Source organism: Terrapene carolina, unplaced genomic scaffold (assembly GCF_002925995.2).
Source record: "Terrapene carolina triunguis isolate 2854851 unplaced genomic scaffold, T_m_triunguis-2.0 Scaffold148, whole genome shotgun sequence".
Lineage (NCBI taxonomy): Eukaryota > Metazoa > Chordata > Testudines > Emydidae > Terrapene > Terrapene triunguis.
Window position 1 is genome coordinate 6,531,328 of NW_020664499.1, and position 144,179 is coordinate 6,675,506.

Below are 144,179 nucleotides of genomic sequence, written 5' to 3' on the forward strand. Positions count from 1 at the left end.
CGATTTTAAGTGCCCTTTAATTCGAATTAACTGGCTCTGTAGTGTGGACGGGTGAAGGGTTAATTCGGATTAACGCAGCTAAATCCGAATTAAAGTCGTAGTGTAGACCAGGCCTAAGTCTCGCTCTGCCTCAGTTCTCCAACCATACAATGGGAATAATACTACTTACTGTGTCACCAGAGAGTTATGGCTAAACACAGTAAAAGTTTGTGAGGCACTGAGGTACTGTAGACTAGCAGTTCTCAAACTTCATTGCACTGCAACCCCCTTCAGTCAACGAAAATTACTTCACGACTTCAGGAGGGGGGACTGAAGCCTGAGCCCCCACCGCCCGGGGGGGGGGGGGGGCAAAGCCCAAGCTCCACTGCCATGGGTGGGGGCCAAAGCCCAATGGCTTCAGCCCTAGGTGGGGGGCCTGTAACCCGAGCCCCACCACCCAGCGCTGAAGCCCTCGGGCTTCGGCCCCGGGTGGTGGGGCTCGGGGTTCGGCCCTGGATCCCAGCAAGTCTAAATGCACAGTTTGAGAACTGCTGCCATAGACAGACAAAATGCTTATGTAGACATGGCCCTGTAGTACATACTAACTGTTTGGGAAATGAACTAGAGCCTGGCTCTCTAATTTGATACTTCCCACCTCAGCAAGCGACAGGCACTGAGTCAGTTGGAGTCTGGAATAAAATTAGAGGTGCTGAACCACTTGCAGGATACCTACCATGGGGGCGGGGCTTTGCCTTTGGGGATAGGGTGGCTCCATAATGACTGCAGAGTGGAACCTGAGGCTTCCGGAATCAAATATCACTGCTCTGCAGACACAGGGCCCAGCCAAAGCCTGGCCAGTTAGGGCTCAGTGCTTTGTGCATTTGTAAACTGATGCTTAATAACATCATATATATATTTGAGGGTACAAGCTTCTTAAAAAAAAATCCATGCAGTAATAAACTCCTAAAATGTTCCCAAGCTACAGCCTAGTTTTGGAATTAAAAATAATCCTCCCTAATGTATGTGGACTAGATCTTTGCAAAAAAAGTTTCCTATTTAAAGTCCTTGTAACACTGAGCAGCTACATTTTTCTCTCCAGAACTTATTTTCTAATTACAAGGGACCATACCTTCCTACAGTTGCTGATTGTCACCAAAATGGATCCGTTTCAATTAGCCATGCAGGATGGTTTACAAAAACCCAATCAGCAGCAGCACTTTTTGCCAGCTTTACAGCTCGGTCTTTAAGTATCTTTAAAAAAAAAACCCAAACCATCTCAACAAAGTCCCAGGTCTTCAATTAAAATTTTCATATAATTTTCCTCATTAGTCCAATCATCTGGTGTAATTATTTCGGAGTTTACCCTAAAGACCGCACAGACGAATTCATCTCAAGGTCAATGCAGCACAAAAACAGAGTTGAATGGTTAGGAGTTACACTCCATGATGATATGAGGAACTTGTTTGTTTGGTATTAGTCATGTGGAGCAAATGATGTTGCACACTTCCTGGGAACAGAAGAGCTGTATGAAAGGGCACTTTGTTACAGAATGCATGACAGGGCATGAAATGGTGAAGCAACCATTCAGTACCAAGGGCTCAATCCCGCAAGGTGCAGAGAGCTCCTCTGACATCAGTCCCTGAACCACGACCATGGGAGAGGGGAGAAAAATGTAAAAGGCTCACGGACTATAGCAGAAGTCTAAAATCATACGAGAGAGATAGGACAAAAAGAGACCCCTTTTAGATCCCATCTCATTTGTGCCTAGCTGTCTCTGCTGGACACCTCCCTACAGTATGTTCCTCAGTGTCAATCCAATCTACTTTTAAATATCTAAAGTAATTGAGGTTCAAGCACTTTCCTTGGAAAGTCTAATGAATCAACAGACCTTACTGTTAGGGAATTTCTCCTAACCTACATTTCCCTTTGCTTAATTTCATCTTATTGCATATTAAACGGTCACCCCAATGAGAGATCCTTTCCTGAGGACAGTTGTCAGTGCTCTTGAAATTAGCATGAGAAACAAAAAAAATTGTGTGTAGGCTAAAATCTCACAAAGGAATATATCTGGAGTATTCAAAACCCTGATATAGTGTCTGCATTGTTCCCCCCCACAGGTGAAAATGAGCTTTTTTCAAAATAAATCCTTTCTGCTAATTTTTTTGTGTATGCCCCAAAGCTGTCTCTGCTGTTGAAGAAAAGAGCATGGTGCTAAACTGGGAAAATTATAGAGATGAGTGTAAACCCGAACCCTGGGTTCAGGTGTCCCGATACTACAAAAATGAGCAAGGTATAAGAATTTATGAAGAATAGAATAGAGTCAAAGCACTCCCAGATTTAGCTCTGGCTTTCTAGTGTATCTAAACCACCTTGATCCACATAGACTCCTCGATCCAAATTGCTCTGCGCTTTGGGAAAAGTTTGGATCTGAATCAGAATGGCAAGTTGATCACTGGTAAAAGTGCAATGTTCTTTGGAGGCGAGAATTGCAATAGTTCCGTTTAAAGATATTTTATTAGCATGACAAGCTATGCAACTGTTGCCAAAGTATATAATAAAAGAGACAGACCTTTCAGGTATCTTTCAGAGGTAGGTAAGAGCCAGCCATGGTAGGGCCACACACTGCCTGGGGTTTGATCCCAGTGTCCATTTGCCATTACTGATCTGGCAACAGGTTGTTGAATAGCATGGTGCCACCTCTGCCATCTCTCCCCCTTCTCGCCGATCCTCCTTTATAATGTGCATTGCTGTGGCACCCACCACATGCTAGGAGCTTTCCAAACAGAGAGAAAGACGTGGTCCCTGTTCAGAACAACTCACAATCTAAGCAACTAAATTATCACAACCTTTATCAAGGGTAATAGAAATGAATGAGTTTTGCAGTGGGCAAAAATGAATGTATTTAAATGAATGCATTTCTGCACTCCAGACTTGAAGGCATCAGATGGATGTGTTCTGAAATGTTAGTTTAACCTGTCACTAGCATCATTGGGCTGATGGAATCATCACCCCTGACCAAGATGACCTCATTATCCCAGAAATTATTTAAGATGTAGCAAAGGCAATTGGGAATGAAATTTGCTCAATCTTAATGGTCGATATAAAACTCCAGTTTAGTGCAGTGTTAACTAATAAAGGTTTCAGCTGAGCATGCAAGAGAAATCTCACAGTAGGTGGGACATCCAGACCTACTGAAGAGGCTTATTTACTGAGGAATCAACAAATGGGTTTTTACACTACCACAGCAGCAAATGTCATTGCAAAAGAGATGTAGATACGCTACCCCGCTATAACGCGACCCGATATAACACTGGTTCGCATATAGCGCGGTAGCAGCGGGACTCCGGCGGCGCTTTACAGGGTCCGGGGCTCCGGCTGCTGCAGGGAGCCCCGGCCCTTTAAATCACCGCTGGAACCTTGCCGCCGCTACCCCGGGGCTGTGGCAGTGGGGCTTGGGCAGCACTTTACAGGGTCCAGGGCTCCAGCTGCTGTGGGGAGCCCCGGGCCCTTTAAATCACCGCTGGAGCCCTGCCACCACTATCCCGGGGCTGCGGCAGCGGGGCTGCGCCGGCGATTTAAAGGGCCTGGGGCTCCCTGTGGCTGGAGCCCCGGGCTCTTTAAATCACCGCTGGGTAGGGATTTTTGGCTCCCGACGACCGTGTTATATCAGGGTAGAGGTGTACTCAATTTCTTCTTCCAGGTGTATCAAGGAAGATGTGACAGGGTGTACAAACCCCATGCCAGGCAAGAAGGGGTTAAAGAGCAGGTTTGGCCTCAGGCAGTCCCGTCCCCATCCTCTCATCCCCCACACCTGCAAGGCATGCCAGTCTTGGAGGAGGAGCCTTAAAAAGGGAGAAGGTCAATTCAGAAGGACTCAGCCTGGGAAGGTGGACAGACCTCTCACCCTCAGCTCATAGAGCCTTTGGTTGCCTGTGAGCACAAAGCCACAGGACAGATGGCTGGAGGATCCGGACAGGACAGAGAAGTTGGAGCCATCTATCTTTGTTAACTTATTTTCTTTGTTATCTTGAGGGCTGAGACTAGGGGCCAGGCCCCAGGGCAGACTCCTGCTGAGAATACAACCTCCCCTGAGGAGAAGATGGAGACATTGTAGGAAGTAGCCCAGGTAAAAATCAAGAAGTCTGACCAGACAGATCTTAATCACTTGCTCCAGGGTCCCTGGGCTGGAATCCAGGGTACAGATAAGGACTGAGTTCCCGTCTACAGCCTCAACAGGAGGACTAGTGGGCCTGGACCAGGGCCATCAAGGTTCACAAGCCTCTTCAACTTGAGGAGAGCTTTCCTTCAGCTTGGATGATGTTTCTCCTTAGTACAGAACACAGTGAGATGTCCCTGGGCCACAGTATTTCAGGGACCTGGGACGGAATAGACATGGAGACTGAACTACTCCCTTGTTTCTAAAAATGGCATCTCCAGTGTAGTGTTGAGAACCATTGTTGCTGCCCATACTGTACCTGTTCTGTGGATACATTCTCATTAAATGCATTTCAAGCCCCCCTTTCTCACTCCACGTGGCAATGCACCACGTTGACACTTTTCACCACAGCTGAATTCATTTTCAAAACTATAAAATGCAGTGCAGTGGAATGCCAATACCCTAAAGTATCAAGCAGGGAATTAGAAGTTTACTTGGAGCCTTTGGACATGTGTGGTGGTGGTGGCAGCTTTATCATTATACCTGTGTTCGTCAGAGTGAATGATGTACTAAGGCAGGATGCTGTTGCTGAGGATTATGTGGAGGGGGTTGGGGGGTGTTAATCACCAATGCATTTGGAAGGGGCTGGGCTTTTCTTCTCCGCAGCATGATTTGACAAGAAATTACTATACTGTCTTATGATGCTGCTTTCCTGAGGGACAAATTCCATATCTGTATAGTGACAGTGCAGAGGCAACCCTCATGGCTGGCTGCCTTTAGCAACACCTTCAGGCTCAACTGTACACACTTCTAATAAAAATGCAATATTATTTGGAGAGCAAAGAACAGGACTAATTTACAGAGAATGTTAGTTATGTATGAAAAGCTTCTCTTGGTTTATTTCAGAAAGGCTCTTTGCGATACCACCTGAGTGTGTGAAACAGAACAGCAGGCATGCTTCACACCAAGAGCTATTCCTCTGAAACCAGCAGCCAGGCACCATATGAAACACCAGCACTATCTGACCTTCAGAAGCTGTTCTGGTCCAGAGGAGGGTCTGACAATCATTTGGACCAAGTCTGGCCAAACCTATTCCTGGGAGACGTGTAAGAGGATATTGTATATTATGTTGTTACTAGCACACTAGAGAGAGATGGAGGGGTGTAAAGGTGGTTAACAGTGAGATGTAAAGCTATGCTCACATCAAAGGGTTCCAAAGCCAAACACCATGACAGTCAGCCTCAAGTGGTTTGGATGTCATGAAAAGCTTGAAATGTACACGTATAACTTACTCCTAGTCTGCCTGAGCTGTGCTTTCTACATTCCATGGATCACAATGGATTTTAGCAAGATAAACGTATTTATTATTTTTATCATGGACATTGACAACTGGGTCTTGGGGGGCTTTCTCTCCTCCAAATATTTAGAGTTTGCATTTATAAAGGAAACAGTTTAAAACACAAGCTCATTTATCTCACTGTATTAGAAGTGGACTCATTTAGTTATGGCACAAAGCTACTCCAAGTGATATTCAACAGCTCTTATTTTATTATCTTTTAACTCTAGGTACTCCAAATAAAAAAAAGGTGTCTATTCCCCTCTGTATATAATAGTGCCTAGAAGGCCCCAACTGAGATCGCTATCTCATTGTGCTAAGCACTGTACATATACATGCTAAGAGAGAGTCCCTGCCCTTAAGACCTTATTCTCTAAATAAGACGGACAATGGGTGAGAAAGGAAGTATTATTATGCCCATTTTACAGACAGGTAACTGAGGTACAAGAGGTTCAGCCTCAGGAGTCAGAATGAAGAGAGGACAAAGACCCATAATTATATGGTAGGGGGCCCCACAGATGCAAACACAGAATTTCTTTTACCAGCTTATAACTAAATATCAAAACATATTGCACAATTACTTTGTACTTGTGGCAAAAGACACATTGCTGAGCTACTTTGTCTCTCTCTATCAATCACCAGACAGACACTTCTGTCTATTTGTCTAAATCGCTTTTCATCCGAGGATCTTAAAGTGCTTTAAAAACATCATACAAACATCACCACTTCCTTGTGCAATAACTTTATCCCCATTTTACAGATGGGAAATCAGGGAGGCCTGCAGAGAGGAAATTACTTGTTCAAGGTCACACAGTGAGTCAGTGTCAGAAACAGGAATGGAACCCAAGAAAGAATGGCTATTTTCAATAACTGCAGGGCTTTGAGATGTTTTGTTCACATGGAGCCCACTTCATGGGGCACGTGCGTACCAGAAGTGGGATCGGCGTGGACAGTCAAAGGAGAATCCTAACTACTATCCTTTGCTCTAACCACTGAACAACATTCCCAGTGATTAACTACAAGGAGGGAGTTACCTGAACAACTGGTATCTCACAGGCTGGTCTGTACTCATGTAGCCCCTTCCCTGAAGTGTGGCTCAAACCTTCTCCCTTCTCTCTCCATGCTGCTTGCCATCATCAATATTAGGAGCTGCTTCTTCCTTCTCCTTGCACAGGTTGGGTCCTGGGTATTTTCTGGAGTGTGGTGCCTCTACCCGAGGTGACTCCTCACTGCCCCATGCACAGGGGTGCTTCCCTTTGAGAAAAATCAATACAACTAGCTGGCAAGGAGTGTGAAGCCCAGTACATGAGGGACAATGAAGTACATAAACAGAAACCCCAGAAAAGGAAGAACACACCTAAAAGAGCAGCATAACAAAGGGGGGCTTTACTGGAACAGGAAAATAGAATTGAGGGAAGGAAAGGGTTAAGGTTAACTAATAAGTACTAAACATTAATAAACAAACAAATCCCTCACCTCCCAACACTCACAATTTATCCCAACCTCCAGCTCCCATCCTGGCATCTTCCCAGGCACATGGCATCCTGAGGTTGAATCCTGAGAAGGAGTGTTGCAGCACTGTGATATGGGCAGGTTTAGATAGAAGTCAGCTTACTTTAATTCTTCATGCCTGGCTGGGCCAGGATCTTCTCTGGACTCATACCAGGCTTGCTGTTTCCATGGTCTAGAATCCGGGGTGGGGGGAGGGGGAGGAGGGGGTCTTGGCTGGCTCTCAGTAGCTGGCGCCAGGTCGTATCTCTCTCTGGCTGGGTGCTGGAATGGCCCAATCCATGCAGCTAGATCTCACAGCAGAGCAAACACTTGCTTTGGGGGCAGTGGGCGCTGTGCTGTTTCTTTCCCACTTTCCAAACTCAAAACTGAAATTAAACCTATCTGTGTGGGGTCAGGCTGTCCCCGGCTGGGGGCGTGCAGCCCTGGCTTGTCACTGGTCCAGTGGACTGCCTCCGTATTAGCCTCACCAGTAATTTCTAGTTCTTTCTGTCCCCACCCCTGACTCCATGCGTGCTGGGAAATGGTGTCAAAGGGCTCTGGTAGTTGCTTTAGTTGTAGTCCTTTTGGTAGCACCCCCTAGGGGAGAGGCTCTCAAACTGGGGGGTGGGACTCCCTGGGGGGGCATGGAATGTATTTGTGGGGGAGGGTGAGAAGCTTTAGGAAAAAGAAAACTTACTGCACACATTTTATCCACAGCAATGTGTAACTAGAAAAGCTGTTTCCTCCAGACATATCAGGTCCTCAGATGGCGCTGTGCATTTGACTCTAGATGGCGCTGTGCATTTTGATGGATTTCTGTTAAGCTTGTATAGCATTATACAAAGTTGTTGCCACCTGTACCTTAATCGGTTTGCTGTCATTTAATTGTAAGCATTTAATTGTAAGCATCGACCATTACAGTTTGAATCAATGCCTTACTGTTTTTAATATTCAGTGAGAGTTGCATGTTGGTTTTTTTTAAATCAATATATGTACTTGTGTGGTGGGAAGGAGGGTGTAAACTACTACAGACACAAAGAAGGGGGCGCAATCAAATTAAAGACCCACTGCCCTAGCGGCTCAGTCCGGTGATCCAGCAGCGGGCAAACTCCAAGTGGTGGTTACAATACCATCTCACATTCTTCAGTAGCCATCTCTCTAAGACCAAGGCACTATGGACTAACACAGCTGTCTGTTAGCCATTCACTGCCCTGTAAAGCGAGCTGCAGTGCTTGCATTCTCCCCCAGGGGGAGTGGGCACTCACATTAAACGGCGCTATTTGAATGCAGAAAGTCAGCAATGATCTCAGTGAAACCTTCATGATCTTTCAACAGCTGGGCTGCTAGAAGTAAAGCAACTCTTCAAAATCTCAACATTACTCACATCCTTAATGCAGCAGATGGGCCATACAGTATCAACACAGGAGCCAGATATTACAAAGATCTGCAAGTAGCGTACCACGGAGTAGAAGCGTTCGATGACCCTTCCTTTGATTTAAGTATCTTTTTCTATGATGCGGCTAATTTCATACACAAAGCCTTACACACACCAGGAGGTAAGAAAGGTGTTTGATATTATGGGGAGCACGTGCGTAAATGCTTTGCTGAATGGAACCTATTGCTCTAATTCAGACTATTTCAGTCAATTAAGCCAGAGAGGCAACATGAACTAGTGGACTGAGCCAAGGATGGAGGGCCTGATCCAATGCCCACTGAAGTCACTGGGATTCTTTCCAATCACTATCAGCATCATGGCCTAGTTGCTAGGAACTTTTAGGTCTAGTTGTTCCCTCTGATCCTGACTGGCTGTGTGGTCTTTGGCAACTAGTCAATGAGGATCTTATCCTAGGATGTACTGATCAACCTCCACTTCCTCCTCAGCGCCTCACAGGTCTGGGCCATCAACCGCTTTGCATCTCAGATTCTCCACAAGTAAAATGGGGAGAATAGTCATTTACCCCCTTGCAAAGGTGCTGCAAGGGTTCATGTTCATACAGTACTTCGGAAAGGTAACGTGCTCTCTAAGTGTAAGTATAATTAGAAAAAAGAAGCCACCTGGTGTAGCAACAAAAGGGGAAATAGAAGTTTGCGCCTGACTGATGCTTGGAAATAACATTTCATAATCCCAATAATGACTAAGGTGTTAACATTTTATGTTCTGTGGGGTGCAATATTTTTCATCTTTCCCCCATTTCAAGAGAGGAAGAGTTAAAGAGTTTTTGTTTGCAGCAACCGTTGGGGGCACAAATTTCAATCATGAGCCAGGGGGTCTGATCTTTAATAGCTTGGCTAAGGGCCCCAAAGCACCATGGGAAAAGAAAGTCCTCCTCTGTATACCTCTGGTGAGGTCATACCTAGATTACTGTGTTCAGTTCTGAGGCACCTCAATACCAGGAAGATTATCAGAGGAGTTTCAGAGCAGAGCAACAAAATACATAAAGGGACAGGAGGGTTTGACTTGCGAGGAAAGATTAATAAATAGTTTGGCTGAACAAAAGCTAGGAGAGTGGACATGATAGAATCCTACAAGTGCATGAAGCTTGCAAACCCTAAGAGGAGTGAAATTGCCTTAGAGTACAACCTAGGAGTAATGAGGTGACAGTAAGAGAGAAAAAGGTTAAGCAGTATTAGGAAAAACTTCTTGTCCTGAGAGCTATTAGTCTGTGGAATAGTCTCCCACAGAAATTGACGGACTCTCCCCTGATTTGAGATAATTAAAGCTATTCTGGAGAAAGCTATAGACTAAACCTGCTGGATTATAAGTCTTTTTTCTATGTCTAACTGCCTTGGTTTGAGGAACATCTGAACCACTTGGCCTACAAAATGAAGTCAGAGACTTTTATTGTGAGATTTGAGGTACTTCCAAGTTTAAAAGTTTCATATCCCATTACCAACCTCCTGATGGTTTTGCCTAACAAGGTGCCAGGCAAGGATAACATGGAGGTCAAAATCACCTATCAAGAGGATACTTCCTTTAAGACCAGTGTGGAAACCACAGATGTGGGAAGAGTTCAGCACTTGGGTCACAGAAAAAAATAACGGTGATAACACTGCACTTCTCACTGGAACGTTTTTAAAATATTCAGTAGTTAAGCCTCACTTCACAATTGTTGATGTACAGTAGGTAACGTACACATTTTACAGCCAGATGATACATTGATATGCAGAACAATTATATAACTTGCTGAAGGTCACCATTAGGGCCGGTTGAAAATTTTCTGATAAAATTGTTTTCATGGAAAACAACATTTTTCACAAAAAGCATCCACCTTCTGCAGAAAGTTTCAATTTTTTGTCAAAAAACCAAATACCTGAAAACAAAATATTTTGATTTGGAAATGGGAGTTGTAATTTGGTTTCTTCATGTCCCCATTGTCCTCTGTAGGTCATGCTTCCAGCTGGACTATATCTCCCATGATGCAACATAGCCAGGGACTCCCATGATGCACCACCTCTCTCCTCCAAGATGGGTGACCATGATGGGAGATGTAGTCCAACCAGGGAGAAATGGGAGTACAAGGCATTTAAACTACAACCCCCCTGAGATGCTTTGGTAGCTTTCCAAATTGAAATATTTTATTTTGGGGGCAAAATATTTCTGTTTCTGGCCAAAACATTTCAGCATTCAAATTTTATCCAAAATGTATCATAGAAGAAAAACACCATTTTTCAACTACCTCCAGTCATAGTGAGTTCATAGCAGAACCAAGATTATCATCAAGGACTCCTGATGGCCAAGCCCTTGCTGTAAGATCTAGATCCCACTCCCTTCCGGCATACGTTTAGTAGTATACCTATTGCTGTTACTCATATATGGATGATCAGAGAGCTTCAGTGTCCCAAACCAACAGCACCTCAGGATGCGCTAACAATCAGGGAAAATCTGGCTATTTATTGTATTTATTGATTCTGGCTGTTTTGACCCGTCTGGGTCTTTCTTACCTTGCAAGTTCTAAAGCCCACTGGGCACATGTTGTCTCATTTATTTGCAGGTAAAGTGTTCGTTCACTGTGCCATGGGGATAAGCCGCTCTGCATCTTTAGTGCTCGCTTTTTTAATGATCCATGAAAACATGACGCTTGTGGAGGCTTTAAAAATGGTGAATTCTCACAGAGAGATCTGCCCAAATACAGGATTCCTGAGCCAGCTCCGAGACCTGGACATCAAATTAAATGAAAAGAGGAAAGGAGTTAGAGAATCTGCCAGCAAAGAACCATAATACAGAACTGCACAGAAAGTGGATGCAACACCATCAGTATTTTCTGGATCTCTTTTAAAATGAATTATGTTTTCCAAACCAAGGGCGTAAACTGAAAATGCAGCGTAACACATATTCTATATGTAAATGCTTATTTGACTTTATTATCTTTACATTGTATAAAGCCTATCTAAATTCTACCTGCAGCTCAATTGGCTTTGGTATTCTTCACTCCCTGCCCTCAACTGTTGTGAGAAATAGCTGTAAACTGTTAAGCAGCTGCCAAGCTCCACCCCAGAGGTGGCTGCATTTCAGTGATGCATGACACTTATATTAGCCTGTGAAGTGTTAGGATTCTTTGGGGGTGAAAAGTGCTTTGTTATTATATTATTTGTACTTCAGTGTGCCTACAGGCCCCAATCAGGGCTCCTATGGTGCAATATATGTTTAAGATTGTTAATGTTTTGAGGTTTTAATGTTGGCATCTGTTTGTTATAGGTTATAACAATTTGTGCAGCAATCTGAGCCCCTTGGCTGGGCCATGGAGGCTCTTTAGATATAGAACAGCTGGGAAATGTTGAAGCCACTCTCTTAAGAAACAATTCCCGTCTGTTTTCCATATTCCTCCCCCTGGGTCTTCATCAGTAGGGGATTTTCATGAAAAGATCTTAACTTGAATGGATTTTCATCTGCTCTGGCTGCTCCCCACCAAAAGTCAAGCAGTTGCTGTAGAAAATGATTATGCTGTCATGAAGGAGGCGGCTTGGAAATGGTCTCACAGCTGAGGGTCTAAAACTATTGCATTGGCAGCAGAGGTAGAGGTGTGTGTGTGTGTGTGTGTGTGTGTGTGTGTAAGGCAAAACTCACAGCCATCGAGAATCAAGGGTCTTTCATTAGATCTGAAAAGATGATCCAACTTTGCAACTTTAATTTTTATTTATTTACAGTTTCCCCTCTCAAAATCAAGACTACGTTCACAGAAAGATCATGTTTTGTAGTATTTGCCCATCTGCAATGAGAAAACACAAAGAGAAGCCAGTGGGGCACTGGATTGTTAAGGGGAGTGCTAATAGGTGCAGCACCTTTTATCTCTAGGTCACTGGAGCAAGTCTGGGCCAGTGTAGCAGTGACCCACAGTCACTGTCATCTGATGGCTCTATGCTGGCTTGTAATTATGTGAAATGAATCTTGCCGTCCCAGTCCCATCCCCAGTAGACAGGCATCCCCATCACAAAGCCAGCTTCAGAACTGCCACTGATGTGCCCATCCTTGCTGCCAGTTTCAGGAATGAATAGTATGGATACCAGACTACCCTGAGCTGGTTGCTCAGGAACAGGGCAGAGGCAGATGAGTAGGGCAGCATGAAAAAGCATGCATTGCCCTTCCCTGTGCTGTCCATAAGACAGATTTCAGCCTCCCAGGCAGTCAAGTGCAGAACTATCCACAATTACAGGATTTTCTCCGATTACCAGCAGATCCCATCTGCCTTAGCCTACCAAATGAACATGGAACTTTGAAGTAGACCAGACGTCTTTGAGTACTCAAGCATGATCCTGTTACCATTAAAGTCTACAGCAAAGCTCTCGTTGACTTCAGTGGAGGGAGGACTGAGCCCTTCAGGCAATGTTTTCCTCCCAGGGGAACACTGCCATTGAACCCTGAAGGAATTTGCTGAACAGCAATATTTGCCATTTGCACAGGACATCCCCAAGCACCAAAACCTAAGGAGATTAATTTGTGTACAACATTTAATATCTTTATTGTTGCCTGTTTACACAACAGTACAACAGATGAATTGTAAAGAGGAGAGAACCAATATTTTAATACCATTAAAATTAACCCACAATTCCAAAGGAGCTGGTTGGCGTGACAGACATATGGGTGTGTCAGAGCTGCTGTGGTTATTCATTGTTATGATGGAAAAATTCTATATGGACTTTAAAGTGTCATTGATACTACGGCTGTGATGGTTTACTATAGTGCTGTTCATTTGGTTCCATGGAAGAAACTCTAGTGCATTTTCCCAGAATTGCTGATTGGTTGGGGGGGAAAAATCACTAGAATGGTGTTTGCACCGTCTCTCTAATAGCAAATTCCAACCCAAGGATTTGCAGACTGTTTCTGCAATAAGTATTCTCTGTGGGAGCAGGATGAGAAAACATGCTAGGAGCTATGATCCCCTCTCACCAGTAGATGGCAGTATACACCTGAGGCTGAGCTGAGGAACCCAGCAAACTAAACCCTGGGTAATATGTACACAGCACATTTAAAATCCTACATACAATCCACAAGTTTTCCCATCACCCTTTCAAGAAAGCAAATCAGCACACCATGCTGAATGTGTTCCATTAGAGCCAGAATTACCACATCTCAGATCATTAGGAAAGCTCTCTGTCTCCACCCTGAAATTCTTAACATAAACTCCTCCTTTGTACAGTAATAAGCTGTAAACACTTATTCTCTCTCTCTCTTATATATATGTATATATATATGTATATAGCAAGCAATGATACAACCAGATTGGGACAAATTTGTTGCACATCAAACACAGAGAAAAATAATAAATTAATAACTTGTATTCCCTATGCGAAATGTGTTTTACTCCATGTTGAGGTAGAGGTCCTGTCCCAGGATTAATGAGCAGCGAGGAGGAACAGATTGGCCCAGTCTGCACCTCTGGCTATTAATTCCATCTGGTCATTAATCCTCAGGAAATTCCCTGCATTGAACGCTTTATTGCTATTTTTATTTAGGATTCTTTGAAAAAACCCTAGGTGGATGGGATATTTTATGGCGCTTTCAATTGATAGGTTTACTCAACAGCACAAGGAGCTCAGATTCTTAGGTGGTGTAAATCAGTGTAGCTCCATTGACATTGGCAGAGCTACACCAATTTGCACCAGCTGAGAATCTGATCCCATTTAGATCTCAGTTTCTGTCTGTTGTTGTCTCAGCTGCCCTTTACTGGATGATGCTTTAGGTTTATAATTAACTCATTAAAAATAGAAGTTGAATACACCTGAAAGTAGCAGGCAGTCTGGAAATCTGCTGCATAACTAACATCTTAGGAAGAAGCTAAACGGCATCATTTAAACAAAATTAATCCAAAACAGCACAGTGAGGGAGCTGCAACTTAAAGGCAAGTACTTTTAAGCTTGTTTACAAACCAATAACACTAAACTTAATACATGCACTGGGCAGCATGAAATTAATCATAGGCAACTATGTGAGTGGTGGAACAACTGCAGCTCTACGCCATGTTATGATCTGCATTGTCGTTCTCAAAAACTGAAACATTTGTGAAGCTTTAGATTGCTTTCTCCAGTTGGATTATCAGGAGAAGCAACTTGCATTGAAAAGGACAATTAAAACAATGTTGCTTTTAATTCCAGTCCAGACAGGGCATTCCTAATTTAAAGAGTATATTCTATAATAACGTACTTCACAACATTTTGTAAGGTTTTCCTGATCCCCTGTTGATGTTTATAAGAGTCTTTTCAATAATTGACTAATATACAGGGAAAACGTGAAACTGATTATACACAAATGCTGTCAAATGCACGAAGCAAACTGAAAAAATAGAGAAAGATTTTTTTTTGGTAACTCCTTTCAATTATAGTGATCTTAGGGGTTACTTAAAACCAAAGCAGAATGTAAGAAATGTGATTTTTGAATGACATTCCCGTGTAAATTGCAATTATTGAGGCAATGCATACTATAGGGCTGGGAAGGCAATGAGTAGGAACATGCAATTGGTCAATCTCGGAGAGCAAAGAGCACAGACCTAAGAAATTCATTTAAATTAATTCCTGCTAAATATGGACCAGCAGACATTACTGTCTGCATGGGAAATAATACACAGAGCTATCCCAGGGCTAAGGAGACACTGTTTATCTAAATATTTATAGCATGGTCCTCACTATGTAAGAATTTAAAGGAAAACTCCAACTCAGCACACAGGGCTCATCATCTGCTTCTGTCAAGATAAAATCATGGGGGAAGATCATCCCTCTTGCTCCCAATCTATGCATGGCAGGCTACTTTATATAGAGATCTACCCCCTTCATGTAGAAGGGAACTCTATCACGTCTGTGGTATTGGCCACCCTGCGCCACTCAGGCCTTGCAGAGCTCTCTCCATGCAGTCCACACAGGGGTAGGAGGAGGAGACTAAGCCAAGGGCAGAACCAGGGCGATACAAATCATTCCCCTTCTAGCTCCATGCAATTTACTCTTAGAACCTGAAGCTGTTTTACCTTTATGTTACCCCTCCCTTTACCCCCACCAGGTTTCCCAGGGCACCCACAGATGAGGGAGTGCCTGGTAGCACAGTCCAATGCAGCCGGACTGCCAGGGGCCACAGCAGGCAAAGAGGAACTGGGTCTTGTTGTGGATAGCTTTGGCCTCAGTCCTCACCTTCTGCTCCTGTGGCTTTTTCCATGGAGGCCACACACCCAACCTGACCAGTCATCATGGGGCAATCGCAGAGAGGAAAATGGGTCCTAACAGATTTGTAGAGCATGTTTGTTTCTGTTTTTAATAATCTATGAGGTTATTAATGTAAAAAGGGCAGTCTTTAAAACGTGTGTGTAAAAAACATGATTGTCCCTTTAAAAATAGAGCTGGCTGCTGAGGCTCCAATGCTACACTCCTCCCCTCTTCTCTTAGCTTCATGCTGTCTCTGATCTTTCTTTCACATCTTCCACCTTAAGGTTTCTCTTTAGTGTGGCTGCTCTCCTGTCTTTCAGGAGCAATATCCACTCTACTTACTCAATGCCCCTGTTTTGTGATTCCATTCTCCTGCTGTCTGCTAGGCAGGGAGCAGAAGTTGCAGGACCTGGAGCTGCCTTTGAGGTGCACGTAATTATTATGTGCATCTGTTGTATTGTGATCTCTGCCTCAACAGGTGGAAAACATGCTGTTGCTCTGATAGATTTGCAGTGCTCTGCGTTCTTGGCTTCTCCTTACTGTGAAGCTAGTCATGTGCTGTTTCTACAATAATAAACACAGCCTTACCACTGCCACAACACCCCTTCCCCCCAGTAAATATCTTTTATCGGAATGAAATATTATTAAGGATTTGAAGAGTTATTCACTGAAAGCAAAATATGAGCAGTAAGGTTGGGGAAAGAATGAAAGACTAGTTTGCTTCCTCTCCCTGGGGCCTATAAAGGCAGCAGTGCCTGCACTTTAGAGTTGGATAGTGGGGAATTACTTAACTCGAAATAATGGAAACAATTCAGACCATCATAGTATAGCATGAAAGTTGCTCACATTACATCTGTTTTCCATTCTACAGGCTATATTCTGCCCTCAGATACACATGCACAACTCTCATCAACTTCAGGGCAAATTGTATCTGAGACCAAGATATGTCATGCTGTCTTTCTAAAGCATCTCTATAGTTTCATTGATGAGCACTCTCACCTGCGGGCAAAAGGACTGTGCACAGAGCTTGTCTGATTCCCAGTGGTTTAGTTCTCAGGGGTCCATACAAACATTTTGTTTTCTGGTGTCAGTTTGTGAGAGACCCACATTTGCTGAGTTTCATCTTCCTAGTAGCCCCAAGCTATAGGCCAATATCTCTACTATGTACAACCTATAAACTTCTTGAATGTATCATCCTCAAAAGAATACGCCCTTTTACTGAGCCAATTATCCCTGTCGAACAGGCAGGCTTCCAGCCAAAACGTAGTTGTTGTGACCAAGTTCTGGCACTCACAACTCACATTGAGGCTGGCTATAAAAAAAACCTAAAGATTGGTGCAGTATTGTTTGACCTGTCATCTGCATATGATACTGTATGGATTAAGGGCCCCATGCTGAAACTTGCTAAAATTATACCTTGCTACCAAACACTTCACCTGCTGTGGACCATGCTGAGTAACAGACGCCTATAGATGTACCTGGGTAATAAGACCAGCTCACCCCATATCAAACAATGGGCTACCACAAGGCTCTGTACTTGCACCAACCCTTTTAAATATTTACATAAGTGACATGCCTCCAACTAAATCATGAAAATTTGGATATGCAGATGATCTTGCCATGACAATCCAAGCATCAAACCTCCATGACATTGAGAAAGCATTAACTTAGGACCTCCAAAATATGGAACAATATTTCCGGAAATGGAGGCTCAAACCAAATCCTGGAAAAACAATAGTAAGCACATTTCATCTTGATAATAGGAGTGCCAAAAACACACTGAAAGTAGCTTTCTGTGGTAAAAATGTGCAACACGATTACACTCCAACATATCTTGGAGTGAAACTCGACCGCACCCTCTTCTTCCATGATCATTTTGAGAAGGTAGCTGCAAAGATAAAAACAAGAGCCAGCATAATCCAGAAACTAGCAGGTACAACCTGGGGTGCACCAGCATTAGTTCTGAGAACATCTGCAAAAGCACTTGTATATTCAGTAGCTGAACATTGTGAACCAGTATGGAGCAGATGCAGCCACACACAATTTGTGAATACCCAGCTGAATAGAGTGATCTGGTGCATCACGGGAACCCTTAAGTCGACTTCAACACTAGGGCTACCTGTCCTATCTAACATTGCTCCCCCACCAATACGCCGAACTGCTGCAACATTCCGCGAAGCTCAGCGAATCCAGGAAAACAGATGTCTTCCTATTCACCAAGACCTTACAATGCCCCCCTGCAACATCTTAAGTCCTGCAAGCCTTTGTGGGAACATTCATTTAGCCTCATGCAATCAGGGTATGATCAGGAGGAGGCTTGGAAAGCAGATTGGGCTAAGCAAGACTTAAAAAATAAGCACCTCGTGCCAGATCCCACACAGAAGGTTCCTGGGTTTGACCTTCCACGGTCATCTTGGTCAACTCTGAACTGAATTCAAACCAACCATAGTAGATTCAGATATCTAATGCTCAAATGGAAAATCAAGGACTCCCCAGTGTCTGAGTGTGGTTCCCCACGACAGATCATCGAACATATCATTACCTACTGCCCAATTTATAAATATGAAGGAGGTGTCACTGCAAAAAATTCTGCTACTCCTGATGTAGCCATTTGGCTTGATCAACTTCAGGTGAAATTGTAGTTGCTGCTCTACACCAGCCATACGAAAGAAAAAAAAGTAGCCCCCAAACTCAGAACAAAACACAGCCAAAACTGCCAATTTTCATGTAGTTCGGGGGTCATAAGCCACTGAGTTTCCTATGAGTTGATCTAGAGCTAGTCCAGAATTTTCAGACACAACATTTTTTCATCAGAAAATGTTGATTTGTCTGGCAAACAGTTTTTGTTTAGAAAGGGTCAGTTTCAATGAATCTCCTGATTTGGAAAAAAAATTGAAAAGAGAAGTTTGAAACTGTTAGAATATCCTGTGTTGACATTTTTTTAAAAGAAATTTTTCATTTGCTGGTTTAAAATAGCTTTTTGTTTAGAAATTTTAATTATTTATAGTAAAAAAAAGTAAAAATAAAAAAGGCTCAATCAAAATGTAATTTTTACGGGTTATTGAAATGAAAAGTGTCAGTTGGCCCACTTAAATTTTTGGATTATCCATTTACAAAAATGTTCAAGATTTTGACTTCTTCTGATTTGGTCCTGGAAAGTTTTTTGATATCTTGAAAACTCTTGTGGGTCAGGAAAGTTGTTTCCCATCCAGCAGTAGTTTGTTCTAGATATCATAACATTGACCCAAGCTTGTCTAAAAATGCTTTTTTTGGGGGGAGAGGGGCAAATCAGGTCCAAGATTCAGACTGTTAAGGAAATCCCTAATATTCCATTGTCTGTCTCCTGGAGATTTCATGTGGCTTTGGGATTCATTATGAAAGATTCACACTACTCTAATCCTGGCTGTAGATTCTCTGCAAGACTTCAGTTCATCCCCAATGCTCACACTACAGAGTACTAGCTGGGGGACAAGGGCAATTTGACCAGGGAGGTTCAAATTCTTCCTTATTTTATTCACCACAAAGATACACAACCACACAGCCAAAAAAGGCGATCCTTTGTCCTGTGAGCAAATTAAGTTGGTCTGAATATCACTGTTGACCTATGGATCTACATGAAGTCCCCAAACGAGGCTGTGCTACAACTCTACCTCTAGCATATATTGACGAATGAGATAATTGACTTTCCTTTCTCATTCCAATATTTTCCCCAGTTTAAAAACCAATCCAAATCAAGTGATGATTGTATGCTTTAGTTGGAAATTAAATACATCTTTTATCAACTTTGTTCCATTTAAGATATTGATATATCTATTTATACATATGTATAGCTGTTACACCCTAGCAGTGCAACCTCATTGGCTTCAGTAGGATTACATTCGTGTCACTGAGAGCCAGATTTTCCCAGCAAGTACAGAACTATACCTTGATTGTCCCAGGAGTTTAGAACAAGTCCAGTCCTAACTTTAGACCCTTTGGCCTCCACGTGGGCAGACCCACCAGGACCTTCTCTTTCTCACCAGATTAATAACCTAGTTCTTACTTGATTTATTATTAATTGCTAACATTTCATGATTACTTTTTTCACTGCTTTGCAATGGAAGCAATAGGCTTGGTCTAGTGACCCTGTTGTTCAGTGCTGTGCTCTGCTGTGAAAAAGATCCTGGGCCAATTCCTCGGACCTCTCTCTGGTGCCTCAAGTTGGGAGCCTTGAGAAGGCACAATGGTGAGATCCAAGATTGGATAAATTCATGGTTTACCCAAAGAGTTAGAAACAAAAAACAATACTCAAATACTCTCCCTGAAAGATTGCAATGACACTACTTAATTTCTTAAAATGCAAAACCCTAGCACACAAGAACCAACAAACAGTCAGAGATAAATCAGGCTGCTCCCTAAGGCACAACTCAAGCCACCTTGCTCTAGCCTGGCTCTTTGCAGACTGCCTGCTGAAGAACCAGATCACACACTTCCCTATAGAGCCCCCTAGGCTGTAAGCAGGACCAGGAAGCCCCTGACTCTTAAAGTGATAGTGTCATTTTAACACAGTTTTCAATACACCACAATAAGCAGCTGACATGTCTTTGCTATAATGCCTGTAGCCAGTCCAACAGCAGTCTCAGTAGGCTCAGAACAGAGTTGCACCCAGTCCTCTGTGACTGAAGGGTGGTTGTTGCAAAGGAAGCCACAGGGATAGATGGCACAAATAGAACTGAAGCTTGAGGAGAACCCACGCAGAGCACCACTAAAAGGATAACACTGGGGGGAAAAAAACAGGAGAGGATTCTCTGTGCCCAACTGTTTTTTAAATACAGTTTTAAAACCCTGCCTCCTCCAAATGTTAGAGTGTCACATGGGATGAAGGGGATCCAGTTATTATTATTCATTATACGTATTGCTAGGCACTGTATTTAATGGTCCTTGCCCCCAAGAACTTATTACCCAAATATAAAGTCAAGAGAAAACAACAAGTGGATACAGACAGATGGGAGCACAACAGTTAGAAGTTAGTCTTTGGGATCATTCTGTAACCACATAAACCTCGCTGTCAGTCAAACCACACACTAAGGTCACTTAGACTATTTATATCCCATAACATTCACTCTCATACAATGCTGTAAGTGTAGATGGAATTCAGATCCTTTTGCTCCAAAAAAAAGAGGTCCCTACCATTTGAGTTTAAGGAGCATCTCCTTCAGCTAAAGCAGCATTAGTGATTATAGCCTCCTTAGGCCTCCAGCCACTAGAGGGAGACATGCCCTTCATAAAGTTGGCCATTGCATCCAATAGAATACAGTGGAACACAATCACAGTAGCCAATACATTGCCCTCTAATTGTGCCTCTCTTTTTTTTTTAAATGGTTAACTATTTCCTCATACGTCTCTTTGTATAGATACCATTCCTTTCCAGGGTAAATCTTGTTCTTTTCTCTTTTTTGCTTGCAACGTGTGTTATGTTTTGGATCGTTTTTATCTTGAATGGTTAGTTATTTTAGAAATGTGGTAAGAATTAATCTATACTCAGGCTGATCCAAAACAACAGACATATTTTGAATCCAGAAAACTAGCACAAATGCTGGGATGAAAGTCACCCACGAGGCAAAATCTGATCAGTTCCTGTTTGTCTTCACTACAGCTGGCTTAACAGTGAGATTTTACAATGATGGCTTACGTGATTGTGATTTCATTTATTTCCACTGTATTTTTTAGACTGTGAGAGGATGAGCCGGCAAATCCCAGTCTGTTCAAGCTCAGTTTGACCTTTGTACTAATTTACTTTATTATTTTTAGTTCTCAAATGGTGCATTACTCTGTACCCAGGGGTCTGATTATAACAGGCCAGTATTTTAATGATTTATGAGGGGCACCTGGGATTGCATGGGTAGCACATGCATTTTGTCACTGTTATCGGAGAAGCCTTTATTGATCCATACCCGAGCACCAAGACTGAAGCGTCTCAAATTCCAATAAGCTTTAGCTCACAAACCTGATTTAACAGGTGGCTTGTGGCCTTACTGTGGGAATAAAACAAAACAGCTGAATTGCTTCTGTCTGTTGTAAGTCTCCCATCGTGAGAGGATTTCCATTCCTCTCTCCTGTTCTGTGTCTACTTCGCAATGGGCAGGGAGGTGTCAACCTTTGCCTATTATCCAGCCGGAAACCTAAAAGACAGGATGTTGTTACAAGTGGCACGGCTCATCTCTTTGCCAAAAGAGACTGGTGGAAGGAACATGCTGCTGAAGCCACACTTCTGAAGGCTCTGATATGCTGAATCTTGGCCTTTGCAAGGGGCAGTCATGCTGTTTGGATTAGTGGGTAAAGAGGTGAAGAGCCACTGAGAAAGCAAAATTCAGAGGCAGGCACGGTATTTAATGCAGGCACATGCCTGCTATATGATGGGGGTCCCATAGCAGCAACATCAGGGAATGTACAAGTTTCCCCAGTTTTGTCTCGGAAGGAGCCAGGAGTCCTGGAGAGCAGCATTTGGAGCTGTGATGTTTCAGTACTCAAGGGGTCACATCTTCCTTGGTTTGGGTTTGCACATCCTGAATTTCTTTCTGAACTTCAGGTCAAGTGAACCCCAAAACTCAAAGCAACACTCAGCCCAAAGCATCATTTTGGAGTGGGGATCATGCAGAAACACTAATTTTTCCCCACTTTGTGCCTCAGACCCTAGACTGGCCCAGGTTCCCTGGGAGACAGATGTAGCTTTGGGCAAATCTGTCCCAAGTTTTGGACTTTGCCTGGATTCGGGTTTCACTACCAACATTTTGCATAGCTCTGCCCCTGGCTAAGCTAATAACCTGCGGTCACATAACTGCTCATTGCCTCAGTTTTCCCATCTGTAAAATGGGGATACTAATGCTTGCGTCACAGGCTAAATTTAGTAATGACTCAGACTGCCATAAAATGCCAGTTCTTAATATACTCACTGTCAACCTCCTGCCATTTCCCTTCATTCCTCCTACTCCTTCACTAAATGTAAAAGCCTCCCTTCTGTGTAAATATAGAGATACCCAAGTCATCGCTCTCCTGAAGCTCGTAGCACAGAGCTACTGGTACACCACAACTTACAGCAAAGGCTATGGGTCAGGAACAGAGGCAGCAACACTACAGCTAGCCCTAAAGAAACAGACATGGCAGGAAGCAACCTGCTAGCAATGACCTTTATAGACAGGAAAGTTAACCCCTTCTTTTTCGGCAGTTTAAATGGGGAAGCACTTTGGAGCTAATACAGGAGAGAAGAGCCTCACTTTATATCTGCTAAATAAGTACTTTGTCAGTAAACTCTTTGGGGCAAGCGTTGTCTCTTTACAAGTAATGGGATTGAACCTGGGACCTCTGGCTCTTAAACCACAAACCTTTACAGCCTGAGCTAAAAGATGTAAGGCTCATCAACCTCTATATATGGCCCGGCCACCACTAGAGGGGAACAGAGCCCCACACGGAGTAGGTGTGGATTATAGTTGTGGTTTTGTACAATGCCTAGCACGATAAGGCTCTGGCAATAAAAGTAATAAACGTCATTTTGTTTCAGACTATTTGGGACAGAGATCAGCTGAGCCAATCTGGAAAAGTGGGTAGACTGAGAAAAGGAACAAGGGTGTAAACCTAGAAATGGGTGAGAGGAGTGGATGAGGGACAGGAAGCAGCCGCATTTAGTCCTTCTGTCATCTAGCTAACTGTAGTCGGACCTGCTCGCTGTGGTGACAAGATGTCCAGGTTGACAGCTCTCGAAAAGAAGCCTGTATGTTAAATAGCAGAAGGCTTATGCCTGGTGGGTCAGCATGACATGCTTTTAGAAGTTGCTTTGGGTACGACAGTCATCCCAAACGCCAGCAGCGGCTGCTAAAGAGAGAATGTTTTTTAGCTATGAGAATTTACCTTGTGGAGATAAGGTCCTAACAAACCCCTTTCCTGCACAGCCATCACACTGGCATTTAACTCACATCACCATCAGTTACCTTTTCATTTCTGTACCTGTACCTGCTTGGAAGAAATCAGCCCAAATCAGCTGTGCAGATAATCCAAATAATCCAAAATTAATCCAAAATTTGTGCTTCTCTGCAAGAGTACCCGAAACAAACACTGTCTGCTAATAAGATGGTGTAAATCATGGGTTCTCCAACTGAGGGCCACAACCCCCAGCGGGGATGCAAATAAACATCATGTGAGCAAACAACCAGTGGTCACAACACTTGCTAACTGGGACAGTGGGAGGTCCCAGTTAGATGAGAGTGAGACACCCAGGGGCAGTCCTGATATGAAAAAGGTTGAGAGAACTATTGATAAAAGTGAAATGAAGCCATCTGGTCACTTACAGTCCAAAACAAAATCAAAGTGACACATATTTCTTCTACCAGGCAAGGGCAGTTGTATTCCCTATAGGAGGCCAATGGAGATTTATTCTGGCATCGTGCTCATTAGACTGTAACCCACAGGATGAGAGAATCACTTTGGAATGTAGCAAGGGCCTGATTTTGCCCCTGCTCATAGAATCATAGAAGATTAAGTTTGGAAGAGACCTCAGGAGGTCATCCAGTCCAACTCCCTGTTCAAAGCAGGACCAACCCCAACTAAATCATCCCAGCCAGGGCTTTGTCAAGCTGGGCCTTAAAAAAATCTAAGGATGGAGATTCCACCACCTCCCTAGGTAACGCATTCCAGTGCTTCACCACCCTCCTAGTTTTTTCTAATATCCAGCCTAGACCTCCCCCACTGCAACTTGAGACCATTGCTCCTCGTTCTGTCATCTGCCACCACTGAGAACAGCCTAGCTCCATCCTCTTTGGAACCTCCCTTCAGGTAGTTGAAGGCTGCTATCAAATCCCCCCTCACTCTTCTCTTCTGCAGACTAAATAACCCCAGTTCCCTCAGCCTCTCCTCGTAAGTCATGTGCCCCAGCCCCCTAATCATTTTTGTGGCCCTCTGCTGGACTCTCTCCAATTTGTCCACATCCTTTCTGTAGTGGGGGCACAAAACTGGATGCAATACTCCAGATGTGGCCTCACAGTGCCGAATAGAGGGGAATTATCACTTCACTCGATCTGCTGGCAATGCTCCTACTAATGCATCCTGTAGTGGTGTCCCTGCTGGGCCCACCTGGCTCCTGCCCCTGCTGGGCTGAGAAAGTCACTCAGAGTCTTTTGTTGCAGTGCTCACCTGGTGCTTTATTTTACAAGTAGCGTTCCCACCACCTTTTCACCACAATACACACAATCCCTTTCTGCTTGTCTGCCAGCAGGAGAGAGGGGACAAGCTACTCTTCCCTGCTTTCCCCTAGTGCAGCTTCCCCTCTTCCCAGCTCCTCCCTGGCTTCCTTCCCCTGGGGCTTTTATCCAGCCCCAGCCTGATGAGGCAGCAGCTGTTCCAGCTTCCCCAATCAGGGCCAGGTGATCTACCCAGCTCCAATTCACCTCCCTTAATTGGAGCTGGAGTGACAGAGGGTTGGCTAAGCAGCTTTCTGCTTTGCACCCTGTCACACAGCCCAATATGCCATTAGCCTTCTTGGCAACAAGGGCACACTGTTAACTCATATCTAGCTTCTCATCCACTGTAATCCCCAGGTCCTTTTCTGCTGAACTGCCGCTTAGCCAGTCAGTCCCTAGCCTGTAGCACTGCATGGGATTCTTCCTTCCTAAGTGCAGGACTCTGCACTTGTCCTTGTTGAACCTCATCAGATTTCTTTGGCCCAATCCTCCAATTTGTCAAGGTCACTCTGGACCCTATCCCTGTCCGCCAGCGTATCTACCTTTCCCCTCAGCTTAGTGTCATTGCAAACTTGCTGAGGGTGCAATTCATCCCACCATCCAGATCATTAATGCTTGTGCAAATCAGGAATAATGCCACCAGAGTCACTATAGTTACACCCGCGTAAAACCTGCATACAGGAGGCAGGTTCAGAATCCTACTTCCAAAATTTACCCCTATCTACAGGAAGAGCCAAATTTGATGCAAGCATCACTTCAAGTAGAAGTCTTGAAGTGGGAAGAGAAAATGTTCTAAATTAATTGTATAGTCTCAAATAATTTGGCTCAATGAGATAAGCATCCTATGTTTGGGGGACTATCTAAATTAGAGGTGAGCCTCAATGAACTGAGATCCAAATCTTCTCCAAGTTTGGGAACGTTTGGATGGTTGGAGTCCGTACTAGGAGGATGTACTAGCCATGACATTTGGATCTGGATGCAAATTTCCCAAAGTTCAAGGGGATGGAATTGGAGCTGGAATTCCAAACCAAAACTCTCAACCTTTCCAGGCTCCAGCCACTCTAGCCCCAATGCATAAAATGTCACCTGGGGCAAGGGATGATTTGTCTTATCAAACAGTGAAAACTGAGGCTCCCCCCACTTCTAACAGAGCTTGAGTATTCCTCAGGCTTCACCTCAATAAGGCTATTGCACATAATTCACCATTGGCATCAATCCAATTGTAGAAGAAGTTGTAGGGTAGGCAGAACTCAGGCAGGCATTTACCATCATGACCTCCTACAGATTTAAAGAAACAGTGCACATATCCTCACAGCACCCAGGCATTTTTCCTGAAAGAGAAGTCAATAGTCCTATGAAATTCTCAGAGATTACTTAGGCCTGGTCTACACTGGGGGGGGGGGTGTCGATCTAAGTTACGCAACTTCAGCTACGTGAATAACATAGCTGAAGTCTACGTACTTAGACCTACTCACCGCGGTGTCTTCACTGCGGTGAGTCAACAGCTGCCACTCCCGTTGACTCTGCCTGTGCCTCTTGCGGTGGTGGAGTACGGGAGTCGATGGGAGAGCACTCGGGGGTCAATTTATCGCGTCTAGACTAGACGCAATAAATTGACCCCCGCTTGATCGATCACTGCCCGCCGATCCAGCGGGTAGCGTAGACATACCTTAGTTGTAGTCTAGAAATCTAATGCAACAATGTGGCAGCCCACAGAGGGGCCGTATTATCATTTTTATCACAATCCAAAACAGAGAGCGACAGAAAACTTGGAGCAGAGCAACAAAGCAAGCAAATCTCTGGGTTTTAAACTTAAAATGGCAGCATATACCTCTCCTGACCCCACAAGCCAAACCTCCCACTGAAGTCTGCCTTCCTAAATACCACTTAAAGTTTGTCTGTAAGGCCAGTTTGGGTGAAGGGCATGAACTATAGACTATAGCTGTAAGCAAACCTATGAAAAGCACCTCTCCATTTTTCTTCATTTGAAATACCAGCATCTGAGCTGGGCAGGGCAGTTGTTGTTCATGGTCACACTTTTAATGCAGACTGAAGTGCTTCACAGAGAAAATGTTTGAGATCCCTGAATCACTAACAGTTTCTATCTTGCAGTTTTGTGCTGCTGCCCATGACTACAGTATCTGATCACCATCCATGTAAAGTAGACTTCAAGGAGTGTCTGGTTCCTCTCCTTTTTCAGGTAATGGAAAGCTCCACTGGGGTAGGATTTGAAGTTGTGACTGTTGTTCTGGTTATGGTGGGAAAGGTTTATTAAAGAGGAAGCAATTGCAGCATTTCCTAAAGGTGGGCAGACTGGATTCATCTCCTCTCCTCCAGACATTCGTTCCTCAGCCAGATCCCCTGGAGCAAGAATGCATTTTCACCTGGTTCTCACATGCTTCAACCTGGGCATTGTCCCGGAGGGGTGCAACTGTCCTGGTGGTTGGTGGAAAGAAAGGCAGTGTGTAACACAGCTGATCCATCCCTGGCTTTGAAGACTGTGACCAAGGCATTAAACTTGGGAGTAGAAGCTGACTGGGAGCCTGTGGAGTGTCTGTGGCATGGGTTTTATTACAGAAGAAATGGCAGATGCATTTTGGACCAGCTAGAGCCTTTGGATTGTTTCACATTCATAATCACCGTATCTGAAGTTGTACCAGAGCCTAAGTGTTTCACTTTGCTGCTCAGGTTGATGGGAATGGAGGGAGCTCAGCCAGCTCCTAGAAGCAGGGCTCTGTTGGGATGCACGTGCAGTCATTACAGTTTCTGTTCCAGGCCGCCATCCTGCAGCCATTCTCCTGTACTTGCTCTGCCAAAAATCCAACCGTCTTCAATGGGCTGAAGGGGGACTGACTGCAGGATTTGGCCCATGCTGCTTCCTTCACTCCTCTGCCAAGAGCTAAGTTCAGGCCCTCAGGGCTCTGTTTCTCTCATGCTCCAGCTGATGACCTCATGAACACCTAGCACAGGGGAGGAACACAGCTCCCTGCACAGCTTTAAATGTTTGTGTTTCCTTGCAAATGCCAATGGCATCATTGACACCTAAGGGCCTGACCTCCGGTCTTGGCAGGTAAAAGCCTTTCGGGTCACTTTACCCTGGGGTTCCTGCTCTTGATGAATATTTATTTAATGATAGCTAGATGGCTGTAATTAAAGTTACTGTAAAGCACAGTCTAAAATGCACTAGTAATAAATTCTTAATAGCTGATGCTATAACAAGCAGTTACAAAAAATACATCGTAATGTGCAGATTGTTAACACAATGTCTGGGCCTGTTTAATGCAGGTCTTTAAATAGTTACAATGCACGCTATTAAAGTGGCACATAAAATTCGTAACTAGTAAATAAAGGGCCCAATTCAGCAACAAAATATTTCCAGGCAGCAGGGGTGCAGAAGCCATGGAAAATTGATTTCTGTGTGTTCACTGTCTGCCATGCTCCCCATAGCTATATGTTGCGGTCCATATTGGGCCCAAAATACCTACTCATACAATAAAGGGAAATTTTCCTCCCACAGTTGAGTAACAGATTAGACTCCTGATTCTGCAAACCCTTGCTCATGAGTCAGCTTTGCACAAGTCAGTGGGAATGCTCACAAGAGTAAGGGCCCAGTCCTGCAAATCCTGTTAACCTCACCGTAGCCATATAAATTATCTTAATTCAATGTCTTAGCAAAGAGGGTCTGGTGTCCTTTTCTAACCCAACTCACTCAGGACACAAGCCCAAGCAGAGCCACTTCAGTATCTTGCTTTTCTTGGTCAGCTACTTTCTATACTTTACAGAAGCTACAGCTCCTTTTGTTCTGGTCTTTCACATCCTCTTTCAGCTACATTCAGACAGGTGCCCTCAGGTTACTTACTGGGGAATGGCAGAGCTGGCTTCGGATCAGGCCTTAAATCTTCCTCTTCCAGCATGGAAGTGGTGAGATCTTCCCACTCAGCACACATACACACCCATTCTCAGGGCTCTGACACCCATCCTCTTCTGGACAGGAATTCCATAGCCAGACTCCCTGCTAATACTGGGGAGGGGTGTATGTGTATATGGAGTGTACCTTCACAGTTTGGAGACATCATTGCAATCCAACCTACATTACTTGACGAAGCCATGTTTTAACAGCCATTTTGTAACCCTGCCAGTAGACTGAGTCCTCACCATGGCAACCAAGAAGGAAGGGGCGCTATAGTTGTGTAACCCTTCTGCCAGGTGGAGCTGGCAGCAACCAGGGCCGGGTTCAATATCTAGGGGTTCCTTTTCAACAATACTACACAGAACCAGCTCGATCCCCCACCCGGTAACCTGGGACAATTACACACGACCCTTGGGCACCTCTGAGAGGCAATACTTCCCCACTCGCAAGCACAGAGTCTGAGTGTAGAAAAGAAACTTTTAATGAAAGGAGGGAAGTCACCCAACATTAATTAGGGGAAATGCCAGAAGCAGGATTCATAATCATAAAACTGTGAGCAGGACACTCACCCCAGAGTGCATGGGGCAGTGCCTTCCACCTCATGTTCTTGAGTTCTACAACCAAAAGTTCCTTTTCTGTGTCCCTCTCTGCTCCCTCACCATACCCCACTCACAGTGGTTGTCCTTGGTCAGTGAGGACCCAGGATTCAGAGGTGTATCTGTGTGAGTTCACCTCCCACCTGGGGACGAAGGCACCTTGCTTGCGCTTCCTCGCTGCCTGGCCGCCCCACCAGCCACTCATTCTGCTCGTTGCCCTGCCAGCCACTAGTTCGCCAGCTGTCAGTCACCTTCTGTTGCAACCTCTGCACATCAGTCTCTTAGTAATTTTCAATTCTTTGCAGGCTGGGCAGAAACACTGCCCCATTTCAAGTGATTTCAGCTCTCATTTGAGCACTTTAACATAACAAAGAGGCTCCTAATGAAGCCTATTTAGCTCTTTCTTTGAAGAGTGGGAAGGAACAGGTTAAACCAGACCAGGGACCCTTAGAGAGAGTCCACACCTCCTGGCTGGGACACCTGTCCCCACCCCCTTAGTTTCACAGGGCTCTGGCATTCAAGCCCCTGGCTAAACCAGGTCCTTTCAGCTGAGGATGACCCCCTCATTTGTGACAGGTTAAGCACAGTTCTGCTCCCCTTTATTCATATAATAATGACAACAACATTGGTAACAGCATTTCACTACCCCTGCATTCAGTACTCAAGTGATTTGTAACCCAACACCTGCCAAAGTTGATTATTTTGAACCACGCTGCTCTATCTGATGGATATCTAAGCAGAGTAGGTGTGTTCATGTAAATACAGTTTGCTCCTGAAGTCTCTCCCACTCCCAGCTAGCTGTCAGGGGAGAATTCATTCAGACCCTGCTTACAGTTGGAAAAATGGTCTCCCAAGCCAAGAGGAAGAGGGGGAACTCCCATGTACTTTTAGCAGGGGAGCAAGGGCTGTGTTCCCCTGAACTTTAACCCCTGACCGTGACCTTCAATGCAGTGTAGGTAACTTCTTTGGTGAGCCCATTTTCCACTTTAAAGAACAGCGACATCAGCAGCTGTAACCAGACTTTGCAATTAACCACAATATTACTGCGCAATAGAGAGAATCCTCTCCATGCTCTCCCCTTCAGTGACCACACGCACACACATAATACTCATCAACAGAGATACAGCAAGTAGCTGATGTCACAAGAACATCTGATACTCTATAGAGCAATATAGACCCATCTGGAGGGACCATGTGCTGTTTTACTTCCTGCAGCATTCAAGATCAGCAGGTATGATCCCAGCTGACCAGCCCACAGAATCACTGAGAGAGGAAAAGAGAGAGATCAGGGAGACATATCTGAGACATGGTTTACAGAAGAGCTGTCTCTCCACAATTCCAGCTGAAGTCCATGTGAGCTGGGGCAGGCTCAGCACCTCTGAAAATCAGGCCAGATAGTGATGCCCTTATTGATGTTGTACACCTTACTCCATGAATACTTCCACTGCATTCAGTGGGACTTACACTGAGTAGACCTTATTCCATGTGGAGTAAGGGCATCCCAATCTAGCCCTATATTGGGAGAGGATAGTATCCAGCTACCAGCATAGTATCCAAGGAGAAGACGGGCAGATGTTTCATTCTCATCCGTGCAGCTCTATGTTGTGTGAAGAGTGATCTAGCTCACATTCCTCCAGACATTGACACCACATGGTATAGAGAAGAGCAGGCCACTGAAATGGATTCTGCAAAGTCAGACTAGGGCATGTGGTCATCACCTTACACAAAATGCACAGCTGGTGCTAAACTTGTCCCTACTAAATTTGGAAATGCTATTCGGATTACATCCTCCAGCTGCTGGAGAGATTTTCTTACAGACAGTTGGCTGCTCAAATACCTTGTGCATCCCAGGAAACAGCCAATGTCTCAGCTTTCAAACCCAGCCAGTCCTACCTCAATCATCACTGTAGTTGATTCATACTATTTCCCACAGCACTCCCAGCAATCGATAAATTATGGCTCCAGTGAGACTATCAGGTTAAACAGCAAGAAGGAAGAATGATGACTATAATATTTGCCATTTGTGTAGAGATGTAACAGATAAAGTACAAAACCTTTCCTCAAACATATGTTATCATGGAGTAATCTTTCCAATGGATAGGTTTTCTGCAAAGCATTTGTGACTTTCTAAAGCACAACTGTTAGCAGTGGTGTTGTGGCGGTGTTGGTCCCAGGATATGAGAGACACAAGGTGGGTGAGGTAATACCTTTTATGGACCAATTTCTGTTCGTGAGAGAGACAAGCTTTCAAGGTACCCAGAGCTCTTCTTCAGGTCCGAGAAAGATAGTCAGAGTGTCACAGATAAATACAAGGTGGAGCTTTTTTTTTTTTGCTTGGGGCGCAAAAAACCTGGAGCCGGCCCTGATGACTGCAGAGGTATTGGCTACCTACTTCACCTTGAATGGTCTCTTGCAACATATGCTAATTACTTATGCTAAACAATCTGTTCCACCTTGTATTTAGCTGTGACACTAAGTACCTTTCCAAGACCTAAAGAAGAGCTTTGCATGAACTCTAAAGCTTGTCTCCTGGTCCAATAAAAGCTATTACCTCACCCACCTTGTCTCTCTAAAAATACAACTGGCACAGACCTGACATGCCCTACCTTGGCCAAACCCAGAGCTTCAGTCTGGTCTTTTACAATCATCTGTCAAACATAATCCAATTGAAGTGCATTCAGGTTGACTTTTTAACTAAAATGATAGGGTTACAACATGTCACAGCCAGTCAAAAACAAATCATGAGTAATGTCTCTGCAGGGTGAACATTAAAGGCGTGTTTATTAAGTTGGGGAAAAGATGGTATTCTACAAATGCACAGACTGATAATTACTGATGGGATTAAAACACTTAATAGATTATTGAAGCAAGGATAATGATGTCATGAAATTTTCCTAAAATTCTCCTCTATCACGCCAGAAAAAAAAAAAGTATAGTGAAGTGATGAGATGACGCTGTGCTAGGGCACTGGCTTCATATCCATGCAAAGAACACAATACCACCTACTGAAGTGCCAACACTATTTTGTGCAGCACTGTGTCATCTGCTAATATGGTGCGGCAGTTTGGTTCAGTACTGACTCAAAAGGAACAGTGTCACTTAGTCACTAGTCACCCTGCCCTATTATTTCCTTCCTTCCTATTTAGCCAAGTATGTCTACAGATAAATTGGGAGGAAAGTAATATGGAGTTTCAAAGGACTGGGATTTATGTTAGGGGACCTTACCTCAAAGGTCCTCTCCATATTGTGGCATGAAACTGTGCTAGTTACACCACATGCTTCAGGGCACCCCTGAGGGTATGTTTACACTACAAAATTATGTCGACTCAAGTTATGTCAGCATACAGCCTCCGCAGTAATTAAATCACTTTTGCCTTGTGTCGGCAGTGCCCATCCTCACCAGGAGCACTTGTAGTAACTGGACTATCATTGAATCATTGAGAGGTCATCTAGTCCAGTCCCCTGCACTCATGGCAGGACTAAGTATTATCTAGAAGACCATCCCTGACAGGTGTTTGTCTAACCTGCTCTTAAAAATCTCCAATGATGGAGATTCCACAACCTCCCTAGGCAATTTATTCCAGTGCTTAATCACCCTGACAGTTAGGAAGTTTTTCCTAATATCCAACCTAAACCTCCTTTGCTGCAATTTAAGTCCAGTGTGGGGCATTGTGGAACAGCTTCTGAAAGCCAGTAACAGTCGTTGGAAGCAACACAGTGTCTACTCTGACACTGTGTCAACCTAACCACATCAACATGGACTCTACGCCTCTCCTGGAGTGGAGTTATTAAGTTGGTGTAGCAAGACAGTTACGTCGGCAAGAGCAAAATTTTAGCGTGGACACTTACATAGTTAGGTCGACATAAGCTGCCTTGCGTCAACCTAATTCAGTAGTGTAGAGCAGGCCGGAATTAATGAAAATGGCATTCTTTGTTGCTTGTCTGGGTGGGAAGAGAGAAAAGGCCTTCCCACCCACCCAAATGGTGCTGAAGAGAGAGACTCTACCTCAGCATTCCCATGAGGAGAGTAAAGGACAACATATGAAAGGACTTCAAGGCTGCCATGAGACAAATCAACTGTCTTCCTATGCATATTACTTTTGTTACCCAGTCTTCCTCCACCCCTTCATCCAGGCTCCCTTGTTTGTCTGTAAGCAATTTGGGAGCAGGGATTGTTGTTTACTACATATTTGTACAGTATCTAGCACAATGGGCCCCTGAACTGGTTGGCCTTTAGGCACTACCATAATACCAATGCTAAATAACATCAATAATTCTCCAGGAGTTGTTGGGCTAGGTGCTGGAATCACTGATGAGACACTGGCCTGTGTTCTGCAGGGGGTCAGACTAGATGATCATAATGTTTCTTTCTAACCTTCAGATCTATTAAAGGCTTGCCTGATTGCAATTCTCCAGTTAACGTATATTATATATATATTTAATTAAATTACATTACACAGTTCAGCTAAAATTACTACCTCTAGTATAAAGTGACTCAAAATTAATTTAAATATAGTGCTAAAATTTCTCTTACGTGGTTGAATAATTACTGTGATACAGTTTCAATAGGGCAAAGACCAGAAATGTCTCATATGAATATCATTAAGAGCATCCCAACTGGATGGGCATTTAAAGACAATATACATGTAAAGTAAGCCATAAAACCAAGCCCACTACAGAAATAGAGTAAAAAGATTTAAAAAAGCAATGTAAGATAAGTTAAACAAGCTAGTCATTAAATATATATTTATAAATATTTTACAATAGCTTTGGATAACCACATTATTTATATTCCATGTGTGCTTAATGTTTTTAATGTACAGCCTCATTTTAAGCAACATGCCTAGCTTATTTCAGCTAGACAAAATAACTTTATGCATTTCATCACCTTTTTTAAAGTGTGCATTTAAATAAATTGATACAAAATTAATTTGCATGTGTGTGAAAAAGTGGTAGACAAAAAAATGTAGTGTGTGAAAAAGTGGTAGACAAAGCTAGAGCTAAAATAGTTTGGAGTGAATAGTTTATTCAGTATATTTTTCTTTTTCTGTTTGTAAATTTTCTGTTGGAAGCTACTTATTTTCTTGAATGGGTTCATTATTTAAATGATTTCTACAAGGAATTTTCTATCTATAGATCATTTGTGATCAACTTGCTACGAGTATTCTGTTTTTGAAATTTGAGCAATGATAGCTAGCTTTGATTGGGCACAGAAGTCACATGACACGATTCTATTCCCTAGCTGGATAAATGTGAGTCTTAGAATCAGGCTGTAGTGGGAATATTTGTGGGTGAGAATTCAAGGTTTGATTTCCATGAATTTACTGTAATGCTTACTTTTTCAGTGAACATCCCTGCTTGTAAACTTGTTCACTGGAATACAAAATGGGTGAGACTACAGCTGGAGCTTACTTGAGGATTACTTACTTTGGAGGGATTCGCCCATTTTAGTTTCAGTCTCCAAAACTTTCAGTATATCTTCTCTTTATCCATAGGGCACGTACAGCACAAGCTTCCCTGTACTACCTGGTCAACATGCCTCTGCTCTCCTGGAACGACCACCTCTAGGGATACATCTACATCAGCGCTAATCCCAACATTTGCCTACCACTGATGCAGCTCCATCAGTCATAGCATTGGTGGAACTGCTAGGGAATGTAGGAGTGCAGGTGTTTTCACCATCAGGTCACACTCTGAACACAGTTTGACAACAGGGTGATAAATAAAAGCTCATGCATGCTCTGTTTTAGTGCTTACACCACTGGCAACTCTGGGAAGTACACCACTGGTTGACCAACAGTGCAGAAAAGCTAGTGTAGACGAGGCCCTGGGGCAGAAAAGTCTCCATGGCCCATTCAATCCTTGGTCTCTCTGCTGAGGCATTCAGTAAATTCTAACTGTGTTTGTGATATAGGTGCCTCTGCACTGTTATCCAAGAAAATACTCTCTCTATTTGTATTTTGATAAACTGCCCTCTCCTAATATAATTTAACAGTCCAATTCCTGGAGGGGCAGTATGATAAATTTTAAGCCACCCTGTTTCCCAGATCTCATTCAGCAACACAATCTACACACAGCTACCCAGAATGCTCACAAGACAGCCTATAATTCATTACTACTGTATGGCTCAGAGAGGCAAGGTTGATAGGTTTCTTTGGCTCTCAAAGACTCAGCAATATTAATTAAAGTCAACCAAGAATTTTATGCAGTAGAGAAAGAAAGCAGAGGGGATGACAGGAAGCAGTAAATAAACAGAGGCCAAAACAGCTGAAGGAAGCTTATAAGGTCATCAGCTACACTAGAGTGGTCACCAGCCACGCTGCAAGGGATGGGATATGTCAAAGGAAGGGAAGGTTAGCTGCAGCTATTATGAGATGGGAGGGACTGAGGGAGCTGCTATTTTTTAATGGAATGACGGATGGTTTGGTGGTTAAGACACAGAAAATCTGCTGCAGATTTCCTTTGTGACATCAGGCAAGTCATGTATGTGTTTGAGATCACCAGCTGGAGTTAGGGCATGAATTGACACAATTAGGTTCATTATGCACTGGAGGTGGAAGTACCTCTGAAGTAGCTGATATTGGGACTCATCAATGTCAAACTGAAGATATCAGAATAGGTGGAGCATGTCTGTTCTTATATGCAAATTCCTGTGTTCCTTCTCTTTCCTAAAGTAAGCAGAGATGGGCAATTTTGTAAAGGCTCCATATCTATGGTCAGTTTTGTTTTCTATCTGCAATTCCAACATTTATTTCAAGACTAGAAGTTTAGAGAGGAGAGAGAAAAGGAATGAAGGAGGAAAGTAAGTGAAATAAAATTAATGCTCTCAAAACGCTAACATCTACATGTCTGTGAAGTTGTTCATTAGTCAGAATTGTTCTGTCCTGCTCATACAATTCCTTCCTACTATGGCAGTTTGTCGTCAGGACATTGAGTATGACACTGGAACTGAACTGTTCAGTGCTATCACAATACGGCCCTTACAGCTTATATTATTATTATTACTACTACTATTTATATTGCAGTAATAGCTAGGAGCCCTTGTCATGGATCAGGACACAAAACACAGAACAAATAGATAGTAAGCTCTTTGGGGCAGGGATCTTGTAAGTTGTTATTGTAATCGTAGGTGAGTTTTTGAATGGGAGGGAGAATGAAACTATATAAACGGGGGGGGGGTGTCTTCTCGATTCTGTATTTCAGAATGGCTTTCAATTCGTTATGCAAAGACGACTTGCTGCGCCCCAGGATACGAAGCGCTTTGAGCCTGACCCCCAGAAGCCAGAGCAGTTACCAAACGCCACCTCTGACAGAGCTTCAACGCCTGCTGTGGACACATAAGCCTTCCACTGGCCACGTGAATGAAGTCTGGCCAAACCTCTACGTGGGAGACTTGTAAGTGAGATTCTCCTAAAGAACCTGACCTCAAAATGAGACAAGAACGAGGAGATAAATGGGGGCTCTGTCAAATGAAATCACTGGAGAATGGAAGGTTTGGGAATCATCAGCTAATGGGGGCCCAATCCTTGGGTCTGGTTGAACTATGCCTAGGGCAGGGGAGGAGAAGGCAGCTTTACACCATCTTTATGCCTCCTCTAATCCTAAGGCGTAAAGTGAGCATGGACCACATCTCCTCTGTGGTCATACAGAAGCACTGCATCAGGACTGCATCAGTACAGCAGCTAAGCATGCTGCCAGTGCTTAAATAATAACAATACTTTTTTAATGTTTGCTTTGAAAAAAATTGTTTTTTCCAATGAAAACCTGAAAGAAACATGATGGAAATGAAAAATTCACAAGAGCCAGTTTGTGCTGAAAAAAAAATATTGATGGGGAAAAATTGAGCCACGCCAGTTTGCTAGTATTTCAAAGCACCTAGCGTCTGTAACCGACAGCAGCACAATTCCATTATAGTTTGGCCCAGAGGTTTGTGGGGCAGTGGGCAGAGAAATCCTTGCACAACCCCCTGCATACCCAAGGTGTTCCTTCTTTCAGATATACAGCTCGGGACAAAGAGCAGCTGCGCCGAATGGGTATCACCCACATTGTGAATGCTGCTGCTGGCAGATTTCACATTGACACTGGAGCTAAATTCTACAGAGACCTGCCTGTAGATTATTATGGAATAGAAGCTGATGATGATCCAAATTTTGATCTCAGCATTTACTTCTATCAAGCTGCCAGATATATAAGAGCAGCGCTGAATTCTCCAAGAGGTAACAACACCGGCTATGCACGTTACGTGGCTTCAGCATAAAAACAAGCAGAGCAAGTCATCAGCTAGCATTCAGCACAAGCAGATTCCAAGTAGAGATGGGTGGGAATTGAAATACCTGGTCACACAGCCACTACCCATAATCCCACAGCTAGTCTGGTAAGCCAGTTAGCCCATTAGCCATAAAGGGAAGGTGAGTAGTTTTTCACTGAAACCTTAGCCCTGCCAAGAGAAGGAGACACAAAGCCTTGCTACAACTGAAATCTATTTCTATATCTCCCACTATGCTCAGAACTCAGCTGGAGCAGCCAGGCTGTGTGCTGGAGGAAAGTAAGCTGCACACAGTTACCGCCAGACCACAACACAGGAAGAAGGGCATCTTAAGAGCCATCTTCACAGGTCTCACAATTACAGTAACATCTCTGCCAATTCATGTGACGATTCAGTGCTCACCAGCACTCATAATTGCTCCCAGCACCTATAGAGTGGTCTGTCACTGGGGTATAGTATATAGCATGCAGAGCCATTAGACTAGCATATCTTTAAACCACAATCACACACCCCTATGCGAGTGCACTTTCTGCAGGTTACAGATCACAGCTTCTTTACATCTGGCCATTGGAAAAAATAGAGGCAAATTTAAAAGATGTGGCGCTATGGGTGGGAATAAACATCTCCAGCCCTTATGCACTAGAAAGAAAAACTCATAAACCTCTCATGAGGAAAAAGAGAGAGAAGACTTGCTTTCAAACCTGCAGTCTATTTCAATGCCAGGAAGCCAGTGGTCTGAAATATTATACGGCACAGAAGAATTAAGAGCCAGATTTTTCAAACACATGAGGTCTGCAGTTGTACACTCAGTGTTCAAAGTAGTTAGCATGATGGCAAATGAGGGGGGAAAGGTGTTGCCACTTCTTGAGCTGTGTCGGCCCCTTTGGGCCCCCTAGGGGAGAGCAGGTTGCATCTGCTTTCTGCCAGGACAATCTCTGTGAGTGGGCTCTCTCTGTGGTCAGGAGGCATAGACCCTGTGGTGAATCCAGATAGTTAAGTGCAAATCTTTATTGGGAGGGTTTTCCATAGCACCACAAAGTTAAGTGATTACAGACTTGCACAAATGGTAATTATGCACCTAAGGGCCTGTTCTGTTTCAACAGTTGCAAGTTTTTACAGCAACATTGATCCTAAACACTAATTACTAAGGTAGGATGTATCTGACACAAAGGTCCATAGCTACTACACTCCAGGGTTAGTCCTAAGCGGCAAAATTTGGACCTGGATTGTGAACACCCAGAAGTTCAGAGGCTATTTGGAAGACTTGATCTGGCCCATCATAAAGATTTACTTGGGCTTTGAAAAACTGAGGTCTATGTTTGGCATTCAAAACCACCACCATAGTTCAGGGAGTTTGGATCTGGACCCCCTTCTACTACAGTGTGTGCTATTTACGAATTAAGTCAGCCCTCTGAAGAAAGGTAGAATCCGTTGTAAATCCATGGTAAATTCTAGCGTAGAGAATGTACAAAGGAATAAAACATGAGAACCATGTTGACTTAGTGGCTCCCTTTCCCCCGGATGATGTTAGTACAACTTTGCCCACAAAGCCTTTCTGGGTACATTCCAGAATACTGAAAGTGGAACGGTTAAGAAAATAGACTATATTGCTGCCCCATGGAACTACAGTTTGGGTATAAGGTAATCACAGCTGAACTAATCGTAGCTAGAATTGAGTCCTACAGTTACGGCTATAGATATTACTTTACTGAACTCCCCGAGTCCACATGCCAGCAGGAGTGCTGGGAATGGAGAGAAGACCAAATTAAAAAAAAAAAAAAAAAACAATCCAGCTGCTGCTGACAGTCATCATTTTAAGTTTTTTTTAAAAGGGGTGACAGAGTTTGATACGTATACGAACAAGATGTTCTGGAAGCACAATTCCCTGAGCTATAGTAACTCAGCAGCTCAATATCCAGGGCCTGCACAGGAAAAAAAAAAGGAGGGATGGGTGTGTTATCCAAATAGCCGCATTTATTTAAAAGTAGTGATACACAGCAACATAGATGTACCAGGTAACACGAGGGCCATTCATTTGAAAGTCAGGATATACCATGGTATTTTTGTTTGATCGAGAAACTGTTTGGTAGAACTGCCACTTAATTATGACTAGTTCGTTCCACACAGCTTTTTAGAAGGTATTTTTATTAACTTGTTCATCCAGGAGGATACAGAGTCACATTTAAGTATATATGACGCACACACACATACTGTTTTTTTTAAGCTGTGAATCAAATATTTTATCTTTAGAATTACACTTGAGGCCAGATTCTGTTCTGTTACACCACTGTAAATCCAGAGTAATGTCACTGAAATCAGAGTTACTCCAGATTTATGCTAGTGTTACTGAGCAGCAGACATTCCCAGCGGGATAGGGTTGGTTTTGTTTGATTTCAGTGGGAGCTCTATTGTATCCTTAAAGGGGAACTGTTGTCTTAGTTATTGGACACCCTTGACCTCCTTTCCACCAATACTATTCTGGAGTATTGGTAAGTAAAGGAGCACCCATCACCCTCAATGTGCAACCTCTTAAGTCTTGACTGTCAGAGAGCAGGTGTCCAGAAGCTGCTGCTGTAGCTAGGCCATGAGAGCACTATTTAATGAGGTGCCACCATTCCAGCTTCTTTGGCTTGTGCCCTGCTTGAAAACCAGCCACTCCATACCTGCATGGCCCTATGGCACACAGTTAGTACAACCGTTGGTTTCAATTGACAATATAACTACCACAGTAGTTTGAGAATCCCCATTCATGGGTCAGCAAGTGAGATGAATCTCCTCCAAGCAAGCTAATCCATGCAGCCAGAAATGTTTCTGGCTGATCCTTTACTGAACTTGTTTGCTTCAGATAGGAGAAGGCACTAGGGGAGAGAACAACACCATGAATATCAATTTCGCTCCTTTGCATGGGAATGCGTACAATTTGCATTTTTTCAGACTATAACTAAATGCGAATGCAAATCTGCAGTTTTTGATAAAGTCTGCAGAAGGAGAAAAATAATCTGTGGACACAGATCAGAGAAGTCCATGGAAAATTATTAGACTACATGCGGAGAGAAAGGTTTGCAAATACAGGATTTTCTTTTTATTGATCTGTGCACATATTTTAAACAAGCAGATGAAAACCATCAATTAACTCATTGAAATTATGGGTGTTCAGAAAAGACCATTCTTCTAACATTGTGCTGGTGCAAATGCAAAAGTTGGTCTCCCCTTAAGGGAGGCAGAGCGGCCCAGCGACTTAACAAGGATTTTCCTCCTTGAATCTGCGGCAGGCTCATTAGGCATGTCACTTAACCTCCCACTTTCCCCACCTGATCACAATTCTTGGCCACATCTGTGAGCACTTTCAAACCCTCAGATAATAGGTACTATATAGGATAAGGGCTTGTCTACACAGCGCAGCAAAGTGCGCTAGAGGGGGGTGATTTCTAAAGCGCATCAATGTGTTGCGTACTAACTGTCCTGTGTACACCCTGCTGGCATGAACCAAAAGTTCCCTTGGGTGCATTAATATAGAAATCACATCCCTCTAGTGAGCATTGCTGTGCCGTGTAGATTAGCCCTACATTGGAAGTAGGCCTTTGCTATTGTTCAGCTGATAGTAAAGACACAATTGGTTCTGCCCATGGCTTTATGGTAGTGGGTAAAATAAAACAAGTGATGAGAAAAACAAGGGTAAGCTATCAGAGGGGTAGCCGTGTTAGTCTGAATCTGTAAAAAGCAACAGAGGGTCCTGTGGCACCTTTAAGACTAACAGAAGTATTAGGAGCATAAGCTTTCGTGGGTAAGAACCTCACTTCTTCAGATGCCTGAAGGGTAAGCTAGAAGATTCACAGATGCATAGAATAGGCCAGATCCTCAGCTGTTGTACATTGGTGTTATTCCACTGAAGTCAATGGGGCAAGGCCCATTTACACTGGCTGAAGAGCTGGTTCACAGTTTTAACCCAAATTAACTCAGTCCTATGAGGAAGCAAAGGCTAGTTCAAGGCATTTAGCTCAGTTAATGGTGGGTAACAAAAAGGACAATCAGATCTTATGTGCTGTAATGTCTAATTTGTTAAACAACATTCAATTTTCCAACTAGAATTTGGCCAACAAAGTTGAATTTGCAAAATTCATCCCTGGTGGAAACCCTGTGAAGTCAGCGGAGTTACATCAGGGATGAATCTGAGATAATAGCCATATTCCGTTGTTAGAAAGAAAGTGTTATTGTTCTATGTAAATCCCAGCCAGATGACAGATCTTCATCCATCCATGGCATGTCTGGCTTTCTGCTGACTCTACTCTGGGAATGAGGACCTGGAGCATGGATACCAGACGCCAAGGTATCTTTGCTAGCTGCTTCCCTGCTAGAGGCCTAGGTAATATTCTGCCATCAAGAGTGCTCAGGTCTGCCATCCAGAACATACCCATTTCAGGATCGATTCAGTAAAACAAGTGCAATACATCACAGTGAGTTCAGATTGCACTTGCCCCGTTTATATCAACTGCTATCAGACAAGGATCACAGCCTGTAAGAAGAGCTAAACAGCAACATGGCTTTTTTTTCCTTACTCAAGTTTAACATTCATTTGTTTGCTGCAAAACAATCACATAGTAAATTAAAATCTTCTTTCATTAGAGCAATTTCACACTAATGAAATCATTTCACGTGAATGATTTATCTGCATCAAACAGTCACTTTATTGTCAGCACGTAGAATTCATCCGAATCTCTGTGCAACAAAGGACAACAGCCAGGAATAAAGACTGAAAATATAAAGGAGGTAAATTATCTTAATCTACATGCCATGGTGATAAGTGCTTTAGAAAGCTAGGCAGATTAGCTCTAAAGCCAATCATAGGCTGGTCTAGTGTCTTGGTGGGAGACCTTCAGAAACTAATAGCTGATATGAAAAGGAGTCATTTAAAGTGAAGATCTAGTCAGAGAAGCAAATATGAAAAGGCAGCACCTTCTTACTGCCTCCATCTTCTCTTGTATTTGAGACATATCTACTCACTCACTGATAAAATCAAAGGTCTGCTGCTCCCAGTCCTGCAGAGGAGAGGCAGGAATGGGAGAGGGAGCTCTGGCTTTATCCTGCATCCCTAACAAAAAAGGGTCAGGTAAGTTCCAATGGTGGAATCTTTGGGGGTGCATAAGGAGGAAAAAACACAGCTTGGTCTCCAGATCCCAGATTAAATGTGGAGACTGACAAGGGTGCTGGAGCAATGTATATAGTGGGGGTGCTGAGAGCCATTGAACCAAACTGTAAACCTTGTATATAATGGAAACCACTTCAAGCCAGGGGGTGCGGAAACATCCCTAGTTCCAGCACCTATGGAGACTGGGCATACTTGAGATGGAAGAGTCATTGAGTGAGAATAAATATGAAACCCAACATTTAAAAAAAAAACATAGTCGCTTTGCTGATTGCAGTCTCACACTCCAAGGGCTTGTCTGTACAGCAAGCTAGTGTGTGGCAAGCGAGGGGGTGAATCTACAACTGCCGCAAGCTAATTCGCCATGTGGACCCTGCTATCATGCACAAAAAGTTCCATACAGGAAATTTTAGTCAAAGTCAAAGCACATTATGGCACTTTCAGTGCATGGTGGCAGGATCCACACAACGCAGCAAGCTAGTGCGCTTTAGATTTACACGCCTGGCTTGCCGCTCACTAATTTGCCATGTACACAAGCCCAAAGCCAACAAATGGAGTTCTGACTGACAAGTACTCAGAACAGTCTTCTATTTTAACCATGCTGAATTTCAGGGACAGTTTGGATTCAGATCCAATCTAGTCTATGGATCTAGTGCTGGGTCAGACCCATAGCAGTAGGACCTTCTTTTCTGGATGTAGCTCAAACCCTGGACATTTTTAATATTATTATATCTAGAGCTTCATAAATATGTACAGTGTTTTTCAGACACATAAAAGAAAGTGTCCCTGGCTTCTTCCAAGAACATCCTTTCTTCCAAGATTTCCACCATTTGGGGCTGGGGTATATAAGAACTTCTGGAGTCTCCCAGTGCCACTAATTGATGTTTGACCTTGTGCAAGCAACTTAGGCTTGGATTTTAAAGAAACCAGTGGGAGATAGGCACCTGATTCTATTTAATTTTAACAGGAGTTGTGTGCTTAACTCCTTTAGTCTCCTTTGAAAATCCCAGTCCAAACTTATCTGGGTCTCAACTGTCTCCTCTGTAAAACGAGGAGAGCAATGCAAAACCTATCTACTTACCAGGGGTATTGTGAGGATTAACGGTTGCATAAGACTTTGAAAATGAAGCACTCTGAAGTGCAAGGAATTATCTTTTAAAGGCCATTTCCCTTACTCACAGCACATATTGGCCTATTTTGCAAATACTCCCATTGACTTCAGTGGAACTACTCATGGTGTAAAATACAATTCAACATGAGAAAGGGGATCCTTATTTGTCTCACAATAATTTCTGAAATCTGTATATGAAAAGGAAAAATGATAACACAAGCAGCAGCTGATTTTTTTTAATTGCAAGATCAATAATAAGAGATTTTAAAAAATGTTTTAAAGCCTGGTCAATATCTGCTCTCGACAGAGGGGAGTTGGTACTACTTCCTTGTAGTCTATATTTGTCCTTTGCTTTCTATTGAAGACATGTCTATATTTAGGGGCAGGGCTCAGGTTCCTTATGCCAGGATAGTGAAAGGTGACTGTCTCATCAGATACAGGCCATTGTGGAATTAAACCTTCTCTGACCCTGCTGACAAGAAGAGGTTTTAAACCACATGCTCGCTCATTCTCTGAGCATGTGACTATAAGGTCATCATTAGTCAAAATTGCAACTGTTGCTATAAACTCCTTAAATAAAAGCAGTGTCACAAAAGCAATGAAATATGAGATGAAAACCAATGCACAGAGTACAAGGTATTAACAGCCAGGGAGACAGGCACAGCAAACAAGTTTCTTTGGCTGGACAGATTGACATCATCCACACAGGGGTATCTTTGGCCTGCTCTACACTAGAAAATTAAGTTGACTTAAATAGGTCACTTGGATACGTGACAAATCCACACCCGAGCGTTGTAATTAAGCCAACCTAACCGTCAGCGTAGACAGTGCCAGGTCGACCTACCTAGTACCTCTCTGGGAGGTGGATTTCCTACGCCAACGGGAAAACGCCTCCCGTCGGCACAGGTAGCGTCTACTCTGAAGCACTTCAGTGGTGCAGCTGTCGCATTTCAAGTGTAGACAAGTCCTTTTTTCCTGATCCCTGATAATAGAGAAGCTAACATGCTGTTAGAATGAACAAACCAAGGACAAACCCTGACAAGCTGTAGGCTCTACAATGTCCACATCATCAAACACCCCTGCATTTTAAAGGCTTACAATAACCACAATGGTTGTATTCTGCCTCCAAGGGACAACAAAATGGGATATTTTCTGCCCCTTTGGGATCAGTTGTTCTCACTTTCTTCTGGACATAAGTTGTAACGTATTCTAATAGTATCTAGCTGAGCTGGATGAATAGCATTTGGTAAGCAGGAAATTTGATGGATTAGTGGCCTTTGAAAAATGAGTTGGTCTCAGACCTGCTTCTATAAAACTCACATTCCCTATTTGGGCTGGATCCTGAATGCTGAGTGGTACTCCCACTAGTTTGAATAGAGGAGAAGAGAACTCAAGTACAGAACAGCTGTGGAAAGTGAACTACCCAATCGTACCTAGAGAGGGTCTCTCCAGGGCAGGATGGTGACACACTGCAGGATTTGCTATACTGCTCTTCTCATAGTTTGCACATTACTGAAATCAGTGGCATACTCAAGGTAGTCAATTATCCATTTTTAAAGTTACCTGCTAGTAAAGAACAAACTGGATGTCATAGGGATAGCAGCAATTGCGAAGCCCTTGTTGTAAAAGGAAAAAGCAAAGAGAATCATATTCAAATGAGTGCAGACAGCCTATTCAAATGTTAGGCTACTTTCCTCAAAGAAAAATGCCAATTAGGACTTAATTTTCACTCTCAGCTTGAAGAGATGTCAGCACCTCTGAAAAGTCTTCCCCTTTGTGTTGCAGGCAGATAAATAGAGCAGGTAGAACAATGGGGAAATTTTGCAAAAGTTTGTTCACTTTTTTGTTGGAAATTTTGAAATTCAGAGTTTTTCAGCCAGCTCTACTAGATAATGCTGCACCTTTCTATACCCGCTTTCACGGAAAGGCTCTCTGCCCACATTTTACAGGCAGACCTGTGAGCCAAAGAGCTTTGCAGAAGGATAAGTATCATTCCCACTGCTATGGATGAGGGAACCCAAACACAGAGGGACGAAGGGCTGGATTGGTACCTTGCAGTTCGTCATGAGAGCAGGGACCAAATGGTAACTCAGGCACAGATCAGTCCCTACTCCCTCGTTTCATGATAGAAGTAAGCTGTTCCAGCCCTTCTTCTGGCATGCATCCCTCCCCCCTTCATGTTAGCTTAGCTCCACTGGCTGGTTCCCTGGGGGAGGATCCACCATCACTCTGTACCCACTTGCACAGGAGGGTGAGTAGGGTCTGACAATGTGGGGTCAGGCACAGGTCCTTACACCTCCTTACTCCCCTATCTGCATGTGCATCTGGAGCGATGAATGAATTGCCAAAATAAACCACTGGCACAAAATAGAACCTCGGAGGACATGTCTACACTGCACCTGGGACCACAGACTTGCACTTGCAGGGCTTGTGCTAGCTGCTAAAAATAACCATGTTGTGGCTCAGGTTGAAACTCAGGCTCTGAAGCCTTGGCGGCTGGGGGTGACAGTCAGAGCCCAAGCCTCAATGTCAAAGTGCCATCTACTCAGGTATTTTGAGTGCACTAGTATGAGTCTGGGAACCCGGGCTGGGAGGTTTGCTCTCAGATTCAATGTAGACATACCCTGAGTTTGTCTGTCCTCAGCCATCAAACTACATTCCCTCACAGATGATGTACCATGCCTGGTCTGATCATGAAAGTCTAGATGCTCCTGTCTGCAGCAGTAGCCCGGCCAAGCTCAGGCTGGATGAACTCCATCAGCAGATACGGTGTAAAATAGTGACACCTGCTCTCTCTCTTTTATTTTCAGGCAGAGTATTAGTTCACTGTGCAATGGGGATCAGCCGATCAGCAACGCTTGTACTTGCTTTCTTAATGATCTGTGAAAACAAGACCCTTGTTGATGCAATTCAGGCTGTGTGTAAACATCGAGGGGTCTGTCCCAACTCTGGCTTCCTCAAGCAGCTTCAGGAACTAGACATGCGATTAGCGAGGGAGAAAGGAAGAGGAATAGATCCCCTCAGACTTTAGATGGGGGGACATCTTCTGATTATAGACCAAGAGATACAGGTTGCCTCCAGGAAGATTGTACCTCTGGCAAGATAGATGAACCCGGACTATGCTGTAGTTGCCATATGGAGCGAGCAGGGAGAGTTTGAAATTTCACCTCCTGCAGAAATACAAGCCAGATCCTCAGCTGGTGCCTATCAATGTCGTTCCACTGGACTTATGCCAATTCATACCAGCTGACCATCTGGCCCCTTCATTGGATCCCCTCCCTCCCCAGCAAGCCTTAGTGGACTCGTTGGAACCCCAACAAGCCCTTGTAGGTTAGTTGGGGTCCCTCACAACTACCCCACACTCTCAGACCCTTATAATGATCAACAGATATGTGAGGTCCCAGTGACGCGCTGGAAGCTGATGCACAGCTGTGCAATCACTAACACAACACAACACAGTTAGAGCCCACAGCCATGTTCTGAGCACTGCTATTTTATATAGAAACAATCATAGCTTCCATTTCCATTGGCTTTTAATCCCAGTGTCTCGAAACACTTGGCAAATAATTGGTTCAAGCCTCACAACCCCTCAGTGAGGTAGGTAAGTAATGTTAGCCCCATTTTACATATGGGGAAATTGAGGCCCGAAGATGTTAAGCAAACTGCCCCACTGACGCACTGCAAATCTGTAACAATGCCAGGAGAGGAATCCAGATCCCCTGGCGTCTAGTGCCATGTTTTATTCAGATTCCCCATCTTTCCCTTTGAAAAAGGAACGCTAACCTCATGTCAGAGCAAAATCGAACAATGCACCTACCAAATCTAATGCAGCAGCTCTGTATTCAGATTTCCCTTTTACGTCCAGTTGACCACATTCTATCTCATGAACAACTGGAAGGAGATATTTACTTCAATGCAATTACAGCCCCATACAGCGCATTGGCAAATGCAAATAATATAGAATTTCCACTCGACGGCAGATTAATTTGGTGTGATGTTTTCCCTCGAGAGTTCTTAAAGGCTTGCAGTAGTGAAAGTGTCATGCAGCTTGTATTTTTAGTACTGTAGATTCTGAGCAGGAATAGAGGGCTGTATACACTCACCCAGAACTGCTGGGTTTTTAAACCGCCACACAGTAACGTTTTTAGTGAGCGCAGCACCCTTCCGGTGTGTGTCTCAGAGTAATATGAAAACGAGACTTCCCTGCAGAGCTGGTGGCTAAATTCAGGTGATGTTTTCCTTTTCATATGCACTGGTAAGCCCTTGCCACCGATGCTAATTATTTGTATCCTCAAAGGAGTCAGGTGATAGCAAGGTTGATTTAGTCTCCACTGTTAAGATAGGACAGCTGGAAGAGGACTGATCCATTGGGGAATGGAGAAAGTGGCTGGGAGGGAGGTCACAGTTAATGATGGGGAGAAAATCACTGTTGTATTACAACTTTTCAAGGAAAAGCTCTAGGGATCATTTTAGGGATGTTTGGTAACCTGTGTTGTACAGGAGGTCAGGCTAGAGGATCACAGTGGTCCCTTCTAGCCTGGGAATCTATGACTCTAAGGTCTGAGTGGCCCGCTTATTGGCAGTCTCAGCAGAGAGGCCAAGCATTTCAACAAGCATGGCAGCTGAACTACTCTCTCACTGTTGGAGGTGGTCCCCCTCCATGTCAGGGGCAGGGCGTATTGATGGAGCAGTGTGGGGAATCTTGTGTTGTCACTGCCCGGCCTGTACCTGTTTTGTGGATAGAAGCCTTCACTCTCCACAGCTGTCAACCAGACACCTTTCCTGAGCACCGGACTCACTTTAACTCGGTCTGTACGGTACGGTAGGGCATTTCTGGGGAATCCTAGCAGAGTGCAGGTGATGTTAGAAAGGCACGAGTCCAAAGGCTCAATGCATTTATCCAGTCCAGAAATGTCATAACCCCCATAAATTCCATGCCTCTCCATGATTACACAGTGGAATTAAAACAAAACCGCCAATGATCAAATGTGTTATTGACATGTGCCTCGCATTATAACAGGGGAACTTGGACTGCGACCCAGTCAGTGCTGTGACAAGGAAACATGATCAGATTCCTCAGGGGGCTCAAATTCTTATCCCCAGACAGCTCTCCACCAACAACAGCAGCTCATGTTCAACAGCACACAGCAATGCAACACAAGCAGTAAACCTCACAATAGCAATGGCATGACTCCCATGACCGCCCCAAGTCACTGCAGGCCCAGTAGCATTAATTGAACTAGCTGATGAGGATAATAATATGTAACTTCTTCATGGTGGTGTTGTGAGGCTAAGTTCATGTGTGCAAAGCACTGAGTTGCTGGGATGAAAGGTGTCACAAAAAGTCCTGCTAGGGCAGGTGTCACCAGGTGTCACTATACCATGTAGTCTTCTAGATTCTCTCTTAGCATGCAAGCAAGTGTTGACTCATGGGCAGGCGTGCTGTGCTGTTAGCTGTTCTGGTTATGTACGGAGTTTTTGCATAGAGGCAGCTTTGGGTGAGAGGGAGCTGTGTGAGCAGCAGGAGACTGAATCTGGGGCTCTGATTAGAGTCAATTCCTGAAGCAGAGCAGGCATTGGAGTTGGGCTAAGATATCTGGAAGAAGGGGTTGCCTGTATGCTGTTTGACCATCTCAAGTCAGGACCGGTGCACGTGTGTAAATAAAGCAAGTTACACTCAGACTATAACCAGACTCTGTGTCACTGATTTAGCCTCCGTAGGGAAGCTGACCAGCAAGATCTCAGAAATCTCCAACCACTTGAGAGGTGACATCAGGGGCAGCAGCACAATTTATTATTACTAGATAACATTCAAAGTATACACACAGGGTTGATCCACCCTTCTCTTGGGAGAGGGACCCAGAGAACTAAAAGAGGCCAAACTGCAGGAGCTGAAAGTGAACCAAAAGCACCTCATTGAGAAGAGAAAGATAAGGAAAGCTTTCCCCCTCCCACAGTGGTCAGGCTGGCTCCCAGATACTCCCCTTGAGTCATCCTATTTTGCCATAACTTCCAGGTGCTGGTGAGCAGCTAGTCCCTCTCCATCCTTTCTTTGAACTTGGTTACATCTCTTCGCAGTTCCCCCTTACCTTCCCCTCCTGCAGGTATTTTTATGGATATAATAGGTGCTTGCCCGCCTATTGAACACATGCCGTAGCTATGAGAGCATCTACTAAAATAAAGGCTCTGGCACAGGTGCATCTTGGAATTAATATTTTATGAAGATTAAGTAATCATAACCCTTGACCCACATGCGTTACACACACTGGTGGCTTCTTCCCACCAAGCTTAGTTACCATGTAGGAATCTCTTAAAGCGCCCTTAGCATCAGACAAAAATCAAAGAGGCATTAGGGGGTGGTTCCATATTTATTCTCACTCAATAGCTTCCAGATCCCATGTGCAAAGCTTGCTCACTGAGATGGCTTTTCAAGCTGCCAGCTCTGCAAAACCAACTTGGGAATCTGAGAAATCCAGCTGTTATTTCTGCCACTGCAATTCTCACCAGTAACAAGGAGTCTGATACCGGAACTTAGCTGGCAATTTTGCTGATCATGCACCAGGAGAATAGAATCCCACTCACTCTGCCATAGGTGTACTGACTCTGCAGTGTCAGTTCTAGTAAAACTTGTCTGCAAGTGTACTAATTACTACTTGTGAGAAACACAGGCAGCAGATACTATAGGCTGAGTAAGGCGATAGCATTTTTCTGTCCATAATGGCAAGTGCAGAGCTAGTCATAACAGATACATGTATGTTCCCTCATAAGCATTCTCTTCTTCCCACCCATATTTTACATGGCACTATATGAGCACTAAGGATGATTTCATCAACATCTATTCATCTTAGGTGCTTATATGACCCCACTACCGTTACTGCGGTATATGAGCCTTGCAATCTGCAATGTATTTATCCTCAAAATCCCTCTGAGAAAGGGAAGTACTATTATTCCCATTGTACAGAGGGGGAACAGCAGCACAGAGAGGCTAAGTGACTTGTCCAAGGTCACACGGGTCTTGGGTAGAGCAGGGAATTGAGCACCAGTCTCCCCAGTCCTATAGCAGCTCCCCAACCATTGGACCGTCTTTTCTCCCCTTCTGAAGATATAGTAACAATCTCTCTGGCTCTCCATCCCAGACATGTGTTAATGATAGTAATTATAGAGAACATTGCAGCAGACATGTCTGTGTTGCATTATTCCTTCTTTGTTTTTGCACTTGGGGTTTTATTTGTAAAAGAAAAGAGAGACTATAAATCTGTCCTGTGAAGAGCTAAGGGAGGAGAGACTACTGACTCCAAATAGTAACATGAAAGGAGCAAAAGGAGCAAGCATAGCGGCTTTTGCACCAGCGGTGATTTCCCAAAGAACAATTAAGGGCATTGCACAGATGTACACCATCTGGGGAGATGAATATGTGAATGAGACAGCCATGACAGCTATGTATAGTGGTCTCTTCATACCCCGGGGCACTAATTTATACCATCTCTCCAGAACTACAGATGCAAAACTTGCAGACATATCTCCACTGCTACAATGATAAATACGCACCCATACACCTTTCAAGATCCAGGGGTCCTACACATGCCTATCACAGCATGTGGTGTATCTCAGCCAGTGCATCAAATGCCCCAACAAACAACTATGAGAAACCAGGCAATCACTACGCTCTCGAAAGAACTCACACAGAAAAAAGATAAAAGATATATCCATATCTGACCTGTCAGTTCTCCTCCTCAAAGGAAACCTGCACAACACCTTCAAAAAGGCAAGCCTGGGAATTAAATTCATAACTCTGCAGGACACTTAAAAAAAAAAAAAAAAAGGACTTAACAGAGACATGGATTCTCTGGCTCATTTACAACAATTTATAACTCAGTGTACATACTGCCTACTAATGCTTAACTGCCCACTTGATTTTAAGTGATTTCCTACAACATGTGTGAACCCCTTATGCTTAACGTGTCCCACCTTGTAATTAGCTTGGAGACCCCAGTAACCTTCTCCAGACTGGAGGAAGAGGTCTGTGAAGGTCGAAAGCTTGTGCCTTCTACCAACAGAAGTTGGTCCAATAAAAGATATTATCCGACCTCCCTTGTCTCTCTCACAGCCTCGGACCAACCTGGCTACAAGAACAGGGCAAACATTCATCTCTCTAGGATAGTTTCAGTGCAGTTATGGGAAGAAGAACCCCTCTATCGGGTTTTTCTTTGTACATGGTGTGGTTGCTTTTGCTGTTTCTCTTGTGCAACAGCCTGGGCCCTTGCACCAGAACATGTCATACTACTAAAACATTAAACATGACCAAGGTCTGTAATGCCTCAGCATGGGAAGGACCCACAGAGCAGGCTTAATTTGAGCACTTCCAGTGTAACTCTTTGGCATGCAACTTGCAATAAAAAGATACATTTGCTCTTTGAGTATAGTACCCTAAAAACACAACACCCATGAGCAATGATGGACTAAGATCCATTTAACAAATAGAACTCCCACCTCCGCATCTGTATCGAACTTATTGCTCTGGTTTAACAAAGGGAACCCTGCTATCAGAGTGCTATCCATATGGAGTCAGGGTGACTTTTCTTCTGTTTGACAGATCTAACAGCCTGTATCCAGATCTGAGTTGCATTGTGCTCCCACCTGCCCTTCCAGGATTTTAAAGCATGACAAAGCTCGTTTCCCTACTGTTAATTTGCCCCCGTTGTTGCTTTTCATTCCATGTGTACCAGAGATAGCTCTGCTTTTGAGGAATGCCTAGCTACCCCATGCTTTGGTATGAAGAGCTTATATGCAGGATACTTTCATGCTTTGCAAGATCACTTGAGATTTGTTCACAGTTAGGAATGTACATACATCTATTGGAATCATGTCAAGCTGGAGTCTTGGTCCCAATAGGCTTTGGACAGTAAAACTTGCTTCTAACTTCTCCGGTTTCACTGCACCTTATGGACCAGATCCTCAGCTGGTATAAATGAGTGTAGTTCCACTGAATTTGCTATTTGCAATGCACAAGAAGTTTTATTAGTTCTACAGAACCCAGAAACAATTATGCATTTTCTTGAGTACCACCTACTGACACTGTCTCATTTAATTAACTATTTTTAATTTTACACACACACACACCCCTCTATTTTATAGAGCTCTCCTGTAAAAATGCTAATTTATACTCACTGTGAAACTGGTCCTACATCTCCTTTCGCTTGTGACACCACAACACTTTTCTGCTACCATCTGTACCTAGAACAGTCACATTCCTTCAGTTTGCCAAGCAGTCTCATTCTCTTCCTTTCCCCCTATAAATCTCACTTCTTTTAGAAGATGGCCATTGGCAGAAGGGACTAGTGGCTTTAACAGACACGGGCCTGCTTCAACAAAGTTTCCACGTTACCCCAGCCTGCAGCTATGCTTAGGTATTCTCAGTTGACTGCTGGGCTCATATTTGAGTCCATACTACCCCTACCAAATCCTTGCCTGCATTTCCAGGCTCTGCTTCAGTTTTCAGGCACTAGGAAGATGTGGTTTCAGGCAGGGAAGACAGAACTATCAGAAAGAAAATAAAAACTATTGATTAAATATTTATAATCAAATTGGCATATAAAGATGACAAATTAAATGCATTCACAGATTTCAAATCTGTTCTCAGAGAAATTACTCGGGAGATGAAACACCTCTCTCCAATACAAGCCCCCAAGGAAAAATATAAATATTCCCATAATAATAAAAATTAAAAATCTGCAAAGCAAAAATCCAACCAAGATTCAATTCATATTTCTCCACAGCTGATTTAAAAGATATTTCCTAACTAGTGCCCAAAGTAGCCTGCCTCTGTAAGAGAAGTGCGAGTCTCCAGTGGACAAAATCTGCCACACATTACCCACCTTTGACAGGTCCTGATCCTGTAAGGTGCTTAGCATTCTCCATACCCACTGAAACCAAGGGATCTTCAGGTCACTCAGGAGGCACTTAGCACCATAGAGAATCAGCCCTGGGTTGGGAGCACACAAGTTCTAAGACTCCACAGAGACAGAATCTTGATTCCTGCTGGGGTTCTTAGCTATTCATGCTGTACTGTATGTAAATCAATACTTCGGTGGATAAAAGCTAGAGAGGAGTTAACACATATTCAGATTCAACATAAGTGTTTACTCAAATAAAAAGCTGAACTTGCTCCAGCTGTGTTTGCTCTCTTTTGGCACTTGCTCCCCATTAATATTTGAGCAAATGAGCTTGATTCCAAGACTGCTCACTGATGCGGCCAGTTTTAAGTAAACATTCGCAGGCAGCATTCTTTTAACTCATACATAGGAGTATTCTCACTGGAAAACTAATTATAAGAGCTACACCTATCCAGTCAGAGAACAGAGGCAGTACCATGTGACCTACATGTCCAATCCAATGAAAGCTAACCAAAATACATCTCCAATGTGTTGAATTCGAATATCTTCAACAAGCCACTAGTGAACAATCTACAGACCAAAATTATTGACCAAATTCTTTTCTATGAATATTTCCTGGATAGCAGTCATGTTCGCAATAAACCATTAGAGGAAGAAGAGGCTTGGAATTTTTAAATGAAAAATGTCAAAGTCAACAATTTTTCATAAAGTTGTTAAAAAAACCACAGCAATTTTTTGACGAAAATCACCTTAAAAAAAAAAATCCCGACCAGTTCTAGCTACAAATTATTTGTTCAGCTCTAGTGACAACTGACTGTTACTAGAATTATTCTGATACACTGTACAAGAGAACATCTGTTTCCACTCTGACTCCTTTAACTTTCAGATGTGAATAACAAAAGCTTATTGTTATGCCATGTCTTCCATCTCCAGTTGGCAACAGCCTCATGATTATGAAGTTATTGTTATGCTGGATGTTCTGTTTGTCAGTTTATATTTTCCTTTTGTATCTATTTTTAGGTGCTCATTAGCATTCTGTGGGCCCTCTCCTATAAATCTTAAACCTTTATAGCACATCTTGACAATTCATCTCATGGAGCCAACCTCCAAGGAAAGGAAACCCAAACCACTTCCCCCCACTTAACTGAATAAGATTCATACTCATGTCTTTTAAACTTCAAACTCAACATTTTCCCATCTGCTCTTTAGACACCACAGCCCTTTTGCGCTACCAATATTTTATTCTCCATTCATAACTCTTTATTTCCCTCCAGAGGTTTCCAGATGCTTTTTAGTCTGCTACACTCATGGAAGATTTGGATTTTAAGTTCACTTTTCTCCCACTGCACCCAACCTTCAGGAAAAAATTACCGAGGTGGCTGAATGGCCATTACTCCCTCACAACAGTTACCTAGCGAAGTCCAACGGCCACCAATTGTTCTTAATGCAATGTTTATCCTTCCAGAGTGACTAGCCAACACCACAGACTATCTACATTATTTTAAAAAATTTCTTTCATTTACTTTTCACTATTTACGCTGTTTGTTGACTTCCATTTCCGTCAGCTTGGAGAAGGATGGAAAAAAAGTTTCAACTGAACAATTTCAACAGCTATTGGCTGTGCATTGTTGGGGCACCAGCACTGCTGACATCACAGTACAGGGAGAATTCCAAAAGGCTTTGCTCTGTAAATGAACTCTGAACTGCTCCAGGATCATCTTGACCGGATGACCTGATGGTAATGCTATGGCTCTGCGGCAACTCATCTACAGCTACCTGTCTGTATTTGTAGTCATACATCTGGATCCCCTGTTCATAATAATGATGATCAGGATTGTGGTGCTCAGCGGTGCTTCCTCCATCCTGCCTGACAGCAATTTGAGAAAGTGCTGGTCTGCTAAAAATCAGAAGAATTATAGGATACCAGGAAAGGAATCATGGGAGTTGTTCCAGGTGGCATCCAGGGTTCCAGGTGGTATCCCACGATCCACCACAAGAAAAACCAAGCAAGCGGCAGAACATGGTATATCTGGCCAGAACACAGAGTGGTTATTTTCAAAAAACAGAGGGCTGCCTAGTCACAGTGTCTCACAAAAGAATTAGATTAAGCCAGCATAAACAACATGGTGTGGACACACTGTTTAAGTGTAGTTATACTGGTAAAGTTATAGTGGGAAAACCTATATTGGAAAAAACATTCCCATCTAGACAAATCTCAAGGCAGATGGGCAGAATCCCTTGCTGTGCCTTTGTATTAACACTTCATTTTAACTGAAGATGAGCGTGAGCCACAAAATTCAGATCCTAATCCAGATTTCAAACACCCTGAACACTGAGGTTCTTTGGACCTGGGGATTTTGATTCAGTCTACTCTGGTAACAGCAGCAAATTGAAAACATTGATCTGGAATCAAATTTGGAATTAGATAAGCACACATAATGCACCACTTAATTTTGTGAGCAAGAACTGCAATATTGTCAGCCCCAAGTGTTTAGAAATCATGAGTATAGTTTATAAGTTATGATATTTGGGGTTCTTTTTATTTGCCTTTAAGGTTCACTTAAAGGTTGGAAGATTGCCGACTGGCATGTCATGCAGATGTACTGGTGCTAACACAAATAGGAGTACAGGCTGTTGAATATACTTGGCTATGCCCTAAAATTAGAAGCTCTCAGGAAGGAATACATCTATACCACTGAGACATTTATAGTTAAGGCTACGATTTTGTCATGGAGGTTGCGGAAGTCACTGATTCTGTGACTTCCAAAAACCTCTGTGGCAGTTGGGAGCTTCAGGATCCTGCCGCCTCCCGCGGTGGCAGGGAGCAGCAGAACCCCCAAAGCTCTGAGCCACCATGGGCAGCCGGGGGATCCCCGCAGCCCCCGGGCCCAGTGGGCAGCCGGGGGATCCCCGCAGCTCCAAGCTGTGGGTGGAGGGGGACCCTGGAACTCAGAGCCCCCATGAGTGGTGGGGGCCCCCAGAGTTCCCAGCTGCCCCCACAGCTGCCCAGCAGCTTCCCATTTTGTCATGTATATTTTTAGTATTTTCTTTATTGCCCGTGACCTGTCCATGACTTTTACTAAAAATATCCGTGACAAAATCTTAGCCTTATTCATAGTCTATTCTTTAATTAGCTACCTTGAGCCTTGCAAGCTTTCACGATGGGACAGCCTTTGATAGAATATCAGTAAGGTTGAGGTTGCTAGTTGTATCCAAGATGACTCCCAGCATAAAGTGGAAATTTGACCAGCCCCCATGTCACAGCAAATAAATTGATGGAACAGATTTGTGTGTCAATTTACAAACAGAGCCATATCTAATCAAGTTTTTGACATCTGGAAAGATCATATAATAATATTTATACAAGGCTTTACTAGGGAGATTTTAATACTTTAGTTTATAAGATCTTGTGTGAATTGCCTGGTCTTGAAGTCATCTTCTCAGAAACATACACACACTTATAAATGTATCTTCAGGTGTAAAATTGGGAGAAAATGACATTTCACTTAGAACTATGTTTTGATTGTAACAAATGGATTCCTTTAAAACATACAGTGCTTAGCTTTATACACTGAACTACTGACTGTTTTTGTAAATGTCATTAATTTTTTATTTCATCAAAAAAAATCAAATTCAGAGAAATAAAAAAAAAGTATTAAAACTGTAGAATACAAGAGGCGAACTGCAAGCCACTTACTTCACAGCTGGATCTGACCTTCCGGAAGTTGGAAGGGCATGTGATCTGGTGCGCCAATTCACTTTCACCGCTAACCATTACCTTTTTTTATTTGAAACATATTCAAACCATACTACTTTACTGGTATTGCTCAGCTCTGACATTAGCACTGGTGTATGATTTGGTGGGCTAGACCTGAAGTTCTCAAACTGATTGGAGGCTCACCAGCTATCTCCCGGCTTTAAAAACAGAAGACTTTGAGGGCCAACAAGAGATGAAATGAAGAGCAGAAAGAGTCATCAATGTAAGCAACTTGTTTTTTCAAAAACACCCACCATCTCAAAGTCAGCTAAAAGCATATATATATTTATTTTAGGGAAGTTCTATATGACAAATTGTATGTGGTCATGTATGTGAGGAGAGTAGTCCCTGAGACAGCCTGCACTAGGATGTGATCCACACTATTAAAAAGTGTGAAACTCCTCCTGTAGACCATTACTCCAGAACGCAGCAGTGTCTAAAGGTTTCTAACTGTTACACAAGCCATAGTGGACTTTTGCCAAGGTCTTTATTGTCTAGCAGTGACCAGGTGGAGGCATTAAGATTCTGAGCCCCACGTTGGAGGGCCATTTATGGTCACTATAGATTACCACGGCAAGATCAGTAATAGATCAGTATCAACACTGGAATTTCTCTGAAAAATGCATTAAGATTTTTTATGTTTATTAGCTGTAAGTCAGCTTTGCACATGATGCTCTAGACTCATTATGTGGTGTCCCCTTTACAATCTTATTCCTAAATATACAGCCAAAAAAGAGACAGGTTTACTGTCCCCAAACATGGCAACTGTTGTAGCCTTTAAAATGTGGAGTATTCTGTGGCCCTTTGTCAGTCCATAAAGGACGTATTCTATAACCAGTTCTTTTGGAAGAATTCATGAAACAATTGTTAATTATTCATCTAGCTCATATTTTAAATAGTATCCATTATTACTATGATGTCTTGAGCCCCCCAAGAAGAAGGCTCAACCTCAACAACGAAACCCCTCTCCAAAGAATCTAAATAGGAGAGAGAATACATCAGATTCTTTAGGTAAGAGGAAGATAAGGAACAGGCCTTAAATTCAGTCAGAGCTGTCTGGAGTAAATATTTTTAACTCCCCTGGAATTTTTATAGCATGTTGGGCAGGGGATAAGGGGCAGGCCTCCAGGAAATACACTATAAGAATTTAAACTGGATGTCTTTTGAAAAGATGTCCTTTGGCTCAACCAAACAATACTGGGTTTGAAACAGGAATGACTGGGTGACATTCTCTGGCCTGTGTTATACAAGAGATCAGTCTAGATCGGTTGGTTCTCAACCTTTTCAGACTACTGTCCCCGTTTCAGGAGTCTGATTTGCCTTGCGTACCCCCAAGTTTCACCTCACTTAAAAACTACTTGTTTACAAAATCAGACTTAAAAATACAAAAAGTGTCACAGCACACTAGTACTGAAATATTGCTATCCTTTTTACTATATAATTATAAAATAAACCAACTGGAATATAGATATTGTACTTACATTTCAGTGTACAGTATATAGAGCAATATAAAGTGATTGTCTGTATGAAATTTTAGTTTGTACTGACTTCACTAGTGCTTTTTCTGTAGCCTGTTGTAAAATTAGGCAAATATCCGGGTGAGTTGATGTACCCCCTGGAAGACCTCTGCATACCCCCAGTGGTACACGTACCCTGGTTGACAATCACTGGTCTAGATGATAATAATGGTCCCTTCTGGCCTTAAAAATCTATGAAATATTATGAGATTTCCTCTAAATATGAATCACAAACTGGACAATCTTCTTCGCCCCCCCAGCCCACCTCCCCCTAGTCAAATTGATACATGTTCCTTCTAGTGCACAATTGGTTATGTCATAAATAATTCTCACACCTCACTCTGCAAATCCTCCCCCAGATAAGCAAACTCCTTACCGTTGTTGAAATACAGAACAAAAATAATCCTGCTGTCATTTTCAAGTTCAAATTGGTAAAGTCTCTTTATGGATACATTATAGAATAGAGCGGAGAGATCAGATATAGTTCATTTAGTATTATTATATACCATTGAGAGACAGAGGTACAAGAATAGTGAATGTGACTGTCTGCCTCCCAGGTATAATCAATCAACTACACTTATGCACTGTACAATGCTCTATCATTCTTATGCAATGTTAAAATCTTCACCTTTGTGAAGCAGGCCAGTCTCTCAAGCAGCCTTTGCAACCCTTCCAAACGAACACATTACTACTTAAGGATTTCAGGAATATCCTTCAGATGTATCATTGCTCTTCCATTAATGCTACAAAACATCTGCATTTTTCCAAAAATCTATTCAGCACATTTTATTTCAGTTGCTACATAATGATGCTAGTTTTGATATTGATTGTTTTCTTTCTTGCTCCCTGGTAACTCATCGTTTATAAAGGTAACAATAAAATGGTAATGGTGGTAATAATTTTACAAGTAGAAAGCCTTTCATTTAAAGAACTCTATGTAAATTACAAATATTAAGACTCACAATGCTCCTGTAAGATCACTCAATATTATACCAATATTACAGATGGGTAAAATGATGCAATCAGATGGGTACGCAGACAGATTAAATTACTTCCACAATATCAGTAAGAGAGAGTGGCAGAGATAAGAACAGAATCTAGAAGTTGACACACTGGACTATGCAATGATCAGTAGGCCACACTAGCTCCCACCCAAATGGCTTCCCACTCTCTTGATCAATCCCTGTAAAAGCATATTTGAGTGGAAGAAGTGCAGTAACAAACCTAACACTATTTGTCTTTAGTTTTTTTCATAAAATATTTCTGTAAGCTAAGATGCGTGATGCATTTCATGGTCTAGCAATGCAGTGTCTTAGAGATTTCCATTCTGCAAAGGAAAAGCATTATCTAGCTCATTTGTATCTCAACCAAAGTCACCCATCCCTGGTAATAAACAGATCTAGTCAGGCCTCAATGACTCAAATGCTTTATTTGATATCACCGAAACTAAGATGCAATTGCTGTTTGCTGAAGGTTGTCACAAAGCTTTTCAGTAATCACTTTCAGACAGAATAGATGCTTAATTGTTCTTATTTCCCTCCAAAAAAAAAAGTCAGCTTGCTCTTCTTTAATAATTCCCTCAGATTTCATTTTTAATCTCTTAAGCAAATTACTAGGAAAGACCTTTGATGTACGCGCCAACCAAACTCATTCATTCCTCAGTAGTGGATGGAGTTGAGAGGATCTCCCGTTCTTATGTCGGAGGATGATAATTATTACTTCAAAGCCCTGAGGCATTTTTTAGCTTTTCCTGATTTCTTTGCAGAGTATGTGTTTTGTGGGTCACCACCACTAAAATTCAGAACCAAATGTATTTGGATGCTAACTATTAAGACAGCTGTGCCATCTTTCACAGTACAGATCCTATTTCTACTTCACAGTGGAACAGCTCAGTCTGGACTGTGTATTTCCCCATGCAAGGCTGTACTCTATACCCAGTATTTATGGTGTATAGATGTTCTCGTCTAGAGCCTTAGGAAACTGTCTATACTCAGGCTTAGCCTACACTACAGAGTTTTGCCAGCATAGCTATGTTGACTAGGAGTGTGGGGGGGAAAACACACACACACCATCTCAGCAGACATAGCTATGCCAGCAAAACCCCTGGTATAGACAACTACGACAACAGAAGAGTGTTGGCTTAGCACATATCATTCAGGGTGGAGGCATAGCTATGCTGGCAGAAGAATTCCTTCCATTGGCTTATGCATCTCCACTAGGGGGCTCTGCCAGCATAGCTATACCAGCAAAGGCTCTATAGTGTAGCCAAACCCTCAGAGTGAGAAGCGATCTCACCCAAGCGTAGTGCAGCTATTACACTGTCGAGATGCAAAAGTGTCCCTGGTAAATTTTGATGCATTGTTTTGCTGTTTTCTTTTATTACATTACATATATTTTGTTAATTCTGAGCTGGTTAGCGGACCCAGCCTGACAGTGTTGCTGCAGATTATGGAACCACAGACCAGTTACAATATGAGCAGTAGCTGAGGGGAGGGGCATAGAATATTCAGTGCAAAGGTGGCAAATTCAAACCTGATAAGAGAAACTATTTTTCACACCATTAGCCTGTGGAACTCACCGTCACAATATATCATTAAGGCTTAGCAGTATCCAAGAAAGGATTGGACATTTTATAGAGATAACAAAGACCAACCAGAGACAAAAAGTAAGTGATTTAAAATAGTTTTGGAAGGAATATAATTGGCCTTGCTTTGGTCTTAAGCCACCTGCAGTTGTTGGGGATTAGGTAGACATTTCCCCTGGGGACAGATTATCCTATAACCTCACACTTCAGGATTTCTTGTACCTTCCTCTCAAGTACCTAGGACTGACCACTTTTGATGGCAGGACCCAGGACTATATAGACCAGAATGGGAATTTCCACATTCCCTTATAATGCACTGGCAAGGAGCCTGAAATCTGTACCGAAGCGATAACCGACAGCAATATAATTCCTGGCTATTTACTTTGTGTTAGACTCAGTTTTGGCATTCAGCGCATCATATGAGGTTACTTTGACATGAAATGTGCACTCAGCATGCCTGGACAAAACTTTTAAATTAGAGTTACATGCAAAATATCAACTTATTTTTATTTACGTTGTGCTGAGGGAATAGATTGGCCTGTGTTTCCGAAATGAAAACCTCCCTGCCCTCATGCACAGTGAGAGGAAACAGACTGTGGCAATCTCCCAATTTCTCCTCCAGCGGATTGATTAAGCACAGTGTTATGTGTCATGCTCTAGTATGTTAAGGATAAGGTCATCCTAATGGCGACAACGTGTATTGTACTTACAGTGCTACACAACTGTTATGGTCCCTTCATTGCTTGCAGCAGTCAGTGGTATGCAGGGCACCCTGATAGAAGTAGTTTATTCATTGGTCAATGTCCCCCCCTTTCAGGGTCCATTCAAAGCAGATCCTCTTTTGGGGCTATCCTCCTAAACACTGACTAAGAGATAGATAAGGCTGCATTATGAAGGCCACCACACTCCTCCTGTTCCTAACATGCTTTGTTAAGAGGAGGTGACAGGCAGTCCTCTTTTGCCAGTCTGCTCTATTCCATGCCCTATTCGCCAGGTAAGGACAAATCTCCCAAAGCCTGGTAACATCCGGGGGAAGGAAGGGGGGGAAAAGAGGAGCCCTAAATGGTCCTTCTCTCAGGGCTCTAGATGTGGGGCCCCACCAAACAAATGGGGGAGAATACCATAAATTCAGCTTATTAAAAGGCAAGGTCTTTTCTTCCTTGAGATGCCTTCTTAATCCCCAGCAACAGCTTGTTCTGTCTCAAAGCCCAGGTACTGCCTTACAAATGCAACCATTGTTACTAGGTTACTTGCTGTATGCTGTAGACAGATGCAATGTACAGCCTAGACACTCTAGCCACAATCATAGAATCACAGAAATGTAGGGCTGGAAGGGACCTCAAGAAGTCATCAAGTCCAGTCCTGTGCGCTGAGGCATGACCTAATAAACCTGGACCATCCCTGACAGGTGTTTGTTGAATCTGCTCTGAAAAACCTCCAATGATGGTGATTCCACAATCTCTCTTGGAAGGCTATTCCACAGCTTAATTACCCTTATAGTTAGAAAGTTTTTCCTAATATCTAACCTAAATCTCCCTTGCTGCAGATTAACCCCATTGCTTCTTGCCTTACCTTCACTGGACATGAAGAACAACTGATCATCATTCTCTTTATAACAACGGTCTTCAAATATATTAAGAGGTATCAGGTATCCACCTCCCACCCCAATCTTCTTTTCTCAAAATTAAACATGCCCATTAAAAAAAATTTCCTCATAGGTCAGGTTTTCTAACCCTTTTATCATTTTTCTTGCTCTCCTCTGGATTCTCTCCAATCTGTCCACATCTTTCTTAAAGTATGGCATTCAGAATTGGACACCATACTCCAACTGAGGCCTCACCAGGGCCAAATAGAGTGGGACAGATAAAATACCTTTACGATAATATCAGAAGTTGACAAGAAGCTCATAAAACTATATCAGCTTTCTGTCTGTTATGTTACTTGGATAAACAATACCTATAGAAATATACAAGAACATTTGGCTCATGACCGGCTAAAAAAGCAATGTAACAAGAGAAGCTTGTCCAATAAAAGATATTATCTCACCCACATTGTATCTCATGTAACAAGAGAGGGAGTGAGTACTTTTGTCCAAGGTTTCAACAATACGAAGATTATAAGCACTGTTTGCCAGTCAGGTCCCATCTGTAAGAAATGAATGCAGATTATTTATCTCTGAGGAGCCATTCAACTAACAGAAATTTGCATGCACCTCCTGCGTGGCTCAGAAAATTATTTTTTTTTGCAGGACCTTTCATTTCATGTCCCCTTTAGAATATTATGAGTTTGTTTGTTTTGTTTTTAATTTACACTTAAAAGCATGATCATAATGAAGAACTTTCCAATAAATATCCGATCAAAACATTTAACAAGCATCTAACAATGTATATATACACATGATGTTTCAACAAACACCTAGATGTATTGTCTTTTAAGGAAGATATTCACACCTGCTTTGCCTTGGTCAGTATTTTCATTTTCCTGATTTAACACAATTTTGATTTCTACCTTCATAAAAGGCATATACCTATCATGTCTCTCATGCTACCTATTTCTCATTGGGATAATGACTTGACCCTCCTTAGAGAAAGATCTTTGTACAAATTTCTATCACTGTGTTAGACTATTGTAATTATTGAGATTGCTCTGTACTCCAACCCCCTAGGGTGCCAGTAGCATGCCAGGTATACCGCAACTCACAGGCGAGCACTGTAGGACTTCAGCAGCGAGGCCTTCTTGGTGCCAACCTTAATCCTTTCTCTCTCTCTCATCAACCTTTGAAAGTAGTAACCTATTAAAGAAGACAACTAAAGGGCTGAATATTTTTTTAATAAAAATGAATTATTTGGTAGTGATTACAATGGGGGAGAGAAGGAACAAATGACAATCTAGACAGCAAGTCATGTAGAGCAGGGACTGTCTTTTTGTTATACCTATATACAGCATGTAGCATAATGACCTCTGATTGGCAATACCTCCATACAAATAATCAAAGCGTGCCCTTATACATGTACAGTATTGTCATACAAATTCTAGGCATCACTGTGCCTGCTTTAGATGACTTCAATGAGTGTCAAAGGCACTCAGTATTTTGTAGAACTGGGCCATTTGTTTTTGAATGTGACTGTCTCAATCTGCAAAAATCAAAAAAGCCGTAGCTGTGCCATAGCTATATGTCTAGTTTAAAGACTGCTTGTCTGTGCAAAAGGAGACCATCTGGATTTGCTTTATGGTTAACTTAAAAAAAAAAAAGTATGTATATATAAAGTTTCTTAACTTTTGCCAAAACAACTCAAAGCGTAGTGGTTCCTGCATGCTATTAGCATTGCAGCGCAGCTGCAAACTTTCATTAGGATAATCTTATATAATTATATATGTCGTCTTCCCATACAATTGTTCAAAACCCTACTTCTCCAAATAACAGCATATTTTGTAATAAAAGGGAAATCTTCCAGTTAGGAGGAAAGAAATCATTTCAACCGGAACCTTATTCAGAGCTTTCATTTTAAAATTAAATATTAAACTTTCAAAATGCCAGATTTTTCCAACTATACCTCCAGTGTGGTCTGGCCAAAATATCACGGTGGTTTCCCTCCCTCCTGCCTTCTTTGCCCAGTTGATTTATGGGGGGAAACTCAGTGCTTCTAAGAATTTTGTCACATTTCAGCTTTTACTAAGGTACTAAGTTAAAAAAATATGCACTAAAATTTTACATTGTTGGCTGCTATTTCAAAAGAGCCTCCTCTCCAAAGACATGACTGAAATTATGGCCAAAGAGTGGAGCAAACAGTGAGGCCCTCTGAGCTCAGAACTAGGCAATACAACACTCACTTCCAGATGTGTAAAGACACAGAGGAGAACAATACAAACCATGTCAGCTCCATTCTTCCTCTTCCAGATCTCAAAGCCTGGACACATGGGATGTAAAGCCTGAAGTAAGAGGCAAAACTCCCAGTGACTTCAATGGGGACAGAATTTCCTTCCATGAACCCTATGTTAAGCAGATCCAGAGATTACATTTACACAGATGTTAGGAACCCAAGACAAGTGAGAGTTCATAATGTAAACTGAAGCAGATATTAGTGATGGTAGCATGAAAAAAAATTATTGGCGTTGGATAGTGTAGAGGAGTGGACTCAACCCTGCGGCACCTCCTGCTGGTGACTTCCGGGAATTAGCTCATTCCAGCTCCGGAGCGCCCTCTGCAGGCCAGTGATCCGCCTGTCCTCTGGCCCCCGTGTCCCTCCCTGGACCCCGGTGCCCTTTTACCTGGGGTGCTGGCCCCTGGCAGTAACCCCTCAGTCTTAGGGTCTCCCCTCCCTGGGGAACCCCCACCCACTATCCCCACCTCACCTCCGTATAAGGCTACTGCCAGTCATCGTCTAGCCCCACGCCTGGGGCAGACTGCAGTATCAGCCTACTCATCACTGACAAGGAGGGTTTGGACCTGCTGCCTTGGCCTACCCCTGGGCTGTCCTCTGCAACCCCCAGTACCTGTTGGCCTTATACTAGGCCACGGCCTGGGGCTTTCCAGGCTGGAGCTCCCCAGCTCCTCTGCCTTTCCCCAGCCCTGCTCCACTCAGGTACCCTGTTTCTAGCTCCCTGCAGCCAGGCCCTTCTCTCTCTGAACGCAGAGAGAGACTCGAGCTCCTGGCTCACAGCCTTTTTATATAGGGCCATCTGAGAACTGATTGGGGTGTGGCCAAGCTGCAGCTGCTTCCCAATCAGCCCAGCTTAGCCCCTCTCAGCCACAACCTTCCCCCAGGGCTGTTTTAAGCCCTTCAGGGCAGGAGCGGGGTAACCACCCCGCTACAGGTAGATGTACAATGTGGCTTGTAAGAGGGAATATCATCGGTCTACTCTTTGGAGGTTAGGAAGCCAGCACAGCAGCTGTAGAAAGCAGTTCAATCTAGGACTGATGGACAGAGGATGCTATCAGTGTGTTCTCCAGTTTTCACTCTGAACATGATCTCTTTGCTGATTGCCTGTTTGCACTAATTCCTCCTTTTATCTCCCTCCCAGTCTCCAACCCCCTCTCTTCCCTAGTCTTTCCATCTAGCTAATCCCGCCTCACTTAAAGAATTTAAAATAAACAAACAAACAAAAAATGCAGAACTAACAGGACGTTTACTGCTGTTGCACCGTTCCCTCTGCTTGTATGTTCTCTCTCTTTCCCCATATCTTTTTCTGTCTTCTCTATTTAGACTGTATGCTCTTCAAGGCAAGGACGGTCTTTTATAGTAGTCTGTACAGCATCTAGCATAATAGGGCATCATTTCTTGGGTGGCTCCTAGACACTATCATAATAAAAATGATAAATACATTATGCAACACTTCCTATTATCAGTGTTTGGGGTACTAGAGCTGACCTGGTTAGGAATGTCAATGTGTCCAAGTACCAGCTTTTTCATGGAGAGAAAAAGTCTATGAAACTAGGTAAGACCAGAACGGAGCATTAGATCTAGCCTGACCTCCTGTATTACACAGGCCGTTACCCCTGTATTGAGCCCAATAACTTGTGGTTGACTAAAGCATCTCTTCCAGGAAAGCATCCAGTCTTGATCTGAAGGCATCAAGAGAAGCAGAATCCCACCATTTTCTTGGTAGTTTGTTACCCTAGTTAATCACCTTCTTGATAAAAATGTGCCTAATTTCCAGTTTGAGTTTTTTGGGCTTCAGATAACTGCATGTGACCACAAGGAAATATTGGCTATGTATAGGGCTAAATCTGTAATGATAAAGCAGGGTGTGTGGTTTAGAATGTCACTTGGAGAGTCTGGCAAAGACTAGTTCAAAAGTAACTAGTGACCTGGGGTATCTCAGCTTCTGTGTTCCTAACTGGGGATACTTTAAAAGGACCTGATTTTCAGAGAGTGAGTGCTCAGCACTTTAAAAAAAAAAAAATCAGGTTGTCCCTTTATGCTCTTTCAGTCTGAAATCACTAGTCACTTCCGAAAATATTCTCCACAAAAGTTGTTGATAAAAAATAAAAATAAGCACACACACAATTGGACCCCAAAATAGAACTTAGGTTCCTGGAAGTTAAAATCCACTTCCAAGCACTTATTTCAATTCTAGCGAATTGCAGCAAGAGCTTGTACTGTTCCGACAGCCAGGGAGACAAATAAATACATCTATTTCAGTTTAATACTCTTGACCCTAAAGAAAAAAAATTCTCTCTCAAAACTTTGTCATACCATCGCTCTGACATCGAAAGGGCAAATTTTCTGAGTGACAGTTTAAGAATGGAAACATTCCACTACCCATAGATTATACAGTACCCACATTACATAACCTATTCTAACGAGCACTGCTATATCACTTTACCTCCATTCCCCCATGCTGGGCTGGTCACCAGGATAAAAATAAAATGACCAGAGCAGCAGTTTCTGTCACATGACATATATTGCCTTCTCCCCAGAAGGGAATTAATATTTTCTACTACCTTCTGAGGTAACTTGGAAGGTCCAGCAGGATTCTAACATCTAAAATCTTTTGTATTTTAAAGCCAACTATCTGAATAATTGGACAGGAATCTTGATTGCTCTATTGTATAACAACTAAGCTTGAATAACCTGTTTAGATAAAACAGGAACAGATCCATTGCCCAGAACTCAAACAGAAACTATCTATTATTGCAATAGCACCCCAAAGGTGAGAGTCAAGATCAAGGTCCCATTGTGCTAGGCAGGATGCTATATAAAAGTATGCATTCCCTCCCCAGAGGGCTTTGGTAATCTAGAAAGAAGGCACAGGAAGGTGGAGGAGAGGGATATGGGAGAATGTTTTCGAAAGCACCTAAATTACTTCGGAATCTAAGGGTCTGTCTGAACTGCAATAAGAAGAGATAAACCTAATCGCATCTTCCTAGACATTTCCTGATCTACTTACATATCTGGGGTTTTAGATGAGTAGTTTCTAGGTATGATACTGATGTTTTTTCATACCTGGCCCAAACTTCTCACAGCATAACTCTGCCCTGTCCCCTCTCTCTGGGAGAACAACCACAGACAGACAAAGGGGGAGTCTTGTTTCAATTTTAAAAAGTTCTAGTCTTCTCATTGGCTTTTTTGGCCAGGTGCCCACTCACTTCCTTTTACCTGTGCATTGCAGTGAGACTTTTTAACCCTTTACAGGCAGAGCAATTGGAGAACAGCTACTAAGAGGATTTTATAGCTACTGGCTGGCTGGGTTTCCATAAAAGGGAGCTAATCCCCACCCCGCTTCATTTATCACAGCTCCTCACTTGGGACTTGAATGCTTTTGAAAATGGGACTTGGTTAAAATTTCCAAAAGTACCTGAATCAATTCAATACAGTTTTTAATGTAATTTGCAAGGGCGCTTTTTCCTTCAGAAGGATAAAGAGTCCACTCTTGATATTTATCTCCCTGCCGCCATGAACTACCACTATCTGGCTGATTTCTTGCAGACACTGTAGCAAAGGCGAGCCTTGAGGAGGGACAGGGAGGATAGATGTGCTCTCATCTATGGTGTAGTTCAGGGAGGACATTCCATGCATACAAGGTAACATGAGAACATTCGTGAGGGAAGATGACAAATGGGCGACTGAGCTGGCACAGTTGATAAAGAAGAGGTGGCTGGAAGCAAAGCAATACGCAAGAACAGCTATTAATTTACATAGAGCCCAGCAAAACCTGAAGCCTGAACTCCCCAGGAGCCCCATTTGTTGTCCTGGAGAACTTCATTAGCTCTAGAGCAGTGAAGGGCAAACTACAGCCCGGGGGCCACTTCCAGCTCTCCAGATGTTTTAATCCGGCCCTTGAGCTCCCGCCAGGAAGTGGGGTCTGGGTCTTGCCCTGCTCTGGCACTCCAGCTGGGGAGCGGGGTCGGGGTCTTTCCCCACTCTGCACGGCTCCTAGAAGCAAGGGCATGTCCCCCCTCTGGCTCCTAAGCATAGGGATAGCCAGGGGACTCTGCACACTGCCCCTGCCCCAAGTGCTGCCCCCACAGCTCCCATTGGCCGGGAACCACAGCCAATGGGAGCTGCAGGGGCGGCGCCTGCAGACAAGGCAGTGCGCAGATCCACCTGGCTGAATGTCCTCATAGGAGCCGGAGGGGAGACATGCCGCTGTTTCTGGGAGCTATTTGAGGTAAGCACCACCCAGAGCCTACCCCCCTGATCCTCTCCCATGCCCCAGCCCTGATCCCCCTCCCACCCTTCGAACCCCTTGGTCCCAGCGCAGAGCACCATCCTGCACTCCCAACCCCTCATCCCTAGCCTCACCCCAGAGCCCGCACCCCCAGCTGGAGCTCTCCTGCCCTTCAACCCCCAATTTCAGGAGCATTCATGGCCTGCCATACAATTTCCATATGCAGATGTGGCCCTTGGGCCACAAAGTTTGCTTGCCCCTGCTCTAGAGACAAAGGTCTATGCTTTTAGAGTTGCAGGTCCTGGGCTCACCCCTCTGCTGATCACCGTATGTGTATGCGACCCTCAGTATTGCCAACCCCAAAAGTTCAAACTCATGTGTCAGACCTCAAAAAACACTGAGATTTTTGTAAAATGTGTTTTTTGAACTCCCCCTGCCCACCCTCAGGTTGTGTGCTTGAGAGGAGAATGGCACATGAAAAGGGTTTCAGAAGGAAGCAGGGCCGGTTCTAGGATTTTTGCCGCCCAAGGCAAAAACAATTTTGCCCCCCGCCCCGTTTTTTAATTACCCCACCCCCGGCCCCGCCTCAACTCCGCCCCTTCCCTGCCTCCTCCCCCCAGGCTCTCAAGCCTAGGAGGGAGGGGGAGAAGCGGCGCCCGCGCCGCGGCCGCTCGGGATCTCCCCCTCCCTCCCAGGTTTGAGAGCCTGGGAGGGAGGGGGAGACCCCGAGCGGCCGCGGCGCGCGAAACAGCTGGAGGGAAGGCGAGTAGCGGTGCGCGAGCGGCAGCAGCAGCGGAGGTGAGCTAGGGCGGCCGGGGCACATTTTTAGGGGCGGCATTCTGGCGCCGGCCATGCCGCCCCTAAAAATGTGCCGCCCCAAGCACCAGCTTGTTTTGCTGGTGCCTAGAGCCGGCCCTGGAAGGAAGATACACAATTTGGCTTTGGCTGTGTGACATGGAAGCTGATTGTAAGAAGGAATTGTCAGACAGAAAGAAAAAGATAGGGGCTGAAGTGTGGGATTGGGCAACGAGCCAAGTTAAGTCCACAAGTCCTGCCCATCACTCCCTCTGAAATACTGACTTGTAACTATTCTGTACCTGGGTGATAAGAAGACACTGAAGTATGGGCAGGCCCTGGCTTAGTCTTGTGCTAAGTATCGTCCAATGCCATCTCTAATTATAATTTCCTGCTTGTCCCATAGCCCCCACAGCACCCTTCTCCCTTTGCCCCTGCCCGTTCAGGTTGTTTGGGAGACTTTCTGACTCCTGTCCACATGGACTGGAAAGGTAGCAAGTGGAACTGATGCTCATCTTTCCAAGCAGGGAATGGTCCTTAAGGAATTGGATAGCTGCTGTGGGTATCAGTGCTGGAGCGAGACAGAACAGCTGATGAGGAAAATCTGTTTAACAAGCCAGGAGCTCCTCACCACATGCACACACTTGAGAGCCTGGAGCCCTGTGTGGCTGCCTGGGTCTAAGGCCACCTCTGCTCCTGTGGTCCATTATCTTGAAGGCATAAAGCCTACAAATACCTGTTAATTGCTTGTAACAAAGCCATGAGTAAACTCAGCATCAGGACCAAGAGGGGAATGGGAAGGTAAAAGAAGCCTTCTTGTTTATTATTACAGCCAACGTGCAGACGTCACATTACCTTACTCATGCTGTGACTGATCACAGACTATGACTAAATGGCAGGTTTAAGGTTTCGGGTCACATCAGGGAATAGTTTTACAAGCAGATATAAAGATTCTCCCCGGGGACTGGGTAGCACACAAGGTCAGAGTCAGCAAATCCTACGCTAAAAATAGATTCTAGTTTCAAAGTTGGTAAGATTTTCTGTGTCGTCCTGCCACACTTCATAAAGCCAAGCTACCTACAGCGCCTGCCTAAACTTACAGGTAAGCCTAACCAATATCCACTTTGAATTATGTTTCCTATGCTACCACTCCTCCTTTTAAAAACTAGCTCAGCAAGTCATGGCACGAATTGAGAGCTGGCAAATCTTCCAAGGTAACTGATGGCTTCATAAAATTGTTACAAAGCAAAGGCATGAAGAAGTTTAGAATCAAATTTTGGAAGAATATTGGGCCAGTTTCTCTTATAAATCCCAGTATGAAGAGACTTATAAAAGGAAAATTAACTAAAATAAATTTGTTTATGAAGCAAATCCCCTTTAAACCTGGGTTGAAATTAGATTAAAAAGATAGCAGAGAAAATCCAGCTTCAATTTTACAGGTTAATTTTTTTGACACATTACCCTAAAATCAGAAATCCCCCCACCTGAAAATGTTGTTCATTCTCTGATGATCCCTGCTCCACCAGCTTAAATCTGACTTTTCCAATTCAGTTACAGATTCTATTAAATGAGAATGTGGTTTTAAATTTCTTGGGCACTCGCAAGATATTCAATGGAGCCCCCAACTTAACCTGTTTTAAATTAACCAACAAAGAATGAGGGCAAAATGTATTTTTTTTAAAAAGGCATCAGAGGTTTAGAGATTCATTGAAATAGCTGGTTAGTTCGGAATGTACACAGCAGGAGGGTTTGGGAAATAATTACACAGAGGCTACAACTCTGTCTGGCTTGAAATTGTTTAAAGACAACTGCATTAAATGAACTATTTTACAGCCCCCAAATCCTCTAAACGTAAGGACATCTGGGTGATACAAAGAGGCTGAATGAAATGACCATTTCTGGTGAAGGTTGGAGGGGATAATAAATATGGATCATATTCTCAGGAGTTCCTTCATTTAATATAATGGGGGTATTTTAGGATTATTAGTTATGTATTTACAACCCTTGTCTGCATTCTTTCTGGGCTCCCAGCTGAAGTAGAGGAAACCAGTTTTTATAGGGGATTCAGAGGGGTAAAAAAGTTAAGGTTTCCCCCTCCCCCAGGATAGATTTTTACTAAATTCTAAATCTCAAATATATTTTCATCAGCTGTAAAAAAAAGAATCCAAACATATCCCTCAGTTCCTTGCCTAACTGCTGCAGGGCTCGGTAGGTGCCAGACTCACACAGGACGGCATAAAGCTCTGAGGATGTTGCTCAAGCAAAGTGTCATGAGGACGATATAACCAGGAGCAGGATTTTTCAGCCCTCAATACATTTAGGGAAATAACCTAACCCAAAGGGCTTTTCTTCTTGTAATTTATGTACTGTTAGCTCTTTGTGCCAAGTACAATCTTTGAACCTAGAAAGCAAAGCGCTGCTTACGTTCTCAGCCAAAAGTAGACAGTGCACTTCACAGAGTCTGTACGCTGAATTCTGAAATGACAGCTCTCTGCCATGTAACCACCCTCTGATTAGCAAAATGAGATGTAGTGACATTGATCAAAGAGGGTAAGTGCTTGTCTGCCCAGATCAGTAGTATGGAGTGGTAACATCTCAACTACTAGTACTGCCTGGAAAGGAAAGTACAGAACAATAGCCAGGAATTCAGGGAACATACTACACTACTGTTCACTATTTCTAAAGAAAGAAACTTGGCTTATTTAGGACCATGATTTTGTTTCCTGTTAGCATTCAGAGGGTACTAGTATGTAGACAGTCATACTGCTAAATTAGATCCAGATCTGTTGCATACTCTTGAGTACACGATAACTTGTCATTCTGATCACTTGATCTCAGATATTTCTCTCTCTCTCTCCACCCCCCTCCCTTTCTCTCTCATGCAGTGTTTGCAGCAATATTTTTTTTCTTTGTGTAGATCTTATGTTAAGTGGAGTTAAATAAGAAACCTCATGTTGCACATATATGGAGCTTGATAGGGCCAGGATTTCACTCAAAGTCAATGGCAAAACTTCAGTAGTGTTTAGTGGGGCAGGATATGCAATGAACAGGAAAAAAATCAGTATTCTAACCCTCTACAGAAGAAAGTACAGACATGAATGATTTATCGTAATGTTCATTTCATGCGTGGAAATGTTTCAACAAAACTCCTGGGTTTTCACTTTGTTTTCATCATTCAGCTTAAGTACAAACAGCAGTAAATAAATTCACACCCTGGAGTCTTGGAGTGAAATCTTGATTCCATTGAAGTCAATGGGAATTTTACCACTGATTTCAATGGGGACAGTCCATGGGCATTGTCCTGGCCATGAAGTCCACTAGGGACTTTGCAATTGCTATTTGATTTTACATGGAAGTCACCCAGACACTATGGTGATGGACAGCAATATAAAATCTTAATGGACAGATGGTGCCAGTCTGCTCTCCTGAATTGTTTTGCTGTTTTCTTTCCTTCCTACAGTGCTCTGAAGATCTTTACACACTCACACATATATACATACTAGGCATTGCCAGAGAAAAAATGGACTAATACTGAGGCTGCAGAATCCTAAGAAGTCAAGCCAACACTTTCACACATGGGTGAAGTAAGTTAGGCATCAGTATCCATATTTAAGCCCCTACATAAAAGTGGCCTGGCTATCAGAGATGCTGATCAATGAAACCTGCAGGTGCTTGGAATGTCTTAAAGCACAACTGCTTTTACTAGAAACAAAACAAGTTTTAACCCAAGCTAACACTGCAGTGAAGACAAGCCCTAAGTGTCTTCACTCATGCAAGTCAATGGGGCTATCTATGTGAGGAAGGTGAACAGGCTCTCATTTGGGGAAAGCCTGACTAGTTCGCTGTGGACCTTCCCCAACCTGGCTTCACTGACTGATTATTCCCACCCCTACACTGCACATGAACTAAAAGTCACATATCTAATCACTTGCTTTCTACTTGGAGACTTTGTAAAATAACTGTCAGCATGCCAGGCCTGGTCTCAGAAAGAGAAGGACCAGCTGGAACTAGGCAGATACCATTACTTGCCTAACCCCCTGTCATGTTTCTATAGCTTGACATTTAGTCACAGAGGGTGAAATTCACCTTATGCAGAGGGCTGGTACAAGGGCTAGGTACCACTTAACACCTCCCCAAGAGGGCTGAGTTTAGCCCATGGAGTATATTTGTGGGATAAGCCATTACACCTTGAAGAAGAGGTGCTCTAATCTTATCTCTGCACCACACTCCCTCATCGATCAATTCTTCCTAAAAATGTGCCAGGCTCCCCCTCCTTCAGCATGTAGCAAGGTGGAGGAAATAAAATAATGTACTATTAGCATGCATTATTTATATCACCGGAGCACCTAGCAGCCCTAGTCATGGACCTGTTCTACAAACACAGAACAAAAGGACAATCCTAATAATCAAAGTGCCTTACAAACAATCAAGTCTCCTAACACCCTTGTGAAGTTGGCAAGACGTAACTGCATTTTACAGCTATGAAAAGAGTCAGATAGCACAGCTGCCAGTAGCAAAACCAGAATTAGAACTCAGGGGTTTCTGGTTCACAGCCCTGTGCTCTGACCACTAGACCAAGAAACATTCTTCTTTATAGGCCACAAGCATCATGTGGGAGGTTCTGGTGTCCACTACATCTATGACATGTGACTGTAAAAGTCACCTGCCTTTACTGCTTTAAGCCAATGACTCTTTAACCTTTAGAAAACTGTTGCTAATAGAGACTGGAGCTGTGTCTACACAACAGGGTTATGCCACAGCACCTTAGCTATGCTGCTATAATCACTGTAGCATAGACATGGCCTAATTGGGGACATTGGCAGGAATTCTTGCTGTTTAGCCACGGACTGGGAAGCTGAAATGGCTGCATGCCTGTGGACCCTTAAAGAGAATAAGGAACTAGTCAGAATAGACAGGCAGATGGGAAAGAAGAATTCTTTGCAGCTAGGGAGGCAGTGTGGGGTAGTAGATAAAGCATTGGAATATGAGTCAGGAGATTTGGTACTATTTTTGGCTCTGCCACTGAACTGCTGTGTGATCATAAGTAACTCATTTCCCCTCTCCATGCCTCAGTTTCCCTCCCGCCTTTTGTCTTGTTAGATTTTAAATTTCTTTGGGGCAGTGATCATCTCTCACTGTGTGTTTGTACAACACCTAGCACAATGGGTCCCTGGTCTCAGCTGGGGCCTCTAGACTCTTTCACACAGATAATACAGGCAGAACTGGCAACAAGAGATGTGTCAGACTTGGGTAGTCTTGAGAGGGCTTTGTAGCTATCTAAGGGCAAAGAAGAGGAATCAGCTGCACAGGGACAGGGTTGGTTGAGGTTCCTGCAGGGAGCAGAGGACACATTCTCTTTTTTCCTTGCATCGGTCCTTTTCTCTCTACAATAGACGTCTGGACATAAATCTCACTGAGCAAGTTGTCTGGTGGCTTGGCATGCAGCAGTAAGATTTATACAGCATGTCAAGCCAAAATATTTAGAAACAATAATACTTTGGTTTTTACAGAATGTCTTGTATCCATGGATCTCACAGTGCTTTAGAAACGTTCAGCAGGGCACATAAAACAAGGGTGGGGTATCTACATGTCATTACTGGAGATCACAAAACTACAACTTTCGCATGCAGATCTGAGCTCCAGAGTTCGGGGATGTTTTGCTCCCCTTTATACATGGGACAACTGACACGCACAGAGGTTAAGGGTATCATTTCCAAGAAAGGACCCTAATTTTGGGACACCCATGACCTATTTTCAGAAGTGCTGAGCACCCACAACTCAGTTGGAGCTGCACCTGCTCAGCACCTCTGAAAATCAGCCCACGGGTGTCTCAAATTGGATGCCCAAAGTGAATACCCAGAGTGGACACTTGTGGAAATTTTGGCCTTTGGGACTAGCCCAAGGCCACACAAGTGAGCCAGGTGCAGACACAAGACTATATTTTCTGACTCCCACTGGACAACGCTCCTTCTCTGAAACAAACACCAGACAGCCCAGCTCTAACAATACTGCAGACTTCCCTTCAACAACAACACCAGAAGATAAACCACAAACAATTCCATTTGGCAACTGTGGAGTGGATAGTGAGCATAAAGAAGAGATTCCTTTGCAGAGCCTAATGCATGCTGCTTATCCAAATTAGCTGCACAATTACTTCTATCAATGCAAAAATAGTTGAATGTTTTTTCTAGTGCACAGCACTTGAGAGAGACTTAAAATGCAGTGTAATTTGCCACAGTGTATGTCCTGAAGTGGTTTGCTAATGAAAAGAGGATTAAGTTTCCATTATTCTGAATTACCATTTTGTGAAATCACTAACAATATTTTCATTTATATACATATAACCCGTGGGGTGCGGGGGAATATTCCTTCCAACCAAATGCTTAACAAATAAAATTCATTAGATAATGTGCACTTTGCTCTTATTTATGCAAAGAAAGATTAGGGTATAAAATTGCAGATGCCGGAATTTCTATCAGCCTGTGTCTGATGATAAGTCTAAAGATCATCACATTGTCATTCAGAAGCAACAGGTTTTGAACCTAATGGTTATGTCCTGGTTTGCAGAAGGGGTGAACCCTGCAAATGACTCAGGGTGAATAGGGGAAATCATGCAAGGAGCACCAGCCTCAGCTCCCACTGAGAGTTGGCACTGAGTAAAGACTAACTACTAATTAAGAAACTCAGGGCTTGGCCCTAAGGGAATAGACAGCACTCAGCATCTCTGAGGATCAGGCCCTTCACGTACAGCCATCTGTCTGAGTCTTGCATGGCAAGGGGCCGGAGAGTAGCTCAAGAAAGTTATAATACTTGACTCTTCCATAGCACTTTTCCTCCATAGATTCCAAGGGAAGATAATGCATATCAATCTCCCCACCCATTTTCCAGTCAGGGAAACAGAGGCACAGGGAGATGACATGACTAGCCCAAAGTCACACAGTGAATCAGTGACAGAGCTGAGAACAGAACTCAAGTCTCCTGTCTCCCAGTCCAGTACACTCTCCACCCAGTAAATAGCCAGCGGGGCTCGAAGCACACTGCTCAGTGTGAAGGAACTGACTTGGTACAGTGGCATAGCAATTTCTTCTCTCTGGAGCATATCTTAGTTTCTCCTCTGTAAAATGGGGATTCCTATTATTTAATATTTCTACTGAAGGGGCATCTCAACACTCCAGTCACGGATTAGGGTCCTATTGTGCTAGACACTGTACCCACAAATGATGGCCCCACACTCCAAAGACCCTACAATCTAATAAGAGTGCTTCCCAAAAACTCTATGGAAGAAAACGGACATAGAAGTGGTAAGTATTGTTATTCACTGTCAACAGGAGAGAAAAACAAAGCTGAGACACACGTTCTAAGTCTGTCCTATAAAATAGACCGAGCCCTCTTAAAAAAAACAAAAACTGACTTTCCCTGCCATAAATTATGTCTAAGACAAATCAAGTTATCATATTTATATTTGAGGCAGTATCCAGGGGCAAGAGAAGGAAAAGAAATCCAACCAGTTTTTAACCTCTAATCTAAATTCAGGGGGTTGATTTGGGGAGCAATCCTCCCTTAGCTCTGTCTGTCATACATATAGAAGACAATGAAAGGGCAGATTAGAGTGACTTGGTTCTTTGACTGACACTAACCTTTCCTCCCAAATAAATACTTGACAGTAATTAATTCCAGAGCTTGTGCAGCAAGCCAGCTTTTTGTAACTGAAACAACATTATTTCCTACTTAAGTTTAGAATCAAATCTGAAATATATATTTTATTAGGGGAGTATCAACGAATGCTTCCTTGTATTGTAATTCAATTTAAATATCCCCGCAGCAGATAGCATTGGCAGGGGATGAAAGTGCATAGTTTGCTTGAGAGTTCAGGGGAGAATACGGCTTCCCAAGACAACCAGCAGAACTGAGCGCGTCTCAGAAGAGGTTCCATTTTCAGAGTGCTAACAAAGCTTAAAACTGAAACAGTATGTTGCAGTACCACAGATGATCATTTGCAGATGTAACTATCCAGTTTTAAGGTCTGCACTTTAAGTGCAAGACTATCGATGTTACAAATCCATGTTCTGTGGTCACCAGATATAATTACCAGGGACATCTTTCTCTCTCTCACACATAGACTCACTTAAGGAGCCAGGCCTAGAACCTTCATCAGTCCCTCAGTATCAAAATTACAGGCCTCTTCCACTTGAGCTAAGGAGAGCATTCTCCCAGCTAGCACCAGCAATAGGTCCTTTATCCTCAGAGTCTGCCACTAGCAAGGCACAACACTCCTCTCTCACCCACGCAGTTAGAACACATTATGTTGGTGTCTCTGTAAATAACGTTAGACAGCCAGTGTTAAACAGACTGCTGGCATGAGTGTGCTTTAGCCATTAGAAGAAAGAGCTCTCCTCATGAATTATTGCTGAAGGTGCAGAAATAGAACTCAATGCTTCTAAGCTCTGCAAAATACAGTGCAAGGTGGATATGCCAGAACTGTGAGCACTCACGTTTCCTTGCAAAACTCAGAAGCCCGTTTAGCCAAACAACCAGGGCCAGTCTAAGAGGTGGGTGGGCAATCAGGGCAGAAGGCCTGGGGACCAAATCAGCAGGGGTGGGGGGGGGTGCACATTGCTCAACCTTCCCCCTTTCCCTTTCCTTCTCAGCTGGTTGCCCCCGGGGGGTGGGGGGGGGGGGGACAAAAAGGTGGTCGGGGGGGGGGGGGGGGGGGGAGGAGAGAAGGGAGGGAACTCCTAGGACCAGCCCTGCAAACAATAATATATTTTAGGAAGTTTGGCTGAAAGATGGTGTCACAGTTTCCAAGGACTGTGAACCTTTGACCCCTTTGTGGCCTCCATGAGAGCACCCCACTTAAGTCTCAGGCCTGTAGCCATCAGCTTTCTCAGGTCAAGATCCCATGATCCACTCCCTCCAGCTGGGAAAATTAAGCTGCAGAGTCTTGCAGGTCACTGTGATCACCTCAGCAGTCTGACCTTAGCTCAGCACCCTGTGGTATTCTTCTCTGTTGGGCAGCAGCCACCTACCTGGTCTTGCTTCAGGCTAGCTGCTGCCTCATTTTCCTGTCTCTCCGGCTGTATCTCCCCACCTTCCCAGGAAGGGCTCACTGTCATGTCCAAGTCTCTTTCCAGGCAGCATTTTATTCTTCAAACATAGAACTCAGGCAAAAATATCAAACACAAAAAGCAATACCTCTGCCCACCTCTCCTGCTACAGCTCCCAGAGACTTCTCCCATGGCGTCTCTCGCAGCTGAAAGGAGGACACACCATTCCCTTCAGGGCCTACCACAGGAGCCAGTCTCCCTCCTGGAACTCCTCTCAGCTGAGCTCTCTCACCCCTTAATAGGGATCACCTCACACCTTCACAGCGCTGGCTGACCTCAGGTCTTTAGGGGGTGACCAGCCAGCTTCCATAAAGCAAAGTACTATTTAATCAAACAAAAGCATTACAAAAAACAAAAACTTTAAACACAATAAACAGCTTATGTACATGTCTAGCTTACCAGATGTCCCCCATCTTCTATATGGAGAACCTCTCACAGGGCCTGTCCTCCTTGGTCAGTTTCATGCCAGTTCTTGGATTGGGTGAGAGTAACCTTTTCCCCTACATCAGAGTGGGCACTTTATATGGTTTCCTGTTCTCTGGAACCAGGTCAGACCAAGCTATTCAATTTCCCCTAGTGAGATGGGCCTTGTTATCTGCCTAGGGATGTAAGGGTTTGCATTCATTATTTCCCCTCTCTCCCCACAGCGATTTTAATCCCTGCAGGAAACTCTTTAGCTCTCCAAGAACCCAGAATACAATCCTGAGCCCATAAAGATACGTATCACTTTTATAAAGCTGATGCAATAGTCTTTGGATAGTCCATGTGTCCATAATCTGTGTCACAGCTGGATCCCAGTGCTAGTGAAAATGAGCCCAGTTTCTGAACAAAGGTACACACATCCCAAGCAAAAAGGAGCTTCACAATCCTGCATGTGGTTCAATAGAAAATAGCCATTTTTGTTGAATTTTGTGGAAAAGCAACATTTCATAGGCACCATTTCCGCCCCTCCAAATATCAGTGAACAAATCCAGTAGCTAATTTAGACGAGTTTGGGGGAGCCAGTCCAGGGTACTTTGCCTGCAAGGAGTGTGGGTTTCTAGCCACTGGGAGGCAGACTGACATTTTTGGGAGGATGGAGTCCTATTCCGTCACCTCCCTCTGCTATGAACCTCCTTTTCCAACTGAACTGCCCATCACTGCTGCCTATTGCTTAGACTCATGACCAGCAGTGGGGACTGCTGGTTGTATGAGGAAAGCAGGCAGGTTTTATGATCACAGCATACACATAGAGAAGTTAGAGAAGAACAAATACTTTTGCTGGAAGGTTGCAATGTAACACTACTACAATTCTTAGAATTTAGAACAAGAAAACCAAAAACACAGAGACACTAAGCAGGCTGCTCCCAAATTCAGAGGCACAACTCACCCCACTATACTCTAGATTGGCTCAGGTTGCACACGTCTCTACAGAGCCCCCTTCATCTACAAGCAAGACCAGGAAACTCCAGAGTAATTAAAGGGAAAGCTCTACAATTTGAGTACAGGTTTCTGCAGGGAGATGGAAAAAACAATAGAGACAACAGGGGAGAGCGAGTGGGCAAGGCTAGCAGCTGGGCAAGGCATGTGGACAACATGGAGGAAGGAAAGTTGGTTTCCAGTTGATGTTTGGGAAGGAGGGGAAAAAAGGAAGGAAACATTGAAGACAAAAACAAAACAACCCTCCCCCTACCACCATTTTAATTTAGTGCTCCAAGGTGAGACTGGGAGAACCAACACATACAGGGCAACAGAATTAAACTGTATTCAGAACACTTTGGATAGAATCAGTGCAGACCTATTGCCTTTTGCCCACTCCCATATTCTAAGGATTTTGGCTCCATAGAGAGGAACACTTGCGCTGACTTCAAGCACAAAGAACAGATCAAACTTCGAGATGAACCCAGAATTCTAGCTTCTAAAGACAGGGTTTGACGTGGAGATCAGCTGCACAGAGTAACATTCCACAGGCAACTCACAGAACAAAGGCTCTCTTTGCCTTTGGTAACCTTACTGTCCATGAAAGAAGAACAAGAGAGGCATTACAATCTCTGTGTGCTTTGCAAGAACCCTCCTATGATATGCTGCCTGGATCTATGGCACGAGCATCCTTTTTGTAGTATGCAATGTCTCGGAGGCAGCATGGGTATGAAGCTAAAGTTGTGTCAATTTGGACTGAACGTGACTCAAATATACATTTACCACTTGCCATTTGCGTCCCTGCTGTCTCTGATCCTCTACTGGGGATGTACTGGGTCAATAAAGAGGTTGCTCTTTAAAACATGTTCTAACTACATTAATAGCTCCAACTCACTATAGTCCAGATTGAAATTACCGTGCCAATTCCCCTGAAATGTTTTGGTTTTTTTCTTAATGTGACTAGACTAGATTGAAAGTAGTGGGAATCTGAGAGCCAGATTCTCAGCTGGTGCAGACCAGCACTGTTGTGTTGGAAGGCTGGCTCAAGGTAATTTTCCAACAGACAGAAAGGTTTCTGTTTGGCTTTGGCTAGGTTAGGATTGAATGTTTTTAGTTAGATCACGTTAGCTAACATATGCGATGGGTGTGTCTCCACCAGGAAAAAGGTGTGTTCTTCCCAGAAGGTAAAATCCTAATGACAAAGCAGTTTGTAGTTTTCACATGTGTCAGCAGGTCAAGTTAAAGCCTAGGCTCATAGGGTACATCTACACTCCATTAAAGAAAACCAGTGGCACAGAGCAGCTGTCCAGAGTCAGCTGTTTCAGGCTTGTGGGGCTCAGGCTGCAGGGACTGTAAAATTGCCATGTGGACATTCAGGTTTGGGCTGAAGCTCAGGCTGTGAGATCGAGACTCTCATACCCTGGGCTCCAGTCTGAGTCCAATGTCTACACTGCAATTTTATAGCCCTGCGAGGCCAAGTGCTCGGGGCTCTGAGACTCACTGCCATTGGTCTTTTATCGCAGCATAGACCTTAGGCCTTAACGTGTGTGAAACCTACACATTGCCTTGTCCTCGTTAGGATTTCACCTTGAGTTAACTAACAAATGTTTCAAGTACACACCTTTTCTCCTAGTGAAGACACCGGCTTAGTGAAAAGTAGGGAAGGAGGGGGAGATTGGGATGATAAGGAAAGAGAAGAAGCCATCTTGGCATCCATCACTGGACAGACACAAGGGGCCAGAGCTCTTGCAAGCTGAGAAAGATGGGTCCTTCAACAAAAGGGGTTGGAGACTCTGGGACAAAAGATTGGTAAGAAATCTATCTTGAACCAAAGCTGTAGCTCATTAAGTCTTAGCCATTAGAAACCATCTTTTTATTTTTGTTTGTAACTCTAATTTTATTTCATCCCTTAACCTATGCTCTTTTGTTAATAAACCTGCTTTACCTTTAATCTAAACCAACCCAGTGCTGAATGGAAGTAATTGTTAACTCCAGTTAATGTGGAAAGTGACTGGGCATTGTCTGTTCAAAGGAGCAAACCAACCTGATTATCCCTCTGAATGGTCCAGAAAAGGGCTGGACTTTGCAGAGCACATGGTTTGGGGAAAATGTGGGACTGGGGGGTGTTGGGGTTATCTTGCTAGGTATAACCAAACCCAGTGGAAACTGGAGCAGGGCTGTTGTGTTGTAGGCAGGCTGCTGGGATCGGAGCGCTGAATCGGGATTGCAAAGCCCACAGACACTCGGGGAACTACACATTCGTCTGCTGGCTGTTGGTGTCTGGGCTGTTAGCCACAGCAGCAGAGCAGTTAGGGCACCCAGGGTTACAGGGCAGGCAATGACACAACCCCTCACTGGTCTGGGTCGCACCCCACAACATGGCGGTCTATGACCACAGATGAGAATTAAAACTCCTCTTTAACTGAAGATTGCTCCCTTTGTTTAGCATGCAGCCTTTCCGAGCGTGCAGATGGCAGTCACGCTTGCACTCCTGAGAGCAGGTTCAGTCGGTCACACCTGCTATTAGTGCCCTGCAGCAACAGGGCAAACTAGGAAGCCTGGAAACAGTCACTTAAATGTTCAGTATGCAGAGCCGCGTGAAAAGTTTAATAGAGTAAAACAAGGGCACGCCAAGGCCAGCCTTAGGGACAAACTCAGCCACTCTCTGATTTGCTGTATGTTAGATAAAGGTGCAGCCTGTGGAGACTAATGACTAACAACCTGGAGTCCAAGTCTTACCAGAAGAGACCATTGCGATTGTTTAGTCTGACCTCCAGAGAGGCCATAGAACTTCCCTGAATGGATTCCTGTGCGAACTAGGGCAGATCGTTTAGAAAAAATGTCCCATCTTGATTTTAAAATTTCCACTGATGGTGAAAATTCCCTTCACTGGCTCTTTGGAGGCCTGCGGGTGGGGTTTTCAGAAGCACCTGAGGTCAGCTGAACTGTAACCCCTGACTTTCCTGGGAGCAAACTACCTGTGGGAGCAGAGTTGGGCCAACGCTGAGCGCTTTGGAAAGTCTTCACTGCGAGCAAGTTTATCCAATGAGCTACTTCTAATTCCTCTCTCAAGGGAGCCAGCAGTACAAACGAATTCCGATTGTGGGGGCTGCATCTGCCAGAGAGGTGTCTATCATTATACACAGCTCCAAATCCAGGCATGTTGGCTGTGTTGCTCTCAGTGTCACAAAGGGGGGTGGGGGGGGGCTTTACCAGAGTGGACCCGGCTGCCTTTGACACTTCTCCCAGCTTTCTATTCTTTTTATGGTTGCATTTTAGTTACTGTCACGAACCAAGTATACAACGCCATATTATCCCCTGGGGACAAGATGTCTTCAGCAGATTTGAACATCATGAAGAAAAGTGCCTACGCAGCAGTGAAAGTGGACCCCGACGGAGACTATTATACCCCCGGCACATTTGAACTGGAGCGGCTCTTCTGGAAAGGCAGCCCAAAGTATACTCACGTCAATGAAGTCTGGCCTAATCTCTACATAGGAGATGAGTAAGTGATAAACGCAACCCACCAATGGAGCCACAGGGGTTCCTACCCCACATTCTGTTAGCCAGCACATAAGCTGTTGCTGGCAGCCCAAACCAGTGCTCAGTATAGGAATAAGGCAGCCTCAGCCCTTTTCAGGATACACAAAAGCAAAGATTTCCCCTTCTAGTTTTCAAGCACCACAGCCCAAAGAAAAGGTTTTAATAGCCATGTAGGCATCTCTCCTTACCAAGGATTACAGTAATGGTGCAATAGTGACAGCAGGACAGGTTGCAGCATTTGTGGGTAGTCATGTACTATTTTTAGATGGTTAATTTCAAGGAGTAATTTGTCATTTATTACCAAGTGACAGTCCCTCTGTCATGTTGAGTGAAGGGCACAGGCTGAGTGCACAGAACCATGCGTGGGAGTGGCTTTAACCTGAAATGGAATTGTTGGAAGTGATTGAAGAGTCTTCCCAAAAGCTGGAAACATTTCAGTGTTGGTAAGTCACAGCCTGGCTGGGGGCAGGGGAGTGTGTCAAGGAGGAACAGGGGGGCTCTTGTGCATTAAAACTATCCAGGCATTAAACAAATTTGTCCTTATTCATAGGGCTAGGCTACTTTGAACTCGTTCTCAGCTGCAGGGTGCATCTCACTGCTCTTAGCAAATGAACGTGAAAGCACAGGATTAATCTGGAAATGGCTATAATATTCTGTTATACAGAACTGGCTCCATACACAGACAATCAAACCTGTCTGCAGAGCAGGAGAGCTTTTCTTAACCCTTAGGCACTATTGGTCGAATTCCAATTTTCCCCCTACTCCCTTCCCTAATGGGATATTTATTTTACATCATTACTAAAAGGCAAAAGCTGCAGCCCCACCAACTCTGAAGTATTCATAATATTTTTAAAAGGTCCTAAATTCATCTCCTGCCAGATTATAAAAGTGGAAAGATAAACAGCTTTTTAAAAATGTTATTTGACTCCCAATATTGTTGACCAATTAATTCTGTGGCACCAGAAGCAATAGAAAGACCCTCCTGAGAGATCTGGGCTATAAGCATCCAGAGGCTAACACTTTACAGAAGAATTTTTTTCCCCCCAAGTGTAGCGATAGTCTGGCCAACAAGCTCAGGGACAAGGGGGGGAAGTGGGGAGTGATTTTTGTTTCATGCTAGATTTTTTTAACCCAAGATTCAGCAAAAGCAAAATGGGCTCTGTTAAATTCACCTGGCACTTTCTTTTCCCTTCCGGAATTATTTTTAAACATAATAGGTGGAAGTATTCTTCACTTGTCTTTGTGATGAGTCTTCAACTCTGCCCCTTTGAGCTGGTGCAGAGAGGCCCAAGTGGCCAATCAGAACATTCAGGGTCCCTAGACACAGGCCACCATCTACCAACGGTTATTTTTCCAACCACAATTGTTTCTGTAATTCTGCCTTGTTACACCTCGAATTTGAACATCTATAAAATAAATGCTAAGAATAAAGCACTTGTCCACTAGAGCAATTAATCAGGGAAACAAAACAGAAGCCCCACTACTTTACATGAGAATATTCAGAGATACGTTGTTCACTTAGCTGGGGTTGGCTGTTGAGAGAGTATCTTTTGGGGGGCAGAGCACACTAACTCCTAAGAAAATGGGGCAAGCTTTTAAGAATAGGTGGGAAAGGGTCACATGATGGCAGCACTGCAGGTAAAAGCCATTGGGTCAGAAGACCTTGCTAGCCCATCCCTGAAGCATGGGCTTCACAATGAAACATTTTCCCCACACTATTAGAGGCAGGGAAAGAAAGCCATATGAGAAGGAGAGATGATTGAGGATCAAGGGGGAAAGGAAAGAAATAAAGGAGGAATGGAAACAGATGAGGCCCAGCTTCACTAGGCTGATGGCCCACAAAAAATTAATTCTTTAGCTAGGGCTCCAGTTCACATAGGGTCCAGCCTCCAGTCCTCAAGGATTTGGGACAGGAACTGATCACCAGGCAGGACTCTGGCCCCATTACTGGGACAAGGTGGCAGTTAGGAAGCAGATGAAGTCCAGGATAATGGGGCCATAATAATCCATGTATACACAACTCCACATGCTGGCACATTGGCAGTGCTGCTCTCAGTGTCCAAAGTGTCTTTATTAGAGTGGACCTGATTTGCTTTGACACTTCACCCAGCTTTATTTTCCCTTTTAGTTATTTTTATGTCCTACGCCAGGGGTGGCCAACCTGTGGCTCCGGAGCCACATGCGGCTCTTCAGAAGTTAATATGCGGCTCCTTGTTTAGGCACCGGCTCCGGGACTGGAGCTACAGGCGCCAACTTTCCAGTGTGCCGGGAGGTGCTCACTGCTCAACCCCTGGCTCTGCCACTGCTCCTGCCCCCACTCCACCCCTTCCCCTGAGCCTGCCATGCCCTCACTTCTCTCCCTCCCCGCCACGAGCCTCCTGCATGCCACGAAACAGCTGTTTGCCGGGGCTGCCGGTGGGTGAGAGGCACTGGGAGCGGGGGCGGGGGGAGCTGATGGGAGGATGCTGGCATATTACTGTGGCTCTTTGGCAATGTACATTGGTAAATTCTGGCTCCTTCTCAGGCTCAGGTTGGCCACCCCTGTCCTAAGCATTGAACACAAGATAAGCCCCTTGGAACAAGATGACCTTATTTGTGACCAACAGCTTCCGCCCTCAACTCATCAGTGAGCCTCGTTTTAGGGCCTGGTTGAAGAACTGGTCACCAAATAGCTACTGTGGAAAAGGCAACAGATGTCAGGTTCATTTCGGATCCTTATCAACCAGGCTAAATTAAGGGCTGCCCTTAGAAGAATTTAGTGGCATGCTCATTACAAATCAAATGTACACACACATACTGTATGTGTGTATATATATCTCCTCGATATGTTTCACTCAATATGCATCCGAAGAAGTGGGTTGTAGCCCACGAAAGCTTATGCTCTAATAAATTTGTTAGTCTCTAAGGTGCCACAAGTACTCCTGTTCTTTTTGCGGATACAGACTAACACGGCTGCTACTCTGGAACACACATACAGAGTTTATCTTCAGAGCCTCCACATCTGGGCCTCATTCCTGCCTTCTGCATTTCTGAGGTTAACAGCCACTGCTTATGGAAATGCCAATTAATTATCCTGACTACATAACCACAGCATTATTCTAATGCAACACAGGCTATCATGGAGCCCTGTGAGGCCACTCATTCCTTTTGTTACAGGACTCCGCTGCAGCTGTTTCCCAGAGGCAATGAAATCCCCATGAGGCCTGTCAGGCCCAGAATAATCAAACCCTCAAGTTTAACATCCTGTGTTCAGCTCCAATTGAAGTTTTCCTCCAGCAAGTTCTAAAGACTTTTAAGACCAGACCTTGGAGACGATAGGAGCCTCCCAGTGACAGGAACAGAAATAGGCTTTTGGTTCATCCATGACCAGGATTAGTAACATGTAGATCATCTTCAATAGGATAGGGAGCTGCTTTGTTTTGTTTCCTTCTTTTAACAGCACTGTTTGATGTGAGGCACATGTCTTCTTCAGGTGGCCTGGTTGGCTGATCCACAGCCATAGGGTACAACCAAAGCACAAGCAAAACTGGGGCTCAGAGGGAAACCCAGCTCCTAGTGCAGAGCCAGAAAGTAGAGATGGTAGCTGCCAAATTGCCCATCACTATGGCTGTGATTCTGGCTTAGATCCAAAACTAAAAAAGGCCCATTTTCTGGTTCCAGAGTACCATTCACAAGCTTTCAGCTAAAGATGATGTTGGTCTCCTAAGATCTTGGCCTCATCTGACCTCATCCCCAGCTCTGATCAGGCCTCAAGGTCTGAACCCTAGCCAGAACCTAATCTATATCTGAACACTGTCTCATTGGCCTGTCTCTACCAAAAAGAGAAACTAATCAAGAGATCCCTCCTTACATAATACATTTTAAGACTAACTTCCAGCTGCAAAGCAGAGTCAAACTCCTGTAGGTTTGGTGAAAGGGAGCCTTCTCTATAGTTCAGCTGGTAGAGCTGACAACCATGCTTGCTACGAGGGGCGTGGTCTGAGAACTGACTCAGGCAATTAAGTGTGCAGGTAGCGCACATGGAGAGATCATCTAGAAGATAGGAGACTGTGCTAATTAAGCACACACTGAGTGTTTAGCCACCCATTGATTGACTCCCTCCCCTTCCTGAAGGATTTTGTCTGGCAAAGTGATGTGGCTACGTATCAAGAGAAATGCCATTTGGATTAGTTCAGAGGAAATCAGATGGGAATTGGCTCAGTGCAATGCACAGGTACTTCACACTGTTTAGAACATATGAACTCTTAGGACATCCACTGGTATTAATCACATAAAAATAGAAACATTCCAGGTCGTATTAGTGACCCAGGAGGTAGAAACATGTACACACAATGGAGAGGGTGTGGGATCATTTTATTTTAAAAAGAAAGAGACACACATGTTGGAAGGTTTCATTGTAATATTAGCATAGTCATCTGGCAGTCTTAGTGGAGGCTTTATGAGCTGGAAGGTAAATATGTAACTCTATACAAAACAATCTCTCAGGGACAAAAAGTGATGATATGGACTTGAGCTTTAAATGCCAAGATACAAGCAGCACTGGCAGTTTACCCTGCCAGTCCTCCTCACAAATCATTTTGGTCTCCAGCTGATTTGCAACAGTTGAAGCAATAAGGAAGAGTGTCAAAGTCTGAAATTAATTGTCTATGTCAAAAATGTTTCAAAACTCTCATGCTTTTGATGTGGGGAAGGTTAAGAGGAGTTTCCTTGCCTATCACAACATCTACAAAACCTCAGTCAGTGGATTTGCTTTGGGCACTGGATTGCTCAGTGAACCCTGGCTTTCCCCACTCAGCAACTGATGAGTTCCTCTGGTTGTGAAGAACTTGCTAGGTAGTTTGCAGAGGGGAAAAAATTGCTCCAATTCATGCATCTGTGAAGACAATGCAATGCCTTGTGGGGGACAAATGCTACATTATCTCTACTTAATCTGCAGCCAGCAGTGCTACTCTAGATGCAGGAGAAGTTGAGGAAACTTTAGGCCCAGTATTTGCGGAGATTGTCAACAGCTGCCTTAGTAATGGCAGGTTGCAGACCACTCTTAAGGAAACAGAGGTACTGTCTATATTCAGGAATTCCTCATTTGACACTGAACATCTGGCAAATTAGTGCCCTGCCCCTAGCCTTCCCTTGGTGGTTAAAAATACTTGAAAATTTATGAAAAGACAATTCCTTCCACAGTATCTCATTGCCTCAGATTTTCTTAACCCTTGTCAATCTGAGTATTAACTTGAGTATGATACAAACTAAGAAAGCAGCTGTTTGTGTTGCTCAATGATCTCCCTCAAGTGCTGGATAACAGATGAGTGTCCATAATGCTATTAGATACACCAGCCGCCTAGTGAGATAGCACTGACTATGAAATGCTGTTGACTTACCTGGGGGCTATAGGAGGAGTAAATAGTGTTGCTCTGTGCATTTCTTGTTGAGTGATCTCAGAGGGTAGACTTTGCTTCCTGCAGGGCACTCAGAGGTTTTCACAGGGCTCCATCTTGTCCCTCCCCATTTAACACTTGTGTGAGGCCATTGGGAGGGTGAATGGAGAATCATGGTGGTGTCTTCAGTATGTGGATGACACCAGGCTTGTGTTTCTGTCTCTTCTGACCAGATGGCGCAGTTGAGCATCTTCCCCAGTGTCTGGCTGAGACTAAAGCACGAATGAAGGCTGGGTTATTGGTGCTCATGAGTGAGGTGCCAATGAGAGCGGTGGCGATGGTGGGCTGGGGTAAACAAGAGAAAGGGAAGGGCAGTATTATTTTATTTTGCAATAAGGGTTAGCTAACTGTTGCTGGGATGAAATAGAATTTGTAGCAGGACTTGTCTTTTTGCTATGAACTTTTATTTTAAATGAAGATCACAAGCTTGGATGGGCACCATCTTTTTGTCCTTGTATAAATCTTAAAGAAATAAGTACTATTCTTCAAAGAAATGGCTGCAATTGAATTATATTTTTGATTGGGCCATTTCCCCCCAACTCAGTACTAGGCAACATGTTCTGAGGTGTGCATATAATCTAAAGTAAAAAGGGATTTCATCTTCTATTTTCCCCATATGAGGGTCATTCCCATCTCAAGCACCCCATTTTGTCACAGAACTTTACAAACACATTGATGGGTCCATCTGCCTCATATTCCACTATAGAGGCCCTGACTTTGTAAAGAGCTGAGCCCCTGCTTAAAGGTTTTGCTGCATAAGGATGGACTTGAGCACACGCTTGACTTTGAGCATACACTTAAGTGCTTTGCTGAATCAAGGCCACCGTACCCAGTATATCTCTTGTTATTAAAAGGCCTGGTGGGTTTTTACTCAGGGACCCAAACTTTCCTCAATGCCTCCCTTCCTAGACTGAGATGTATTGTCACTTTCCTAATTATCTCCCAATACAGTACTTCACCTTCCCTGCTCTGAAGTGCATTCAAGGCAGACATTGAAGATCATAATGGCTTATGCCATGTAAAAAGAAATCAAGCGCTAAAACCCAGATGGCCCAGAAGAGTAAAATGAAAGCGATTGGAGGATGTCAAATGCTGATAGTTTCACCTACGCTGGGCATTTAGAGCGAACTTTTCCTGGCATTGTGGCTTTATGTTCAATTATTACCAGAGAAATAGAAATATCTATCACATTTACAAGGCAATAGCATCACATAGGGAGGGAGTAAGACAGAAAACTCTTAGCTGGACTATTAAACTCAGGTGGAGAGCTAATTGCAAGAGGAAGAACTTCTGTGTCATGTGCTAGCTCAAAACAAATTAAAGATTGAATTATAAACCCTTGAACAAGGTTTATAATTCACACTAACAGCCTTTGTGTGGCCCTAGCTCACTAGCTGCCTTACCCAGTTGGTGTTGGGAGGTATTCATGTTTTACATACTCTTTCCTTTCATCTAAAATGCTATTACTACAGTAGCAGCGTAAGAAGATGGAACAAAAGGAAACACACACATCTTGTGATATACCCAAGAGTTCTAATGATGTTAAAACACAAAAGCACTAAACTATGAACTGAGATTTTCACAAGTGATTCATGATTGTCGGTGCTTCTACAGGTACATCTACACCAAAGTTTTGGGTTGTGCTGTAAATCAACCCAACTGCTTACCAATTATCTTGAGTTAATTGAGATGTTTGTAAATTCTAGTGTGTGCACTGCACAAATATTTGTTCCTGGTCATGGTTGTGTGAGCTACGACTGGGAACACTATTTGCATTCAGAAATGTGCATGAGCTTCTACATCAGAATTTACAATCATGTTAGTTATCTCAAGATCATTGACAATCAAAGCGACAAAGAGTCCCGTGGCACCTTATAGACTAACAGACATATTGGAGCATAAGCTTTCGTGGGTGAATACTCACTTCCTCAGATGCAATCAAGTCACTTCAGTTAAAGCAAGACCAAAACCTATCACTACTATTTATTATTTGTAGAACCTAGGAGCCCCAGGTACAGACCAGGATCCCATTGTACTAGGTGCTGTATAAACAGAAAAAAAATGGTTTCTGCCCCAAACAGCTTAGAAACTAAGTATAAGAAAAGAGACCACAGATGGAGACAGATGGGGGCATGCAAGGAAACAATGAGACATTATTAGTCAGTATGATCGGCAGTGGTCTCACCTTGCCAGCAGCCTACCTGTTGTAAAGGGCCTACGGTTGCCAATTTTGGTTGGACGCATTCCTGGAGCTTTCATCACACGACAATCTTTAGTTAAAAATTGATCTTTAGTTCCTGGAGACTCCAGGGCAATCCTGGAGGATTGGCAACCCTAAAAGGGACCGATTATCAAAGGGCTAATCTGCAGCACATTCTGAAAATTCTTTACGATATCTCAAGTTGGGCACTCAAAATCACTAGGCACTTTTGAAAAATCTTGGCCTGAGGACCTGATCCTTTGTTACTATGAATGGCAAAACTTCAGTTTAAGCCAATAGGAGCAGGTTATAAATACAGAACCTCTTGCTAGCGGAGGGAAGAGGTCCTGTTAAGGACCTAACACAGCTTAGTTACTGGAAAGGGAAATCACACCATTTAAGCTTGCTGGAGCTCTCTAAAGAAGAAAGCAAAACAGCATACGAGGTGGAAGCAGTGGCTGTGGAGTGATTTAACCATTTATATTTTTCACAAAGATAGTGTGCTCAATGCTGTACAGAACAAAAGCACAAAGTCCTGGCCCTGCAGAATATGCAACGTACTAGAAATCATAGGAAAAGTTCCTGGTATAAGCCTTCTACAGAAATTACAACTAACCCTTTCAGACGGAGGCAGCCAAACCCATATTGAGGCATCTAAATACATAGTCTTACCTGCAGAGGTGCAGAGAGCTCACAACTGGATCTGCAGGTGTGCATTCCACTGAAAGTCGGGCATTTATTAAGGCACCAGTTCAGTAAAGCGTATGCTTAAATTCCACTGAAGTAAGTGCAATCTAAACACGTGCTTAAGTGCTTTGCTAAACTGGCATCTTAATGCCCAGAAATGGATCTGAATGCTTAACTTTGAGCACTCACGTTTGAAAGTTTTCTAGTTTTAGCAGCTAAAGAAGGAACGGTTTGATCTGGGCCCATATTAAACAACTGGTTATGGGACAGGCACCAGTGGGAATAAATGGCCTTTTCTGTGGTAACCTTGCCTGCAAAAGGTCAGTTCTGAACTCGAGCAAGTCCATAGAAGAGCACTCAATACAGCAGAGTTTAAAGCAGTTGACCCGAGAGGCTAAGCTAAGAGGAAGGCGAGGATGACAGACAATTTAACATCAGCCTGCACAAAGCACTAAAGAGCACGATAGAGAATAATCCTTCATTGGCAGGATGATGGTCTAGACAGACCTCAGAATGTCTCTTCTGTATCTTATATCTATGATTAATTCAGAGCAAAAGAGGGACTCACAATGATAACAGATTTTGTTTATCACACCGTAAGCATTTGTAATGTTTAAGATGGATCAGTTGCTCCTCTTCATCCAATCTCAACTGACAGAATGGCTACATGAATAAATACATACCCAATATGCCTCTGCTAATATAAGGGGTTAGTCCAAACTGATCAAGAAAAATTATACTAAAGCTTCAGGACATAGTCAACAGCAGGCAACAGGAAGGAACTCATCCTCTAGCCCCAGCCTCAAAATATGCTTGCCCACGACGCCTTTGGAAAAAGGAAGGGCAAAGAGGAGTGCTTTCCACTGAAACTTCAGGTATTGTCTATTGCCAGGATACTGCAGTACGTATACCAGTGGGCAGCTCCAATAGCATAGACCCCCATGTCCGTAAATCTAAAGAGCCCTGGGAGGTTTCATTTAGGTACTGTAAGGAGAAGTAGAATGGAAGTGACTATGCAGATATAGAAATACCATGCTAATCTGGGAGTGGCTATGATAAACCCTGTGTTAACCCTTGGGCTTGCCCAGAACACACTAAATGTTTTCCGGAGCCTGAGCAGACGCTGACTTATCTGAGCACTGATGCTGTTAATAAAAAAGCACTGTGCCTTCACTCTGACAAACGAGACTCCTGTGTGCTCACTAAACATTACGGCCACTGAACACTTAAATGCGAGATCTCAGAGCCATGCAACGCACTATAACTAAGGCTCTCTACTGGTATAGTATCTGCATCTAAGTTGGTTGCAGTGTTGTTGTAGCTATGTTTGTCCCAGGATAGCAGATGCAAAAGCTTTTGAGCTACACAGATCTCTTCTTCAGGTCCTTTGTAGCTCAAAAGCTTGCCTCTCTCACCAGCAGAAGTTGGTCCACTGAAAGATATTACCTCACCACCTTGTCTAATATTTGCATTTAAGGCATTAATTTCTGACAGTCTCCTGAGAACCCAGTCAAGGAAACAGGAAAATTACATCCCAGATGAATGTTGCAGTGTCAAATGTTAATATGTCTGTCATGTGACCTATTGTTTGACTCAAGAGAGTAGGCTAAGTCACCTGCCCTGGCCTTCTCCCCAGAAAACTATTTCATCTTCTTTTTGAAGTCAGGGTCAGCTTTAGAATCATAGAATATCTGGGTTGGAAGGGACCTCAGGAGGTCATCTAGTCCAACCCCCTGCTCAAAGCAGGACCAATTCCCAACTAAATCATCCCAGCCAGGGCTTTGTCAAGCTGGGCCTTAAAAACCTCCAAAGAAGGAGAATCCACCACCTCCCTAGGTAACCCATTCCAGTGCTTCACCACCCTCCTAGTGAAAAAGTTTTTCCTAATATCCAACCTAAACCTCCCCCACTGCAACTTGAGACCATTACTCCTTGTTCTGTCATCTGGTACCACTGAGAACTGAACTCTAGGCACCGTTCCAAGCATGTGCTTGGGGCGGCACTTTTCAAGGGGCGGCACTTGGTTTGTTTGTTTGTTTTTGCTTCAGTGGCGGCACCCCCCCCCCCCCCCCCTTTTTTTTTCTTTTTTTGCTTGGGGCGGCAAAAAACCTGGAGCCAGCCCTGTTTAAAGTATCAATCTTTTTGATAGTATTGTAACGGAGTTACTCTGTGCTCGCTAGGTCTCTATGTGGGGCACATCTACATGGAGCCCCCAACGAGCGGGGCACTCAAGTTGTATGAACTGTAAATAATTTCTCAGTTCACTGGCAATTCTGAAAAAAAAATTACCATCTTGGGTTGATCCGAAAACAAATTATTTTTGAAATTTTCAGCAAATCAAGTAGTCAGAAAAAAACGGTTTTGGGTCAAATGAAACATTTTGTTCAACATCGGCTGAAATGTTTTGCTTCTGAGCGTTTTAAATGTTTTTAAATTTATAAAAATAAAACAAGTAAATTTTGAAAGTCATTCTGAATCAAAAAACGTGAAACAGTTAGTATAGAAATGAAATGTTTAGATTTGTTTGGAATTATTTTTAGTTTTATTTTCCTCTGAATCAGTTTGACATATTCTACACAAAGCCACAAAATGTTTCAGTCAACCAAAATCCGCATTTTTCCCCAAAAAATTTCAGTCGAAAAATTTCACCCAGTTCCGTGGCTCCTCCTAACCATCTCGGGAAGTAGCTCTGAGAGGAAGTTCAGGGGGGTGAGCATACTTCCTGCCTGGGGGAGTAGATGAAAGTGTGTTTGAGCAGTAGCGGCAGCAGGAGACTGCACTGACTCTGGGCTCTCCTCCAATAACAATGCTGTGTCTCTATTGTTCACTGAGCTCGCGGCTGTGTAATTGTTCTGGGGACTCTGCTAGATTGTGCTAACCCACCAAAACAAAGAGCCCACGGTAACAACAGTAGAAACTGACCGCACAGTCTTACCATGTATAAAACACACAGCTTATTAGACACTGCTGCTAAACAATGCTCTTGTGTGGGAGCAATTAGAGCTATGTGCCTTGATGCAGCAGCAGCTCTTCTGCATCCCTCAAGGAATTCTCAACCACACTTGTGTGCACTTGGGTACAGCGGAGTACAATTAGAATTTCCTTTTTGTATCTGCTAGCCAACAGGGTTAGGAAGAAAGGATAAAGGATTCATATTAAAAACATAACAACCACCATACTGGGTCCTTACAATCTTTACAGGGCCCATCTGTTTGCTGGGTGTTTGTACAGCGCCTAGCACAGTGGGGCCCTGATCCATGACTAGGGCTCCTAAGCACGAGGGCCACATTAATAATAATAAATAACAATAGGTTGTTCTTATCAACAGATTTACTGAAGGTTGGACTGCCACTAGTCCTGTCCTCAGCACGCCTGGGTGCCTGAGCATGGAAAGGGAAGCATTAGCTTTGCACATCCTGACCAGTTTAAGAAGCTTGAATATTTTCAGTTTCATTCCCACCCCCACCCAATAGATTCCCCCTCATCCCAGGCGCCAATTCCTCTTCACTCCCCTTTTACTTCTCTAAAGAGGTTACAGCTCTAAATCAATGGCTGATATGTGACCTTCGGGTATAGTGCTTTTGTCTTGAGACACCTTAATGTGATCCGTTAGTACATGGGAGCAAGGAGGAGACTGACAGAGCTTCTAGACCCTCTGGACACATGAGCATGAACAAGTTTTTTCCTCTAAGTGTAGAAGGGAAAAATCCTAGCGGTTGCATTTCTTTCAGAGGTAGTAAGAGCCATGTGAACCCTAGCTGAATTTAATCCTCATTTGTAACTGACTCTTTGATTAGTCCTGTCATATTAAATGCTGTGAGAGAATGTGTCAGATGGTTAGAGCCAAGGAGTGGGAGGAAGGATTAATGGGTTCTATTTCTAGCTCTGCCGCTCACTCAGTTTGCGACCTTGGACAAGTCAACTTAACCTCTCTGTAGCTAGCTCAAGTTTCCCCCCCTGTAAAATGGGTAGAACCAATAACAGCTCACAGCATATGGCTGCTAGGCAGCTCAGTTTGTTTGTGACATCCTGGGATGAAAGGTATTGTGTAGGCAGGGGATCAGACTGTTTTTTTGAAGTATCGTCAGTGTTGTTGTGGTTTATCACTTGCGAAATAAAAGAAATATTTCTGAGCGGATGCAGCATGAGAGAGCTCCATTCACACACCTGACAGTGACATTTGTTTAACAGGAAAACTGCATTAGATCGCTACAGCCTTGAGAAAGCCGGCTTCACCCACATCCTCAATGCAGCCCATGGCCGGTGGAATGTGGACACAGGACCAGATTACTACAGTGACATGGCCATTGAGTACCATGGGGTAGAAGCAGATGATCTCACCACCTTCAACCTCAGCCAGTTCTTTTATTCAGCTGCTGAATTCATTGAAACTGCACTCCAAGATCAGAGAAGTAAGGAGGGGGCAGAGTACGGTCAGAAAGACCTTGTTTGCTACAGTTGATCTCAGTGAACATGAGTATTCATCAAAAGTAGCCACTGCCAGGGGGTGAAACAGGCAGAGACAGTCAAGGACCACCGGCAGAGGACAAACAAGCAATGGCTAATAATGGAGCTGGTCATTTCGGGAAAGTCAATGCTGGTATAGGGTTCAGGTCATCTCACAGCCAGGTCAGCCATTCAAATCAATGGGATTTGGTAGCAATCCAAGAGTCCTTACCTCCTGATGGGCCAATGTTAAGCAGCTATCTCCCTGGCAGACAGGTGTCCCTAGCACAAGCAGCACTCATTTTACACTCCTATGAAGCAAACAATCTCAGGAGGAAAGTCGTGAACTCAATGGGCCACGGAGCTAGTCTGCCATTCCTAGAGGTGGCCCCTTTCCAGTTAGCTGTGAGGCCTATTAGCAGGGCATCTGCCCAGGCTGTACTTATCCTGCGTATGTAGGACTCCAGTCTCCAAGCCTGTCACTTCAACATTTCTTACACTAAAGCATTAGGTTTGCTATAGAGACATATCAAAGCACTTTAGTACTTTTGCCATCAGATCATCTCCAAGCTGTAACAGGGATTTATTTTTGTCATCTTCCAAGCCGTAGGAGACTGAAATCACTTTGACAGCACAGATCTGGAAACATTAGTTAAAGCCTTTGTAATTTCCCAGCTTGATTACTACACTTCATTATTTGCTGACCTCCAGCAGCGTTCTAGCTAAGGGTTTAAGCTGATGTGAAGCACCACAGCCGCGACCCCACACTGTCTTTCAACATTTACTCCGGTTCTTATTTTTAAAAAAATCTCAACAGGGTGTTTTACCAGGAGCCAGCAGAGAAACTTAAGATCCTCCTGCTGACCTACAAAGCCTTTAATATCAGAGGGCCACATATCAAGTTTCCAACCTCTTGTCAACTTGTGTTCTTGGCTGTTTAGATCAGCAGCTGCTGGTTACCTGGCATACCCCCAATAACCAGCCAGGTCTTAAGCTTTCAACAAGTACAGTCCTCAGCTACAGAATTTGCCCCTTGTTAAGGCAGAAAGACAATAAATCATCACTATTTTAAAACTGAAGTGCCAGTAGCATTATGTGTTGCTTTAAGATTTGATGTTCTTAGAAGGAAGAGAGGTCCATAGGTGAAGGAAGCTACTTAAAATTGACAAGACTCCACCCAAGTACTGCTTCTGGAAAAGGTGGGAAATAGTTAGATTTTCTGGGTGGCTGAAAGCGTCTGATCTCTAGCCTCACTTCTAATCACATTCCTAGAGAGGGACTTAGGCCTAAAGAGCTCGTCTACACAAACATGTAGTTTGTGGCAAGCTGGGGTGTGAATCTAGCCCACACTACCCTGCCACAGATTAACTATCTGCGTGCTCCCTGCTGACACGCGTTGAGTTCATTAGAATGCTTTGCTCCAGTCTTCTTTAAAATGGGACTTGTTAACAGTTCTTTAGAGCACTTTGAGCATGTGCCAGCAGGGTGCACCCGGACAACTAGTCCACAGCAGGTTTGTGTGGGGTACAGTCACACCCCAGCATGCCACGAACAAAATGTTTGTGCAGACAAGTCCTTAATAGCTTTCACTTCCCCATCCTGCAGCCTTCCCTTCCTGTTCCCGCATCACAGCATGAAAAACATGGTAAACACACAGAAGTCAAGAGAGAAGGACTGTTTCAACAGCACTACATTAAAGTGCACAAGCAGGGTCTACATGGACCTGTTAGTGCACAGCACACTAGTGCACTTTAGAAATCAAAGCCCTGTCGTGCGCATTGCTGCTCCATATAGACAAGCCCTGAGAAGTCTAGTGTGCCTTGTGTACTGATAAACGGTAGGGGGAGAGACTCAAAGCAGTTTGCAAGGCTCAAGCTTCAAAGCTTCCAGTTTAAAGGCTGTGTCAAACACTCATGAAGTCTTGAGGCTCGACCAAGCATCAATGCAGCAATGAAACAGAAGCCCGACTCAGAGAATGGAATGATTCACTTATTAAAAATACCTCTGAATTCAAGAGTAACTAAATGTGTAACGCTGACACTTCTGTATGTAGCTGTTCTTCTGGCTGCTGCATTGGTAAGGAGTTTGAATAACCAGGACAGAGAGTTGTTTTGTTCTTACATACACTAGCGATATAAAGATAACCATTGCCTGTAGTAGCCCTGGAGAAAAGAGGACAAGAATGCAAATAAATTCATGTTGGGGAAACAAGGGGCACTGAATACATGTTACTCATACTGCAGCCAAGTATGGCACCATTAAGCCTCACCTTCTTGTCCAGATGGGGATGGTCATTTTAATGCATTCAGTCAAACATACACTTGCAATAGATTTAGGGCCTTTTTTTGCTGATACAGCGGTTTCAGAAGTATTGAAGTGTTCATTTTCCCCATTCAAATAGTGGGCTACAGACATAGGACATGTGAAGAGATAAGAGGCAGTTAGCCAAGCAGCACATACTCCCATCAGTTCAAGGGATCAGCCTTAAAGAAAGCGTACACAAGAGTACATAACTACCCTGTTCGATAAAGACCAGTCTCTGTTTAGCCACCTAGCATAGCAAGCTGACACTTCTTTCACATGCTTAACTTAATTCCAGGCATCCTAGGAGTAGAACCACCCAGCATGTTTGTCTTGTTAATGCCCCTCAGGTTCCTAACCCAGACTTTGGAGTAAGTAGTAGAGAAAGGATGGTTCAGGGGCCAGGGCACTAGCTTGGGAAACCTAGGTTTGATTCTTTGCTCTGCCACAGACTTGCCGTATGACCCCAGGCAAATCACTTAGTCTTTCTTTGCCCTGGCTCCCCATCTGTATGATGGAGATAATAGCACTTCCTGACCTCCCAGAGGGGTTGTGAGGATAAATACAGTAAGATTGTGAGGCATCCAGATACTATGGCCATACAAGGAGCTTAGCAAGATAGATTAGCACTCCAAAGCATTTGAACAGCAACACACAAACAGGCATCACTTCACCCAGCCACACACTGCACAATTGGGCCCTGCAGGACAGAGAAAGTTCCCATGTTTATGGAAAGTCCTCCAGGATCTTTAATGTTCACGCACAGCAGACAAGTTCTCCATCCTTGCAATTTCCAAAGAGACATGCACATTTTTCTCCCTCCTTTACATGATATAAAATACAGGTTCTCCTCTTGCCACTGATGCACAGAAAGTTCTTCTCTGTTTCCCAGCTCCTCAAGCAAAGCGTTTATCCCTCAGCCTTCCCCTCCTGTCAGTTATTTACTCCACCATTCTGCCCCAGCCCATTTACAAACCGGAGGCTCGAGCAAGAGTGAAGGGCTGAACAAATGGGAGTTTTCATCTGTTTCAGATATTCAGAGTAATGATAGAAGGGATTATCATTCTCTGTTATCAGTGAGGCTGGAAATCTGCCATGATGCCTCTACAACTATCTGCTGGGATTAGGATGCAAGCTGTGACCATTAATCCCCTTGTGCTGGCAGTTCTTGATGTGTCCATGACACAGCAGTGCTGCTCCTGCCAGGAAATCATTCCCTCCACTCCCAGCATCAAGGAACGAATTGCTAGGAGTCGAAGCCTGGCCCCACCGGATGTAGCCGACAAAGTAAAAATGCCTCTGGCCTTGCAATGGTGTTTGTGGTGTTATTTGACCATAGGAGGTTGTGGTAGACAGAACTTCAGATGCTGCCTTTATCAGGGTACACTGATTTAAAAAAAAAAAACCAAAAACTCCATGGCAGCTAGTCTCAGAGCCCAGGTCTACGGACTTAGGCTCCTGGGGTTCACACTACGGTGCTGCAACTTGTAGTGTAGACGTTCCTGCTAGGATTGGAGCTCGGGCTCTGAGACCCACCCTCCTCGCCAGGTTTCAGAGCCTGAGCAGGATCTCTCCTGCCATACACAAGCCTGAGTCGGTCGACCCGGGCTCTGAGACTTGCAAAACTCCACCCCAGCTTTTCTCCTTCCAAGGTTTTGTAGCCCACAAGCCTTTGCATCAGTTCCTGCAGCACATGGAAGGGCCCAGTACCACTCACTCTCCTCCACCGGCCCCTGGCTGCTGCCAGTGGGGGACATCCCACTCTCATTCATTTGCCTTACAGCAGCCCCGAGAGGCTCTGGCAGAGACTGACACCTCATTGTGCTAGAGCTGCCTATACGCAGTAAGAGACAACCCCGATCCCAAGAGCTAAAATCTAACTAGACAAGACGAACAGGGTGGGATGAAAGGAATTGCCATCCCCAGATGAGACACAGGGGGATTAAGTGATTCGTCCAAGGTCACACCAAAAGTCTGAGGCAGAGCAGGGAACTAACTACTGAGTCATCCTTCCTCTCTGGCCCCTGGTATTCATAGGCTCCTAGGACTGGAAGGGATCTTGAGCGGTCATCTAGTCCAGTCCCCTGCACTCATGGCAGGACGAAGTATTATATTACTAAGTATTGGTAGGGAGCAACTGGACACATCCTTTTCATCCTCCTGGAGGGCATGAGTATCTGGTTCATCAGGACCTCGCTGGCGCTGGACCTCTGCCTCCTAATTCTGCCCCCCACCCAGAGAGCACACACTCCTTGATTCAGCAGAATGAGTGAAGCACAGTAAATCATGGATCAGTGGGAGCCCAATAAAGGGGAAGCTGTAGCTTGGCTTAGCTGGTTACCTACTGTCGCATTGCAGCCCATCCTGCCTGGCTGTAAATTGGCAATCCTCCAGTTAAAGCATTAGGAGATCCAGATTCTATAATGGGACTCACTGGGTGACCTTGAGCAAGTCACTTGACCTCTCTGTGCTTCACAGTCCCTGCCTGTACAAGAGGATGGTATTTACCTGCCCTGCAAGGAGGCTGTAAAGCATATTAATGGCTGTGAAGCACTAAGATCTCTGGGCGGAAGGCCCGAGAGAAGGGGAGAGTGTTTATTATTGGTAAATCTGAAAGCCTTCTCTGTATTTGCTCTCTTCACTTGTGCAGACAAGATCTTGGTTCATTGTGCCATGGGACGCAGCCGATCCGCCACCTTGGTCTTGGCTTACCTGATGATTTACAAGAACATGACAGTGGTTGATGCCATTGAGCAAGTGCTGAAGCACCGATGCATCCTCCCAAACCGTGGCTTCCTGAAACAGCTGAGAGAACTGGACATAAAGTTGGCTCTGGAGAGGACAAATGCCAAGAACGGCATCCAAGTCAATGGAGAGGAGCATGGCACAGAGATCTAGCATTCCTCATGCCCTGGGGTTACCGGAAAAACACCTAGCAAGAGAAAACTGGAGTTGGAAAACAATACTGTCAAAAGTCCTTTGTTATAAGTCCAGAGGGAAGAATCAATAGCATCTGAAATGCCTTAAAGGGAATCTCAGGTTGGAGACAAGATAAATGGAGAGAGGAAGCAATCTCGTTAGGGAGCGTAACACAGAATCCCCTCATTTTAGTGCTGTTCTTCAGGGCTCTGCTGTACAGAAGAGAAAAAGGAGGGACTTGTGATGGAAGGCAGTGGCTCTATAAGAACTATAAGGGTGGTGCCCAGTATGTAAAGGATCGGGTAAGCGTGCAAGTCCATGAACTGCGATTCAGGCCCAGCTGCTCCTGCTGCCCTATTACTATAAATGTTGAACGGCTGTTATTTTAATACCATTTGTGAGGGGCTAATTTATCCCACAGCAAACCCACATGTAAAGCCTGACACATTTACTTAAATATAACCACCCCATGGCACAACTACATTTATTATACATGTCATAAGGTGTTAGCTGAATAAGGAAGCATGAGCCCAGCTTCACCTGTGTTGCCTTGGGTTAGCAGAACCTTTCCACAGAGTGACGCACCCTATGATAACTGCCAGTTCAGCACTCACTAGTTTGTGAGTCCATGCTGTAGGATCTAGAGAGAGGGATAGGAGTCCTAAACAGCCTTGCAAAGCCTGAGCCAGAACCCAGAGCTGTAATCCTCCTTTAAACTAACTGGGGTGGGATACATGGGCAGTGGATGAAGCTTCCCCTGGGGGAGGCTAGCTCCTTGTCCCACCTCTTCCACCTGCAGCCCCACCCACACTCCACCCATTCCACCCTGCTCGGCCCCCCCTGCTGCCGCCCACCACATCTCTACTCACTCCCCCGCCCGCTGCGAGACACCCGCACGAACTTCCCCACACACCACTCCCTGCATCCCTCCTCATCCCCACCGCCTCTCGCCTCCTCACCCCGCCACCCACAGCCAGTCACCTCCTCACTCCACCATCCACCATGTCCCCGCTCATCCCTGCCCACCATGATACCCCCCACCCACCGCTGCTCACCTCCCCACTCCACCACCCACCGCAAGAACCCTTCCACCTGCCGCATCTCTCCTCACCCCCCGCCTACTGCCACTCACCTCACTCCACCGCATCCCTCCTCATGCCCGCCTGCCACCACTTGCCTCATTTCACTGCCCACCATGAGACCCACCTGTCCAACCATCGTTCGCCTTCTCACCCCCCACCCGTCGCATCCCTCCTCATCCCCCTGCCTGCCACGCTCACCTCCTCACTCCCCCACCCACTGCAAGACCCCCCTGCCTGCTGTGTTCCTCCTCACCCACCGCCACTTGCCTTCTCACTCCCCGACCTGCTGCTGCTTGCCTCCTCATTTCATCACCCACCATGAGACCCCTCCTGCCCGCCACCTCCTCACTCCCCCACCCACCGCAAGACCCAGCCTGCCACATCCCTCCTCACCCTCCACTCCCATGGGGGAGGGGGAGTGAGGAGGGAGGCAGCAAGCAGCGGGGACCTCCGGGGGGGATGGGGGGGGGGAAATGGAGGGAAGGAGAGGAGAGGAAGAAGACTCCCCAGGGAGCAGCAGCAGGCAGTGGGGGCCTCAGGGAAGAGGTGAGGCCACCACGGCCCAGGTGTCCAGCGGCAGGTCACCGGCAGCTGCACCAGGGGAGGCTTAGCCTTCCCTGGCGTATTATTCCCACCACCCATGGCAGGGTGGAAAAAAGAGACTTTGGGTTTAGCTCCCTGTACCCAAACACAGACTCCCTTCAAACCCCCAAAATCCTAAAGCCAGGCCTGTTGGAAATGAACCAGCGCTGTAACACTGCAGTTTCATCTATTGAGGCTATTATTCTTTGACAAGGCCAAAAGCAGACGTTTATGGGAAGGGTCAGAGATATGATTTGTATCTAATCCGGGGAAAATAAAATGCACTTTGTTTAAGTGTTTGCCATTCTCAGTCTGCTTCTTTGAAGAATGGCCAGTTTTTACTCTGTTCCCACCTTCCCTGCTACTACCACATCCCTGTCTTATTTGCCAGAATACAGTTGACGATAGTCACTAAGAACAGTTTGGGGGCTGGTCCGGAGGGGGTGTCATGCACCAAACACTCTCTCAGCGATGGGGTGCAAGTCACCTGGAAAACATAGTTATGCTCCAGCATCCTAAAGCTTGAATCTATTCTTTGAATATGCAGTACCGAACTCCAGCAGGATACGGTTTGGTTTGGTAAACCGATTCTGGGCAGCTGTTTGATGCTCATAAGGCCTCTTACCATCAACTTTCTTCCAATCGCTATTGGGGAGCGAAATTCCAGAACAGCATTACAAATGGGAACATTCAAGATGGCATCAGACCTAGCAAACTTCTCAACAGGTAGCTACTGTGAGCAGTGGCCGAGGCCATTGCCCATTGCTACAGCCCCCTGCTATAGAAAACATGACAACACAAAGAGCAAAAAATTTGTCGTAACTGAGTTTGGGAAGCCAATGAAACATCCCGAGCTCCCCCCACTGCTGCATGATCAGTGCCACCCTGCCATCCCTCTTCCAACTTCTTTACCAGTTACTGCAAGGTCCTTTTTCCTTTCCCCCATCTCTTCTCCCCAGCCCCTCATCCCCCCAGTTATGGCAGTGCTGGGGGCACATTCCCTCTGTTTGGATTTCTGGGTTTTCCTCCACCTCTATGCTAGTCTATATAGGTTCCCGTACCAAGTTCATCACCGCAGTATCTGGGCCCCTTCCAGGGGTGCATTAAGTAACATGACTAATGTCTGGCCCATTTTTTCTCTCCCCAGGGGGAGATGAGTGGGCAGAGGAGTGTTGTGTTCTGGATTTTTTTTTTTCCAATATACACACACAGTTCATAATATGTTTAGGGTAGAGAAGGCAAAGTCAAAGCAATACACTTCGTGCTGAGAGTGGAAGGCAGCGAGGTTTGGGATGGCCCTTTGCTCCTGTAGGAGCTTATTCTGCCGTCTCAGCCCAGCCCCCAAGAAGCTCTCTCTCTATCCTTATTGTAGAAAGTTCCACCGTGCCAGAGAAGAGAAGTTGCTCAACAGTTCCTGAGGTCCCCTCCATTACCTCTCTTCCTCACCAATTCCTGCATTACAGAGCATCCAATTCTCTCCTCGCTCTCCTCCAACCCTCATTCCATTACTCCAGCACTGGACACCTGTTTCCCCTGCCCATAAGGAAGTTGCACTGTCCGATGAAATAACCACAAGGCAGGAGCCAGGAACCACTGTGTTCTATCCCTAGCTCTGCCACTGGCACAGACTGTGAGCTCTTGGACACATCACCAGCCAGGGTGCACGGATGGGCTGGGGGAGAAGAGATGGTGCCAGGAGACTGCAGTAGCCATTGGGCTGGCTGTGTAGGGGAGAGGAGACATGGATGATGCCAGCCAGGAAGGAGGCACCAAAAAAGGCATTTCTGGGCAGGCCTGGGAACCTGGTCTCCCCAACCCCAGCTCCCTCAGCTTGCTGAGAGGTGTAATCAAGCTCTTAACTTGGCTGCTTGTTTCCCCCTTTTATTCCCAGGGGGATAACACCTACTTCACAAGGTGCTTGAACATTAATGTCTGCGCAGCACTTTAAACGTGGGGCAGGGAACTGCCTTGGGTACCATTAACTAGCCCTCCTCCCTCTTAACTACTGCAGTATGAGGCACCCATTTCTCCCTCACCGGGCACATCTCTTTACCCCTCCATTAACCCCCCAGCCCAGGAATGCAGCTCTAGGGTATGTTATATTCCGGGCCCCATACCCCAGGTAACCCTCCCATTTCCCGCTGAAGCGAAGCTGTTCGGCAAGGTGATACTTTGGAGAACTAGTAGGGACAGTCCCGCCTGCCCCTGGAAGGCGCACAGCCCCGTGTGTCAGAGCGACATGAAGCCTCGGGATCCTGTCTGACTCGCCAATGAGGCTGGATGCCATGCCAGCGCCAATAACTAAAATCCCTCTTCCGCCACCTGCTTGCTAGGAACCTTTGCTTCTCCCTCCGGGATGAGGACCTGGCCAGGCTGGTCCTGCAGGATTCCTGTCATTCACTATATCAGGATGTGAGGGTGAGAACAGCCCTCAGACTCCAGCTGGTATAAAATGTGGCAGTAATCACCTTCATGGCTTAGGCCACTGTGGATGTATCTAGTCTTTGCGCCAGTTCCTCCTCGGTCCCCCAGACAGCTGCTGCTCCGAGTTTAGAGCCTTGGTCATAATCATCAAAGCCAGGAATGGATCCGCACGCACCTATGTTACATACTGCATTGCCAGCCATCTGCCACCAGGACAGTCAGGAACAATGCAGCTCATAAAGCCCAGCATGAAGTATGCCAGAACCAGGGACAAAGTATTCCCAAGCAGATTTGGCTGTAGAAGGAACTTCTGGAGGACAGGAGATGACTTCAGAGTCTAAAAGCCTTTAGGAATGTTGCAATCACTTCCTCTTTAATAACGCTTTTCCTCCATAACTGACGGTCACAACTTCAAACCACCTCCTGTTCCAACCATCCACTCCCACTCAAAATCCTACCCCAGCAGAACTTTCTATAAGAAGGAGCCAGAGACTTCATGAAGTACATCAGGGATGTTACTGTTCCCAATCTATTTTACACGGAAGGTGTTCAGATGCTCCAGTGATGGGCAACAGCACAACACCGCCACCAAATAGATCAATTTAATCACACAGAAAGTGAGTGCTGGAGGGTTTCCTGACCTGGAAGCTGCTGGGCAGCTAGCTAGCCAGCCAGCCAACCATCTCATTTGTGCCACCTCCTGGCTTCTCTGTTTTTACTCTCTTCACGTGACAAGCTCTAGCAGAGCAGCACGCAGAGAACACACAGATGAAGAGAGTCGCGCTCTCATTCTGCACAGCAGCTTTTGGAACAGGGCACAAAAAACAAAACAAAATAAAAACCAACAGCAACAACCCCCTCTCCCTCCCCCCCGCACGACATCTCCTGAGCAGGTCAGGAGCACAGCAAAAAATAGGAAATAGAAATACTGCCAAAATACACAACTGTCAAAATTACACATAGCACATCTCTTGTATGTTGCACCATCTAGTTTTAACAGGCTTTTGCTAAATGTTCGAAGCGTCCAAATGTCAGAAGGCTCACTCCTAATGAGTTTAAAGGTTCTGTCTACCATACATGATTGACTGGGATACAAGACAACGAACGAAGTTAGGAGAGAAAGATGTCCCCTTATTGCTAAGGGCTTTGTTCTCCTGGAGCAGCACTCGAAACAAATTTAACTGCTCAAACAATATACGTTCTCTCTCTTGAGCAAACTGCTATTTCCTTTGGGCTGCTAAGGAGTGGTTTATGCTTAACATTATAAACAACCATGCTTCAAATAAAAACAGTTTTAATGAGGTTCTGCATGTCTGCTTTTTTAAAGAGAAAAAACACACTGAAGAGAGACAGTGTAGGTTAACCTGAGGATGGAAAATAAAACATTTACAAACCACCATATTGTTTTCATTATCCAAGACGGAGCTGTTGCTATGCTCTCATTTATAACTGTTTATATCACGAAGAAGGAGCTGGACTTGGGCCACACTACAAAACATTACCATGCTCAAACATGGCTGCCAACAATTGTGTTAACTGACACAAAAGGTGCCGATCTACTCTGCCCACCAAACCCTATTCAGCATTGTGTCACCTAATACTAGCACTGGGAACTACATTCAGACATGGTGAAAGTTTGCAGCATGGACCAGGCCTTGATGTTTTTCCGCCTAGTCAAGACAGAAGACTAAAACAAATCACATTACTTCCATACCTTATTGACACCCTCAAAGGGACACAATCAACACTCTCTCCTCAGGAGTTTGCTCGTCTAACTCAAGATCTCAATTAGAGAAAGGCTCATCTTCATGGCCCAGGGAAATAACTGCCTCACAGGAAACCAGAGCGCTTTCTTCTTCTGTACCAGGTGAACCACAAATTAGGGTACTACAGGGAGGCTGTGGAATCAAAGCAGGGAGAGCGAGCTGAAAGTGGGACAAAGCATCTCAAGCAGATGGGGCGGATTCTGTCTTTGAAGGCAGTGAGAAGCTGCTCTTTTGGGGACATCTCAGGGGAGAGGCAGAGCTATACCACATTCCCGAGGAGCCTTGTCTCGAACTGAGTTCATGTAAGCACCGCTCATGGACTTTACAAACCGACTGTCGCTAAGTGTGTTTCAAAGATGTATTTTTGGATGCCTTTTACCTGCTCTTTGTGGGACCTGAGTAGCTCTAATGCGAGATGGTGAGAAAGGGATTCCTGTTTCTTCATTCTCCTGGGGCAGCCATCATCCACCCCCCTGCAACACCCATGTCACAACACAGGCTGGTGCCACCAATCATGTAGTGTGCATATTTTGCCACTCCAAACCACCTCAGAAAGACAATTCTGGGTCTAAAGCATTCACAAAGGCTTTGTGCAGGAGATAGTTTACCCTTCCTCCCTCACAAAGACCTTCCAGGCCAATCCCTCAGTGTGCACCTCCTTTTCGACTGGAGCAATGAATTAATTTGGAACAGCTGACCCAGACCTAGTATCCTGACCATCTTTGTACTTCGAACACGCAGCTGTAGACTATCCTCTCTTCTGAGGAAGAGTTACACTCTTCTTCTTGCCAATAAGGCCTATACATCCCATCACACTTTTATAGGTCCTCGCGTCGACCATGCAGACAAATGGAATGCATCATCGTCCTCACTTCACTCTGGTAGGTGGCAGCCAGTGAGGATCAAACAAAACTCATCCTCTCCTAGCCAGGGTACCAGCTGTTTCAATTCCTGTCCTTGGCCAGTTTGGTGGCTGTCCTAGCTAGAAGTGGATTTGTAGCTGGTTTGTTAGTAGGTCCCTTATTGTGAAAAACAGACTGGAAATTATATTACAACAAAGCTCTCTTGGGTCTGAGGGACAAGCGAGTGTCTGCACAAGTCTCACTGGAAGGAGAGAGCAGATGAAAAATTCCATTTCCTGTGACCTGTTTGCTACTGATGGGGATCGATTGGGTTTGTGAGTAGTGATTTCCCCACCAGGGATAGGAAGCAAATGCTGAAATAATTAAGTGAATCCATCTGGCACAACAATGGATCATGTGCTCCTAAGACTGAAGGCCCACTGCTTGCAAGCTGCACCCAGGGACTAGATCAAGCCTATTATGCAGAGATTCTCAACTGGTCTGTGCAATACACACTGGCTCTTCCTTATTTCCAGAAGCTTGTTGCATCTTAAGAAACTTAAATATTTCCATAAGATTACTTTCCAATATAAGCAATTGCTGTACTTACCTCAGGGATGTTCTTCCATAGTCAATGGGAGGAGAAGAGTCCATGTATTAAAATGTGGCCCATGCTAGGAATATAGCTGAGTCCCCCTGCTACAGTGGTTGCTAATAGTGGGAAGGGACTGCCACATGGCAGTCTTGCAGACCAATTCTCTGTTTTCCCCTATTAGCAAACTCATCAGCTTGCAAAACACAGGATCTGAGCCATTTGCCTATTAGGAATCTGCAAGTTGCCATCGTACCATAAAGATAAAAACAAGTTCTCCTGAAAGGAACTGATTAGAGTCCAATACCTTGAGGGCTCTAAAAATATCACAGGAAGGGCCAAGTTGGTTGTTCTCCGTCTAAGAGGACTCTTCTGGGTGCTGCTCCCTAGGAAACTAGTGCTTGGTCCAGTGAGTAAAATCAATACAATGTTCGGCACAAAAAGAATGAAAAATCATCATCATCCTAACAAGGGTGTGGGAAAGGGAAGGGATTATAAAAAATGGTGCAGAGAGTAGCCAGCCAGAGTTTCCAGCTGGCAGGAGCAGGAACAGCCAACTCAAGGTACTCTGGACAGTCCAGTCAAACCTGTAGAAGTTGTCTCTGCCCTGCTGACTGGCTGTTTGCTCCAACTCCCACCCCCACAGCCTCTTCACCAGTTTTATTCCATACCTACCCTGCCTTACTCTCCCCTCTGCCCCCCCCACTCCCTTTTCTTTCCATTTAGCTCAACCCCTCCTATGTAAAGCCACCCATTTAAAAAACACCCTAACACCTGCGGAACTAACATCATGTTTGCCACCATCACACTGGTCACGCTGCTGGTGTGTTATTGCCCTTCCCCCACCTGTCTTGTCCAGTTAGACAATATTGTCTCATTGTTTCCATGTACTCCCCATCTGTCTTCCTCCATCGGCCGTCTCTTGTCTTATTCTTGGATTGTAAGCTCGTTGGATCTTTCTGTTCTGTGTTTGTACAGCACCTAGCACAATGGGCCATGACTGGGGCTCCAAGGTACTGTGAGAATACAGTAATTAAATAAAATAAATAATCATAATAAGAGGTAGGAAGCAAACTGGCTGAGAAAGAAACAAACATCCAGTATCCTGATGCAGGACAGGTGTTTTGCTGTATCATGATTGGTTGCCACCTGCCTGACAATGAAAAAGGACTATGCCAATAGTCTGCAGCAGTGGCAACCACGCAACAGAAAATACTTTTTCTATAGCACCTTCCATCAGAGTATCTCAATGTGCTTTTACAAACATGAGTTATTCAAGCTTATCGCTCATTATCCCTATTTTAGTGAGGGGGAAATGAGACACAAAGAGGCTAAGTGACTTGCCAAATTTACATACAAAGATTCTGGCACAGCCAGAAATAAAACCTCATTCTGCACATTAGCCACAAAACCCTCCTGCTTCCTGACCTTCTTGATCATTACTGATCTGGGCTTCATTTGCACTGAGAGAGGGGAAGTCTTCATCTGCCATTACAAATCCCCCAAGCCATCCAGTCCCCAATAATCACTATAATAATGGATTTACTAGACATACATATGCTCCCTATGTGTAAAAACAATCAATCAAAAGATCTTTGCTGCATCAGTTATCCATTTTTGTATCAGTAATATGTAAATTCATAGGTAAATTCATATGTAAATGCAGCAGGGTGACCCCTCCCTTAATATAGCAGTTTGCTGGATTATTCCACTGTCACCATTCTCATTATCTATATATGCATAATATACCAAATGGAGTTTTGCATCAGCCAATCTGGTTGACAGCTAGTTAATTTACTGGTAAAAACTCATTATGTGCAGATTTAGGGACAGTGAGATTATTAAAAGCTTTTGTGTCTGGGAGTGATTACACAATACCTGCTTTCTGTTGATATTACAATCCTTCCAACAGGATTAGCTCGCAGGTTGGGTCTTCCTAATTTGGTTAAACTAACCCAAACTTAATGTGCAGTGCTAATCACTTACCAGTGATTGACTGACAAAAGACTGAGCAAAACTGGCATCTTGGGGAGAGTGGTGTTTCAGTGCATTGGGATTTAATGGCTTGCACGTCAAGTGGGCTCGGTTTACAAATGAAATATTTGGCCACACTAGGAGCGTTTTGCTGTATAGCTTATTCCAGCCCCCACTCCCACAGCAAAATAAGCTATACTGGCAAAGGCAGTTTTGCCAGTATAACTGCATCTACACTATTTACAGCTCTGTCAATCAGGGATCACACCTTATACTTCTGACCAACATAACTTTTCTAGCACAAGCTGAGAGTGTAGATCTGACCTAAGTGCCAGCCATGCAAACTTGCCAGAGGTTCAGAGTCAGGCGGGTTCTTTCCATCTTTCGCACCACCAGCCATAATAAAAGGTTCTGCTATCCTAACTAGGCCCTCTTCACAATCTAGCAACCCCATGTTCTTCCAATTATTCCTACAGTAGCATTTGTGCAAAACTCATGATCTCCACAGGGAATGCAGATTACAAGTCAGCAAATAATTCTGTTGATCCACTCAATGGAAGAGAATCCAGCTGATATTCTCTTTGCTATGTTGGTTCTGCAGGGATAACAGGAGTAAAAGAAAGTGAAAACTTCTTTGTTACTAAAGTGAGCAGAGGTGAGTGATACCTAATCTACATAGGGAGCAGATCTGTTTAGGAAGATAGGAGAGTTTTACAAAGCAGAGTTGTCAGCATATAAATGTCATAAATGAAGAACTCAAAAGATGTCAAAAGCATTTGTCCTTCTGAAAGTAATTTGTTTTTGAAATTAAGTATTTGAAAAGTATTTATTGTGTGCACACAGTACACAATTTTCCATGAAACTTTCAATCATATATTACTATGCTAAGTTCTAGCAATATTCGAGACTCAGCATGCTCAGGGCCAGAGCACCACACACTAAAACAATAGATGGACCTGGCATGCCAATGAGTTACAGTGCTGTAAAGCTGGAGCCCCACAGAAGTGGGTAAGGCCCAGTTGTCTTTATTTTTGATTTCATATAAATATACAAATACAAGTCACATAATATGCTGCTTCTATTTCAATGTGCAAACATTTACCACACAGAGCTGCAGAGCTCTAGTTTAGAAATTCACACACACACAAAATCCTGCACATGTTAATCTCCCATCACACATTGAAATAAGCAGTGTTTTCTTAATTTCTCTTTCTCTTTGTTGTATTTCCCTAAAAATAAAGAGGCTATGGCAAAAACATTATGGCAGATGCTGCTCTTGCAAAGATGTAGGCAGGTGTTTAGCTTTATGAACTATTCATAGTCCCACTGGTTTCAACAGGACTATTCAGAGTGTATAAAGTTAAGCATGTGCATAAGTCTTTGCAGAATCATGCCCTTAATGCAGCATTCTGGTTGACAGTTGAAACTCCCAAGAGGCAGGGGTTCAAAGTTATGATTCTCACAACCACTGTAGCCCCTGTTCATACACACACCTACATGTGTGAAGTTACGTCACACCAGTAGCCCCATCAAATTCAAATGGGATGGCTTAAACATATAAAGATACTCACATGTGTAAGAGCCTGCAAGACCAGGGCCTTAATCTGACCACACTGGACATACGTATTAAGGTGTGTTGTTTTTGTTAAGTAATACACACATTTCTGACTTTTGAGCAGTTAGATGCCCACCTATGAAGCTTCTTTTATATATGTTTTTCAAGGATGAATTAAGATGGCTGATGCTTTTATTACGTCTACCATGTTTTAAAACTGAAATTATGAAAAAAAAGTCAATATCAGCTTTAAGTATAGAAACATTTTTAGAAATTCTCATAAGGATATTTCTTTTTGTGGTTTTGTTTCACATGGACCTGACCTAGATTTGACAGACACATTTCATGATGACTGTATTTATGAGACATTTTCAATTTTTATATATCTACAATTGCCAGGACAAAGTTGTTTAAATATGCAAAACTGTGCGGAAAGTTAAATTCTGGATGTACAAAACATCTTGGAATCTGGATAACTCTGCATTGAAGATAATAGTCAAAAGGACAAAGGGAACGCAGCGTTACTATTGAGAGACAGCTCAGCACCAACATTGTGTACACTACAATAAAAGAGCCTTTTAACAAAGTAACGACTTTTTTTTTTTTTTGAAAGGAAAGCTCTTCACATTAATTACATATTAATTTTTTGTAATGTTTTATATATGCAATTATTCAATATTTTGTTTTATTCAAGTTTTTTTAAATTATCCTAGATATTTTTATTTTCACAAAGTATACGCAGTTGTGAAGTGTAATCTACATTTAACCTTTAAAGGCCTAATCCAAAACCCATTGACTTTAAGATGCTTTGGATCAGGCCCCCTAGTCAGAGAGATCTGTAAAGAACACGGTAAGGCAAAGTGATAATTTCCCATGCAACATCAGACTATGACAAACACAAGAGGCTAAAAATGGCTCATCATAATTTATTTTATGTTAAAATGTACAGCTTGGGGTTGTTGTTGTTTTTCTTTTTTTTAAGTGACTGACTAAAAAGATAACAGATAAATACAAGAGTGTCACTGGGTCCTATTTTACACATGTATCAAGCCTCTTCTGCTCGGCCCTTACAGTCACTCTGTACAGGTACAAAGGCTACAAAAAAGGAAGCAATATAAACAGACACATAACTTTTGCCTTTTTACATGCGATCTGTAAGCTTAGTTTGAACTATTCACACGCTACTGCTCTATTTTTTTTCCCTTAAAAAATAACTTCAATATTTTATAAAGATAGAAAAATCTACAGATGGAATGAAAATGTAAAGTTAGAGGCATTTCCATAAAATAGCAACTTTACACCAAATTCACGATTTTTTAAAATCCTGCCAAGTATTTGGACATATGTGAAAATGTTTCAAAACATGACAAATAAACACTGAGATATGCTTCATTCAGTCAAAAAAAGTCTGAAATTATAAAACAGAAAGCTGCCTTTTTATTCCCCCCCCCCAAAAAAAACAACAGAAGTCGGTCACCAAAAATGGAAAAGAGTCTCAACTTTACACCAAACATTTAGCAATAAAACCCTTTGAACTAACAAAAATGTGAATAGCTTTTACAGTTTTTTTTATTTTTACAAGTTTTATAATTAACAAAAATATAGTTTTGTTTTTTTACCCTCAAATTAGGGTAACCTAATCAAGGCAAAAAACTTAAGAAATGGCTTACTGTTAAGCACAACACTTGTACAGTACTACAAAATGCACTGTCACTAACAAAGACATTAGCGGCATGCGGAAGTGTCACCTTAAGAAACAAAATGTACAATAAATGAAATGCTAAAAGGCATTTACATGTGGGGGAAAGTGGAGAGAAATCTCAGGGTCCAGTACTAAGTTTTGGAGTCTATGTATCCACATTTTTAATGGGAGCAGGCACATAAAATGGCTCTGAACCATTGGCTGCTGTGTAATTGCAGTTCGTATAAAGAATTCTTCCTTTCCAGAGAACTTCAGTTAAAATTAAAAAAAACAAACAAAACAAAACAAAAAAAACCCAATCCCATCCCCCTAAAACAAAATCAACAACAAAGAGAGGTACCCCCCCCCAAAACAAGAAAAGAAAAAAGAAAAAGAAAAAACAAACTTGTATAAGGCTTTCTGCTGCATACAGCTTTTAACATGGTGCCAACAAATGTTTTTGCATTCACACCAATTGCTGGTTTTGAAATCGTACTCTCCTATTTGTGCAGATCAATCCAATACGCCAGTTTGGTAATCTGACTCTCCAAAGAGCCTACCTTCTCATGTAGGATCCATTAAGAGACTGTTTAGACATGCCAGTATTCATGTAGCCATGATGCCCTGGAGGAGTGTACATCATGTTACTGTGTGGTGTTGTCTGCATTGGTTGCTGTGCATATGGCTGAGTTCCCATCATTCCCATCTGCATCTGCATAGGGTACTGGGGTGTTTGATTCATATATCCATGGTTACTATGATATCCGCTGTTCATCATGGGCTGGGACATACTATATCCATTCATAGCATTAAGGGTGTTCATATTCATGTTCACTGAATTGACATTATAAGCGGGGGCTGGCATCAAATTTACACTCATATTCATACCACGTTGCATCGTTAAGGTCCGTGCGGGTCCTTGCATAGCCACAGTCTGTGAAGCACGCCCATAGATTTGTGACTGATGGGCTGCTGCCGCTGGGGGCAGAGGGGCTGATTTGGTTCTCACAGACACATGGCCTTTGCCAGCCATCTGAGTTTGCAGTCTTTGGGTATGGGATATTCCAATATTTGATGCTGCCATGTTACGCTGCAAAAGGGGAGGAGGCAAATTCATGGGAGGTGGAGTAAGATTAGGGGGTGGGGTCATAGTAGCCTGTGCTTGGGGTCCTCCAGGAACAGTGTGTGGAGACTGAGAAAGCTGAACAAGCCCTGTGTTACTTAAGGGTGTGGACAAAGAGGCACTGTTTGCATAGGAAGTTACAGCAGCTGAATGGCTGTAAGGCAATGAATGATCCATAAGTGTGTTAGTTAACTGTTGCAGTTTGGCAAGGCTAAAGGTAGCAGATGGCTGTGGGTAATGCCCTGCTCCAAATTCACTCTGACCCATTCTTTCATATAGGCCAATGTTGGCATTGCCAGTCTCTGGGATTTCAGTTAACTGCATAGGTGGTGTAAAATTAGCAGCCATGCTGCACTGAGATAACTGTTGGTTGCTGCTCGGTGGCCTTTCAACAACACAGCCTTGAGGAGATTTTACATTACAGGTAGGAGGAGAATTGATGTTGGTTTGTTGCATCATACTGCAGCTTCCATTAATATTAGACATTTGCTGCGTCACGGCACAGCTACTCTGTGTTAGGTTACTAGATGTAAGGTTGCTATACGAGCAACTGTTTTGGGAAGAGTTGTTTCCACAGATGCTACTTCCCATTGTAGAATCATAACTGCTTGGGTTTTCATAGTTTTCCGTTGTGCTCTCGATGCTTCCTAGATCACTAAACCCACTATCCACAACTTGTTGTGAATGATCAGAAACTGATGGGACATCCATCATTGGGCTGGTCTCCATGTTCTGTAAAGATGGCACAGAGATGGCACTTTGATCTGGGCTGATTTGAGCATAACTGTTCTCTAATGGAGGAACGTTTGGACTATTAACAGAACGAACTGACTGGCTAGGATGAGAATGGACAGATGAGACTGGGCTACTGTGGTCAGATTGTTGGCAATCATCCAGTGTGGTCATTTGTGGACTTTGATCAGTATGAGTATAATTCTGCAGGCTTCTACATGCCTCTTGCGTCTCTGAACAGTCCTGAAATGCATCTTCCTGTTCACTTGTTTCCTGGGTTAGAGACTGGACTGCTTGTACTGTCTCTGAATCAATCTCCATGGTTTCAGTACTTTCTTCCTTGAAATCAGAATTTAACCCTTCACTCTCCTTTTGGTCCTGATTATTATCTGTATGATCATCATCAGATTCAGGTACAGGCCCCGAATCTTCAGTAAGCTCTTTATGGTCACCTTCACACTCAGCTGCAAGGTCAACACCACAGTCCATTAAGTCCTCTTGATTTGAATTACCAGTTTGTACATTTAAGTCTAAAAAAGACTCCTGGTTGTCTAGAACTTCTTTGAAGGCTTCTCCTGGTAACTCCTCTTTCTCCACTTCTGTTGAACCCATATGGCTATCATCTTCATCATCTGCATCATGATCCTCATTGTGAGATGGTTCTTCCTCTTCTTCTTCCTCCTCTTCATGATCATCCAAATGCTCAGGCTCATCTTTTTGAGCGCACATTTCCTTCTGTGGGTCATCTTGATTTTTTGCACTGGCAACATCTTCCTCTACATTTTTTTCTTCTTCCTCTACTTTCATTAGATCATTTTCTATGATTTCAAAGGGTTCATTGGGTGGGTTTAGAAGCTCAGGTTCCAGCTCTTTTACCTCATCTTGAGGCTGCAAATTCTTAACAGGCTCTTTAATCTCCTCCTCTGCAATAGCAGGAACTTGGCAGGGCTTGTCTTCAGATACTTGCTTCTGTTCCTCTACTATTACCTGGTAGTCAGGCTCCATAGGAGTCTCAGGTGGGGTGTATAAATTAAGTTTAAAACCAGGCTTTCTTTCTTTGTTCTGCCGCCACTTAGATGGACCACGCTTCACTCCTTTGGGCCAGCCCTGTTTACACCTCAAAGGTTCAGGATTGTCTTTAGTGCTTTCTTCCAAGACAGCTACACCCTCTGTGTTGTCTTTGGGAAGCAGAGAATAGAGAAAAGAAAAAAAGGTCTTAGTTTGCATAAACAAATCCATTTCCATCAACAGACAGAACTCATTAATCCAAAATTAACTTATACATTCTTTTTAAACAAAACTTTGGATAATTAAACAAAAGTTATACTGCCAATAAATAGATACTCTTAATCTAACCACACACGACAGTAAGTAGGGGCAATATTTACTATACACCCACTGCTTCCCACTCAGTAAAACTGCACAAGAGTTTTAAACATTATAGCATACTAGCTGAATAAATGTAGACAGATACCTTATTTGTAGCACTATAACAGTTAGCCTCATAACTATATATGTATTTAAAAATGCCATCTGATACTTCCTGAAAAAATTTTAAGCAAAAAACATTTTTAAACTACAGAAAATGTACCCTACAAACCTTTTATTTAATATGAACTATCTCCTCACCTTGTGGTATTTATAAAATGTGGTGGACAAATAGAATACAGAGCTAGTTTTCAGAATAAAACAGAATGCTACAAAGTTTACAATTGTTAATCTCTCCCACTAGTGAGATAAACCAACCCCAGAGAGATTTTTACACACAAGAGCTCACATACATGCACCCCTTTATACAGTAATATGTACTTTTATAAAACATGGATATCAATTCTCATTATCTAGATATGGAATGCATTACTACACCCTTTTTGTTACTGCAGAAATGATACAGCTGCTGGATACTCAAAGGTGCTTTAACTCTAGGAAGTACTATGCTGAGTTTGATGCACATAAATTATTGCTCCAATGCTGAAAAAGGAAAATAATTTTTCCTCCTCACAAGAAGTGTCTTGCAATACAAACCAAAATGTGGGGGGAGATTCCATGCAAAAACACATTCTGAAACAGAACTAAATAAAATCGAAAGCACACACGAAATTAAAAAAAACAATTCAATTAATCACAAAAACAATTAGGAAGAAATGTATTTTGGTGTTGAATACCACTGCCTTGAAAGACACAGCTTCAGAAAAAGTGTTACACTCTTAAATACGACCTCCCACTGAAAGGGTTACTCCAAACACATTGCAACTGTTGGTTGATGTGATAACTAGACTCTTAAGCCTCATCTATACACAAATACCAGTATAGTTAAAGCAGTACAACCCCACTACTGTGGATGCAATTTTATCAATATCAGTGTGCTTACAACAGTACAATTTATTTCTGTACAGGAAGGGGGATAAACTATACCAGTATAAGGCACCTTTACACCGGTAAAACGGCATCTACACTAGGGGTTGTACTGGTGTAACTATATTGGTAGACTATCACACCCCTAACCAACATGGTTATACCAGTACAAAAGCTGTGTGCGAACCAGGCATCAGCAGATGATCTCTCAGTTGGGCAACACAAAAATTTAACTTCCCGACATGTCCTGAGAACTATTAGTTCTCCAGTACCAAAGAGATACCTGCAGTTTTTGAGAAAAAAGTGTTTATATGTAAGAATCCATAATTCATTCCAAAATTGGAATTAAACTGATGTTTTCATCTGAGAGTCAAGAGGGAGAGAGATGAGGATTTTCCCAAAACTGCTCATTGGTGAATACACTTTACATCCTTTAGCTTTCCAGCTGGGCAATATCCTTGAAATCTAACTTGGTGAGCAGCTGTTAAAATGTGCATTACATAAATTGTTGTGCACTTTTTAGGGAAGACCCGGGATCCTAGAACCAAACATCTCCCTACAAATCAACAGAAGAATCCGGGACTTGGCAGTTGTGCCAGGGCTTAAACAGACCCAGGCTATTTTGAAAGATGGAAAGGGAAGTCTCTGGATGCTCATGGTGGAAGAATGTGAGGTCTCAGAGTTTATTAATATAGCATTGCAGAACTGCCAAACTAAAGTGAAGAGGACATAGTTCCTGGAGAACTATGCAAATTTCAGTAGTTCTCATAACTAAATTGCTGTCAATGCTGAGTGCAAAAAAAAAAAGTCTTCCGTATCAACTACCTCCTGCTTTTTGTAGATAAAGGTTTCATGAAACCAACTAAAGAGAAAGAAATCCCCTGGTTTTTCCTGGAAAAGTATGAGGAGGCCTGTTGTAGATATACAAGATTACATTTTTGTTCTTTCCCAAATGGTAAATACATGAATATCCCAAACTGAAACAAAACCTGCTAATTTTCTCCTGAACAGGAATAATGAACTGGGGTTAATATACTGAAGAAGCTGTAACAGGACAGAGAGAGCGCAGAAAAATTAAACACTAAAAATACTGAAAAAAGAGCAACATGCCTAAAGCTATTACACAAAGCAAGCAGATAAAGTGGGACTAATAGCATAAAGCATATCTCAGAGGGACGGAGCATTAGTAAAAATGCATGTTATTTTGATCGTGAAATGTAAAAATTTCAACAGCTCTGAAAAGCTGGTCACAAACCGACTAGTTAACTACAAAAGCAAGTGTTGCCTTTGAATCCCAAGTGACAAGTTAACTTTAACATAGTTTAAAAATAATGTTCAACTTACTTCCACACTGAACATCATTTTTATAATGATTGTCTTTCTCCTCTTTGTCCTCCTCTTCCACCTGGTTCTGCCTACCAGGTTGATACTGGAATACTTTTCTGATCACAGGCTTTAAGTCATCATCTTCCCCATCTATCTCACAAGTAGGTTCCAGCTGTGGCATGGGCCGCTCTTCATCCGAGTGATCAAAGGGCTCATTCAACACCTCTGTGGTTTCAGAAATTGTCTCTGTTGTGACACTACTATTAACCCTTCTGCGTTTACGACCCCTTTTCTTTTTCAAGATGAAAGGTCTCTAAAAAAAATAATTCCAAAAAATGTAACAATAAACTGTTAGAGTCCAGGAGGAGTTAGCTGACTTGGTACATAGAGAACAAGTTAATTTTTGTGAAATGCGTTTATGATGGTCTAATCTATTTATCAATTTAGAAGTTAGCTTATGTTACACTTTTAAATCGAGATTCGATTTTTTACTGCTATATACTAAACCCATACAGTTAAGCAATGAGTGTGTACCATCTGAGACAGAATGCACACTGTAGTCTTTGTTCTATGAAGGTGAAAATTAAGATCTACAGTTTATGATTGGCTTCCAGCCTTTACTCTGGTTAAATAACTAAAAATTCACAATAGTAATATATAAAATATTTATGCTTACAAATACCTGGTTGTATACTTAGTATCTCATAATTCCACTAAAAACATTTGCAAGACTCAAATGTACATCTTACGCTTTTAGATTTCAGGTTCCTTAAAATTATGAAGCTGCTTATAAACAAACAAGCAGAAAATGATAAACAGCACAGTGCCAAGACAAACAGTCCAAGTCTCAAACTTGATGTAAATAATAGCAATATATTAAAGAACGTTACAGTTTAGCAGCTGTAGAAAAGAAGGGTTTGAACAGGTTCAACTAAAATTTCAATGAGATTTATTTCCACTGTTACCTATTCATTTCTCAAAGATTCACATTTACTTTAAAATTCTCTAACCCAAAATATACACAATGGGACACTCATCTGTAAATTCTTACCAAAGCAATGTAAATACATGCATTAAGCCAAGTACCTTAACATTTATGGGTTCTTAAATTAAGTTACTAAACATTCAATGTGATTACATAATTTTCAGCAAAAAAAATTCAATACTCAAGTTTAAGCAGAATTTAGAGGGTTTAGTTCTTGGAATAAGAAGGCTCTGTATAAGAAAATAGAAATGTAATATTTCAAGAAACAAATTTTTCTTAAAAAATGCATTTGCTTTATTAACATATCTTGCAAAAGACCTTCTTATCCTGCTAATCTTGTAACAGGAGAAAACAAATAATTGATTTGACTCCATCCCAAAAGGACAAAAAAACCCCAAGTGAGGGTATGGAAGAACCAATTAAAATGTTTAATCAGTACCAACCCTAAACAGCAGAGGGCAGTCATTAGTTTAAAAATAAATTCTAATTCTGATGTTTAGTGCCATCCATTTTTTCATAACAATACAAAAAAGTCAAAAGGAAAACAAAACTTCCGAGGAAACAACTATGAACTAGAAAGGGCTCAGTGTGCAAACAATTTAGATAAAAAAATGAACAGTCTAAGGAAAGCTCGTAAACAGAAAAAAACCCTGCCTTTTTTTTTTTTACATCTTCTTGACAAACATGGTTTGATTGTAATGGACACTGAACAACTTTAACTGAAAGTGCTAAAAGTAACATACCTTTCTTTTTATGGCCAGTGATTGTGGTTTGGTCAGCCGTGGAGGTGAACTTTGATGATTCCCATCCCCCTCATCATCCTCACTGCTTTCTTTAGATTGCTCCGTGGATTGCCCTCGCTCTCCAACCACTGCCATACTCTCTGGAGATCGCAAGTATTTATTTTTAGATTGTACTTTTGCAGGTGATTGCCTACTATTAGTTCTTGTGGAGAATATTTCTTGCTCTTCCTTTTCCCAGCAGCTAGCCTGTTCCATCAGACGCTCAGCCTGAAGGGTTGGGGTTAAAATAATGGGTCACTGAAACGGTATTAGCCATATCAAGTTCAGCTAAAGAGTTACAATAAGTCAATCCTGATTAGCACTGCTGCCTAACCAAGCAACAACATTTCAGCTGAATCATCTAGTAGCTACTTTACAACAGTTAGGATAACAAACCAAAGAAGATTGCATTTCATGGGATATTTAGCACTATTAATGATGCAGCGAATTGATTTAAGTCCTTTAGCACTACATTACATGCCCACTGACATGGATCACTTTGAGCAAGTTCATAAACACAAAGAATCAATTGACACTGCGGCCTTTGAGCTCTGCACCAAATCTGATCTGATTCCATGCTCCTAGACTACTTCAGGAGCAGTAAATACAACTTCATAACAAGCGAAACAGAGTTTAAGTTTTCATATTCATTTTCCAAAACTTACTGTACAATCTCCAAAAACCCTGAGTTATAACTGATTAGTGCTGAAGTGTTTCACACAAGCAGTTTCCCCCATAACTAAGATCTGACAATGTTAAACAATGCTATATTTAAGACAGCCTACTACTTAATGATAAAGACTGGAGAAGAAATCCAAAGGAAAGGAATTCAGACAGACAATGTCTGCTGTTACCTCTTTTTCAGCTTCCCTCTCTTCTTCAGAAACCGCAGCATTAGAAACAAGCAGTGGAGTCCATCTCAAACTTTCAGGGTCTACTTCATTGATGCGTGGATTCGCTTTTAGTTTCTCCATGTGGCTTGAGATCAGTTTTTCCCTTCTAATTATTACAAATCTAGAATTCAAAAAGGATTTTTGATGTTAGAAAAACATCAAGATAAAACAAAACAATCTCACATCTTAAATCTCGCATAACTGCTTTGGAAAATAGAGGTCTGGGTAAAAATAGAGCGGGAGATGGAGACCGCTAGATACACATTATTATATCTTACATGCATGCAGGAGAAGTATCACTCATGTTGGTGTTTTTTATCATAACAAAAATGAGTATAATAATTTAGAAGATAAAAGATGGATATTAACAGGATTAAATAGGGAAAAGGAGAGAAAAGAGAATGCTCCTGTAGATGTTTACAAACATGTGGAAGATGTCTGAGCACGGACCCCAGGGCCACCTTGCCCATCCCTGCCATAACTCTCTCCAGTTGTGATACAGAACATATTAGAACAAAGCAGAATATACATGGGACCATGGTGCTTAAAACTGGGAAAGTTAGTGACTAGAGTATCAGTCCTGTAAAAAGGATCTGATTGGGCAGGAAAGCAAATTACAAATACAGGTATTCTAATAGAAGAAACAATACATAAGAATGGTCCTACTGGGTCAGACCAATGATCCATCTAGCCCAGTACCCTGGCTTCCAACAGTGGCCAATGCCAGATGCTTCAGAGTGAATGAACAGAGCAGAGAAATTTCAAGTGATCCATCTCCAATCATCTAGCCCCAGCGTCTGGCACTTGGCGGTTTAGGGACACCACGAGTATGGGGTTGCGTCCCTGACCATCCTGGCTAACAGCCATTGATGGATCTATCTTCCATGATCTTACCTAATTCTTTTCTGAACTTAGTTTTACTTTTGGCCTTCACCACAACCCATGGCAATGAGTTCCATAGGCTGACTGTGCCTTATGTGAAAGAAGTACTTCCTGATGTTTGTTTTAAACCTGCTGCCTCTTAATTTCACTGTGTGACCCCTAGTTCTTGTATTATGTGAAGGAGTAAATAACACTTCCCTGTTCACTTTCCCCATATCAGCCATGATTTATAGAACTCTGTCATATTCCCCATATCCTCTCTTTTCTAAGATAACTTAAAGAGCAAAGTAATCCTTTGGTTTTCCTTGGGAACCACTTCTATCATGATACCTGTAAGAAACTTAATGAACTGAAGGGCAGATGGGTACAGTTGGCACCTTGTATTTTTTCATATCTATCTAGTTATATATAGTTATTTGGAGAAGGGGGGAAATTGAATGGGTAGATGTATATAAAAACCACGTGTATCTGACTTAATCCCTTTCTCCCACCCTTTGTGGGTTGCTTTGTAAAATCTGGATGCTGTTTGGGGCAGGGACCGTGGGCCAAATTCTCTGCACAGGTCCGGTGAAGGCAACAGAGCTGCATCACACATATACCAGCAGAGAATTTGGCTTCATGCTTTCATATTTGTTTGTGCCAGGTGCAATGGGGCTCTGATTGTGACTGTCGCCCATGGATGCTGCTTTCATTGTGCAGGGGATTCTGGAAGGACGGCACAGTGCTGTGCAGACAACAAAACTATGGTTTCAAAATCAAAAGTCTGGAACCTGACACAGAAAACACAACACACTGATCCTGCAAACACATACACATGTGAGTAATTTAATGCACCTGAGTACATAACTATTCACATGCTTGAAGTTACTCATGTGCTGAAGTGTTTGCAGGATCGGGCATTGGTGAGATTATTTCTGTTTATCGAGAAGCATCTGTTTATAAACTAGAGGCATATACCATTATTTTTAGCACCACAGCAAAAACCAAACATGGAAAAATATACACTTAAGGATCCTCCCAACTCATCACCATATACATGGAGACTCTCCCTCCTTAACCTACTCATTCCACCCAATCAAGGAATTTTATCTCATGGTTTGTTCTCATGTAAGTTATATTTTAATTTGCTGCATGACTGTTGGAGATTGTGTGACCTAAAATACAAAACAATATTTCTCAAGACAAAATATAAACCATCAGAATATTTGGGAACTGTCGTGGTTCCCTTCCCGAGCACAAGCAAACTCTTAACTTCCTTTAACAAACCTTCTCTCCAAAGCACTTACATGCTGTGTCTGACATTGCAAAGTAGAACATTATAATCCTAAATTACGCCCTATCAAGATTGGCAAAATCAAGGGCAGAGATCGAGAATAGCTAAAATGAAGGATATTACCATTGGCTCTCCTCCTATGGAGGAGAACACCTGCTTAATTCCTATGTAGCGCTGCCGACTTTTGTGATTTTATTGCAAGTCTTGTAATTTTAGGATCATTTTTAAAGCTCCAGCTCCTGGAATCATGAGAATCAAATGTCTAGCCATCATAGTTGCAGAGAATAGCTTGTAAAGTGAGTGCACTCTAACAGCTCAGAAACCAGAAGGCAAAGAAAAAGAACCTCAAAAATATTTATTTTTTTTAAAAAAAACCAAAACTTATTTTTAAGTTAATCTCATATTTTGGTGATGGACTCATGATTTTATTTTTAATGCCTGAGGTTGGTAATACTGCCTACAGCAAAATGTACATGTGTTATCGAGTCCACAGTTACTGCCTTCTTCCTTGCTTTGTATGATACATTTTCCCAGCAATCACTGTCCCTTCACCAACTAATTTTGCAGACTTTTCGTTTCTGAAGATGAAATTTTCAAAAGTGTTTAAGGGCTTACTTACGCTATAAGGCCTATACCGGCGTGGCTCTAGTGTCACAGCTATGCTGGCACAACCCCATAGTGTGGATACAGCCTACATCAATGGAAAGGTTTTTTCTATCTGTGTAGGAACACCACTTCTCCAAACGACTGTAGCTAAGTTAACAGAAGCATTCTTTCATTGACCTAGCTGCGTCTACGCCGGGGGGGGGGGGGGGGGGGGGGGGGGGTCAGGTCAGCATAGTTATGTCACTCAAGGCTCTGGATTTTTTACATCCCTGAGTGATGCAGTTAAGTCGATCTAAAATGGAGACCAGGCTCATGAGACATGGAAGCACAGATTCCACTGAAAATTAATAAGACCTGTGTCTTAAATCAGTTAGGCCTTTTGATAATTCCACCCTAAATGCTAAATCTAAATTTTTTCAATAAAGTATATTAATAAAAAGAGACATGTAAAAAAGGACCCTGTCAACTTTAAAAATCTACTAATGTTACAAGCGCTATTAAAAATTTCTATAAATGAAAGCAAATAAAGAAAAATATTCTACTGTTTTGCTTTCTCTGTGCATCTGCCTGAACTTGTATATTGTCAGTTAGGTTCCCTTGTTTGTGCGTCTTTCACACAGTAATAAGAGGAGAAAATCTTTTTTTTTTTTTGGTGGGCGGGGAGGGAGGGACGAGGAAAACATGATTGTAAAACAATGAAAATTAGTGAGGGGACTCTGGCGTGGGTATGCTATCTGAAACTACCTTCAATTTCAAAACAGGTGTTGGCTAGATTTTCAAGTTGGCAGTCCCTTCTAAGGCAGTGACTATCACCATTAAGCCTTCATAAAAGTCTATGCAAAGTACACTAGTTTTTTCCTATGATAAAAGGTGTACGCTCAATGAGTATTGCTACAATGAATATTTTTGTCTTCATAAGTACTCTCCAAATAGCATATGCTTTACTGACCTGTCTTCCCTCCTGTCTATCATGCTGTGCTGCTGCAGGGTTGTAGCAATATCATGTGGACACATTCCAGTGGCTCGGCTCATTCCCTTGATGCTGATATGTTTTTCATGGTGGCAATAAAGGTATTCTAATATGACGCTTTTCCAGTAGGCTAAGTATGAGAGACGACCCAGATCAGACAGCGGCTTTTCAGGGGACCCTGCTTGTCCCTCTCTTCTAGAAAGTAAATAACCTAACAGAGGGAAGAGAAAGAACATTTTATTGAACCAACTCACCTTGAGAATTTAGGACATGTCCTATTAGAGAGACTATATATAACAGACATGTCAATGCGACCACATGCTATGAAAACAAGAGAAAGATTCAGCTGAAAAAAAGGCAGAAAAGGCTGTCTTTCCCTGTTCCAGTAGTATCTAAGAAGGTTTTGTGGGCCTTATTTTTCTGAATTCCTTATAGCAAACGTCAGATTCATTTGTGTGGTATCAGCATTTCAAACCTGCATCCAAAATGTTTTAATAATGGAAAAAAATAATTTTTCAGGTCAATAACTTGAACAAACACACTGTCATTTAGACGGTTTCTTGCCAATACTGGAAATCAGGAGATAACATGGAAGTTCTTACATGGCACCATCACAGGGAGTAACAGTCAATTCACTTTTCCTATTGGCAGCTGTGTATTATCAAAGAGTCACCTTGACTAAAATGCAATAAACAATGTACAATATAACTTGTGGGTTAACCTGAACTTGTGAGAAATATTTTTTAAAATGCCATCTCCTTTAAGTCAGCTATAAGAACATTCAGCTAGCTCAAGTTTTAGGTCTTCCACAGTAATTCCCTATTTTGCAGTATAATACAATAATCCTGTTCAAAAATGTCTTCCTCGATATATACCATGTAGGTCTCAATGGGATAATCTAGGCTAGTCCTTTAGCCCGCCTCAATTTCAAGAAGCTTTAAATTATAAAACAGAGCAAACCTGCTTAAAGATAGTGAAAAAAAAATCTGGAAGCTGTTATTGTAATTAAAATCTATTTACGGAGAAGAAATGGCATAAACTAATGATGTCCACCTTTCCCTGATTAAATACTCCTTTAGCTTCACCTTTATGAACACTATTCAAATGCAGACCTTAAACAGCAGGTGCCCATATTTATGAAATTACATTGCTCAAAAAGTGTCAAACTAGAGCCCACCAGCACCGCTAGTTTTCTCTCTTACAAATAACTTTCTAAAATGGCTTGATGCATTAAACTTCAAAAACGAGTCAGAATTTCATTTCTTTAAATCTCAAAGCTCACTGCAAATGCGCCTTTACCATAACCAACTTTGCATATACCAAGACAAAATCAGCATATTCCCCATTACATTTCTGATTCTCCCCCCCCCATTTTAAATCAATATTTTTCACTATAAATTAAAGCCAGGTGGTTAACATTTTGGTTAGTGAAAGATAGTCGTTCTTATGGACTTATTTCCTCGCTTTTCTGCATACTTTATATTCTCCAAATCAATATTTTATAGTGTGAAACAATGGTCTTTATTTTTTTTCTGTTGTGGGCCCCATCAGGGCTGACAATTGGAAAGTGTATCTACTCTGATAACTCTCTCGCCTCTGGACCACAAAATGTCCATAATACAGAAAGGCAGACATGCCATTACACACAAGATGATTAGTAACATCGTGGGTGCAGTTAAATATTATTCAGATATCTACTAGTCTGTTAGTAAAAGGATTTATGACTAATAAAGCCTTCTAGTTCATTAGGAGGAAAGTTGCCCCACAGGAAATGTAAAGTCTGCTTAAACCTATGGAAACCATGAAGACACCTGGGCCAGTACAACCTGTTCTATTTGCCGCACAACTGCCATCTTATATAGTGCTACTTAAGCTTACTGCAGTGAGGTAGCCTATAACAATATACCCATTATATACGGTAGTGCCTTACAATGTCTGTTGACTCAGATACATTTTCTAACAAGCTAAGTCACTGTGCATACAGAAGACACTGGTCTTCATGTTCTAAGACTGATGGTATTTGGTCATTGTGTACTGGGTAGGCTGAAGGCCAAGAATAAATATCTTGCTTCAGACTTTGCTATACCACAGCCCCTCTTTACACCCGTACATTGTGTACAATTTTGGGGAAAATTTTAGTTTTAACTGATAAGAATTCTAAACCAGCTTACTTATGCTGTAAAGTAAGACAAACTTTGTATTTAATGTATACTAGATGTCACTGCTAATGAGACAGAGTGTGAACTTTCAGTTCAAGAAATGGTGGGATGGTTTTAGATGCAGGCAGAAGGAGCACCTGGGTTTGTACAAGGATATGAAGTGTCCCATAATGCAGAGATTGAAGCTGGTTAAATTATCAAGTTATTTGAAATCATCAGCTAATGCCATAACTTGCAAAGACACTCAGACACAATCTTTTATGTTGTTTTGCTTTTTCTAACATCATGCCATGTATTATAGTGTTACTGCTCAGTGTATACTCTCCCGAAGTATCTTTGCATATCATTATGGTTGTGTAGCCTAGTGAATAGAGCACTAGACTGGGATTCAGGAGACTCTGTTTCCATTCCCAGTTCTGCCATTGGCTTGCTGGGTGACCTTGGGTAAGTTACTTAACCTCTGTGTCTCCACTTCCCCCCATCTGTAAAATGGGGATGATTATCTCTTTTATAAAGCACTCTGAGAACTACTGATGCAAAGCACTACATAAAAGCGAGGTATTACTATTAGATCACTATAAATAACTTTACAATTTCACCAATTTATACTCTGGAGCACAGGCTCCTTCTGTTTGCTACAAACTCATACTCCCAGAACCTCCTACTATAAAACTTTGTCTACATTAGGGGCTTGTTAATTACACCCATTCCAGTGTAACTAACAAGGAGGTAGCACTGGTGTGAATTTTCCCCCTAAAATTCTGCAGTACGCACAGAGTAAAATGATAAAAAGTTTAGAAAACTTGACCTATGAGGAAAGGTTAAAAAAACTGGATATATTTAGTGCTAAGAAAAGAAGACCGAGAAGAAGAGGGACTGATAAGTCTTCAAATATGGTAAGAACTATTATAAAAGAGGACGGTGATCAACTGTTCTCCATGTCCACTGAAAGTAGAACAAAGAAGCAAGTGACTTAATCTGCAGCAAAGGAGATTTAGAGTAGATATTAGGAAACTTTCCAACTATAAGGGCTTGTCTATACTTACGCGCTGGTTCGGCGGCAGGCAATCGAACTTCTGGGTTCGATTTATCGCGTCTTGTCTGGACGCGATAAATCGAACCGAGAAGTGCTCGCCGTCGACTCTGGTAATCCTGCTCGGCGCGAGGAGTACGCGGAGTCGACGGGGGAGCCTGCCTGCCGCGTCTGGACCACGGTAGGTTCGAACTAAGGTACGTCGACTTCAGCTACGTTATTCACGTAGCTGAAGTTGCGTACCTTAGTTCGAATTGGGGGGTTAGTGTAGACCAGGCCTAAGGGTAGTTAAGCACTGGAATAAGGGAGGTTGTGGAATCCTCGTCACTGTAAGTTTTTAAGAACTGGTTAGACAACCAGTTAGACTTGCCAAGGATGGTCTAGGTATACTAGGTCCTGCCTGAGCACAGGGGGATGGATTAGATGACCACTCAAGGTCCCTTCCAGACCTACATTTCTATGGTTCTATGGCCTACCAGGATGCTCGTATCATATTACCGTAAAAATAATTTGCACTCACAGTGTAAATAGTGCAGATTAAATAATAAGTTCCTCTTACTTACAGTGTACACAATTTAATTGGTTCTGTGATTTAAATTACATCTATTACATTAAACTTACCAAACAGATGCCAAATAATTGATCTAAGTTGCGGGTAAATAAAAAACATTGATCTTGGTAGCTCGTGTATTTATCCTGAAGCATCTGAAATGAGTACAACACGCCCCTGTTAAAAAGACAGCCCCAGTGCTGGTATCTCCATCTTGTCTTAATAATGGATATTCTCAAAATGACGACCTAACAGATTTTCTAAGGATATAACCCATGACTTGAGACTAGGAATGCTGGCAACATTTGGAGGAAAAAGCACAATAAATGAAGTATAAACAGCCATTAGTGGAGACTGTTTGTTACGAATAAGAAGTGAAGCAAAAGTACTACTAGGTCTAACTTAGTTAAGAAAAGAGTCCCCTTGCTCTCTTCACAGGGATGCATGGTGCTAACTAAAAAGTTTATCAGACCCATGCACAATAAAATTAATATCCAGAAAAATATTAACATTTAGCACTCCTAGCCCTGTCTCCAGGTTTGAGAAACAATTTGTCCATGCACATTCAGGCTCCTAGTTTTGTTGTATGAATCTCCTCATTACTACTACACTTCATCAACAGAAGAGATTAAGATTATATATGGGGAGGGGGGAAGAACTGTATAATCCTTTTTAATTAGGAAAACTCTAGTCCACAAATTTAAGAGCAGAGAAGTGTAGCCCCCTAGGATTCCCATTAAAGAAATTATAGCAAACAGGAATAAGTCCCCGTTCGAACTGTTGCTATGCTCAGTTTGATACTTAATTCCCTTGGAATCCATCTGAATAAGAATTTATCTATGAAAGATTCTGCAGAATGCTTATTTAAAGCAATTAATTATATATGTAAGTAATTTATTCTACATTGAACAATTCTGCAAAAAGCAATCTTTTTAATATTTATGCCACCTTTATGTAACTTAAGAACACAATCTCCCTTCTTTGGCCTCCATGCTTACACTCCTAATGAGAGATGGGCCGATATTGCAGTGATCTAGATTTTGAATACTCCAAAGTTTGGGGCTGTCTGGATCTAGGGTTCAATTTGAATTAATCCTGATTCGCCAAGCAAGAGACTCAGAGGCTTACAAACATTGTATGAAAAAGGCAACCCTGAGCCATCATTTTCTGATCAAATTCACACAGTAATATAAGTTTTTTCACAGCATCTTTCAATATCCCATGCTAGGGAAGTATCAAGCCAATTGTACCAAGTCTCTCTGCTGACAGGGTCATAAATCTGAGCTCACATATATGTAAGTGTGGTCAATTCGGCTTCCTCCAGAGACTGTATAGTCTGAGGGAAGCAAAACACCAAGCTCAGCAGACTGAAGCAAACTTCCATTTAATCTGATTGGAAAATCAGTTCTTTTTTCCTGGAATTGAGATATTTTGCTTTGTGCCGTTCTCCCTACAAACTCTAAATGAAGCTCTAACTTGCTGCAGGACCTGGCCACGTCTTTTCTACCCAGTTACCATTCAAATCTGTACTGAAATAATGAAGTCTTACTAATTGTTTAAAAAAAACCACAAAGGTTTATTAAACTACAATTGCTGTCTCCATGGATTCAAGATGAGACTATCATGAAGATGCCCAAACAACTTCTTAGTTTGGGTTGGAACGGGGGAGATCAGTCCCAAAAAACAAATCAAGTGACAAGTGGTCTGGAAGAAAATTGCACAGAGGAAGAAGTAAAACAGACAGAAAAAAGTTCCCTGCTAGAAAAATTAATAGTATCTATTTGGAGACCATTGCTATGAGCATTATCCTGTCAAAAGGTCTGCAGAGGAATGAAGTTAAGCCAGTCGGGCTTTATAAAGATGTCCAACTGCTGAGAGACACAACTGGATAGCTGTCTTGCGGATCTTCTCTGTGGGGGGCTGATGCCCTTTCTGCCCATATGGCTGTTGTGGAACATGGACAGTGGGCTCTGATCCCTTCAGGAATTAGTTTATCTGTCGCTGAATAGATATTTCAGTATACAGCACCCAATCAACCTACCTATAGAGGATTTAGTTTCTTAAGCATTTACAGTGAAAGGAAATGAATAAATATGTTTTCCTTGTTCTCCTGACGTGGTTGGCTATACTAAGATAAATTTTAACTGCTCATTAGCACTTGCCATGTTTTTCCTATCGTGTTAAGAGAATGAGGGAAGAATGATCTCCTCTGATATATGGAAAAGTTAACGTTAGCAGTGAATTAATTGAGAGTATGATCAACAACCTTGTCCTGGGGGGAAGATGAAATAATATTTGTGTCTTCTAAATGCAGATGTTTCAAAATTCTTGGAAAACGGAAGCATGTCTTTATGTAGAGGAAACACAGGGAAATAGAGGTGACTGACTTGAAGGGATACAAGAGTTGTAGCAATTTAGAAAGATCTCATGTCAAGAAGATAGAACTAGCTGCTGTGAAAGAGAAGGAAGGAAGGAAGGAGCCCACAACCCGATGGTCCTCCTGTTTCCATCAAATGAGGAACTGGATCACTGTGGATGAATGTTGTACTCTGCTTTTCATCTCTTGTTAAGAACAGCTGCAGGCCTTCAAGGAATCCCTGAAGCTCTCATGCATGTGTAACCTGAAGACCAAGAAGCTGCAGATACAGATGGATTGATGCCATCATTCCATGACCCTTCAGAAACCAATGTCTGGATCTTATCAAACTTTTTCTGTGTCAGGAAGACTTTGGCTCTCCTTGTGTCAATCCCAACTCGTAGGTGGACTATCCACTCAGAAAGAATCAGATAGCTCTTTAGGTTTATGGAAGTTGTCTTCCTAGTGACTTTGAGCATCTGATTGGAAAATCATCTAAGAAAAGTCATAACTGAGCTATATGGGGAATGACTGGAATATAAAGATAAGCTTCTGCCAGATCCACTGAAGTAAGAAGGTCTCCTGCAGTGACAGTGAAAGATGTTGTCAGTGCTGTGGAATACTGTTGCTGCTGTGGCATTGTTACTGCTGCCAGTGTTGCTGTTCTTGGGGCGCCAATGTCAGCTGCACTAGCAGACAGTGGAGCATGTTAATTCAGCAGACCTCAATGTTATTCACAAGAAAGACCACAGGCTCGGTTCGGTGGCAAAGGCGATCAGCCAGGTTTATTTGTCAACAAAGCACATAGAGCCTCATAGGAGCTACAGGTACACTAATACATGTATGCCTGCGACAAGGTACCTGCTCAATCAGTACACCAGGATGCTGTTCCCTTGGCTAGTACAAAGTTGCCCCTCCTAGGACTTCTTCTTTTATACATGGATACAAACAAGTTACATAATACACTCCAGATGTTGTTAGTTACCACCCTTATCCTTATACCTGCTAGTTTGAACGAAACATTCTTATCCATTATCCTGTCATCCCATCCTTATCTTACGAGGGGTCGGTATATTCTTGTACCATCTCTTAGTAATGCGTACATGTAGTTACTCAAGAGATGTGTGTTTTTGTACCATCCTCTCCAGTCAGGAATGTGCTTACGTAGTATTAGCTAATACCTACTGTGTTGTTATTTTGTCAAGGCAAGGCCAACTCTGATTCACAGCCTTTGGTTTAAACTGTTAGTTATGCCTAGGGCTACAGCCAGGTCTACAAAAGGTAGAGTCTGCATCCTGAATTTCATCTTCTTTGTTGACTTGTTCAGTTCCTCTTGAGGTCTAAGATGGCCTAGATATCTTGAGCCCGTGTGCTCCTCATCCAATATGGAGTAAGAGAGGGGGGGGTGGATTTTTGGATTTACCCATGAGGAATCCCTGAGTGGTGAAAATGGTCTGGCATGCTACATCCCAAAGAAAAGAAAAGCAATGACTTTCTCTAGAAGAGATGTTTCTAGGGAAACCTTGGCTGCTGTGGGGGAGGAATGTGGAGCCCCCTCTCCCCCAACAACTCATCCACACTCTAAGGGCCTTCTCCTGGCAGAGCATGAGTCTGTAGGCTGACAGACTTCCTTTCTGCAACTCCTGAGGTCTCCTCACAGAGGGATTCCTCTCATCTTTCTGCTAGCTCTGCTGTCATGGGGAGGGAGGAACAAATTGGAGACAAAGCTTCAGGGTAGTCCAATTTGGGATGCAAAACTTCAGAAATTTGCTGCTGGAATGCTACTGGCTTAGGCAAGAGTGCTGATCACTCCACTCTGAGGCAAAAAAATGTGGGCATGTGGACTGAAGGGACTTGGCCAAAACCTAAACCCATGTCTGAAATGCTGCTGGTATGTGAGAGGCATAACAGAAGCTGCTTTCAGGAAGAGGCCAGAATCTAGAATGCATGTTTTAGATTAATTACACTGCTCTACAGCCAAAATGCTTCTGAAATAAATGTAGTCAAACTTTACTAATTCTGGGTCACTGAGAACGAAAATGATGCTTAAAATTGTTGATTGGCTCTAGTTTTCAAGATATGCTATTGGGTCAGGATATACGACCCTTGATTTGGGAATGGCGGAGGATAAGTGAGTTATAAAGGGAAGGGATCTCAATTTAAACCAGAAATGACTAAAATACATCTTTGACTGGATCTATGAATAAATCTATGACAGGGTTTGGACAGTACTTGCTTTTTAGGCAAAACAATGAATGATGCAATCTGAAGCTGGTATTGCGTCATACATGATATGAATTGCATCATGTTATTCCTAGTCATGGATGATGCAATCATAACGAAGCTTACATCACTCTGCTGAACAAATTGCCCTATATCAGCTCTAGAAATCATACACTGTCGTGCTCTCTTATTTGTCAGTGTTTGATTTTGCAAAGGGACACATTTCTGTTTAGCCAAAGTGAGCAGAGATGCCTCGTACTTGTGTGAACAGTGCAGATAACTTCTGCTATGTTTGTGGTGAAGTGACTTTTGCATCACAAAAGCGCAGTATAACCACTATGGTTAAGAAAGCCTATCACCTTTATTTTGGCTGCAAAATTGGAGATCAGGACAAGAGGTGGGCCCCACACATATGCTGCAACACTTGTGCAACAAATCTTCACCAGTGGTTGAACAGGAAAAGGAAATCTATGCCTTTTGCAGTGCCAATGATTTGGAGAGAGCCAACAGATCATACCAGCAATTGTTACTTCTGCATGGTGCCTCCAGTTGGGAAAGGTGTGTCAAAGAAGAAAAAGTGGACTGTGCATTATCCAAACATTCCATCAGCTATACGCCCAGTACCCCACGGAGAAGGACTGCCGGTTCCTGATGCACCAGAATCACTCTCACTTGAGTCAGACGAGGAAGAGGAAGAGGATGAAACTTCTGGTCCTGAACCATCAATGTCACAGGACCCACATTTTCTCCCATCCTCCTCCTCTGAACCACACCTCATAACACAAGGTGAACTGAATGACCTTGTCAGGGATTTGGAACTACCCAAGAGTAAGGCAGAGCTGTTGGGCTCCAGACTACGGCAGTGGAATCTCCTGGCAGGTGATGTTAGGGTTTCCATGTTCTGTGACCGTCAAAAGGATCTTGTCCCATTCTTCTTCATGGAAGGTGATCTTGTAGCCTGCAACAACATTGATGGTGTGATGGCAGCCCTCAACATCGTTCACGATCCAGATGAGTGGAGACTGTTCATTGATTCATCGAAGACGAGTCTTAAAGCTGTTTTACTGCATAATGGCAATGTTTTGCCATCAATTCCAGTTGGTCATGCAGTCCATAGGAAGGAAACCTATGACAACATGAAACAACTTTTGAGGTGCATAAACTATGACCAACATCAGTGGCAGCTTTGTGGCGATTTGAAGGTTGTTGCTCTCTTGCTTGGTCTGCAGACTGGATACACAAAGTACTGCTGTTTTCTCTGCGAATGGGATAGTCGTGCAAGAGATTCCCACTACATCAAGAAAGACTGGCCACCCCGACAGTCATTGGAGCCTGGGAGGAAAAGTGTTCAGCATCCACCACTTGTTGAATCAAGGAAGATTTTGTTACCACCCTTACACATCAAGCTGGGTCTGATGAAGAACTTTGTCAAGGCCATTGACAAAACACAAGCAGCTTTCAAGTACCTCCGTGGAAAATTTCCAAGGTTAAGTGAAGCTAAGATAAAGGAAGGTGTCTTTGTTGGTCCTCAGATTCGTGAACTTCTTCGAGATGATGCATTTGACCATGCACTGCGTGGCAAGGAAAAGACGGCATGGAAAGCCTTCCAGTTAGTGGCAATAAATTTTCTCGGAAACAACAAGGCAGACAACTACAGGCTGTTGGTGGAAAACCTCCTCAAGGCATACAAAAGCCTTGGTTGCAACATGTCACTAAAGATACATTTTTGGCACTCTCATCTAGATTTTTTTCCACTGAACTGCGGCGCAGTGAGCGACGAGCACGGCGAGCGATTTCACCAGGACATTGCAACAATGGAGAAACGCTATCAGGGCAAACGGAGCCCATCAATGCTTGCAGACTATTGCTGGACAGTGACAAGAGATGCTCCATTTAATGAATACAAGAGACAAGCCAAGAGATGCCGAGTAGACACTGAATAGGACTAAACTATGTACAGAATAGTTTTTTGCCTTTTGTTTCATAATACATTTTATTTATATAACCCTTTTGATGATTTTTAAAGTGTTACATAAAGGACAGGTGAAATATTATCATGTAAAGCAACCATAAACACATGAAAAGACCTAGGTTTACAATTTATGATTAAAACTCTACTATCTACACAATATACATAGACATAAAATGTAAAAACTTAAATATCTTAGAAACAGTAGCCAATCAGTTGTTTTAATTGTCATATTTGAATTCAGCACATCAAAATACATAATAAATAGCACATTTTATCTCTGAAGCAGATGACTGCTCAAAAATTGTAGACCAGTGTTACCATCTAAGCCACTCCCTAAGAGTCACAGAATTTTTAACTAGCCATCTGATGCATTCAGCACACTATACACAGGCACATTTTTGGAAAGTTTTCCTAGAACATACTATACCTCTGGACTCAGCAGACTTACAAATTGGCATCTACTGAGAGACTTGCTGCAGTGCTCAAGGGAAAACAGTTATTTTCAACAAGGTTGTCATCTTTTCTTCAACTGGACTACCTGAATTGGTTCATACCTCATTTCTTAATAGACTTTAAACTTATCACTCTTTGCAGCAGCATCCATTGCACTTTGTTAAATACAGACACAGTCTTGTGGAGAAAGAGGTCTCTTCCAAATGCTCGCATCTTGTTATGCTGAAATTTTGAGGATTTTATGGAGTTTTATGTAAGACCCCCTACTCATGAAATAACCTGTGCCACCACAGTCACCACCTCTCCAAACTAAGCATTCCCAAACTTTCTGATAATATCTTGGACACAGGTCGCTTTTTAAATTTTAAAATTAAATATAAAAAGGGCAGATTGCCCTGAATTAGGGGTCTAACTGAGCTTCACTAAGATCAGCCGATGGAACTGTTAAATTTGGTCATCTACTCCTCTTTTTCAACACTGCCAGGCTGTCTCACCAGCTGCATTCCTCACATAACCAAAAAGAGCCAAGGACATAGGCTGTGCAGTGGGGGCAGCAGAGGTAGGCTGTACATTGAAGTCTGGTGAGAGCAAGGTTTAGATAACATCTAGGTGGCCAGGTAAAGATTTATTGATATCATGATGGGGTACCTTTGAGGGCTCCCCTACGATCCATATATATGCTTTAGGGCAGCGGTTCTCAAATTGTGGTCTGTGGACCATCAGTGGTCCGCGAATAGTTCCCTCTAAGGTGCGCGCCTGGGTGGCCACACACGAGAGAGAATGAAGGGCCACCCACCTAATTAGTGGAGCCGCGCAGGCATGGCTCCACTAATTAGGTGCCTGGACCCTGGAGAAGACGCACATGTAAGATAAGGTGGTGGCCTTGGGGGGATTAGGAGGTAGGTGGGAGGGGGCAGTGGGGTGAGAAGAGGGGGAGGGGGGAATTTGGGACATGCAGGGCTGCGGCAGCCAGAGAAAGAGGCGACTTTCCCCAGCTCCAGGGCTGTGGCTGCCAGGGAGAGACAGCCCTCCTTCCCAGCCTCAGCTCTGTGGCTGCTGTGGCGGGGGACAGATCCTTCTCCTTCCCAGCCCCAGCTTGGGGGCTGCCGTGGCGGGGGAGAGAGGGTACATCCATCGCATTAGAAAGGTAAGACTTGTGATATTAAAATATGAGTTGTGTGCTCGTATTTGTAGAACAAAAATGTTAATTATTATGAAAAAAAATTTTATAGAGCGCTTTTATCCAAAGCGCTTTACAATAGTTAGCTAACGGTACAAACAATATTTGGAAAGATCATTAAGTGGTCCGCCGAGACCCTCAGCAATTTTCAAGTGGTCCGTGGAAAAAAAGAATTTGAGAACCACTGCTTTAGGGTCATTTGGGATGAAAGGTGCCATTTCAAGCAAAATATGAATTTAAATTCCTCCACAGAAGAGTCTTGGCTGAAACAACAGTTACGGTTCATTGAGTGCATTTACCACCAAACACACTCAGAAAAAAACAGGAAACCAATAGGTTAAAACCCCACCCAACTTTCACAACCTGCAAGCATGATTTTGCCTTCTCCATATTATCTCATTTACACTCAATACAAACAACCATGCCTCTTCCCTACACCTGCATCCAAAAAGTGTAACCCCCAATGCTTATGACTGCAGTTAAGGCTGCACTTTGCATGTGCAGGGGGAGGGCAGAGGTATGCATGTTTTGGAGTGCGAGAGGACTGGATTGGATGAGTAAGTGTAGAAAAGGTGAAATCACAGTTTGTAGGTTGCATGGGTTGGGAGAGGGCTTCACTAGTGGTTTCCTGTTTGTTTTTGTAGTTGTGCTGATGGTAAATGCACTTGAGCAACCTTAACTGAACTTCAACTGATTTTTTTGAGGAGATAATATATTAAACAACCATTTCTACTTGTAGGACACTTTTTAATCCCAACAAATGCTTAAAGTATTTGACTTATAGTAATATATTAAACATATGAATCACTTTTATCTGGCCCAGAAATAACCTGTTTCTGGAGTGGCCCATGGCAGATGGTTAACAGCAACATTAAAAGTTTAGAGCAAGACTATCATGTCCAGTTGCAATACAGCCGGTTTTAGGGAGGAAGAACATAAGACAGCATTTGGCCAGGCCACCAGATTTAACAGTTCTTCTCCCATGAAAGTGCCATGAGATATTTAACAATCAAAACTGTTGGAACAAATTATTAAACAATCAGTTTATAAGCCCATACAGGATAACAGGGTTATTAATAATGGCCAACAAGGATTTGTCATGAACAAATCATGCCAAACCAACCTAATTTCCTTCTTTGACAGGGTTACTGGCCTGGAGAGGGGAAGCTGTAGACTTGATATATCTTCATTTTAGTAAGTTTTTTCATACCGTTCCACATGACATTCTCATAAGCAAACTAGGGAAATGTGATCTAGATGAAATAACTATGAGGTGAGCGCAAAACTGGTTCAAAGACCATACTCAAAGAGTAGTTATCAATGGTTTGCTATCAAATTGAGGAGGATGTAGCTAATGGAGTCCCACAAGGGTCTGTCCTGAGTCCAGTACTATTCAATATTTTCCTTAATGACTTGAATGATACAGTGGGAGTATGCTTATAAAGTTTGTGAATGACACCAAGCTGGGAGGGGTTGCAAACACTTTGGAGGAGAGGAGAGGAATTCGAAATAACTTTGACAAATTGGAGAATTGGTCTGAAATCAACAAGATGAAGTTCAGTAAAGACAAGTGCAAAGTACTGCACTTAGGAAGGAGCAATCAAATGGACAATTATGAAATGGGGACTAACTGGCTAGGTGGTCATACTGCAGAAAAAGATTTGAGAGTTATAGTGGATCACAAATTGAATATAAGCCAACAATGTGATGCAGTGGAGAAAAAGGCTGTGGTGTACTAAAAGGAGTGTCACATGTAAGACACGGGAGGTAAGTGTCCTGCTCTACTTGGCACTGCTGAGGCCTCAGCTGGAGTACTGTGTCCAATTCTGGGTCCCACACTTTAGGGAAGAAGTAGACTAATTGGAGAGAGTCAAGAGAGCAACAAAAATGACAAAAGGTTTAAAAAATCTGACCTCTGAGAAAGGTTAAATAACCGGCAAGTTTAGTCTTGTGAAAAGAAGACTGAAGGGGGGTCTTCAAATATGTTAAAGGGCTGTTATAAAGAGGAGAGTGATTAATTGTTCTCTATGTCAGCTGGAGGTAGGACAAGAAGTAATGGGCTTAATCTGCAGGAAGGGAGATTAGGTTAGATATTAGGAAAAACTTTCTAACTATAAGAAATAGTTAAGCTCTGGAATAGGCTTCGAAGGGAGGTTGTGGAATCCCCATCACTGGAGGTTTTTAAGAATAGGTTAGACAAACACTTGTCAGGGATGGTCTGGGGTTTATTTGTTCCTGCTCAGTGCAGGGGGCTGGACCAGGGGACCTCTAGAGGTCCCTTCCAGCCCTGTATTTCTATGATTCCGTAAGTGGTTAGGACCTCGGCAGTACCTCATGTGAAAAAGAGCACTTCCAGAAATATAAGGCATGCTAAAACCAGTCAGGGCCCCCGTTTCAAAATAAATTCTTAGGGAGCATCCCCCATTGAATCACTAAAACCACTTCCTGCGGCATCTATGTGTTCCCTGAATGTTCCTCATCCATACACTAACCTAGCCCAACCTTGCTTAGTTTGCTGAAGCTGACAGTATCACAGCCCAAAGCATGACCGTGGGCCATTCATTTTATGTGGTAAACAAAGGATATGGATCTGATCCAGAATGGCCATTCCTAGCTTTCTATAATGTGAATGTTTACATTTATGCTGTTCCTTTGAGAATAACATCATAGAAGACAATTGCTTCATTCTTGTGGAGGATCTTAAGCGTGACATTTTAAAATCTAACATTCTTTTTCACTGCATGTCATGCAGTACATGGGAGCATCTGACTCTTGGATAAGAGAAAATTTGGTTATGTTACATATCTGAGTCTAGAGGGTGAATAGCCTGTTCACCAAGACTACTGCCTTACATCTGCCATTCATATCCTCATGTTAAAAGGATTGAAGGACACTTCTTGAAAGAATGCTACATCACAGATCAGATGCTTCAGGTACTTTATGATGCAATTTTAACCAGCTACCAATAAACTTTATTTCATGGAATACCTAGGTTAAGAGACAAAATATAGGCAATCCATAGAAAACTAACACACACTTCCTCTCCTGACTTTTGGATTTTTCTAAATACTTATCTCCTGTTTTCATTTTTAAATAATTGTAGTTGGATGTTACTCCTAAAACAGTACACCGTGATGAAGTTAATATATTGATATCTAAATTGTTATCAAAGTTGCTGATATGAATGGGACCAGTTCCCATTTCTCAGAGCTACTGTTTCTGACTAGCTTTCTACAGACTTTGCTTGACTGCACTACATTGGTTCACATTCAGAAGAGTCTCTTTTCACTCATAAGGGCTAGAAACTAAATTCTTTTAAAAAAATTAAATAAAGGATAAATTCCGCAGAAGCTGATGGAGCCACCAGAGCCTTGCTAGGATAGTATATAGGCAATGCCAGTTCCATCTGAACCCAGGCAGAAACTTATAGCTTGCAGCATTTTGTTTTGATAAAACACATTTGTTTTTCAGTTATGCAAGAACCAAAAAAAAAAAAAAAAAACATTTAAAAAATGAGCCCCTTAGGCTGAGACTCATGTGATCTGCCTTTCAGCGGGGATGGAATTCTCATGTCAGAGTTATAAAACCCTGGAAACCAGAGTTTACAGTGGAAAAGTCAGCACAACCTTAACTCTGCCTCTGTCACTGGGAAGCAATTTAATATATTAAACAAATTAACAGCCTCAAAATATATTAATAGCCCCGAGCAAATATTCGCCTTTTTGTAATGTTTAGATTACACTAATTGCCCTCTTCTGGGAAACTAGAACCTAATGTTACTCTGAATAATAAAAAAACCCACAACATTCCCATCCTTTCAAGTAAAGAAATAAATAGCTAATAAAATTCTGGGAACTAAGGGGTTGAGTAGCTTAAGGCTCACAACTGAAGTGTCCTCAGCAATAGCTGGCCATCAGAAGCAGTTTGAGAGAAGGAATTGCTGGCCTCCATATTGAGATTACCCTGTACACTTGTTTTTAAAGTGTTTTTAAAAACAGGGTTACCTCTCTAGACTTGCGCAGGCTCAACAAATGGATCGAAAGTGGTTTGAAAATAACTCAGTACAAACCAGTTACATTGCAAACACCATCCTGTGCTGCAAATAAGTACAGTAACTCCTCACTTAAAGTCCGGTTAACATTGTTTCATTATTAGGTTGCTGATCCATTAGAGAACATACTTGTTTAAAGTCACGTAATGTTCCGTTATAAGATTGTTTGGCTTGCCCTGCTCCGCCCGCCTGCCCAGTGTTCCAGCTGGGGTGAAGGGTCAGGGCACGGGGGCTTGCCCCACTCCGCCTGGTATTCCAGCCGGGGAGTGGGGGCTTACCCCACTCCGCCCACCCAGCATTCCAGCCAAGGAGCGGGCCAGCCCCTGACCCCACTCCCCGGCAGGAGCGCTGGGCGGGTGGAACGGGACAAGCCCCTGCGCCCCGACACCACTACGCCCCTGCCTCAGCCAAGCTTCACAAACATCATTCATAGAATCATAGAATATCAGGGTTGGAAGGGACCTCAAGAGGTCATCTAGTCCAACCCCCTGCTCAAAGCAGGACCAATTCCCAACTAAATCAACCCAGCCAGGGCTTTGTCAAGCCGGGCCTTAAAAACCTCCAAGGAAGGAGACTCCACCACCTCCCTAGGTAATGCATTCCAGTGCTTCACCACCCTCCTAGTGAAATAGTGTTTCCTAATATCCAACCTGGACCTCCCCCACTGCAACTTGAGACCATTGCTCCTTGTTCTGTCATCTGCCATCACTGAGAACAGCCGAGCTCCATCCTCTTTGGAACCCCCCTTCAGGTAGTTGAAGGCTGCTATCAAATCCCCCCTCATTCTTCTCTTCTGGAGACTAAACAATCCCAGTTCCCTCAGTCTCTCCTCATAAGTCATGCGCTCCAGACCCCTAATCATTTTTGTTGCCCTCCGCTGGACTCTTTCCAATTTTTCCACATCCTTCTTGTAGTGTGGGGCCCAAAACTGGACACAGTATTCCAGATGAGGCCTCACCAATGTCGAATAAAGGGGAACGATCACGTTCCTCGATCTGCTGGCAATGCCCCTACTTATACAGCCCAAAATGCCGTTAGCCTTCTTGGCAACAAGAGCACATTGTTGACTCATATCCAGCTTCTCGTCCACTGTGACCCCTAGGTCCTTTTCTGCAGAACTGCTACCTAGCCATTCGGTCCCTAGTCTGTAGCAGTGCATGGGATTCTTCCGTCCTAAGTGCAGGACTCTGCACTTATCCTTGTTGAACCTCATCAGGTTTTTTTTGGCCCAATCCTCTAATTTGTCTAGGTCCCTCTGTATCCG

General features: G+C 43.2%; 4 protein-coding genes and 1 long non-coding RNA gene across 7 annotated transcripts in view; 3 read left to right on the plus strand and 2 right to left on the minus strand.

The window, feature by feature from the left end:
• The first annotated feature begins 5,089 nt into the window (after positions 1 to 5,089).
• LOC113406896 (dual specificity protein phosphatase 13-like) lies at positions 5,090 to 11,181 on the plus strand. The gene is made up of 3 exons (XM_026653757.1): positions 5,090 to 5,241; positions 8,298 to 8,518; positions 10,955 to 11,181. The coding sequence occupies exons 1-3, from the start codon at positions 5,090 to 5,092 to the stop codon at positions 11,179 to 11,181; spliced, it is 600 nt and encodes a 199-aa protein (XP_026509542.1).
• Positions 11,182 to 14,216: 3,035 nt separating this feature from the next.
• On the plus strand, positions 14,217 to 46,975 carry LOC113406913 (dual specificity protein phosphatase 13-like). Of its 3 annotated transcripts, none has more exons than XM_026653786.2 (4): positions 14,217 to 14,299; positions 36,506 to 36,697; positions 37,298 to 37,518; positions 46,633 to 46,975. In XM_026653786.2, exons 2-4 carry the CDS (start codon positions 36,507 to 36,509, stop codon positions 46,851 to 46,853), a joined length of 633 nt encoding a protein of 210 aa, XP_026509571.1. In that variant the 5' UTR covers positions 14,217 to 14,299; position 36,506; the 3' UTR covers positions 46,854 to 46,975. The 3 variants fall into 3 exon arrangements, with proteins under 3 accessions (XP_026509571.1, XP_029767873.1, XP_026509573.1); XM_029912013.1 differs by lacking the exon at positions 14,217 to 14,299 and adding an exon at positions 15,920 to 16,019; XM_026653788.2 differs by lacking the exon at positions 14,217 to 14,299 and adding an exon at positions 35,986 to 36,104.
• A 16,337-nt stretch (positions 46,976 to 63,312) lies between these two features.
• LOC112106600 lies at positions 63,313 to 65,654 on the minus strand. Its single transcript, XR_002908113.3, has 3 exons — positions 65,444 to 65,654; positions 64,274 to 64,364; positions 63,313 to 63,718 (listed from the first exon to the last, which is right to left on the minus strand). It is a non-coding gene; the product is annotated as an uncharacterized LOC112106600 (long non-coding RNA).
• Positions 65,655 to 71,465: 5,811 nt separating this feature from the next.
• On the plus strand, positions 71,466 to 102,879 carry LOC115271126 (dual specificity phosphatase DUPD1-like). Its single transcript, XM_026653787.1, has 4 exons — positions 71,466 to 71,582; positions 84,262 to 84,487; positions 97,039 to 97,259; positions 102,245 to 102,879. The coding sequence occupies exons 2-4, from the start codon at positions 84,312 to 84,314 to the stop codon at positions 102,490 to 102,492; spliced, it is 645 nt and encodes a 214-aa protein (XP_026509572.1). The 5' UTR covers positions 71,466 to 71,582; positions 84,262 to 84,311; the 3' UTR covers positions 102,493 to 102,879.
• An 11,901-nt stretch (positions 102,880 to 114,780) lies between these two features.
• Positions 114,781 to 144,179, minus strand: part of LOC113406897 (histone acetyltransferase KAT6B-like) — a 208,167-nt gene continuing 178,768 nt past the window's right edge. Inside the window, exons 12-16 of the mRNA XM_029912011.1 lie at positions 126,918 to 127,149; positions 123,169 to 123,328; positions 122,276 to 122,542; positions 120,566 to 120,860; positions 114,781 to 118,044 (exon numbers count right to left, since the gene is read on the minus strand). Of these exons, the coding sequence (XP_029767871.1) occupies positions 115,568 to 118,044; positions 120,566 to 120,860; positions 122,276 to 122,542; positions 123,169 to 123,328; positions 126,918 to 127,149 (3,431 nt within the window). The 3' untranslated portion in view covers positions 114,781 to 115,567. The remainder of the gene's footprint in view (positions 118,045 to 120,565; positions 120,861 to 122,275; positions 122,543 to 123,168; positions 123,329 to 126,917; positions 127,150 to 144,179) is intronic.

Bases quoted from the DNA above. Each gene is read 5' to 3' on its own strand.
- LOC115271126 (XM_026653787.1), top strand. From the start codon at position 84,312: ATGTCTTCAGCAGATTTGAACATCATGAAGAAAAGTGCCTACGCAGCA. The intron at 84,488-97,038 runs GTAAGTGATAAA...TTTGTTTAACAG, and splicing joins AATCTCTACATAGGAGATGA to GAAAACTGCATTAGATCGCT. The intron at 97,260-102,244 runs GTAAGGAGGGGG...TCACTTGTGCAG, and splicing joins TGCACTCCAAGATCAGAGAA to ACAAGATCTTGGTTCATTGT.
- LOC113406913 (XM_026653788.2), top strand. From the start codon at position 35,986: ATGGGCAATTTTGTAAAGGCTCCATATCTATGGTCAGTTTTGTTTTCT. The intron at 36,105-36,505 runs GTAAGTGAAATA...TCTGTATTTCAG, and splicing joins AAAAGGAATGAAGGAGGAAA to AATGGCTTTCAATTCGTTAT. The intron at 37,519-46,632 runs GTAACAACACCG...TTTTATTTTCAG, and splicing joins AGCGCTGAATTCTCCAAGAG to GCAGAGTATTAGTTCACTGT.
- LOC113406896 (XM_026653757.1), top strand. From the start codon at position 5,090: ATGCTTCACACCAAGAGCTATTCCTCTGAAACCAGCAGCCAGGCACCA. The intron at 5,242-8,297 runs GTAAGAGGATAT...ATCTTTCAACAG, and splicing joins AACCTATTCCTGGGAGACGT to CTGGGCTGCTAGAAGTAAAG. The intron at 8,519-10,954 runs GTAAGAAAGGTG...ATTTATTTGCAG, and splicing joins AGCCTTACACACACCAGGAG to GTAAAGTGTTCGTTCACTGT.